The following is a 114,719-nucleotide window of genomic DNA, read 5'->3' as shown; positions in this document are numbered from 1 at the left end:
AAAAAAAAGGAAATAAAAAATTTCCTGACAAATCCCAGGAAAAAAAAAACTTAAGAAGAACCAAAAAAATTCTTTGAAAGTTCGTGAAATAAAAGAAAATAAGATAAAATAAAATAAATAAAATGCACTCAAAAAATTCCAGGGCAAAAAAAACAAAAAGCAAACCAAACCAAAACACAAAAAATATTCCCATTAAAATCCCCAAAATGTCTTTCAAATTTCCCCAAAAATCTTTAGAAGCCCAAATGAAAAGTTTTTTTAAAATAAAAAAAATCTTTCCTAAAGTTCCCAGAAAAAGCATAAAAATAAACCCCAAAACCTCCCCACAAAGAGGCATTTTCGGGTTGAAAGCAGAAAAACCGAGATAAACCAGGAGGAACCGGGAAAACTGCGGCAACTGAGTCGAAATTCGGAATTTTGGAAGAATTTTGGGATATTTTTGGGATATTTTTGGGTCAATTCTGGCTCTGCCCCCCCCCCCCCCACCCCGGCCTTATTTTTGCCGGCCTCGAATCCCTTTCTTGCCACCCCGTGCCGCTGCTCCCCACCTCCCCCGTGCGTTTCCATCCCAAATCCTGGGGTTTTTTTTCCCCAAAAATCCATTTTTTTTTCCCCAAATTCCGTCTTTTTTTGGCGTTTTTTGGCCGCTGCGTTTCCCCCTTACTCGAGCGCAGGCTCTGCAGGCCGCGCTAGGCCGCGTTGCCATGGCGACGGCGCAGCGGGAAGGGGCGGGGCGCGTCCCATCCTCCCCTCAGCCAATCACCGCGCGCCTCTCATCCACCAATCCGCGCCGCCGACACTTTGAGGCCTGGCAGCCAATCAGCGCCGCGACGCTTTGACTGACAGCTCCGACAACCAATAAGAACGCGGCAACGCGGCGCGACAACCAATAGTAGCGCAGCGAGGGGCGGGGCGAGCGGCGCGGGCAGGGCGAAGGAGGAGGGGGAAGGTTCTGGAGGCCAGCCGCCATCTTTGCCGCCGCGTCCGGGGCCGCCGCCGCGCCGCCGCCGCTTCGGGGCTCAGGGGGGGCCGGTAAGGGCGGCAGCGCTGTCGCGACATGACGTCAGGGCCCCTCGCGCTGTGACGTCACGGGGAGCGGCGGGAGAAGCGGCGGGAGGGCGCGGGAGGGGCGGGGGGGGAAAGGGCGGGAAACGGGGCCCTGAGGGGCGGCGGCCGCCAGGGGGCGCCAAAGCCGTGGAGGGGAGGGGGGGCGTGGGCGTGGCTTGGCGGGAGGGGGCGTGGTTTGGGCGGTGACGTCACCGCGCTGCCGATGACATCACCGCCGATTCTTTCCTTCATGACGTCACCGCAGGAAGAAAAACAACAAAAAAGCGGAATCCGGGGGTTTTTCCCCCCAAAAAAACCTCCCCACCCCAAGCCGGGATGGAGTCGGGGGGATCCAAAACGCTGCCGGACCCGGTGAGGAAAAACAAAAAAATTATTTAAATTTTTTTAAGTTTTTTTTTAAATTTGCGGTGCTAAAATTACCCACAATCCCCTCAGGCCGACGCGATGACGTCAGACGACTTCGACATCGTCATCGAGGCCATGCTCGAGGCTCCCTACAAGAAGGAGGAGGTGACAAAAATTTCATTTTTTTTCCCCAATTTTCCCCCTTTTTTCCCAAAATTTCCCCTTTTTTTGTTCATTTTTTCTCCAATTTTTCCCCTTTTGTCCCATTTTTCCCCTCAGGGTTTTCCCCAAATTTTCATTTTTGGATCAATTTTCTCTAAAATTTCCCCCAAAATCTCCCCAAATTTTCCTCAACTTTCCCAAAATTTCCTCTTTTTCCCCTTTTTAAATTTATTTTTCCCAATTTTTCCCCTTTTTGTCCTATTTTTCCCTCAGGTTTTCCCCAAATTTTCATTTTTGGATCAATTTTCTCTAAAATTTCCCCCAAAATTTCACCAAATTTCCTCAACTTTCCCAAAATTTCCTTTTTCTCCGCATTTTAGTTCATTTTTGCCCCTTTTTGTCCCAATTTTCCCCTCAGGTTTTCCCCAAATTTTCATTTTTGGATCAATTTTCTCTAAAACTTCCCGAATTTCCCCCAAAATTTCCCCAAATTTCCTCTCAATTTCCCAAAATTTCCTCTTTTTCCCCCATTTTTTAATAATTTTTCCCAATTTTTTCCCTTTTTTGTCCCATTTTTTTCTCAGGTTTCCCCCAAATTTTCGTTTATTGATCAATTTTTCCAGAATTTTCCTTCATTTTCCCAAAACTTCCCCAAAATTTTCCCTTTTCCTCCCATTTTTAATTCATTTTTCCCAATTTTCCCCTTTTTGTCCCAATTTTTCCCCTCAGGTTTCCTCCAAATTTTCATTTTTGAATCAATTTTCTCTAAAATTCCCCCAAAATTTCCCCCAAATTTTCCTCAACTTTCCCAAAATTTCCTCTTTTCTCCCCATTTTTTAATTTCATTTTTCCCAATTTTTCCCGTTTTTTTCCCATTTTTTCCCCTCAATTTACTCCCAAATTTTCATTTTATGGATCAATTTTTACCAAAATTTCCTCAAATTTTCCCAAATTTTCCTCAATTTTCCCAAAATTTCCCCTTTTTTTCTCCATTTTTAATTCATTTTTCCCAATTTTCCCTTTTTTGTCCCAATTTTCCCCTCAGGTTTCCTCAAAATTCTTCATTTTTGAAACTGATTTTTCCCAATTTTCTCCTTTTTTTCCCAATTTTCACTGAAATTCACAAATTTTACCCCAAAAATTCCAGATTTTTCCAAAATCTCCCCCAATTTTTTTCCCAAATTTCTCGTGAAATTTTTTAATTTTCTCAAATTTTTCTCAAATTTCTCCCAAATTTTCCATTTTTGTTCCCAATTTTCCCTTCAGGTTTCCCCCCAAATTTTCCCAAATTATTTTTAAATTCTGGATTTTTATTCCCAATTTTTTTATTTTTCTGAAATTTTCACTCAATTCCTCCCAAAATTCTGAATTTTTTTCCCAAATTTTTCCCAATTTTTACCAAATTTTTCCCAATTTTTTCCCAAATTTTTTGGAAATTCTGGAATTTTTTCCCCAATTTTTTCCATCTTCTCCAAATTTTCACTCAAATTCCTCCCAAAATTCTGAAATTTTTTTGTGCTAATTTTTTCCAATTTTTTACCAAATTTTTCCCAATTTTTCCCAATATTTTTGGAAATTCTGGAATTTTTTTCCCAATTATTTTTTCCAATTCTCCAAATTTTCACTCAAATTTCTCAAAATTCTGAAATTTTTATTGCCAAATTTTTCCCAATTTTTTACCAAATTTTTCCCAAATATTTTGGGAATTCTGGAATTTTTTTCTCCAATTTTTTTCCTTTTTCTCCAAATTTTCACTCAAATTTCTCAAAATTCTGAAATTTTTATTGCCAAATTTTCCCAATTTTTAACCACATTTTTCCCAATTTTTCCCAAATTTTTTGGAAATTCTGGAATCTTTTTCCCAATTTTTTTTCCTCCCAAAATTCCTGATTTTTTCCTTAAATTTTTCTCAAAAATTCCAATTTTTTTTCTCCAAATTTGGGCAATTTTGGGATTTTTTCTCATTTTTTTTTCTCTCCCCAGGCCCAGCCCGGCCCCTCCAAGGCCCAACCGGAGCCGCCCCCGGCCCAGGTGAGAATTTGGGGAAAAGTTTGGGAAAATTTGGGGAAATTTGGGGATTGGAATTATGGGGGGGAATTTTTGGGGATGTTTTGGTGAATTTTTGGGATTTTTTGGGAAATTTTTTGTCAATTTTTGGTCAATTTCTGTAATTTTGGGGATTTTTTGGTAATTTTTTTTGAATTTTGGACCAATTTTGGTAAATTTTTCGTCAATTTTTGGGAGATTTTTGGTCAATTTCTGGTAGATTTTGAAATTTTTCTGATAAAATTTTTTTTTGTAAATTTTTGGTCAATTTCTGGTGAATTTTGGGGGTTTTTTTGGTCAATTTCTGATAAATTTTTGGGAATTTTTTTTTTTAATTTAAAAAATTTCTTGTAAATTTCTGGTAAAAATTCTGGTCAGTTTTTGGTTGATTTGTGATGAATTTTGTGATAAATTTTTGTAAATTTCTGGGAATTTCTGGTCAATTTCTGGTAAGTTTCTTGTAGATTTTCAGGGATTTTTTTGTTAATTTTTGGAATTTTTTGGCTTATTATTGGTAAATTTCTGGCCAATTTTTGTAATTTTTTGGTAGATTTTTAGTAAATTTCTGGTAATTTTGGGGGATTTTTTGGTCAATTTTTGGAATTTTTTTGTAAATTTTTAGTCAATTTCTGGTCAATTTCTGAGGATTTTTGGTAAATTTTTGTAATTTTTGGTCAATTTCTGATCAATTTTTGGTCGATATTTGGTACTTTTGGGTAAATTTTTGTGATTTTTTTTTTGGTGAGTTTTTGGTGAATTTTTGGTCAATTTATAGTCAATTTCTGGGGTTTATTTTTTAAATTTTTGGGGATTTTTTGGTAAATTTTTGGTCAATTTCTGGTAAATTTTTGGTCATTTTGTTGTAAATTTCTGTTTAATTTTCGGTCAATTTCTGGTCGTTTTTGGGGGATTTGTTGGGTAACTTTTAGAATTTTCTGGTAATTTTTAGAAAATTTCTGATCAATTTTCGATCGATTTCTGGTAATTTTTGTCAGTTTCTGGTAAATTTTGTGTAAATTTCTGGTAAATTTTGGTTAATTTTGGGAAAGTTTTGGTTGATTTCTGGTAAATTTTTGGAATTTTTTTTGGTAAATTTTTGATTAATTTTTGATCAATTTCTGGTTAATTTTTGGTCAATTTTTAGGTGTTTTTAAAACTTTTTTGAGTTTTGGTAAATTTTTGGGGTTTTGGTAATTTTTTGGCTAATTTATGGTAAATTTCTAGTAAATTTCTAGTGGATTGTAGTAAATTTTGGGGATTTTTTTTGTAAATTTCTGGTCAATTTCTGGTCAAGTTTTGGGGATTTTTTTGGTGAATTTTGGGTAATTTTGGGTCAACTTTTGTGATTTTTTTTTTGTAATTTTGGGTCAATTTTTGGGGATTTTTGATTTATTTTGGGATTTTTTGGGAATTTTTTGTCAATTTTTGGTCAATTTCTGGTAATTTTGGGGATTTTTTTGGTTTTTTTTTTTGATTTTTTGGACCAATTTTGGTAAATTTTTCGTCAATTTTTGCCAGATTTTTTGGTTAATTTCTGATAAATTTTGAACTTTTTCTGGTAATTTTTTGGTAAATTTTTGGGTCAATTTCTGGTGATTTTTTGGTCAAATTTCTGATAAATTTTTGGGATTTTTTTTTATCAATTTTGGAAAATTTTGGTCAATTTCTGGTATATTTTGAAATTTTCTGGTAGATTTTTAGTTAATTTTTGGTCAGTTTCTGATAAATTTTTGGGAAATTTTTTATCAATTTCTGCTGAAATTTTAGTGAATTTCTGGTAAATTTGGGGGATTTTTTGGGTAAATTTTCGCAATTTTTTGGTAAAATTCTTGTTAATTTTTGTCAATTTCTGGTAAATTTCTTGTAGATTTCCAGGGATTTTGTTGTTAATTTTTGGAATGTCTTGGTTTATTCTTGCTAGAGTTTCTGGTCAATTTTTTGTAAAATTTTGGTAAAATTTTTGCTTGATTTCTGGTAATTTCTGGTACATTTTTGGAATTTTTTGGTAAATTTTTAAGTCAATTTCTGGTAAATTTTTGATTAATTTTTCAGTCAATTTCTGGTTAATTTTTGGTCAATTTTTGGTCAATTTTGCTCAATTTTTGGTAAATTTTTGGGGATTTTTTTTATAATTTTTTTTAATTTTTGGTAAATTTTCGGATTTTTTTGGGATTTTTTTGTCAATTTCTGGTTAATTTCTGATCAAGTTCTGGTAAATTTTGATTAATTTTTGATTAATTTTGTGTCAATTTCTGGTCAATTTTTGGTAATTTTGGGTCAAATTTTGTGATTTTTTTTTGGTCAATTTTGGGTCAATTTCTGTGATTTTTTTTTTGTAATTTTGGGTCAATTTTTGTTGATTTTTTTTTGTAATTTTGGGTCAATTTTTGTTGATTTTTTTTTGTAATTTTGGGTCAATTTTTGTGACTTTTTGGGTGAATTTTGGGTAAATTTTGTGATTTTTTTTGTAAGTTTGGATCAATTTTTCTGATTTTTTTTTGTAATTTTGGGTCAATTTTTGTTGATTTTGGGTCAATTTTTGTGATTTTTTTGATGAATTTTTGGTGAATTTTTGTGATTTTTTTTGTAATTTTGGGTCAATTTTTCTGTTTTTTTTTGTAATTTTGTGTCAATTTTTGTTGATTTTGGATCAATTTTAAATTTATTTTTTCCCCTCCCCCGCAGCCGCCCCGGAGGAGCCGAAGGAGCCGAAAAAGGAAACGGGGAGCAGGTAAAAAATAATCAAAATATAAATAAATATAAATAATTTACATCAATTTGTATCAATTTATAATAATTTATATTAATTTATGGTAGTTTAATATAATTTATATGAGTTTATGATGAATTGTAACAGAAAAAGGAAACGGGAGCAGGTAAAAATATAAAAATTAAATAATTTATAGTAAATTTATATTAATTTATAATAATTTATAGTGATTATAGTAGTTTATTGTAATTTATATCAATTAATTGTAATTTGTAATAAATTTTAACAGGAAAAGGAAATGGGAAAACTGGTAAAAAAATATAAAAACTAAATAATTTATAATAAGTTTATATTAATTTATAGTAGTTTATATTGGTTAATAGTAATTTATTGTAATTTATATGAATTAATTGTAATTTATAGTAAATTATAACAGGAAAAGGAAACGGGAACTGGTAAAAAAATAACAAATAATTTATAGTAAATTTATATTAATTTATAATAATTTATATTGATTAATAATAATTTATTGTGATTTATATTATTAATTGTAATTTATAATAAATTATAACAGGAAAAGAAAATGGGGAAGTGGTAAAAAATAAAAATATAAATAATTTGTAATGGTTTATATTTACTTATAATGTTTTATTATAATTTATATGAATTATAAGAATTTATAGCAAAAAGGAAATGGGGAACAGGTAAAAAAATAAATTTAAATTATAATTATAAATATAAATAATAATTTATAATAATTTATTGGATTGTTTAGTGATAATTTGTAGGTATTTATAATAATTTTAAATAGAAAAAGGAAACAGGAGAAATAAAAATATAAATAATGAATTTTAAAGTGTGAATTTTAAAATATAAATATCAGTGGTTTATTGTAATTTATAGTGGTTTATAAAATATAAAATATAAAATATAAAATATAAAATATGGAGTAGAAATTATAAAATAGAAATTATAAATATAAATATTAAATATAAATTTAAAATTATAATAATTGTAACAAAGGAAATGGGGAGCAGGTAAAAATATAAATATAAATTATAAATTGTAATCTGTGAAATGTAATTATAAATTATAAAATATAAAATTTAAAGCATAAAATAAAAAGTATAGAATATTTGTTTATTAATTATTAAATATAAATTTTAATTATAAATTACAAATTACAAGATTGTAAATTACAAAGTGCAATTAGAAACTACAGATTATAAAATACAATTATAAACAATTATAATTAGAAATTATAGAATTATAAGTTATAAAACACAGTTATTAATTATAATTTATAAATTATAAAATACAATTATAAATTATATGTTATAAAATGTGGATTGTAAATTATAAAATACAATTATAAATTTTTGATTTTGACCAAATTTGGGATTTTTTTGGGTGGAAATTTGAGAATTTTGGGATTTTTTGGGTGTGAATTTTACAAAATTTGGGATTTTTTGGGTGTGAATTTTGTGAATTTGACCAAATTTGGATTTTTTGGTGTGGAAATTTGAGAATTTTGGGATTTTTTGGGTGTGAATTTTACAAAATTTGGGATTTTTTGGAGTAGAAATTTTGTGAATTTTACTGAATTTTGTTTTTTTTCCCCATTTTTAGCGGGAGGAAGAAACGGAGCCGGAGCCCGCGAGCACAGACACAGGTGGGGAAAAATGGGGGAAAAAAAATGGGAATTTTGGGGGAAAATTTGGGGAAATTGGAAATTTTGGGAAAATTTGGAATTTTTTGGTGGATTTTGGTTCATTTTGGGTCAAAATTTTGGGATTTTTTTTGGGTTTTGGCTGCGGATTTTTGTATTTTGGGTCAGAATTTTTTTGTATTTCGTGTCAGAATTTTTGGATTTTGGCTCAGAATTTTTGTATTTTAATTCGGAATTTTTTATATTTTTATTTCCCAGCCGGCCGTGACCGCGACCGCGAGCGGCGCCACCACAGCTGCGATTTGGGGATTTTTTGGGGTTTTTTGGGTTAAAATTTTGGGATTTGTGTCAGAATTTCAGTTTTTTGTGTCAGAATTTTTGGGTTTTGGGTCAGAATTTCAGGATATTTTTATTATTTTGATTTCCAGCCGTAGCCGTGACCGCGAGCGCGATGGGCGCCGCCGCGATTTGGGGATTTTTTGGGTTTTTTTGGTCAGAATTTCAGGATTTTGTGTCAGAATTTTGTGATTTTTGCTCAGAATTTCAGGATATTTTTATATTTTTATTTCCCAGCCGTAGCCGTGACCGCGACCGCGATTTGGGGATTTTTGGGGTTAGAATTTCGCGATTTTTGCTATGAATTCTGGGATTTTTTTTGTATTTCGTGTCAGAATTTTTGGATTTTGGCTCAGAATTTTTATATTTTAACTCAGAATTTTTTATATTTTTTATTCCCAGCCGTAGCCGTGACCGTGACCGCGATCGGCGCGCCGCAGCCGCGATTTGGGATTTTTTTGGGGATTTTTGGTTAAAATTTTGGGATTTTGGCTCAGAATTTCGGGATTTTTTTTGTGTTATGGGTCAGAATTTTGTGATTTTGGCTCAGAATTTCAGGATTTTGGGTCAGATTTTCCTTTTATTTTTGTCCCCAGCCGGAGCCGTGACCGAGACCCGCGATTTGGGGATTTTTGGGGTTAAAATTTCGGGATTTTGGCTCAATTTTGGGTTTTTTTTTTCAGATTATTTGTACTTTTTTGAGGATTTCTATATTTTTACTTAGAATTTTTTATATTTTTATTTCCCAGCGGTAGCCGTGACCGCGACCGCGATCGGCGCCGCCGGCCGCCGCGATTTGGGGATTTTTTGGGGGATTTTTGGGTTAAAATTTTGGGATTTTGGCTCAGAATTTCGGGATTTTTTTGTGTTATGGGTCAGAATTTTGTGATTTTGGCTTCAGAATTTCAGGATTTTGGGTCAGATTTTCCATTTTTTTTTGTCCCCAGCCGTAGCCATGACCGCGAGCGCGATTTGGGGATTTTTTGTGTTAAAATTTCGCGGTTTTCGCTATGAATTCTGGGATTTTTTTTTGTATTTTGTGTCAGAATTTTTGGATTTTGGTTCAGAATTTTGTATTTTAATTCAGAATTTTGGATATTTTTCATTTCCAGCCGTAGCCGTGACCGCGACCGCGATCTGGGGATTTTTGGGGTTAAAATTTCGGGATTTTGGCTCAATTTTGGTTTTTTTTTCAGATTATATTGTACTTTTTGAGAATTTCTATATTTTTACTTAGAATTTTTTATATTTTTTATTCCAGCCGTAGCCGTGACCGTGACCGCGAGTGGCGCCGCTGCAGCCGCGATTTGGGGATTTTTGGGGGATTTTTGGGTTAAAATTTCAGGATTTTGACTCAGAATTTCAGGATTTTTTTGTGTTATGGGTCAGAATTTTGTGATTTTTGGCTCAGAATTTCAGGATTTGGGGTCAGATTTCCATTTTTTTGTGTCCCCAGCCGAGCCGTGACCGAGACCGTGATTTGGGGATTTTTGGGGTTAAAATTTCGGGATTTTGGCTCAATTTTGGGATTTTTTTCTTCAGATTATTTGTACTTTTTAGAGAATTTTTACATTTTTATTCAGAATTTTGGATATTTTTAATTTCCAGCCGTAGCCGTGACCGTGACCCCGCGATCGGCGCCGCCGCAGCCGCGATTGGGGATTTTTTTGGGTTTTTTATGTCAGAATTTTGGGATTTGGCTCTGAATTTGGGATTTTTTTTGTATTTTGTGTCAGAATTTGGGATTTTGGCTCAGTATTTTTGTATTTTAATTCAGAATTTTTATATTTTGATTTCCAGCCATAGCCGTGACCGCGACCGGTGCCACTGCGATTTGGGGATTTTTTGGGATTTTTTGGTTAAAATTTCAGGATTTTGTGTCAGAATTTTGGGTTTTGGGTCAGAATTTCAGGATATTTTTATTTTTTGTGTCCCCAGCGGAGCCGTGACCGGGACCACAAGCATTTCGGGATTTTTGTGGGGATTTTTGGGTTAAAATTTCGGGATTTTGGCTCAGAATTCAGGATTTTGTGTCAGAATTTTACATTTTTATTCAGAATTTGTGTATTTTTATCCCAGCTTAGCCGTGACCGTGACCGCGATCGGCGCCGCTGCGATTTGGGGATTTTTTTGGGATTTTTTGGGTTTAAAATTTCAGGATTTTGTGTCAGAATTTTTGGATTTTGGCTCTGAATTTTGGGATTTTTTTTGTATTTCGTGTCAGAATTTTTTGGATTTTAGCTCAGAATTTTGTATTTTAATTCAGAATTTTGGATCTTTTTCATTTCCAGCCGTAGCCGTGACCGTGAGCGCGATCGGCGCCGCTGCAGCCGCGATTTGGGGATTTTTTGGGGGATTTTTTGGGTCAGAATTTCAGGATTTTGGCTCAGAATTTTGTGATTTTTGCTCAGAGTTTCAGGATATTTTATTATTTTTATTCCAGCCGTAGCCGTGACCGTGACCGCGATTTGGGGATTTTTGGGTTAAAATTTCGGGATTTTGGCTCAGAATTTTGGGATTTTTGTGTCAGAATTTCAGGATTTTGGTCAGAATTTTTGTATTTTAATTCAGAATTTTTTATATTTTTCATCCCCAGCCGTAGCCGTGACCGGGACCGACGGTCGGCGCCGCCCGCAGCCGCAGCCGCGAGCGCCGGAGCCGCCACCGAGCCGGAGCCGCGAGAGGAGGAGGAGCCGCAGCCGGGAGAGGCGGAGCCGCGACGACAGGAGCAGGTGGGGGAAATAAACACAAAAAAAAAATTTGGGGATTTAAAAACAGAAATTTGGGGGTTAAAAACAAAGATTTGGGGGTTAAAAATAAAAATTTGGGGATTAAAAGTGAAAATTTACGGATTAAAAATGAAAATTTGGGGGTTAAAAAAAAAATTTGGGATTGAAACGTTGAAATTTGGGGGTTGAAAATGAAGTTTTGACATTAAAAACGAAATTTTTGGGATTGAAAACGAAAATTTGGGGTTAAAACAATTTGGGGTGTAAAATCAAAAATTTTGGGGATTAGAAATGAAAATTTGGCATTAAAAACAGAAATTTCGGGTTTAAAAATGAAATTTTGGGGTTAAAATGAAATTTGGGGATTAAAAATGGAAAATTTGGGGATTAAAAAACAAAAAATTTGGGTATTAAAGAATGAAAATTTGGGGATTGGAAGTGAAAATTTGGGGATTGAAAATGAGATTTTGGGGATTGAAAATGAAATTTTGGGGGTTAAAAATAAAAGTTGGGGGATTAAAAAGAAGAATTTGGGGATTGAAAAAAAAATTTGGGGATTAAAGAATGAAAATTTGGGGTTAAAAATGAAAATTTGGGGTCAAAAATGAAATTTTGGGGATTGAAAATGAAATTTTGGGGATTAAAAAATAAAAACTTGGGGATTAAAAATGAAAAGTGGGGATTAAAAATAAAAATTCAGGGATTGAAAATGAAATTTTGGGGATTGAAAATGAGATTTTGGGGTTAAAAATGAAATTTTTGGGATTAAGAATGAAGTTTTGGGGATTGAAAATGAAATTTTGGGGATTAAAAATGAAATTTTGGGGATTAAAAATGAAAATTTGGGGATTAAAAATAAAATTTTAGGGATTAAAAGTGAAATTTGGGGATTAAAAATGAAATTTTGGGGATTGAAAATGAAACTTTGGGGATTAAAACCAAAAATTTGGGGATGAAAAAGAAAAATTGGGAATTGAAAATAAAATTCTTTCATTTCAGCCCAAAAATTTGGATTTTTCCTCCCAATTTTTTCCAAAATTTCTGAATTTTGCCCCGAAATTTCTGCATCTTTATCAAAACCCCCAGAATTTACTTTAAAATTTTTACAAAATTTAAAAAAAAAATTCAAAAAAATTTGATTTTTTGATCTGAAACTCCAAAAAAATTTCCCAAAATTCTCAAATTTCACCCCAAAATCACCAAAATTTTACCCAAAATTTTCCCAAAATTTGTGATTTTCAAACTAAAATTTTTGGATTTTCCCAAAATTTTGAATTTTTCCCCGATTTTGTTCCCCAGGCGCCGCTTTGGGCACAGCAAGAGCCCCAACCTGCACAGGGAGAAGAGCCCGGGACGGTGAGGGGGGAAATTTGGGGTGAAAAACTCAAAAATTGGGAAAAAATCCAAATTATTGGGGGGAGAAATGGAAATTTGGGAAAAAAAAAAGAAATTTTTGGGTGAAAAAATGGGAAAAATGGGGTGAAAATTGAAATTTTTGGGGTAAAAATTGAATTTTTTTGGTTAAAAATTGCATTTTTTTGGTTAAAAATTGGATTTTTGGGTGAAAAAATGAGATTTTTGGGGGTAAGAATTGAGGATTTTGGAAAAAAAAAAATTTTTGGGTGGTAAATTAAAATTTTTGGGGTGAAAATGGAGATTTTTGGGGTAAAAGTGTGGATTTTTGGGGAAAAAATTGTAATTTTTGGGTTAAAAATAGGAAATTTTGGGTTGGAAATGAGGCAAAAAATGGCAGAATTGGAAAAAAATGAAATTTTGAGAAGAAAAAATTGAGATTTTGGGAAAAAATCGGGGAATTTTGCATTTAGAAATGGGAATTTTGGGAAAAAAATTGGATTTTTAGGTTAAAAATCAGGTTTTTAGGGGAAAAATGGAAATTCATGGGTGGGAAATGGGGGAAAAAATGGGGAAATTGGGAAAAAATCAAAATTATTGGGGGGAAAAATGGGGATTTTGGGGAAAAAAATGGAATTTTTGGGGTAAAAATTGGATTTTTTTTGGTTAAAAATACTGAGATTTTTGGGTTGAAAATGAAGATTTTGGGGAAAATTTGAAGTTTTTGGGTGAAGAAATGGGGATTTTGGGAATAAAAATGAATTTTTTGGGTTAGAAAATAGGGATTTTTAAATTTAAAAATGGAATTTTTGGGGTAAGTTTGGGGATTTTTGGGGAGAAAAATGAAATTTTGGGGGTGAAAAAATGGGGATTTTTGGGGTGAAAATGGGAAATTTGGGGGGAAAAATGGGGATTTTAGAGGAAAAAAATTGGATTTCTTTTGGAGCCGTTTTGGGTCAATTTTTGTGAATTTTGAGTCATTTTTTGTCAATTTTGGGTCTATTTTAGGTCAATTTTGGTTCAATTATTGGGTCAATTTTGGGTCAATTTTTGTGAATTTCAGGTCAATATTTGGGTCAGTTTTGGGTCAATTTTGCAGATTTTTGGTCGTGTCTGGGTGGGATTTTTCTGGGAATTCTTTCCCAGATGTTCCAGATGTTGTTTTTTCCCCCCAGTGTTTTTTTGGGTAATTCAGAATAATTTTTGTTCTATTTTGGGTGAATTTTTGTCAATTTTGGATCAATTTTTGTTCTATTTTGGGTCAATTTTTCCGAATTTTGGGTCATTTTTGAGTCAATTTTTTTGTCAATTTCTGTGGATTTTGGGTCAATTTTGGGTCATTTTTTGTAGATCTGGGGTCAATTTTGGGTCAATTTCTGGGTCAATTTCTGGGTCAACTTTTATCAATTTTGTGTCAACTTCTGTGTCACTTTTTATTAATTTTGGATCAATTTTGTGTCAATTTTTGTCAATTTTTGTGACAATTTTTGTCAATTTTGGGTCAATTTTGAGTCAACTTTTTGGTCCATTTTTGTGGATTTGAGGTCAATTTTCGGTTGTTTTTTGTGGAATCTGGGTCAATTTTTGGTCAATTTTGTGTCGATTTTTGTAGATTTTGGGTCAATTTTGGGTCAATTTTTTGGTCAATTGTTGTGGACTTTAGGTCAATTTTGGGTCGATTTTGTGTCAATTTTTGAGGATTTTAGGTCAATTTGTGTCGATTTTTGGGTCAATTTTTGGGTCAATTTTGAGTCAATTTTTTGGTCAATTTTTGTGGATTTTAGGTAGTTTTGGGTCCATTCTGGGTCAATTTTTGGGTCAATGTTGGGTCAGTTTTTCTAGATTTCAGACCTATTTTGGGTGAATATTTGGGGTATATTTGGGTCAGTTCTTGTGGATTTTTGGGTCAATTTTGGGTCAATTTTCAGGTCAATTTTTGTGAATTTCGGGTCAATTCTGGGTCAATTTTTGGGTCAATTTTGGTCAATTTTTGTAGATTTTGTGTCAATTTTGTGTCAATTTTATTGATCAAATTTGTGATTTTTGGTTCGATTTTGGTGAATTTTGGGGTCAATTTTTGTGAATTTCGGGTCAATTTTGCGTCAATTTTGAGTCAATTTTTTTGTCAGTTTCTGTGGATTTTGGGTCAATTTTTGTAGATCTGGGGTCAATTCTGGGTCAAATTTCAGGTGAATTTTTGTGGATTTCAGCTCAATTTTGCATCAATTTTTGGGTCAATTTTGTCAATTTGGGGTCAATTTCAGGTCCATTTTTGGTCATTTTTTGGGTCGATTTTCGTCGTTTTTGGGTCGATTTTGGTCACTTTTGGTCCTTTTTGGGTGGGATTTTTTTGGGAATTCTTTCCCAGCTGTTCCCAGATGTTCCAGATGTTTCTCACTTTATTTCTAGTATTTTTTGGTCATTTTGAGCCATTTTGGGTCCATTTGTGTCAATTTTGGGTCAATTTTGGGTCAATTTCTGGGTCAGTTTTGTAAATTTTGGGTCAATTTTGTGTCAATTTTTGTCAATTTTGGGTCAATTTTGTGTCAATTTTTGTCAATTTTGTGTCAATTTCTGGGTCAAGTTTGGGTCAATTTCTGGGTCAATTTTTGTAAATTTTGGGTCAATTTCGAGTCAACTTTTAGTTAATTTTTGTGGATTTCAGGTCAATTTTGGGTCAATTTGGGTCGATTTTGGGTCGATTTTTGTGGATTTTGGGTCGATTTTGTGTCAATTTTTTGATCAAATTTGTGATTTTGGTTCGATTTTGGGTGAATTTTGGGTCAATTTTGCATCAATTTTGGAGTCAATTCTTGGGTCAATTTTGAGTCAATTTTTTGGTTAATTTTTGTGAATTTTAGGTCAATTTCAGGTCGATTTTGGGTCGATTTTTGTAGATTTTAGGTCGATTTTGTGTCAATTTTTGGTCAGGTTTATGATTTTTGGTTCGATTTTGGGTGAATTTTGGGTCATTTTTGGGTCAATTTTTGTAGATCTTGGGTCAATTTTGGGTCAGTTTTGGGTCAATTTTTGTGAATTTCAGGTCAATTTTGCGTCAATTTTGAGTCAATTTTTTTGTCAATTTCTGTGGATTTTGGGTCAATTCTGGGTCAATTTTTGGGTCAATTTTGGGTCAATTTTTGTGAATTTCGGGTCATTCTGGGTTGATTTTTGTGGATTTTGGCTCCGTTTTTTGTCATTTTTGGGTCGATTTTGGTCATTTTTGCTCCTTTTTGGTTGGGATTTTTTTGTGGATTTTCCCCCAGCTGTTCCCCAGCTGTTCCCCAGATGTTCCCCAGGTGTTCCAGATGTTTCTTTTTTCCCAGTGTTTTTTTGGGGTAATTCAGAGCCGTTTTTGGGTCGATTTCAGGTCGATTTTGGGTCATTTTTGAGTCAGTTTTTGGTCATTTTTGCTCCTTTTTGGGTGGGGATTTTTTAGGAATTCTTTCCAGCTGTTCCCAGATGTTCCCAGCTGTTCCAGCTATTCCAGATGTTTCTATCTTTATATGTACTATTTTTTGTGTCATTTTGAGCCTTTTGGGTCCATTTTGGGTGAATTTTTGTGAATTTTGGGTCAATTTTTGTGTCAATTTTTGTCAATTTTGGGTCAATTTTGTGTAAATTTTTTGGTTAATTTTTGTGGATTTCAGGTCAATTTTAGGTCAATTTTGGGTCGATTTTGGGTCAATTTTTGCAGATTTTGGGTCAATTTTTGGGTTAATATTTTTGCAGATTTTGGGTCAATTTTGTGTCAATTTTTTGGTCCAAATTTGTGATTCTTGGTTCGATTTTGGGTGAATTTTAGGTCAATTTTGGGTCAATTTTGGGTCAATTTTGGGCCAATTTTTGTGAATTTCAGGTCAATTTTGGGTTGATTTTGTGTCAATTTTTTTATCAATTTCTGTGGATTTTGAGTCAATTTTTGTAGATCTTGGGTCAATTTTGGGTCAAATTTCAGGTCAATTTTTGTGAATTTCAGGTCATTTTTGGGTTGTTTTTGGGCCTATTTTGGTCATTTTTGCTCCTTTTTGTTTGGGATTTTTTGTGAATTTTCCCCCAGCTGTTCCCAGATGTTCCCCAGATGTTCCTGATGTTTCTCACTTTATTTCTAGTATTTTTGTGGTCATTTTGAGTCATTTTGGGTCTATTTGGCTCCGTTTTGGGTCAGTTTTTGTGGATTTTTGGTCAATTTTGATCAATTTTTGTAAATTTTGGGTCAATTTTGGGTCTATTTTGCGTCAATTTTTGGTCAATTTTGAGTCAATTTTTGAGTCAATTTTTGGGTCAATTTTGAGTTGACTTTTGGTTAATTTTTGTGGATTTTAGGTCAATTTCGGGTCAATTTTTGCGAATTTTGGGTCATTTTTGAGTCAATTTTTTTGTCAATTCTTGTGGATTTTGGGTCAATTTTGGGTCAATTTTGAGTCAATTTCTGGGTGAAGTTTGGGTCAATTTTTGGGTCTGTTTTTGTAAGTTTTGTGTCAATTTTTGTATAAATTTTGTCAATTTTGGGTCAATTTTGAGTCAATTTTTGGGTCAATTTTTGGGTCAGTTTTGAGTCATTTTTTGGTCAATTCTTGTGGATTTTGGGTTGATTTTGGGTTGATTTTTGTAGAATTTGGGTCAATTTTGGGTCAATTTTTGGGTCAATTTTTGTGAATTTCGGGTCCATTTTGGGTCATTTTTAGGTCGATTTTCGTCGTTTTTGGGCCGATTTTGGTCATTTTTGCTCCTTTTTGTTCGGGATTTTTTTGTGAATTTCCCCCCAGCTGTTCCCAGCTGTTTCTCCAGCTGTTTTCCCTCCCCAGGGAGCCGCTGGGGTCGCTGAGCCCCGAGGAGAGGGACGCCCCGCACCGTGTTCCTGCATGCAGCTCGCCGCCCGCATCCGCCCCCGCGACCTCGAGGATTTCTTCTCCGCCGTGGGAAAGGTCTGGAAAATTCTGGGATGAAAACCCCAAAAAATCTCTTTAAAAGTGTTAAAAAATCAGGGGAAATTCCTGAAAAATTCTTATGAGAGTCCTGGAAAAAAATTCTGAAAAAATGGTAAAAAATCGGGAAAAATTTTGGGGAAACGTCACAAAAAATTCTCAAAAAAATTTTAAAAATTCCTGCAAAAATCCCAGAGAAGTTCTTACAAAATTGTTGCAGAAATTCCTGAAAAAGTTTCTGAAAAAATTAGTGAAAAAGTTAGTGAAAAAAATCCCTGGAAAAGCTCCTGAAAAATTTCTAAAAAAATTCCTGAAAAATTCCTAGAAAAATCCTGGAGAAAACCCCAAAAAATAATGAAAAATTCTTCTAAAAATCCTGAAAAAATTCCTGAAAAATTCTGAAAAAATCCCAGGAAAATTCCTGAAAAAATCCAAGAAAAATTCCCCAAAAATCACAGAAAAATTCCCCAAAAATCACAGAAAAATTACTGAAAGAATTGCTGGAAAATTGCTGAAAATTCCCTGAGCAATCCCCACCCGCGACCTCGAGGATTTCTTCTCCGCCGTGGGGAAGGTCTGGAAAATTCTGGGATTAAAACCCCAAAAAAAATCCCAAAAAAAATCCTAAAAAGAGGGGGAGGTGCTGGGAAAAACCAGAAAAATTCCTGGAAAAAAAAAATCTTTAAAATGGGGGAAAATTGTTGAAAAATTTCTGAAAAAAAATTCAAAATTGTGGAAAATTCCTGAAAATTTTTTGAAAAATTGCCAGGAAAGTTCCTGAAAAATTCCCCAAAAAATGGGGGGGAAAAATTCGGAAAAAGTCCTGAAAAAAATTAACATGAAAATTTCCTGAAAAATTTTGAGAGAATTGTGGAAAATTTTTTGGGCAAAGCCAGAAAAAATTCCTCCAAAATTCTCAAAAAATTCTCCCCGAAAAAATAGTGGAAAATTCCTGAAAAAGTTTCTGAAAAAATCCTTTAAAAATTACTAAAAAATCCTCGAAAATTCCTGAAGAAAATTGTGAAGGATTCCTGAAAAAAAATCGCAAAAAAAAAATCCTGGAAAAGTGAAAAAAAAAATTGTGGGAAATTCTTTAAAAAAAAAAATCCAAAAAAAATCCTGGAAAAAAATCATGAAAGTTTTTACAAGTTCTTTAAAAGATTCAAGAAAAATTCCTGAAAGTTTTCTGAAAAAATACTGGAAAAACATTGGAAAATCCCTGAAAAAATGGAAAAAAATCACGGAGGAAAATGCTGAAAATTTTCATTTGGAATGGTGGAAAATTCCTGAAAAAATCCCAAGAAATTAAAAAAAAGAATGATGGGAAATTCTGAAAAAATGTCACTAAAAAAATCTTGAAAAGTCCCTGAAAAAGTTCTGAAAAGATCATGGGAAATTCTTGCAAAGTTTTTATAAAAAATCTTGAAAAAATTCCAGAATAATTATTTTTAAAAATTGCACAAAAAAAAAAATTGAAAAAAAAAAAAAAATCCCAAGAGTTCCCAGAGAAGTTCCAAAAAAATTGTGGGGGAATTCTGGGGAAAATTTTGGAAAATTTCTGAAATCTCCAAAAACATGGTGGGAAAATCCTGAAAAATTCTTAATGAAGTCCTGGAAAAAAATTCTGAAAAAATTGTAAAAAATGGTGAAGAATTTTAGGAAAACGTCACAAAAAATTCTCAAAAAAAATTTTGAAAATTCTTGGAAAAAGTCCCAGAAAAAGTCCTTTCAAAATTGTTGAAAAATTGCTGGGAAAATTCTCCTCCAAAAAAATTGTGGAAAATTTCAGGAAAAATCCCAAAAAAAATCATGGGAACTTTCTAGAAAAAAATCACGAAAAATCGCAGAAAAATCTGGAAATTCTGGAAAAATTACTAGAGAAAATCTTACAAAAATTACTGAAAAAATTTCTGAAAAAATCAGTGAAAAAATTAGTGAAAAAATCTCTGGAAAAGCTCCTGAAAAATTTCTAAAAAATTACTGAAAAATTCCTAGAAAAATCTTGGAGAAAACCCAAAAAAATAGTGGAAAATTCTTGGAAATCCTGGAAAAATTCCTGAAAAAATCCCAAAAAAATTCCTTTAAAAATCCCAGAAAAATTGGTGAAAAAGTCCCCAAAAAATGGTGCAAAATCCTGAAAAATTCCTGAAAAAAAATCAGAAAAAAATCAGAAAAGATCCGAGAAAAATTTTCTGGAAAAATCCCAGAAAAATTCCTGAAAAAATTCCCGGAAAAGTTCCATGAAAAAATTGTGGGAAATTTCTGGGAAAGTTTTTGGAAAATATCTCATGAAAATTCCTGAATATTTCCCAGAAAAATCATGGAAAATTCCAGAAAGATTTCTGAAAAAGATTCCTGAAAAATTCCTGAAAAAAAATCCTGAAAAAATCCTGAAAAAATCACAAAAAAAAAATTCCTAGAAAAAAAAAAAGTGGGAAATTCTTAAAAAAAATCCCAAAAAAACACCAAAAAAATTTTGGAAAATCCTGGAAAAAATTCCTGAAAAAATTCTGAAAAATCATTGGAAAAATCCCCAAAAAAATCATGGGAAGTTTTGGGGAAATTCCTGGAAAGTTTCTGAAAAAAATTCCTGAAAAATCCCAGAAAAACTCTTGGAAAATTCCAAAAAAATGTGGAAAAATTCAGGGAAAGACCTGAAAAAATTCCTGAAAAATTCGCTAAAAAGTCATGGAAAATTATGTGAAAAGTTTCTGGGAAAATTAAAAAAAAATTGTGGAAGATTTCAGGAAAAATCCCTAAAAATTCTGGAAATTTATTGGAAAATTCTTGAAAAAAACTCTGGAAAATTGCTGAAAAAATCCTGAAAAATCTCTCAGAAATTGTGGGAAATTCTGGGGAAATTCCTGAATAAAATCCCAGAAAAATTCCTGGAAAAAAGTCTTGAAAAATCCCTAAAAAATTCCTGGAGAAAAGCCAAAAAATAATGAAAAATTTTTCTAAAAATCCTGGAAAAATTCCTGATCAATGCCTGAAAAATCTCTGAAAAAATCCCAGAAAAATTCCCCAAAAATCCCTGAAAAATTCCCCAAAAATCCCAGAAAAATTCCCAAAAATCACAAAAAATGGTGGGGAATTCTTGGGAAAATGTGAGAAAAAATTCCTGAAAAATTTTTGGAAAATTCCTCAAAAAATCCTGGGAAATCCTTGGAAAAAAAATCCCCCAAAAATGCCAAAAAATCCCCCAAAAATTTTCTAAAAATTCCCCAAAAAATTCCTGAAAAAGTTAGAAAAGCCAAACAAAAATACAAAAAATCCCTGAAAGAGTCCTTGGAACGTCCTAAAAAATGATAAAAAAATACTTCAAAAAAATCCTAAAAAATGTGTAAAAAATTGCTTTAAAAAATTGAAAAAGAATCTTTAAAAAAATCCCCAAAAAAATCTTCAAAAAAATCCCGAAAGAATTCCAGAAAAATTCCAAAAATGGCTCAAAAAAATGTTGAAATTGCCTCAAATAGCTGAAAAAAAGTTCTTAAAAAGTCATAAAGAGTTTCCTAAATAAATCCCAAAAAAATTCTACAGAGTTTCAAAAAAAATTGCAAAAATGCCGAAAAAATCCTAAAAAAAGTCCGAAAAAAAATTCCCCAAAAACCATAACAAATCCTAAAAAAATGCCTAAAAAAATCATAAAATCTTAACAATTGAAAAAAAAAAATTTCCTGAAAAAAAAAGTTCTAGAAAAATTCCCCCAAAAACTATCAAAAAGTTTTTAGGAAAATCCAAAAAGAAATCCTAAATAATGCTAAAAAAAATTTTTAAAAATCCCAAAAATTTCTGAAAAAACCACCAAAAATTCCTTTAAAAAAATTCCTAAAAGATTTCTGAAAAACTGTAAGAAATGTTGAAAAAAAATCCTAAAATATTCTAAAAAACTCAGGAGAATGCTGAAGGAACTTCAAAAACATTTCCCCCCAAAAAAATCTTTAAAAATGCCAAAGAGAATTCCTTTAAAAATGCAGAAAAAATCCTAAAAAATGCCCAAAAAAATCCCGTAAAACTTCTGAAAAAATTCGAAAAAAATTTGAAAAAAATTGCTGAAAAAGCTGCTGTTATTTCAGCTTTGTCTAATTTATGTTTAACCCTTTTTTTGATGTAATTTTTGTGGTTTTTAGGTCCGTGACGTTCGGATCATCTCAGACCGGAACTCGCGGCGCTCCAAGGGCACCAAAAATCCCAAAAAAAATTCCGAAAAAAATCTTAAAATAAATTTTTAAAAATTTCTAGAAAATAAAATGAAATCATAAAAAAATCTTTAAAAATTCTCAAAAAAAATCATAAAAACCGCAGAAACAATCCTAAAAAAAACCTTCAATAAATCAAATTTTAAAAAAACTCTGAAAAAACCTAAAAACCACTAAGAAACTAAAAAAAAAAATCCTAAAAAAATTAATGAAATGCTTCAACAATCCTAAAGAAATCCTGAGAAACACAAAGAAAAATCCCCCCAAAAATTGCAAAAAAATCCTAAAAAAAACCAAAAAAAGTCCCACCAAAAAATCCCAAAAAAAATCCCAAAAAATCCCGAAAAAATTGTGAAAAATACTAAAAAAATTTTTAAAATAAATCCGAAAAAAAATCCCAAAAACCAAAAAAAAAAATCATTAAAAACTGAACGAAAAGATCGTAAAAAATCTCAGAAAAATTCCGAAAAAATCCCTTAAAAAAATTCTCAAATGTCCCTTTAAAAATTTTAAGTATTTTTTTAAATAATTTCAAAAAAACCTTTAAGGTGCTCCAAAAATCCGAAAAAAAAGCTCAAAAAAAATCCTTAAAAATTTGGAAATAAATCCTCTAAAAAACTTTATAAAAATCTCAATAGATGTTTTAAAAATTTCCCAAAAGTGTCTAAAAAAATTGAAATAGATGCCAAAAAAAACCCTCGAAAAATCCGATTATCTCTGAAAAAATACCAAAAAATAACTCAAATAATCCTAAAAAAAAAAATCCCCAAAAAATTCCAAAAAATTTCTAAAAAAACCAGAAGAAATTCTTTTAGTTCTTTGTCACCCCAGCAGTGTTTGACCCTTTTTTTAATTTTGTTTTTCCCCCCAGGTCCGTGATGTTCGGATCATCTCGGACCGGAACTCGCGGCGCTCCAAGGGCAACCAAAAATCCCCAAAAAATCCAAAAAAAATTCTAAAAAAAATCCCTAAAAAATGCTGAAAAAGTTCTAAATAAATTTCTGAAACTCCTGAAAAAATACAAAAAAATCCTAAAAAAAAATCCCCAAAAAAATCCCAATGAAATCCTAAAATATTAAAATAAAAATCCTGAAAAATTTCTTAAAAAGATCCCAGAAAAACCCTAAAAAATTCACCAAAAAATAAAAAAAAAATTTTTAAAAAAAATCCCAAAAAAATCACCAAAAAAATCCCCAAAAATGTCCAAAAAATTCTCAAAAAATCCCCAAAAAATTCTGAAAAAAGTCCTGAAAATCCCTAAAAATTCTTTTTCTTCCAGGAGTGTTTAACCCTTTATTTAATCCGTTTTTAACCCTTTATTTCCCCCCAGGTCTGTAATGTTCGGATCATCTCAGACCGGAACTCGCGGCGCTCCAAGGGCACCAAAAATCCCCCAAAACATCTGAAAAAAATCCCAAAAAATACGAAAAAAAAATCCTAAAAAAGTTCTAAATAATGTCCAAAAAATCCCCAAAAAAATCCTAAAAAGTGCCCAAAAAAAGCTTTAAAAAAAATGCTAAAATATGTCTTAAAAATCCACCGAAAGTCCTAAAAAATACCTAAAAAATTTCTCAAAAAATCTGAAAAACTTCCAAAAAATGCCCAAAAAATCCCCCCCAAAAAATCCTAAAAAATCCTAAAGAAATTCTGAAAAATTCCAATATAAATCCAAAAAAATCCCTAAAAAATCCCCCTAAAAATCCCCAAGTGAGAAAAAAATCCAAAAAAAAAATTCTGGAAAATTATCAGAGGAGTTCTCAAAAATCCTGAAAAATGTCTAAAAAAACTCCAAAAAATCCCAGAAGTTTCCCCAAAAAAATTTTAAAATATGTGACAATAAAAAATACCTAGGAAATCCTTTAAAAAATCCTAAAATAATTCCTTAAGAATTCTGTAGGAAATGTGAAAAAACCCTTGAAAGATCCTAAAAAATACCCAAAAAAATTCTGAAAAAATGGTGAAAAATTCCAAAAAAAATTCTAAAAAAATCCCCAAAAAAATCCAAAGAAAATCTTAAAAAATCTAAAAAAAAAAACCCCAAAAAAATCCTAAAAAATTACAAAAAAAATCTTAGAAAACTGAGAAAAATATCGTAAAAAAACCGGAAAAAATTTCTAAAAATTGTAAATGATGGGTTTAAAAAATCAGAAAAAAATTGCATTAAAAAGTCATAAAAAATGCCCAAAAAATTCCTCAAAAAATCTGGAAAAAATTCTAAAAAAAATGACCAAAAATATCCTTAGAACATCCTAAAAAAAATCTTCAAAAAATCATAAAAAATCCCCCAGAATTCCCTGAAAATTCCCCCAGAAATTCTGAAATATGCCTTAAAAAATGCTAGAAAAATCCTGAAGAAATTCTGAATAAATTCCTGAAACTCCTAAAAAAATACAAAAAAAATTCTAAAAAAATCCCCAAAAAAATCCCAAAGAAATCCTAAAATATTAAAAAAAAAAATCCTGAAAGTTTCTTAAATAAATCCCAGAAAAATCCTAAAAAATCCACCAAAAAATAAAAAAAAATTCTAAAAAAATCCCAAAAAAATCACCAAAAAAAATGCCCAAAAATGTCCAAAAAAATTCTCAAAAAATCCTCAAAAAAATCCCCAAAAATGTTCAAAAAATTCTCAAAAAATTCTCAAAAAATTCTAAAAAAATCTGAAAAAATCCCTAAAAATTCTTTTTGTTCTAGCAGTGTTTAACCCTTTATTTAATCCATTTTTAACCCTTTATTTCCCGTGTAGGTCCGTGATGTTCGGATCATCTCGGACCGGAACTCGCGGCGCTCCAAGGGCACCAAAAATCCCAAAAAAAATTCCGAAAAAAAATCTGAAAATAAATTTTAAAAAAATTCCAGAAAATAAAATGAAACCATAGAAAAATCTTTAGAAGTTTTCCTAAGAAATTCTAAAAAAAATTGTAAAAAATGCTGAAACAGTCCTAAAAAACCTTCAGTAAATAAAATTTAAAAAACCCTCAAAAAAACCTAAAAAACCACTAAGAAACTAGAAAAAAAAATCCTAAAAAAATCAATGAAGTGCTTCAAAAATCCTAAAGAAATCCTGAGAAACACAAAGAAAAATCCCCCCAAAAAATCCCAAAAAAATCCTGAAAAATACGAAAAAAGTCCCACCAAAAAATCCCAAAAAAATCCCAAAAAATCCCGAAAAAATTGTGAAAAATACTAAAAAAATTTTTAAAATAAATCTGAAAAAAAATCCCAAAAACCAAAAAAAAATCACCAAAAATTCAACGAAAAAATCCTAAAAAATCTCAGAAAAATTCTGAAAAAATCCCTTAAAAAATTCTAAAATGTCCCTTTAAAAATTTTAAGTATTTTTTTTAATAATTTCAAAAAAACCTTTTAAGGTGCCCCGAAAATCCCAAAAAAATGCTCAAAAAAAATCCTTAAAAATTCCCAAATAAATCCTCTAAAAAACTTTATAAAATCTCTGTAGATGTTTTAAAAATTTCCCAAAAAGTGTCTAAAAAAATTGAAATAGATGCCAAAAAAACCCTCGAAAAATCCGATTATCTCTAAAAAAATATCAAAAAATAACTCAAAAAAATCCTAAAAAAAATCCTAAAAAATTCAAAAAAATTTTCCAGAAAAACCAAAACGAATTCTTTTAATTCTTTGTCACCCCAGCAGTGTTTAACCCTTTTTTAAATTTTTATTTTGTCCCCCCAGGTCCGTGATGTTCGGATCATCTCGGACTGGAACTCGCGGCGCTCCAAGGGCACCAAAAATCCCCAAAAAATCCCAAAAAAATCCTGAAAAATCTTAAAAAAAGAGTCCCTTAAAAGTCCTGAAAGATTCCTAAATAAGACACAAAAAATCCTAAAAAATTTCAAAAAATTTCCAAAAGAATCTGAAAGAAAATGTTACAAAATGCTGAAAAAAATGACTAAAAAATCTGTAAAAAATTTTTTTAAATCCTCAAAAAAATGTCCAAAAATTTCAAACAATCCCAAAAAATCCACTAAAATTCCCAATAAATTCTTTAAAAAACTCCAAAAAAAATCCCTAAAAAATCTTGATGAATTCCTAAGTAAGTCCTGAAAGAATCCTAAAAAAAATTTCAAAAAAACCCCCAAAAAAATCCTAAAAAATCCCCCAAAAGTCTCAAAAAATCCTTAGAAATGCCAAAAAACCACCAAAAAATCCTAAAAAATAACGAGAAAATGCTTAAAAATGCCCAAAAAGATCCACCTAAAAATCCAAAAAAAATGCTAAAAAATGTCCAAAAAAATCCCTAAAAAGTACAAAAAACATCCCAAAAAGTGCCAAAAAAATCCTAAAAAAATTTGAAAAAGTTCTTAAAAAAAATTCCTAGAAAAATGCCTGAAAAATCCTAGGTAAAACCAAAAAAAGTAAAAGGAAATCTTAAAAAATTCTTGAAAAAAAAAACGAAAAATTCTCTTTAAAAATACCTGAAAAATCCTGAAAAGAACTCGAAAAAATTTTTTAAAAATCTTGAAAAAATTCAGAAAAAATCCTGAAAAATGCTCAGACAACTTCAAGACACTTCCCTTAAAAAAAAATCTTTTAAAATGTCAAAAAAATTCTTTTAAAAATGCGGAAAAATCCTAAAAAACGCGGCGGAAAATCCTAAAAAAAATCCCGTAAAAATTCTGAAAAAATCCCAAAAAAATTTCAAAAAAATTGCTAAAAAACTGCTCTTATTTCAGCTGTGCCTAATTTATGTTTAAACCCTTTTTTTAATGTGTTTTTTTTGGTTTTTAGGTCCGCGACGTTCGGATCATCTCAGACCGGAATTCCCGGCGCTCCAAGGGCATCGCGTACGTGGAGTTCTGCGAGATCCAGTCGGTGCCTTTGGCCATCGGCCTGACGGGGCAGCGCCTGCTGGGGGTGCCAATCATCGTCCAGGCCTCCCAGGTGGGCACTGGGGAAATTTGGGGATTGTTTGGGGATTTTTTAGAATTTTTTTTAGGTTTTTTTGGGGGATTTTTTTGGGGATTTTTTGGGATTTTTTGGGGATTTTTTGGGATTTTTTTTTAATTTTTTAGGATTTTTTGGGGATTTTTTGGGAATTTTTTAGGGATTTTTTTGAGGATTTTTTGGGATTTTTTGAGGATTTTTTGGGGTTTTTTTGAGGATTTTTTGGGATTTTTTTTGGGAATTTTTGGGAATTTTTTGGGTTTTTTTTGGGATTTTTTGGATTTTGTTGAGATTTTTTTGAGGATTTTTTGGGGATTTTTTTAGAGAATTTTCTCTGATTTTTTAGGGATTTTTCGTGATTTTTTGGGTATTTTTTGGGAATTTTTTGAGGATTTTTTGGGGATTTTTTTGGAATTTTGGGGATTTTTTTGGGGAATTTTTTCTGATTTTTTGGGGATTTTTTGGGATTTTTGGGAATTTTTTTGGGATTTTTTGGATTTTTTCGGGATTTTTTTGGGGATTTTTGAGAATTTTTTAGGGATTTTTTGGGATTTTTTTGGATTTTTTGAGGATTTTTTGAGGATTTTTTTGGGATTTTTGGGGATTTTTTGGGGATTTTTTGGGGATTTTTTAGGATTTTTTTGGAGAATTTTTTCTGATTTTTTGTGGATTTTTGAGGATTTTTTTTAGGATTTTTTGGCGACTTTTTGGGATTTTTTGGGGGATTTTTTGGGAATTTTTTGGGGATTTTTTGGGGATTTTTCGTGATTTTTTGGGATTTTTTTGGGATTTTTTTGGATTTTTTTGGGGATTTTTTGGGAATTTTTAGCGATTTTTTGGGATTTTTTTGGGAATTTCTTTGGGATTTTTTGGGGATTTTTTTGGATTTTTTTGGATTTTTTTTTTTGAGGATTTTTTGGGAATTTTTGGAAATCTTTTAAGGATATTTAGGATTTCTTGAGAAATTTTTGAGGATTTTTTAGGGATTTTTTTCTTTTTTGTGGATTTTTTTGAGGATTTTTTGGGATTTTTGGGCATTTTTTTGAGAATTTTTTGGGAATTTTTTGGGATTTTTTTGAGGATTTTTTGGGAATTTTTTGGGATTTTTTGTGGATTTTTTTTATTTTTTGGGGATTTTTTGGGATTTTTTGGATTTTTTTGGGGATTTTTTGGGGATTTCTTGGGGATTTTTTGGGAATTTTTTGGGATTTTTTGGGGATTTTTGGGGATTTTTTGGGGAATTTTTGGGGGGTTTTTTTGGGTTTTGGGTGAACTTTTTCTGGTTCTGGGTGGTTTTGTCCTTTACCTGAGCTCACCTGATTTCACCTGTCCCACCTGAGCTCACCTGGGCTGGATTTCAAGTGAATTTTTGTCATTTGTGAGTGAATTTTTTCCATTTTTGGGTGGATATTTTTGGTTTTTGTGTGGATTTTTTTCGTTTTTGGGTGGTTTTATCTCTTACCTGTGCTCACCCGTCTCACCTGGGCTGAATTTTTTGCCATTTTGGTTCCATTTAAACCAATTTTGGGTGGGTTTATTTGATTTTTGGGTGGAATTTTTTGGTTTTTGTGTGGATTTTTTGTATTTTGGGTGTTTTTATCTCTTACCTGTCTCACCTGTCCCACCTGTCCCACCTGAGCTCACCTGGGCTGGATTTCAGGTGGATTTTTGTCATTTTTGGGTGGATTTCTTTGGGTTTTTGGGTGGATTTTTTTGGTTTTTGGGTGGATTTTTTTCATTGTTGTGTGGATTTTTTCCGTTTTTGGGTGGTTTTATCTCTCACCTGAGCTCACCTGGGCTGGGTTTTTGCCAATTTTGGGCGGATTTTTGATATTTTTGAGTCCATTTAAGTCAATTTCGGGTGGATTTATTTCATTTTTGGGTGGATTTTTTTCATTTTTGGGTGGTTTTATCTCTTACCTGTGCTCACCTGAGCTCACTTGAGCTGGATTTCAGGTGGATTTTTGCCATTTTTGGGTGAAATTTTGCGAATTTTGGGTGGATTTTTTTGGTTTTTGGGTGGATTTTTTTCCATTTTTGGGTGGTTTTATCTCTTACCTGTGCTCACCTGTCCCACCTGAGCTCACCTGGGCTGGATTTCAAGTGAATTTTTGTCATTTTTCAGTGGATTTTTTTCCTTTTTTGGGTGGAATTTTTCCACTTTTGGGTAGTTTTGGTCTATTTCTGGGTGGATTTTTGTTGTTTTTGCCTCACCTGTGCTCACCTGAGCTCACCTGAGCTGGGTTTTTGCCAATTTTGGGAGGATTTTTGCTATTTTTGAGTCCATTTAAGTCAATTTTGGGTGGATTTTTTGCTTTTTGGGTGGATTTTTTGCATTTCTGGGTGGTTTTTTTCTTACCTGAGCTCACCTGTCCCACCTGTTCCACCTGTGCTCACCTGAGCTCACCTGGGCTGGATTTCAGGTGGATTTCTGCCATTTTTGGGTGAATTTTTTCCGTTTTGGGGTGGATTTTTTCTGGTTTTGGGTGGATTTTTTTTGATTTTTGGGTGGATTTTTTCTGGTTTTGGGTGGTTTTATCCCTCACCTGTGCTCGCCTGTCCCACTTGTGCTCACCTGACCTCACCTGGGCTGGATTTTTGCCCTTTTTGGGTGAAATTTTGTCAATTTTGGGTGGATTTATTGGATTATTGTGTGGATTTTTTCCAAATTTGGGTGATTTTATCTCTTACCTATGTTAACCTGAGCTCACCTGTCTCACCTGAGCTCACTTGAGCTGGATTTCAGGTGGATTTTTGCCATTTTTGGGTCCATTTAAGCCAGTTTTGGGTGGATTTTTTTCATTTTTGGCGGATTTTTTCTGGTTCTGGGTGGTTTTATCCCTCACCTGTGCTCACCTGAGCTCACCTGGGCTGGGTTTTTTCCAATTTTGGGTGGATTTTTGCCGTTTTTGAGTCCATTTAAATCAATTTTGGGTGGATTTTTTTGCTTTTTGGGTGGATTTTTTGCATTTCTGGGTGTTTTTTTTCTTACCTGAGCTCACCTGTCTCACCTGTCCCACCTGAGCTCACCTGAGCTCACCTGGGCTGGATTTCAGGTGGATTTTTGCCATTTCTGAGTGGATTTTTTTCATTTTTGGGTGGATATTTTTAGTTTTTGGGTGGATTTTTTTAATTTTTGGGTGGATTTTTTCCATTTTTGGGTGGTTTTATTTCTCACCTGTCCCACGTGTCCCCCCCAGGCCGAGAAGAACCGCCTGGCCGCCATGGCCGCGCCCCTGCAGAAGGGCTCAGGGGGCCCCCTCAGGCTCTACGTGGGGTCCCTGCACTGCAACATCACCGAGGAGATGCTGAGAGGCATCTTTGAGCCCTTTGGAAAGGTGAGATACACCTGAGACACACCTGGGCACACCTGGGGAGCATAAAAACACACCTGGGGGGGATGAGAACACACCTGGGCACACCTGAGCTCAGTGCAACATCACCCAGGAGATGCTCAGGGGGATCTTTGAGCCCTTTGGGAAGGTGAGACACACCTGAGACACACCTGGGGACACCTGGGGAGCATAAAAATACACCTGGGGGGGATGGGAACACACCTGAGCACACCTGGGGGGGATGGGAACACACCTGGGGTAGCTGGGACACACCTGGGCACACCTGGGACACACCTGAGGGGGGTAGGAACACACCTGAGATACATCTGGGAGCAATAAAAACACACCTGAGGGGGATGGGATCACACCTGGGCACACCTGGGCACACCTGAGCTCACTGCAACATCACCGAGGAGATGCTGAGAGGGATCTTTGAGCCCTTTGGGAAGGTGAGAACACACCTGAGATACACCTGGGATACACCTGGGGGCATAAAAACACACCTGGGGGGGATGGGAACACACCTGGGCACACCTGGGCACACCTGAGCTCACTGCAACATCACCCAGGAGATGCTGAGGGGGATCTTTGAACCCTTTGGAAAGGTAAAAATATACCTGAGGCACACCTGAGATACACCTGGGGACACCTGGGCACACCTGGGGGGGATGGGAACACACCTGGGCACACCTGAGCTCACTGCAACATCACCGAGGAGATGCTCAGGGGGATCTTTGAACCTTTTGGAAAGGTAAAAACTCACCTGAGACACACCTGAGACACACCTGGGCACACCTGGGGGGGATGGGAACACACCTGGGCACACCTGGGCACACCTGAGCTCATTGCAACATCACCCAGGAGATGCTCAGGGGCATCTTTGAACCCTTTGGAAAGGTGAGAACACACCTGGGCACACCTGGGCACACCTGGGATACACCTGGGGGCTGTAAAAACACACCTGGGGGGGATGGGAACACACCTGGGCACACACCTGGGCACACCTGGGATACACCTGGGGGGGATGGGAACACACCTGGGCACACCTGGGATACACCTGGGGCACACCTGGGCACACCTGGGCACACCTGGGACACACCTGGGCACACCTGGGGATATCTGGGAGCAATAAAAACACACCTGGGATACACCTGGGGGGGGATGGGAACACACCTGGGGTAGCTGGGACACATCTGGGCATACCTGGGACACATGTGGGGATACCTGGGATACACCTGAGGGGGATGGGAACACATCTGAGCACACCTGGACACACCTAGGGGGGATAGGAACGCACCTGGAGTTACCTGGGCACACCTGGGCAGAGCTTTTGGCTCACCTGTGCGTGTCCCTCACCTGCAGATCGACAACATCGTGCTGATGAGAGACCCGGACACGGGGCAGAGCAAAGGGTACGGCTTCATCACGGTGAGTGACACACCTGGGGCAGGTGGGACACACCTGGGCACACCTGGGGCACACCTGGGATACACCTGGGGAGGTAAAAACACACCTGGGGGGGTAAAACCATACCTGAGATACACCTGGGGCAGGTGGGACACACCTGGGCACACCTGGGATACACCTGGGGGCACCTGGGATACGCCTGGGGGGGGTAAAACACACCTGGGACAGGTGAGACACACCTGGGGCACACCTGGGACACACCTGGGGGCACCTGGGATACACCTGGGGGGGGTGAAACACACCTGGGACACACCTGGGGCACACCTGGGCACACCTGGGGGGGGAAAACACACCTGGGGCAGGTGAGACACACCTGGGACACACCTGGGGCACAGCTGGGACACACCTGAGGGGGTAAAACCATACCTGGGGGCAGCTGGGATATACCTGGGACACACCTGGGACAGGTGAGACACACCTGGGGAGGGTAAAACACACCTGGGACACACCTGGGGGGGGTAAAACACACCTGAGATACACCTGGGGGCACCTGGGACAGGTGAGACACACCTGGGGGGGGTAAAACACACCTGGGATATACCTGGGACACACCTGGGGGCACCTGGGACACCCCTGGGACAGGTGAGACACACCTGGGGGGGTAAAACACACCTGGGATATACCTGGGACACACCTGGGGGCACCTGAGACACACCTGGGGGGGGGTAAAACACACCTGGGGCAGGTGAGACACACCTGGGGGCACCTGGGAGGGATCACAACACACCTGGGTGCACCTGTTGGATCTTAGTGGTCTCACCTGTCCAGTCTCACCTGTCTGACCTCACCTGTATCTCACCTGTTTGGCTTTACCTGTGTAATGTCACTTGTAAGGTCTTATTTGTCTCACGTGTTACCTGTCCAGTCTCACCTGTGTCTCACCTGTATCTCATCTGTCCAATCTGACCTGTCCAATCTCACCTGTCTGATCTCACCTGTTCAATCTCAATCTCACCTGTATCTCACCTGTCCAATCTCACCTGTATCTTACCTGTACCTGTCTGACCTCACCTGTATCTGACCTGTCCCTTACCTGTCTCACCTGTGCAGTTCTCCGAAGCCGACTACGCTCGCCGCGCCCTGACCCAGCTCAGTCTCACCTGTTCAATCTCCCCTGTCCAATCTCAGTCTGACCTGTCCAGTCTCACCTGTATCTCACCTGTCCCACCTCACCTGTCCCATCTCACCTGTCTCATCTCACCTGTCTCATCTCACCTGTCTCTCACCTGTCCAATTTCACCTGTTTAATCTCACCTGTCCCTTACCTGTATTTCACCTGTGTTTCACGTGTATTTCACGTGTTTCACCTGTCCAATCTCACTTGTCTGATCTCACCTGTATCTGACCTGTACCTGTCTGATCTCACCTGTATCTCACCTGTCCAGTCTCACCTGTGTCTCACCTGTCCAATCTCAATCTCACCTGGCCAGTCTCACCTGTACTTCACCTGTATCTCACCTGTCCAATCTCACCTGCCCAATCCCAATCTCACCTGTCCAATCTCACCTGTGCAATCTCACCTATCCAATCTCACCTGTGCAATCTCACCTGTCCAATCTCACCTGTGCAATCTCACCTGTCCAATCTCACCTGTGCAATCTCACCTGTTCAATCTCACCTGTGCAATCTCACCTGTTCAATCTCAATCTCACCTGTCCAATCTCACCTGTGCAATCTCACCTGTTCAATCTCAATCTCACCTGTCCAATCTCACCTGTGCAATCTCACCTGTTCAATCTCAATCTCACCTGTCCAATCTCACCTGTCCAATCTCAATCTCACCTGTCCAATCTCACCTGTCCAATCTCACCTGTCGTGTCTCACCTGTCTGATCTTACCCGTGTGACCTCACTTGTCTGACCTTACCTGTCTGATCTCACCTGTATCTCACCTGTGTCTCACCTGTTTAACCTTACCTGTTCTCACCTGTGCAGTTCTCGGAGGCCGACTGCGCCCGCCACGCCCTGACCCAGCTCAATCTCACCTGTCCAATCTCACCTGTCCAATCTCACCTGTCCAATCTCACCTGTATCTCACCTGTCTGGCCTTACCTGCCAGTCTCACCTGTTCAGTCTCCCCTGTCCAATCTCAATCTGACTTGTCCAGTCTCACCTGTCCAAACTCACCTGTATCTCACCTGTTCAGACTCACCTGTCCAGTCTGTATCTCACTTGTCCCATCTCACCTGTGTGACCTTATCTGTCCAATCTCACCTGTTCAGTCTTAATCTCACCTGTATGTCACCTGTACCTGTCTGATCTCACCTGTATCTCACCTGTCTAATCCCACCTGTCCGGTCTCACCTGTGCCATGTCACCTGTCCAGTCTCACCTGTGTCTCACCTATCTCAGCAGTCCTACCTGTATCTCACCTGTCCAATCTCACCTGTGTCTCATCTGTACCTGTTTAATCTCACCTGTGTGACCTTACCTGTCCCTTACCTGTCTCACCTGTCCTGTCTCACCTGTGCAGTTTTCCGAAGCTGACTGCGTGCACCGCGCCCTGACCCAGCTCAGTGTCACCTGTATCTCACCTGTACCTGTTTAATCTCACCTGTGTGACCTTACCTGTCCCTTACCTGTCTCACCTGTTTCTCACCTGTTTCTCACCTGTGCAGTTTTCGGAGGCCGACTGCGCACACCGCGCCCTGACCCAGCTCAATCTCACCTGTCCCTCACCTGTATCTCACCTGTATCTCACCTGTTCAATCTCACCTCTATCTCACCTGTCCTGTCTCACCTGTGCAGTTTTTGGAGGCCGACTGCACGCGCCACGCCCTGACCCAGCTCAATCTCACCTGTCTGTTCTCACCTGTCCAATCTCACCTGTACCTGTCCAATCTCAATCTCACCTGTATCTCACCTGTACCTTTTTAATCTCACTTGTCTCTCACCTGTATCTCACCTGTCTCACCTGTCCTCTCTCACCTGTCCAGTTCTTGGAGGTCGACTGCGCGCGCCGCGCCCTGACCCAGCTCAATCTCACCTGTCCAATCTCACTTGTACCTGTCCAATCTCACCTGTGTGACCTTACCTGTCCCTTACCTGTCTCACCTGTATCTCACCTGTACCTTACCTGTTTCTCACCTGTGCAGTTTTTAGAAGCCGACTGTGCGCGCCACGCCCTGACCCAGCTCAATCTCACCTGTCCAATCTCACCTGTCCAATCTCACCTGTACCTGTTTAATCTCACCTGTGTGACCTCACCTGTCCCTCACCTGTGTCTCACCTGTTCCCTCTCACCTGTGCAGTTCTCCGAAGCCGACTGCGCGCGCCGCGCCCTGACCCAGCTCAGTCTCACCTGTCCAATCTCACCTCTATCTGTCCAATCTCAATCTCACCTGTCTCACCTGTCTCTCACCTGTCTCTCACCTGTATCTGACCTGTATCTCACCTGTCTCTCATCTGTCTCACCTGTGCAGTTCTCCGAAGCCGACTGCGCTCGCCGCGCCCTGACCCAGCTCAGTCTCACCTGTCCAATCTCACCTGTATCTCACCTGTCTGTTCTCACCTGTCTCTCACCTGTATCTCACCTGTCCCTCACCTGTTCTCTCTCACCTGTGCAGTTCTCCGAAGCCGACTGCGCGCGCCGCGCCCTGACACAGCTCAATCTCACCTGTGTCTCACCTGTACCTGTTTAATCTCACCTGTGTGACCTCACCTGTATCTCACCTGTCCTGTCTCACCTGTCCAATCTCACCTGTCCCTTTACCTGTGTCTCACCTGTGCAGTTTTCTGAGGCCGACTGCGCGCGCCGCGCCCTGACGCAGCTGAACGGCTTCGAGCTGGCGGGGCGCCCGATGCACCTGGGCCAGGTGAGCGAGCGGCCCGAGGGCGGGGCCGACGTCGCCTTCCCCGAGGGCCCCGCCCCCGGCGCACCTGGCACAGGTGTGGCCCCGCCCCCGCTCACCTGCGGAGACGAGCCCGAGCTGGGAACCGCGGCCGGGAGGCTGCAGCTGATGGCAAAGCTGGCGGAGGGTGAGTTACCTGGGCACACCTGGGACACACCTGGGGGGGTAAAATATACCTGAGATACACCTGGGCACACCTGGGCACACCTGAGATACACCTGGGCACACCTGGGACACACCTGGGCACACCTGAGACACACCTGGGCACACCTGGGCACACCTGGGCACACCTGAGATACACCTGAGATACACCTGGGGGGGATAAAATACACCTGGGACACACCTGAGATACACCTGGGGGGGTTAAAAACACACCTGGGCACACCTGGGATACACCTGGGGGAGTAAAGACACACCTGGGCACACCTGGGGGGTTAAAATATACCTGAGACACACCTGGGACACACCTGGGCACACCTGGGCACACCTGGGACACACCTGGGCACACCTGGGGGGGTTAAAATATACCTGGGCACACCTGGGCACACCTGGGTACACCTGGGGGAGGTTAAAATACACCTGGGATACACCTGGGCACACCTGGGACACACCTGGGCACACCTGAGATACACCTGAGCACACCTGGGGGGGTTAAAAACACACCTGGGACACACCTGGGACACACCTGGGCACACCTGAGACACACCTGGGCACACCTGGGACACACCTGGGCACACCTGAGACACACCTGGGCACACCTGGGCACACCTGGGACACACCTGGGCACACCTGAGACACACCTGGGCACACCTGGGCACACCTGGGACACACCTGGGCACACCTGGGGGGGGTAAAAACTCACCTGGGCACACCTGGGCACACCTGGGCACACCTGGGGACACCTGGGGACACCTGGGGACACCTGGGCACACCTGGGCACACCTGAAAGGGATTTGGGGTTTCCAGGTGTGGATTTTGGGGTTTTTTGGGGTGGTTTTTGGGTTTTTTGGGGTGAGTTTTGTGGATTTTGGGGGGATTTGGGGTTTTTGGTGTCCCTGACTCTGATTTTGGGGTGAATTTTGTTGATTTTGGGGTGAGTTTTAGTGGATTTTTGGGTTTTTTGGGGGTTTTTTGGGGGGTTTTTGGGTGGTTTTAGGGGTGGCTGACCCCGATTTTGGGGCGAATTTTGAATTTTTTGGGGTTTCCAGGTCTGGTTTTTGTATTTTTTGACATCCCTGACCCCGAATTTGGGATTTTTGGGGGGTTTTTTGGGGTGAATTTTGGGGTTTTTGGGGTCGCTGATGTCAATTTTGGGGTGAATTTTGTTGATTTTGGGGTTTTTTTGGGTGGTTTTTGGTGTTTTCAGGTGTGTTGACCCCGATTTTGGGGTGAATTTTGTCAATTTTGGGGTGAATTTTGGGGTTTTTTGGGTGGTTTTTGGGGTTTTTGAGGTCGCTGATGTCGATTTTGGGGTGAATTTTGTCGATTTTGGGGTGAATTTTGTCAATTTCGGGGTGAATTTTGATGTTTTTGGGGTGAATTTTGATGATTTTGGGGTGAATTTTGTCGATTTTGGGATGAATTTTGTCGATTTTGGGGTGAATTTTGGGGTTTTTTTGGGTGGTTTTTGGGGTTTTCAGGGGTGCTGATGTTGATTTTGGGGTGAATTTTGTCGATTTTGGGATGAATTTTGTGGATTTTGGCGTTTTCAGGGTCGGGCCTGCAGCTCCCCGCCCCCGCCCAGGCCGCGCTGCAGCAGCTGAACGGGGCCCTGACCCCCCTGGGGGGGCTCAACCCCGCCGCCCTCACAGGTGAGACCCCAAAATTGGGGACCCAAAAATTGGGGAGGGGTCCCAAAAAAAATCTGGGTGGGAGAATCCAAAATATGGGGGAGGGGGATCCTAAAATTGGGGGAAAAAACTGAAAATTTGGGTGGGAAAATTCAAAATATTGGGGAGGGGGAGCCTAAAATTGGGGAAAAAAACTGAAAATTTGGGTGGGAAAATTCAGAATATTGGGGAGGGGGAATTCCTGAAATTGGGGAGGGGTCCCAAAAAAAATCTGGGTGGGAAAATCCAAAATATTGGGGAGGGGGATCCTAAAATTGGGGAAAAAAACTGAAAATTTGGGTGGGAAAATTCAGAATATTGGGGAGGGGGATCCTAAAATTGGGGAGGGGTCCTAAAAATTTGGGGAGAGGTCCCAAATAATGGGGAGGGGTCTCAAAATGGGGAAAAAATCCTAAAAATCTGGGTGGGAAAATCCAAAATATTGGGGAGGGGGGAAATTTCTGAAATTGGGGAGGGGTCCTAAAAATTTGGGGGGTTCCAAAATTTGGGGGGGTCCTAAAATTTGGGGAGGGGTCACAAATATTGGGGGGGGGGGGTCACAAAATTGGGAAAAATCCTAAAAATTTGGGTGGGAGAATCCAAAATATTGGGGAGGGGGAATTCCTGAAATTGGGGAGGGGTCCCAAAATTTGGGGGGTCCTAAAATTTTGGGGGGTTCCAGAATTTGGAAAGTTCCAAAATTGGGGAGGGGGAACCCAAAATTTGGGGGAAGGAGCCCAAAAATTTGGGTGGAAGAATCCAAAAAATTAAGGGGGGGTCTCAAATTTGGGAGATTCCAAAATTTAGATTTGGGGGGGGGGGAGATTTTGGGGGAGATTTTTTGGGATTTTGGGGGATTTTTGGATTTTTTGGGAATTTTTGAATTTTGGGGATTTTTGGGGATTTGGGAAATTTTGGAATTTTTGGGAATTTTGGAGATTTTGGGAATTTTGGTGATTTGGGGGAATTTTGGGGGATTTTTTGGATTTTGGAATTTTGGGAATTTGGGGGATTTTTGGGGAATTGGGGATTTTTGGGGGATTTTTGGGATTTTCTGGAATTTTGGGAATTTGGGGATTTTTGGAAATATCGGGATTTTTTTTAGAGTTTTGGGGAATTTTGGGGAATTTTGGGGATTTTTGGGGAACTTTGGGGGATTTTTGGGATTTTGTAATTTTGGGACTTTTGGGGATTTTTGGGAATTTTGAGATTTTTAAAGATTTTGGAGATTTTGGGAAATTTGGGGAATTTTTGGGGAATTTTGAAAATTTTTTGGATTTTGGGGGATTTTTGGTATTTTGGGATTTTCTGGAATTTTGGGAATTTGGGGATTTTTGGAAATATTGGGATTTTTTTTAGAGTTTTGGGAAATTTTTGGGGATTTTGGGATTTTGGGGATTTTTTGATTTGGGGATTTTTGGGATTTTTTGGGAACTTTGAGGATTTTTTGGGGGTTTATGGGATTTTTGGGGATTTTGGGGAATTTTGGAATTTTGAGAATTTTGGGGATTTTTGAGGATTTTGGATTTTTTGGGGGATTTTCGGGAATTTTGGGGTATTTTGGGGATTTTTTGGGGAATTTTGAAGATTTTCTGATTTTTTGGAATTTTGGGGATTTGTGAAGTTTTGGGGATTTTGGGAATTTCGGGAATTTTTTGGAATTATGGGAATTTTGTGAAATTTTGGGATTTTTGGGGGTTCCCAAATTTGGGTTCCCCCCCTCCCTGACCGATTGATTTCCCCTCCCCCAGCCCTGAGCCCGGCGCTGAACTTGGCCTCGCAGTGCCTGACGCTGTCGGGGCTCTTCTCGCCCCAGACCATGTGAGTACAAACCAGTATGGACCAGTATGGACCAGTATGGACCAGTATAAACGGGTATGGACTGGTATGGACTGGTATAGACCAGTATGGACCAGTATGGACCAGTATGGACCGGTATGGACTGGTATAGACCGGTATGGACCGGTATAGACCAGTATAAACCAGTATAAACCAGTATGGACCAGTATGGACCAGTATAGACCAGTATGGACCAGTATGGACCAGTATAGATTAGTATGGACTGGTGTGGACCAGTATGGACCCAAAAAACCCCACAGAAATCCATAGAAACCAGTACAAACCAGTATGGACCAGTATAGACCAGTATAGAACAGAATGGACCGGTATGGACCAGTATGGAACAGTATAGACCGGTATGGGCCCATACAGACCAGTATGGACCGGTATAAACCAGTATAGACCAGTATAAACTGGTATAGACCAGTATGGACCAGTATGGACCAGTACGGACCAGTATGGACCAGTATAGACCAGTATGGACCAGTATGGACCAGTATGGGCCAGTATGGACTAATACAGACTAGTATATACCAGTACAGACCAGTACAGATCGGTACAGACCAGTACGGACCAGTATAAACCAGTATGTACCAGTACAGACCAGTATAAACCAGTTCAGACCAGTTCCCAGTCCCTCCCAGTTCCCCCTTTCCCCTCCCAGCCCCTCCCAGTACAAACCAGTACAAACCAGTGACCCCTCTCCTCTCTTTTCTCTTTTCCAGGTGAGATTTGGCTCCGCCCCCTCCCCTCAGGCCACGCCCCTTTCCCTCCTCGGCCCCTCCCCCCTCCGTGTTTTGGCGGGAAAGGTGGGCGTGGCCTCGGCGCTGGCCCCGCCCCCGGCCCCGCCCCCACCCGGGGTTGGAATTTTGGGAACTTCTGGGAATTTTTTTTTTTTGTTTCTTTTCTTTTTTTTTTTTTTTTTTTTTTTTGGTTCCGGAAACGGAAAAAAAAATAAAAATAAAAATTCACAAAAAATGAAACCATTTCCTGTGAGTGCCTCATTTGCATAAATTTACATAATTAAATACCTCGTAAAAATTAATTTTTACCTCAAATCTCCTCAGGTCTGCCCTCAAACCGCTCCAATTTTCTCGCCCCAAAACCGCGCGGTTTTTCCCCCAAAATTTTCTTGCCGATTATTAAATTTAATTATTTTAATTAAATTTACTTTAAATTTTACCGAAATCCGCTTTTTTTCCCCTCATTTTAAAGCTTTAATTCCGATTTAATCTGAGTCGTGCCCTCACCCAAAATGGCGGCGGCGCCTTCGCGCCCTTTTTGTTCCCGTTCTGCGCATGCGCAGCCGCCATTTTGTACCTTTTGCCCTCACCCAAGATGGCGCCAGCGTACTCACTCCACGATGCGCATGCGCGGCGGCCATTTTGCGCGTATATTTCACCTCGCCCTTAACAAAGATGGCGCCTGAACCGGCCTCACCGTCGCCATTTTGTGGGCGTGGCTTCCCCTCAGGCGCCCAAATCCAAGATGGCGGCCGGAGCTGCCGGAGTTCTTCAAAACCAGTACAAACCAGTAAGGAAAAAACCGCTCCCAGTATAAACCAGTAACCCCCAAACCCCCTCCCGGGTCATTCCAGTGACCCCCAAACCCCTCCCAGTACAAACCAGTAAGGAAAAACTCCTCCCAGTTCATCCCAGTAACCCCCAACCCCCTCCCAGTATAAACCAGTAACCCCCAACCCCCTCCCAGTACAAACCAGTAACCCCCAAGCCCCTCCCAGTATAAACCAGTAACCCCTAAACCCCCTCCCAGTACAAACCAGTAAGGAAAAAACCGCTCCCAGTATAAACCAGTAACCCCAAACCCCCTCCCAGTTCATCCCAGTGACCCCCCCAACCCCCTCCCAGTATAAACCAGTACAATCCAGTCCGTCCCAATTGCTTTATTATTTCTCCATATAAGGTAAAGGGGCGTGGCCAGGAGTGGGCGGAGCTTCACCTGTTGGGGGAGGGGTTAAATCAATCCCAAACCAGTACAAACCAGTACAAACCAGTACAAACCAGTAACCCCAAATCCTCCCCCAATTCATCCCAGTAAGGCCAAAACCCGTTCCCAGTATAAACCAGTAACCCCCAGTCCCTCCCAATTCCCTCCCAGTCCCTCCCAGTCCCTCCCAGTTCCTCCCAGTCCCTCCCAGTCCCTCCCAGTTCCCTCCCAGTCCCTCCCAGTTCCCTCACCTCTCCGTACTGGTTTGTACTGGGATCCTCTCGGGGCTCCCCCGAAGTTTCGCGGCGTCCAGGGAACGACTCAGGGCCAGGGCCCGGCGCTGGTTTATACTGGGAGTTACTGGTTTGTACTGGTTTGGGGTCTGGGGTTGCTGGGGAGGGACTGGGATGGACTGGGAGGGACTGGGAGGGAACTGGAATGGTGTTTGGGCCTACTGGTTTATACTGGTTTGGGGTCTGGAGTTACTGGGATGAACTGGGATGGACTGGGAGGGACTGGGATGGGGTTTTGGGGTCAATACTGGTCCATACTGGTCCATACTGGTTTATACTGGTCCATACTGGTCCATACTGGTCCGTACTGGTCTATACTGGTTTATACTGGTCCATACTGGTCCATACTGGTCCATACTGCTCCATACTGGTTTATACTGGTCCATACTGGTCCATACTGGTCCATACTGGTCCATACTGGTTTATACTGGTCCATACTGGTCCATACTGGTCCGTACTGGTTTATACTGGTCCATACTGGTTTATACTGGTCCATACTGGTTTATACTGGTCCGTACTGGTCCATACTGGTTTATACTGGTCCATACTGGTCCATACTGGTCTATACTGGTCCGTACATGTCCATACTGGTCCATACTGGTCCATACTGGTCCATACTGGTCCATACTGGTCCGTACTGGTCCATACTGGTCCATACTGGTTTATACTGGTCCATACTGGTCCATACTGGTCTGTACTGGTCCATACTGGTCCATACTGGTCCATACTGGTTTATACTGGTCCATACTGGTCCATACTGGTCTATACTGGTCCATACTGGTCCATACTGGTCCATACTGGTCTATACTGGTCCATACTGGTCCATACTGGTCTATACTGGTCCATACTGGTCCATACTGGTCTATACTGGTCCATACTGGTCTATACTGGTCCATACTGGTCCATACTGGTCCGTACTGGTCCATACTGGTCCATACTGGTCTATACTGGTCCATACTGGTCCATACTGGTCCATACTGGTCCGTACTGGTCCATACTGGTCCATACTGGTCCATACTGGTTTATACTGGTTTATACTGGTCCATACTGGTCCATACTGGTCCATACTGGTCCATACTGGTCCGTACTGGTCCGTACTGGTCCATACTGGTCTGTACTGGTTTATACTGGTCCATACCGGTCCATACCAGTTCATACTGGTCCATACTGGTCCATACTGGTTTATACTGGTCCGTACTCACCACCAGCTCCTCGTTCTGGCTCCGTCTCCGTTGCTGCCCCCGCCAGGGGGGGGAGGGGCGCCCGTCTGGGGAGGGGGAGGGGCGGGGTTGGGACCCCAAAATTATCAAATTTTTTCCCGCCAAAAATTCCCAAATTTCCTCCCTAAAAATTCCCAAATTTCCCTCAAAAATTCCAGTTTTTTTAAACCCAAAATTCCAATTTTTTTCCCTCAAATTTCCAAATATTTTTCCCAAAAATTCCAAATTTTTTCCACAAAATTTAAATTTTTTTTCCCAAAATTCCCAAATTTCTCATCTGAAAAAATTCCCATTTTTGTCCCCAAAATTTCAATTTTTTTCCCCCAAAATTCCCAAATTTCTCATCCCAAAATTCCCAAATTTTCTCCCGAAATTCCCAATTTTTTCCCCAGAATTCCCAAATTTCTCATCCCCAAAAATTCCAATTTTTTTTCCCAAAATTCCAAATTTTTTTCACCCAAAGTTCCCAAATTTCTCATCCCAAAAAATTCCAATTTTTTTCCCCAATTTCCAATTTTTTCCCCCAAAAATTCCAAATTTTCCCTCAGAAATCCCAAATTTCCCCCCAAAATTCCCAAATTTCTCCTACAAAAAAATTCCCAAATTTTTCCCCAAAATTCCCGAATTTTTCCCGCCAATTTCCCCGAGTTTTCCCACCAAAATTCCCAATTTTTCCCGCCAAAAAATATTCAAATTTTCCCCGGAAAATTTCACAGAATTTCCTCCTAAAAATTCTCAAATTCATCCAAAATTTTAATTTTTTTCCCCCAAAATTCCCATTTTTGCCCCTAACAATTTTAGTTTTTTTCCCAAAAAATTACCAAAAATTTCAGAAAATTCCTAAAATTCTAAAAATTGTCAAAATTTCCCCAAATTTTCCCAAAATTTGAATTTTTTTTACCTGCAAAGCTCCAATCTGGGAGGTCCCGGAGGGGTCCAGGCCCGGAGGAGCTCGGGGAGAGGCCCTGGCTGGGAAAAATAAAAAAAAAATCCCAAAATTTGGGAATTTTAACCCAAAAAATTTCACAAATTTAAAATCCTGAAATTTGAGGAAAAAAACCCAAAAATTTACAGTAAAAAAAAATTTAAATTTTAGGTTAAAAATGCAAAATTTAAGGGGAAAAATTGAAAAATTTTAGGAAAATAATTTTAAAAATTGAGGAAAAAAATTCCCTAAATTTGAGAATTTCAACCCAAAATTTTGAGGAAAAAATTCAAAATTTTAGTGAAAAAAAATTTTTAAAAAGCAGGAAAAAATACTGAAATTTATGGGGAAAACACCAAAACTTAAGAGGAAAAAAAAACTTTGAAATTTTAATTTAAAAAATGGAAAAATTAAGAAAAAAAGGAAAAAATTATAAGGAAAAAATCCACAAAATTTCAAAATTTTAGGAAAAAAATAATCAAAAAAATTGAGGAAAAAAAAGCCAAAAATCAGGAAAAAAACAAAATTTAGAGGGGGGAAAAAATCCAACTTTTAGGTAAAAAAACCAAAATTTAAGAGAAAAAAATCAAAATTGAAAGGATAAAAATAAAAACTTTAGGGATAGAACCCAAAATCCACTCAGGATTTTAAAAATTTCGAGAAAACCTCAAAATCCCCAAAAAATTCCTCTCAAAAAAAGCCCAAAAATCCCAAAATTCTCCCCAAAAATCGAAGGAAAAAATGAAATTTCCCGCCAAATTCCCTTTAAAAGCTCCGCCCCTTGAGAAAGCCCCGCCCCTTGAGAAAGCCCCGCCCTTTTTTTACTCACGCCTCTCGCCATTGGCTGATCCGCTGCGGGGGGCGTGGCAAAGGGCGGGCGCTGCGCGCCTGGCGCTCCGCTAGGGGGCGGTAACTGCGGTCAGTACTTCCGGTCTCACTTAAACCACGCCCACCTCCCTTCAAACCCCAATTAACGCGCCCAAATCGCGATAAACCCCGCCCAACGCCTTAAATCGCGATTAAACCGCGCCTAAACCCCCCTCCCCGCTTAAATCAGCCCTCCCTGACCCTCCCCCACCCTCAGGGAGTCCTCAGGGGTCGCACCGAGCCGGAGAATCTTGCGCGCCGCCATTTTGGCCACGCAAGGAAGTGACGTCAAAGAGGCGCGGCCTGTATTTCCGGTCGTCGCTTAGCTGCAGGGAACTCCCTACAGAGCGGCGCCATTAAAACGGAACAACCCTGCGCGGCGTCTCTAATGGATTATAAGCGCCGCCATGTTGTACGGAATAAAACCAGCGCACCAACGCTTTAACGCCGACGCGGTTTAAAATTAAAGCGAGGTTTTTAAAGTCGCCGCGTTCTGTGCAGCAAAACCGACAGCGCGCCGCGTCCTTCTCAGGGCTTTTTCTGGAGTTCTTGACATTTTTAGGGCGACTTTTGTGTCCCCCCCACGCGACACTCATGGAGCAGCGTCCCCCACAGGCGCCACCGCGTTGTACGGAATTGTTTTGCCCTCACAGCCGCTGTTTTGGGACGATTTTAAAGCGTTATTCCCGTTCCGTAGGGAGCGAACATTGCGCGCCGCCATTTTGAACGGTAAAACCCGAGTGGTAATTATTGCGCATGCGCCGGCGCCATGTTGTACGGTTAAACGATAGCGGTAACTATTGCGCATGCGCCAGCGCCATGTTGTACGGATGTACCAACAGGCGCCGCCATGTTGTATTGACTATCCATAGCAAATCACTTTGTGTGGCCTCACCAGGCCGCCGCCATCTTGCTACGGCAACCGCCAGCGGCCAAACCAGCCCAAAACCCCCCAAATTTCGCCGTTTTTTTCCCCAAAATAAAAGACTCAGGATTTATTTATTTGGATAAATTTTATTTTTGAGGTCTCCCCTCCCCGCCCTCAGCCCAGCGTGTCCTTCCAGGGCCGTTTTGGGCTCTCTGAGGGAGGGGCCGGCCTGGTCCCGGGAGGGCTGAGGGGATTTTGGGCGAAAGTTTGACGGAGCGGGCCTGGAAAATTAAAAAAATAAAATTTAAAAAAATCACAAAAAATTCGATTTTGGGGAGGGGGGTCTCCCCTAACAAAGTTTTAGGGGATTTTTTGGGGTTTTTGGTCACCTTTGGCCGCCAGGTTGAGGTGGTTCTTGAGGCGCCACCGGCGCTGCTCGGCCTCGTGCGTGGCCTGGGCCTCGCGCCACTCTGGGGGGGTTTGGGGGGCCCCAAAATCAGTCTGGGACCCCCCGAAACGGGTCAGGGACCCCAAAAATGAGTTTGGGGACCCCGAAAATGGGTTTGGGGGGTCTAAAAATGGGTTTAGGGGTCCCAAAAATGGGTTCAGGAGTCCAAAAAATGGGTTTAAAGGCCTGAAAATGCCCAGAAATTCACCCAAAATTCACCCAAAATCGACCTAAAAAGCTCCAAAATCCAACCCAAAAAGATGAAAACTGTCCCAAATTCCCAGAATTTTATAAATCCTCTCCCTAAATTTTTAGTTTTTTGTCAAATGACTCCTCAAAATTCCCCAAATCCCACAAAAAGCCCCAAATCCGTTCCTTAAAAACACCCAAAATCCCAAATTTTTCCCCCAAAACCCCTCCCAAAAATCCCCACAAATTTTTTTCCAAACTCCTAAACCCCAAAAATTCCAAATTTCCCCCCAAAACCCGAAAATCCCTCCTCAAAAAACTCTAAATTTCCCCCCAAAAATTCACCCACAAACCCCTCAAAAAAACCCAAAAAACCCCAAAATCCCAATTTTTTCCCCCAAAACCCCTCAAAAAATCCCTGAAAATTTTATTTCCAAACCCCCAAACCCCACAAATTCCAAATTTTCCCAAAAACCCCAAAATTCCTCCCCAAAAAAACCCAAAATCCCCAAAATTCCCCCAAAAATTCACCCACAAACCCCTCAAAATACCCCAAAAAAACCCCAAAAACCTCTATTTTTTACCCAAAAAATCCCCAAAAATTTAAATTCCAAACCCCAAAACCCCAAAAATTTTTAAATTTCCCAAAAAATGCCAAAATTTCCCAAAAAAAACCCCCAAAATCCCCAAATTTTCCCCCAAAACTCACCCACAAATCCCTAAGAAAACCACAAAAAAACCCCAAAATCCCAATTTTTTACCCCAAAACTCCCCAAAAAATCCCCAAAAATTTAAATTCCAATTCCCAAACCCCCAAAATTTTTAAATTTCCCAAAAAACCCCCAAAATTTCCCAAAAAAACCCCAAAATCCCCAAATTTCCCCTCAAAACTCACCCACAAATCCCTAAAAAAAACCCCCAAAAAAACCCAAAATCCCAAAATTTCCCCCAAAACCCCTCTCAAACCTCCCCAAAAATTTTATTTCCAAACCCCCAAACCCCTAAAACCCCAAAAAACCCGAAATTTCCAAAAAAAACCCCAAAAAAACCCGAAATTTTTTCACCTTTTTTCAGCTGTTTGAGGATCCCCCCCTTGGCGGGAGGGGCGGGGCCGGTGGGCGTGGCCTGGGCGGGGTCAAGGGGCGGGGCCACGCCCAATTTGGCGCGGAGGGCGGGGACTCGCAGCAGCCCCGTCTGCAATAGGCTGAAGCAGTTGGACGTCAGCCAATAGGTGAAGACGGCCTGGGGGAATCAGCCAATCAGGAGAGAGGAGGGGCGGGGCTTAGCGGGGAAGGCGGAAGTGAAGGAACTTCCGGGTTTTTAGGGGGATTGTGGGTAAAAATGAGGGATTATGGGTAAACAATTAAATTTTATGGGTAAAAATGAGGCATTAGGGACAGGAAATGAGGGATTATGGGTAAAAATGAGGGATTATGGGTAAAAGTAATGGATTATAAGTAGGAATGAAAGATTATGTGTAAAAAGTGAAGCATTATGGGTAAAAATGAGGGATTATGGGTAAAAATGAGGGATTATGGGTAAAAATGAAAAATTATGCATAAAAATGATGAATTATTGGTAAAAATGGGGAATCATGGGTAGAAATTAGGAATTATGATTGAAAAGAGGGGATTATGGGTAAAAATGAGGGATCATGGGTAGAAGTAAAGGATTGTGGGTAGCAATGAGAGATTATGAGCAAAAATGAGGAATTATGGGTAGGAATGAAGTATTATGGGTAGGAAATTAATAATTATGGATGAAAATCAGAGATTTTGGCTAAAAATTGAAAGATTATGGGAAGAAATCAAGAATCATGGGTAAAAATGGCAGATTATGGGTAATAAATGAAGGATTATGGGTAAAAATACAACGGTGAATAAAAAATATAAAAATTTAAAACATCAAAAATGTAAAATATACAAAAAAGGTAAAATACATGAATAAAAAAAATTCTAGGCTTTTTTCCCACAAATTTTAGCAACTTTCCTTCCCCACATTTAGCAGTTTTCAAGAAAATTTTTCTCCATAAATTTGGGGTTTATTTTTTTTTTATCCTAATTTTTTGGCTTTTAAAAGAAAAAAAATTTGGGTTTTTTTTCTCTAAATTTTGATGGTTTTTTCCCCAAAATTTTGTGGATTTTTAAGCTAAAATTTAAGATTTTTTTCCCCAAAATTCTGGGGTTTTTTACCCAATTTGGGTTTTTTTCCTCTGTAATTTTTTCCTAAATTTTATTTTTTCTCCTTAAATTTTCCCCTCTAAGATTCCAAGTTTTCCCTTAAATTATTTTCTTATATCATTTTCTTACTAAACATTCAAATTTTTTTCATTAAATTTTAGTTACTTTTAAAAAAATTTTGGTGTACTTCCCCTTTAAATTAAACCACGCCAGTTTTAAGCCCCGCCCATTTTAAGCCCCGCCCCCTTTAAGCCCCGCCCACCAGACTCACGGTTGGGAAGTGGATGATGAATGGCAGGAACACCAGGGGGAGGAGCCTCAGGATTTGTCGCATAGGCCCCGCCCCCGGCGCGGCCACGCCCGTCTCAGCCCCGAGCTGCGATTGGACAACACAAATAAACCACACCCCTCATTTGCATAAAATCACCCCACCCCCTTTTTTGGATTAACCCCCTTAAATCCCCCCAAATATGGATTTTTTAACAAAATAAATTGAATTTTTTCACCAAAATTCGCTTTTTTCACCCAAAATTTCCCATTTCTTTTCACCAAACCCCCATTTTCACCTCCAGCCGCCATTTTTGTCCAAAATCTTTATTTTTTTCCCCAAAAATCCAATTTTTCCTCCCAAAAAAATCCCAATTTTCACCACAAAAAATCCCAATTTTCACCACAAAAAAATCCCAATGTTTAAAAAAATAAACCATTTTTTTCCCCTCAAAACACCAAATTTTCTCCTAAAAAATCCCAATTTTTCCTCAATAAAATCCCAATTTTTCCTCATAAAAAGCCCAACTCCCCCCCCCAAAATATCCCAATTTCCACCCAAAAAACCCCCATTTTTTCCCTTAAAAAATCTGACTTTCTCCCCAAAAATCCTGATTTTTCTCTCTAAAACCTCCAAATTCTGCCTTAAAATACTCAATTTTTCCCCTCAAAAAAATCCCAATTTTTTCCCCCAAAATCCTCAAATTTTCTTCAAAAATTCCCAATTTTTCCTCCACAAATCCCAATTTTTCCCATCCAAAATCCCAATTTTTTTCTCTAAAACACCGAATTTCCCCTCAAAAAAATCCCAACTATTTACCCAAAATCCCCATAATTTTTCCCTCCAAATTCTCCAATTTTCCCTTAAAAATCCCAATTTTTCCCCAAAAAATCTCAATTTTTTTCCCCCAAAAAATCTCAATTTTTTCCCAAAAAAATCCCAATTTTTTACCAAAATCCCCAAAATTTTTTCCCCCAAAACCTCAAATTTTCCTCTAAAAATCACATTTTTTCCTCAAAAAAATCCCACTTGTTCCCCAAAAAAATCCCAATTTTTCCCCAAAAAATCCCGATTTTTTACCCAAAATCCCCAAAATTTTTTCCCCCAAATCCTCACATTTTCCTCTGAGAATCCCAATTTTTCCCAAATAATCCCAAATTTTCTCCAAAAAATTCCCAATCTTTTCTCCAAAACTACCCTAATTTTTCCTCAAAAAAAATCCCATTTTTCAACCAAAAATTCCCTTTTTCTCCCATCCAAAATCCCATCTTTTTCCCCTAAAAACCCCATTTTTCCAAAAAAAAATCCCTATTTTTTCCCCTTAAAAATCTCAATTCTTCCTCAAAAAAATCCTATTTTTTCCTCTTAAAAATTTCAATTTTCACCCCTAAAAATCCCATTTTTTCCCCAAAAAACCCCATTTTTCCACCAAAAAATCCCTACTTTTTCCCCCTAAAAATCCCAATCATTCCTCAAAAAAATCCTATTTTTTCCCCTCAAAAATCTTAATTTTAACCCCAAAAATCCCCATTTTTTTCCCCAAAAAACCCAATTTTTCCACCAAAAAATCCCTATTTTTTCCTCTTAAACATCCCAATTGTTCCTCAAAAAAACCCCTATTTTTTCCCCTTAAAAATTTCAATTTTCACCCCAAAAAATCCTCAATTTTTACCCTAAAAAATCCCATTTTTTCCCCTAAAAATCCCATTTTTCCCCCTAAAATCCCCATTTTTCCACCAAAAAATCTCATTTTTTCCCCTTAAAAATCTCAATTCTTCCTCAAAAAAATCCCATTGTTTCCTCTTAAAAATTTCAACTTTCACCCCAAAAATCCCCAATTTTTCCCACTGAAAATCCCATTTTTTCCCCTAAAAATCCCATTTTTCCACCAAAAAATCTCATTTTTTCCCCTTAAATATCCCAATTGTTCCTCAAAAAAATCCCATTTTTTCCCCTTAAAAATTTCAATTTTCACCCCAAAAAAATCCCATTTTTTCACCAAAAAAACCACATTTTTTTACCAAAAAATCCCATTTTTCCACCAAAAAATCCCAATCATTCCTCAAAAAAATCCTATTTTTTCCCCTCAAAAATCTTAATTTTAACCCCAAAAATCCCCAATTTTTCCCGCTAAAAATCCCATTTTTTCACCAAAAATTCCCATTTTTCCACCAAAAAATCTCGTTTTTTCCCCCAAAAGATCCCAATTTTTCCTCAAAAAAATCTTACTTTTTCCCCTTAAAAATCTTAATTTTCACCCCAAAAGTCCCCATTTTTTCCTGCTAAAATCCCATTTTTTCACCAAAAAATCCCCATTTTTCCCCCTAAAAATCCCATTTTTTCCCCTAAAAATCCCCATTTTTCCCCCTAAAAATCCCATTTTTTCCCCTAAAAACCCCATTTTTTCACCTAAGAATCTCGATTCTTCCTCAAAAAAATCCCATTTTTTCCCCTTAAAAATTTCAATTTTCACCCCAAAAAATCCCATTTTTTCACCTAAAATCCCCATTTTTTCACCAAAAAAATCCCATTTTCCCACCAAAAAATCTCATTTTTTCCCCTTAAAAATCTCGATTCTTCCTCAAAAAAATCCCATTTTTTCCCACTAAAAATCCCATTTTTTCACCTAAAATCCCCATTTTTTCACCTAAAATTCCCATTTTTCCACCAAAAAATCTCATTTTTTCCCCTTAAACATCCCAATTGTTCCTCAAAAAAATCCTATTTTTTCCCCTGAAAAATTTCAATTTTCACCCATAAAAATCCCATTTTTTCCCCTAAAATCCCCATTTTTCCACCAAAAAATCTCATTTTTTCCCCCAAAACATCCCGATTTTTTCTCAAAAAAATCCCATTTTTTCCCCTTAAAAATTTCAACTTTCACCCCAAAAAATCCCATTTTTTCCCCTTAAAAATTTCAATTTTCACTCCTAAAAATCCCATTTTTTCCCCTAAAATCCCCATTTTTTCACCAAAAAATCCAATTTTTTCCCCTAAAATCCCCATTTTTTCACCTAAAATTCCCATTTTTTCACCAAAAAATCCCATTTTTTTTTCCCCACCCCCCCCTTTTTGCCCCAAATCCCATTTTTGTCCCCAAACCTCGAGCACGAGCCAGGTGGAGGCGGGTGACGAGCAGGGGCAGCGCGTAGAGCGGGTCGGGAGCCGCCAGGTTGGGGAACCACGCCAACCCCCCCCGCAGCAAACCCGGCACCGGCGCCGCCGCCATGCCCTGCAGAGCCAGGAAAAACGACACAAAAAGGGGGGTCTGACACCCCCCAACAATTAGAAAAAAATTTAAAAAAAATTCAAAATATTTTGAGAATTTCTTTGGATTTTTTTCAGATTTTTTACGGATTTTTTTGGATTTTTTTCAGATTTTTTTTCAGATTTTTGCCATTTTTTTAACAATTTTTTTTCAGAATTTATTTAGAATTTTGAGCATTTTTTTTACAGAATTTTTAGAATTTTTTCACACAGTTTTTAAGGCATTTTACAGAATTTTTAGAACTTTTTACAGAATTTTTTTAGATTTTTTTCAGATTTTTTATGAAATTTTTTTCAGATTTTCCCAATTTTTTTAACAAATTTTTTCAGAATTCATTCAGAATTTTTAGAATTTTTTTACAGAATTTTCAGAATTTTTTCACAGAATTTTTAAGGCATTTTACAGAATTTTTAGAATTTTTCCAGAATTTTTTGGAAATTTTTTTTTTTTTTTTTTTGGATTTTTTTCAGATTTTTTACGGATTTTTTTTCAGATTTTCGTGATTTTTTTAACAATTTTTTTCAGAATTTACTGAGAATTTTTAGGATTTTTTTACAGAATTTTTAGAATTTTGTCACAGAATTTTTAAGACGTTTTACAGAATTTTTAGAATTTTTTGGGAATTTTTTTGGATTTTTTTCAGATTTTTTTACGGATTTCTTTTCAGATTTTCGCAATTTTTTGACAATTTTTTTTCAGAATTTATTCAGGATTTTTAGGACTTTTTTACAGAACTTTTAGAATTTTTTCACATAGTTTTTAAGGCATTTTACAGAAATTTTAGAATTTTTTGGGAATTTTTTTGGATTTTTTTCAGATTTTTTTTTCAGATTTTCGCCATTTTTTTAACAATTCTTTTTCAGAATTTATTCAGAATTTTTAGAATTTTTTAAAAAAATACTTAGAATTTTATGACACAATTTTTAAGACACTTTACAGAATTTTTAGAATTTTTTTGAAATTTTTTTGGAATTTTTTTGGATTTTTTTCAGATTTTTTACAGATTTTTTTTCAGATTTTCCCGATTTTTTTAACAATTTTTTTTCAGAATTTATTCAGCATTTTTAGAATTTTTTTACAGAATTTTTAGAATTTTTTTTGAATTTTTTGGGAATTTTTTTGGATTTCTTTCAGATTTTTTACGGATTTTTTTTCAGATTTTCGCCATTTTTTTAACAATTTTTTTTCAGGATTTTTAGGATTTTTTTGCAGAATTTTTAGAATTTTTTCACAAAATTTTTAAGATATTTTACAAAATTTTTAGTATTTTTTGGGATTTTTTTGGATTTTTTGGGGATTTTTTTCGGAATTTTTTTCAGATTTTCGTGATTTTTTTGACAATTTTTTTTTCAGAATTTATTCAGGATTTTTAGGATTCTTTTACAGAATTTTTAGAATTTTTTCACACCAGTTTTAACACATTTTAGAGAATTTTTAGAATTTTTTCCAGAATTTTTTCGGAATTTTTTTGGATTTTTTTTGGATTTTTTTGGATTTTTTTTTCAGTTTTTTTTTTCAGATTTTCGCGATTTTTTTAACAATTTTTTTCAGAATTCATTGAGAATTTTTAGGATTTCTTTACAGAATGTTTAGAATTTTTTCACACAATTTTTAAGACATTTTACAGAATTTTTTGGGAGTTTTTTTTATTTTTTTAAGATTTTTTACGTTTTTTTTCTGATATTTTTTCTATTTTTATTTTATCTTCTTCTTGATTTTAAACCTCTTTTTTTTCCAGAATGCTTAAACTTTTTCCTCAAAATTTTTAAATCTCAAATACTCTTAAAATTCAGAAATTGATTTAGAATTTATTGAGAATTTTAAGGGTTTTTAACAGAGTTTTTTTCCCACATTTTAATGAATTTTTGACGATTTTTCCCTGAATTTTTTCCTCATTTTATTCAGACTTTTTCACTCTTTTTTTTTCAGAATTTTACTGATTTTTCTTCACAATTTTTACATCTCAAACACTCTTAAAATTTCCAGATTATTTTTGCATTTTTTTGGAATTTTTATAAATTCTTTTACATTTTTTACCTTATTTTTCCAATTTTTCTCCCGATTTTTCCTCCAAAATTTTAATTTTTTTCCCCCAAATCCCACCCCAACCCCCCCAAATTTTTTAGAGACCCCACCCCAAATTTTTTTTTGTTGATTCCCAAATTTTTTTGGGTTGAATCCCAAATTTTTTGGGTCCCAAACCTGCACGAGGGGCACCAGGAAACCGCGGAGCGGATTGACGTCGTGGCGCCGCTGGTACGCCACCAACTCCGAGTAAGCCACGGCCACTGAGGGGTTAAAAAGGGGTGTGGTCACCCAAAATGGGCGTGGTCGCAAAGCCACGCCCACCCCGAGCCACACCCAAAAAAATCCCGGCGAAAAAAGAGCCAAAATTGGTTAAAAAATGAAAAAAAATTAAAAATTGGGTGAGGTCACTTTAAGAATAAGCCACGCCCACGAATACACAAACCACGCCCACAATACCACAAGCCACGCCCACAAATCTCCAAGCCACGCCCCCTAAAAGTCAATTTTTAACCCTTTCAACCCCATTTTTTCACCAAATTTTCACCTTTTTCCCCCAAAATTTCTCCTCTAAACCCAAATCCTCAAGCCACGCCCCAAATCTAGAAGCCACGCCCCAAAATCCTCAAGCCACGCCCCAAAATCCTCAAGCCACGCCCCCAAAATTCCATTTTTAACCCTTCCAACCCCATTTTTCACCAAATTTTCACCTTTTTTCCCCTAAAATGTCACCTCCAAACCCAAATCCTCAAGCCACGCCCCCAAATCCTCAAGCCACGCCCCCAAATCCAGAAGCCACGCCCCCAAGCCCTCAAACCACGCCCACAAAATTCCATTTTTAACCCTTTCAACTCTATTTTTTAAACAAATTTTTATCTTTTTTCACCAAATTTTCACCTTTTTCCCCCAAAATTTCTCCTCTAAACCCAAATCCTCAAGCCACGCCCCCAAATCCGGAAGCCACGCCCCCAAATCATCAAGCCACACCCACAAAAATTCCATTTTTAACCCTTTCAACCCCATTTTTTCACCAAATTTTCATCTTTTTTCACCAAATTTTCACCTTTTTTCCCCAAAATTTCACCTCTAAACCCAAATCCAGAAGCCACACCCCCAAATCCAGAAGCCACGCCCCCAAACCCTCAAACCACGCCCCCAAAATTCCATTTTTAACCCTTTCAACCCCATTTTTTTTCACCAAAATTTCACTTTTCCCCCAAATTTTCATATTTTCCCCCCAAAATTTCACCTCTAAACCCAAATCCTCAAGCCACGCCCCCAAATCCAGAAGCCACGCCCCCAAAATCCTCAAGCCACGCCCACAAAAATTCCATTTTTAACCCTTTCAACCCCATTTTTTCACCAAATTTTCGTCTTTTTTCCCCAAATTTTCACCTTTTTCCCCTAAAATGTCACCTCTAAACCCAAATCCTCAGGCCACGCCCCCAAATCCTCAAGCCACGCCCCCAAATCCTCAAACCACGCCCCCAAATTTTTATTTTTAACCCTTTCAACCCCATTTTCCACCAAATTTTCACCTTTTTTCCCCAAAAGTTCATATCTAAACCCAAATCCAGAAGCCACGCCCCCAAATCCAGAAGCCACGCCCCCAAATCCAGAAGCCACGCCCCCAAAATTCCATTTTAACCCTTTCAACCCCATTTTTAAACAATTTTTCACCATTTTTCATCGAATTTTCACATTTTTCCCCCAAAATGTCACCTCTAAACCCAAATCCAGAAGCCACGCCCCCAAATCCAGAAGCCACGCCCCCAAATCCTCAAGCCACGCCCCAAAATTCCATTTTTAACCCTTTCAACCCCATTTTATTCACCAAAATTTCACTTTTTCACCAAATTTTCACCTTTTTGCCCCTAAAATGTCACCTCTAAACCTAAATCCTCAAGCCACGCCCCCAAATCCAGAAGCCACGCCCCCAAATCCTCAAACCACGCCCCCAAAATTCCATTTTTAACACTTTCAAACCCATTTTTTTACACAAATTTTCACCATTTTTCATTGAATTTTCATATTTTTCCCCCAAAATTTCACCTCTAAACCCGAATCCTCAAGCCACGCCTTCAAATCCAGAAGCCACGCCCCCAAATCCAGAAGCCACGCCCCCAAACCCTCAAGCCACGCCCCAAATCCTCAAATATGCCCCCAAAAATTCCATTTTTAACCCTTTCAACCCCATTTTTTCACAGTTTTTCACCAAATTTTCACCGTTTTTTCCCCAAATTTTCACCTTTTTTTCCCAAATTTTCACTTTTCTGCCCCAAATTTCTGTCCCCCCTCACCCTGGTTGGGGTCTGTGCCCCTCCTGGCCTCGCTGACGCGCTGGGAGAGGCGCTGCAGGTGCGGGAGGTGCCGGGAGAGCCGGGCGGCCTCGCGCTGACCCCGCAGCACCAGGGGCAGCAGGAGGATCCTGGCGCCAACAGTGCCTGAAAAAAACCAAAATTCATCAAATTTAAACAAAAACTGCAAAAATCTGGAGTAAAAACAAAAAAAATCCCATGAAAATCGGTGGAAAAATGAAAAAAATCAGGCGAAAAATGAGAAAATTTGGGCGAAAATTGAGATTTTTGTAATCAACAAAATCCAAAATTTCACTCAAAAATCCAAAATTCACAAAAATTCTGATTTTTGACCCCAAAATTGCCAAATTTCCCTGAAAAAATCTGGATTTTTCACCCCAAAAATCCCGTTTTTCCCCTTAAAAATCTCATTTTTTGCCCTAGAAACTTCATTTTTTCACATAAAAAACCAAATTTTTTTCTAAAATCCCGAAACTTTTCCCAAAAATCCCAAATTTACCAAAATTCTCGTTTTTCACCCCCAAACTGCCAAATTTCCCCAAAAAATCTGAATTTTCCACCCTAAAAATCCCATTTTTTCCCTTAGAAATCCCATTTTTTGCCCTAAATAATTCATTTTTTCACCCAAAAATCCCAATTTTTTCCTAAAAAATCCCAAATTTACCAAAATTCCCGTTTTTTCACCTCAAAACTCCCAAACTTTCAAAAAATTCCCAATTTTCCCCTCCAAAAATCCCCCTTAAAATCCCATTTTTCACCCCAAAAACTTCATTTTTTCACCTAAAAACCCCAAATTTTTTTGTTAATTTTCCCAAAATCCCCATTTTTCACCCCAAATTTCCCACCTGTAGCGATGCTGGCCCACCAGGGCAGTCCCAGCTCCAGGTGCAGAAATTCCAGAAGGTTCTGGATCATTCCCACGGGGGTGGAGGCGCCCAGGCCGAGCTCCTCCAGCCTCGGCTCGGCCAAAATCCCAAAATCTGGAGAATTCACCCCAAAATCTGCGGGGGGAGGGGAAGGGGGAGGGGATGGGGGAGGGGGCTGGGAGAGAGAGAAAAAAATTTGGGTTAAAAAAAGTGAAATTTTGAGGTGAAAAGAGCAAAAATTGACCCAAAAAAAGCCAAAATTTGACCCAAAAAAGAAAAAATTTGACCTAAAAAAATCCCAATTTCTGACCCCCAAAACGCCAAAATTTGACCCAAAAAAACCTCAAAATTTGATCCCAAAAAAAAGGAAAATTTGAGCCCAAAAAAATCCAAAATTAGATCAAAAATAAAAAAATTTTGAGTCAAAAATGCCAAAATTTGACAGAAGAAATCCCAAAATTTGACCCAAAAAAATTCAAAATTTCACCAAAAAAATTGAACGTTTGACCCAAAAAAAGGCAAAATTTAACCCAAAAAACCCCCAAATTTGACCCAAAAAAGGCAAATTTTGAGCTAAAACATCCCAAAATTTGACCCCAAAAAAAATCCAAAATTTGGCCCAAAAAAGGCAAAATTTGACCTAAAAAAACCCAAAATTTGACCTCAAAAAACCCCAAAATTGGAGGTAAAACATCTCAAAATTTGGTACCAAAAAATCCCAAAATGTGACCCAAAAAATCCAAAATTTGACCCAAAAAATCCCAAAGTTTGACCCCAAAAAATTCCAAAATTTAAATTACAAAACACCAAAATGTGAGTAAAAAAAACCCCAAAATTTGACCCAAAAAAAACCCCAAAATTGGAGCCAAGAAGCACAAAATTCCCCCAAATTCAGTTAAAAATCATGGGAAAAATAATCTTAAAATAGAAAAAAATTAAATTTAAAAAATAAAATAATAAAAAATATTTTTAAATTCCCGCCTTTATCCTTCAAGCTCCTCACCTGCCCTCACATCTCACCCAAAATCAATTTAAAATCCTCGAAAAAACCCCGAAAATTCCCATATTTCATTCAAAACTCGTGGAAAAATCACTTTAAAATTTCAAAAAATATTTCAAAAATTTAAAATAATTTTAAATCCCCGCCTTTATTCCCTCATACTCCTCACCTGCCCTCACAGCTCACCCAATATTCCCCCCAAAATCCTCGAAAAAACTTCAAAATTCCCCAAATTCACCCAAAAATCGTGGAAAAATCACTTTAAAATTAAAAAAAAATAATTTAAAAAATTAAAATAATTTTAAATTCCCGCCTTTATTCCCTCATACTCCTCACCTGCCCTCACAGCTCACCCAAAATCAATTTAAAATCCTCGAAAAAAACCCCAAAATTCCCATAATTCACCCAAAAATCGTGGAAAAATCACTTTAAAATTAAAAAAAATAATTTAAAAAATTAAAATAATTTTAAATTCCCGCCTTTATTCCTTCAAGTTCCTCACCTGCCCTTCAGCGCTCGCCACTCCCCTCACGCCCAGCCCGGGGGAGACTCCGCAGCACCACACGGGACCCCGAAACCTCTGAAAAAAACAAAAAAAAACCAAAATAAAATTATGACATCAAGAAAATCGCTTTGACATCATAACACCGTCTCAAAATTTAAAATAAAATCAATTTTTGCTCACCTGAGCCCTCAGGGCTCGCAGCAGCGGCCGCAGCCGCGGGGTCGCCGCCGCCGCCATCATGGCGGCCTGAGGGGAAGGGGAAGAAGGGCGGGGCTAAAGCGCTGAGGGGGCGTGCCCGCCGAAGTCGCGCGTTCTGATTGGTCAGCGGAAAAAGCGCATGCGCACCTAGTGAAAAACTATAGAAGCCTCCATTTTGATTGAGGGCAACCCTTAATGGGGCGTGGCAAAACGGAAAGGCGGGAACTTAATTAACCAATAGGAGCGCTGGATGAGCTGGCACATGCGCAATAGGCTGAAAACAGCGCGAGGCGCCATTTTGAGTAAGGGCAAAAGTGAGGGTGTGACGTCATTGATGGGAAGCCACGCCCATTTCTCCCCTCAGGAATCGCCGCCATTTTGGATGCGCCGCCGCTCCCTGAGGTAACAGCGGGGGGGGCGCTGGAAAAGCTCCGAAATGCCCCTAAAAAACCCCAAAAATCTTCATAATTTTGGGGGGTCTAAAGGGCACCACACCCTCAAGCTCACTTAGGGACCCGCGATAAAATTATTCCGAATTTTGGGCGCCCCCAAGTCCATAAAACACTTCCAGACCTCAAAATTCCTCCAAATTTCTCCCAAAATTGGGGGTGAAAGGGGTGCCAGACCCTCAAATCCAACCGAAATTTTGGGGGGATGAGGAGGATTCAAAAGTTCTAAAAAACACCAAAATCTGCCCAAATTTTGAGGGGCTTAAGGGGCCAAACATCCCAAAATTGAGTGTACAAAAAAACCTTAAAAACTCCCCAAAAATTCCTGAATTTTCCTCAAAATCCATCCGGAGATCCCCCAAAATTTTCACCCCAATTTTTGGGTGCCCGGGTACCCCCAGACTTCAAAATCTTCCTGAATTTTCCTCAAAATCGCTTCAAAATTTTTATTTTCTTTTTTTTTTTTCCCCCCCTCAGGTGATGCCAGACCCTCCCAAAGCTCCCCCAGATTCGGGGTCTCTCCAGGTGAGCCCAAAATTTTCCCTAAAATTCCCTCAAATCCCCAAAAAATTCCTTCAAATCCCAAAAAAATTCCTTCAAATCCTGTCCAGATTCTCCAAAATTTCCTAAATCCCTCCTAAAATAACCAAAAATTCCCCCAAATTTCTCCAAAATCCACTCAAATCTCCCTTAAAATTCCCCAAATTTGTCCGAAATCCCCCAAATTTCTTCCTCAAATTCCCAAAATTTCTCCCTCAAATTCCCAAAAATCTCCCCAAATCTTCCCGAATTCCAAATTTTAAAAGTTCCCAAAGCCTTGAAGGCCTTAAATCCTCAAAATTTTTTTCCAAATCTCTGAGAATTCCCTCAAAACCTCCTAAAATCACCCCCCAAAAAGCCCAAATTTCTCTAAAATCCCCCAAATTATTTACAAATTCCTCCCAAAATCTCATAAAATTCTCAAAAATCTGCTAAAATGTCGCAGAAAATTCACAGGAAATCATAATAAAATCTCACAAATTCCCAAATCTCTCCAAAATTCTTCAAAAATTCCCAAAAATTACTCCAAAAATTCCAAAAAAATCACCAAAAATCTCCAAAATTCCCTCCAAAAATTACTAGAAAATTTTCCAAAAATTCCAAATAAAATCACGCAAAAATTCCCCCCCAAAAATCAACAAAGAATCCCCAAAAAGTCACTCAAAATAACCCAAAAAATCCCAAAAATCACCCCCCAAAAAATTTCCCAAAATTCACCAGAAAATTCCTAAAAATCCCTTTTAAAAATCCCTAAAAATCCCCAAATTTTTTTTCCAAGAACCACAAAAAAAAATCACCTAAAACCACCAAAAATTAAATTAAAATCCCCAAAAACATCACAGAAAAACAGAAAAAAAATCCTCAAAAATCTCCAAAATAAATCACCCAGAAAAATCCCCCAAAATCCCCAAAAAATTCTTGAAAATCACCAAAAAAATCGCAAAAAAATCCTCAAAAATCACCAAAAAACATCTCCCAAAAATCCCCAAAAATAAAAAAAAATACTCAAAAATCCAAAAAAATTCCTGAAAATTACCAAAAAAATTCCCCAAATATCTTCCAAAAATCACAAAAAAATCCTTCCAAAAATCACCATAAAAAAATCCCCCAAAAACTCAAAAAAAACCCCAAAACTCATCAAAAAAATCAGCAAAAATCTGAAAAAAAATTCTCAAAAATCCTTTAAAAAAACCTGAAAATACACAATAAAAAGCCCCCAAAATCACTAAAAAATTTCCTAAAAATCAGAATAAAAATCCCCAAAATGTCCAAAAAATCACAAAAAAAAATCTTTAAAAACCACTTAAAAATTTTAAAAAAATCCCTTAAAATCACTAAAAAAATTCTCAAAAATCTTCTTAAATCTCTAGAAAAAAACCTCCAAAAATTTTAAAAAATTCTCAAAAATCTCTCTAAAAATCCCTCAAAATCAGAAAAAAAATCCCTAAAAATCAGCAAAAAAATCCCCACAAAAATAAAAAAAAATTCCCAAAAATTACCTTAAAAATCCCAAAAATCCCTCAAAACATCCCAAAAAAAATCACCAAAAAATCCTCTAAAATTCATTTTAAAAAATTTAAATATTACTTCAAAAATCAGCAAAAAAACTCTAAAAATCTCAAAAAAAAATCCCAAAAAATCCCTTAAAAAATCACAAAAAAATCAGGAAAAAATTTTTAAAAATCCAAAAAATTCACAAAAATTTTCATTTTTCTCCCAATCCCCATTTTTCCCTAAAATTGCATTTTTCACCCCAAATTCATATTTTTTTTCTGTTTTTTCAGGCCCTGAGGGAGTCCCTGGAGCTCTCCCTGCTGCTCTCCCCGGCCGGCCCCGAACCCCCCGAGCTGAGCCCGGTTCTGAATCTCCCCCTTCCCCCAACCCAAAAACTTCGACACATCCAGGGGGCCCAGCTGCTCAGGGACAACCTGAAATGGGTGAGAAAAAGCAAATTTTGGTTAAAATTAATTTTTGGCATTTTTTGGAATTTTTTTAGAATTTTTTCCAATTTTTTTCCCATTTTTTTCTGATTTTTTTCCAATTTTTTTCTGATTTTTTTCAATTTTTTTCCATTTTTTTTCTGATTTTTTCTGATTTTTTTCTGACTTTTTTCAATTTTTTTTGGTTTATTTCAGAGGATTTTTATCACATTTTGGGCAATTTTGGGCAATTTTGGGGAGATTTTGGCAGATTTGAGGAAATTTCGGAATTTCAGAAATGTTTTATGCAAATTTATGCAAATTTTTGTGGATTTCACGTAAATTTCGCGTAACTTTCACAAATTTTGTCAGATTTTCACCAAATTTTTTTGGATTTTTTATTTTTTGTGGAATTCCAGGATCTTTCCCAAACTTTTTCCACTTCCCAAAATAATTTTGAAATTTTTTAGTTTTATCTGGTAATTATTTGAATTTTTGTCTAATTTGATTAAAATTTTTTGCGATTTTCACCAAATTTTTGCTAAATTTCCCCAAATTTTAGTTTTAAATTTTAAAACTTTTTATATTTTTTTTCCATATTTAGTCAATCCCAAACTTTTCCACTTCCCAAAATGTTTTCTAATTTTCTCCTTCCCAAAATTCTTCAACTTTTTGTAAATTTCGCTCAAATTTTTCGCGATTTTCGCCAAATTTTCGCAGATTTTCGTCAAAATTTCACCGATTTTCACCAAATTTTTTTTATAATTCTCCTAAATTTATAAATTTTTTATTTTTCAGGATCCCCTGGGTCCCCCCCGGGGTCTGGAGGTCCTGAGCACGACCCTGAACATTCTGTAAATAAATTATGCAGATTTATGCAAATTTATGCGGATTTCACATAAATTTTGTGTAAATTTCAAAAAATTTTGTCGGATTTTCACCAAATTTTTTTGGATTTTTTATTTTTGGGGAATTCCAGGATCTTTCCCAAACTCTTTCCACTTCCCAAAATAATTTTGAAATTTCTCAATTTTTCCCCCAAAATTTTCAACTTTTTGTAAATTTCGCTCAAATTTTTCGCGATTTTCGCGGATTTTCGTCAAAATTTCACCGATTTTCCCCAAATTTTTTTTATAATTCCCCTAAATTTTAAAATTTTATGTTTTTAGGATCCCCTGGGTCCCCCCCAGGGTCTGGAGGCCTTGAGCACGGCCCTGAACATTCAGTAAATAAATTATGCAAATTTATGCAAATTTTGCTGATTTCACGTAAATTTCGCGTAACTTTCACAAATTTTGCCAGATTTTCACCAAATTTTTTTGGATTTTTTATTTTTTGTGGAATTCCAGGAACTTTCCCAAATTCTTTCCACTTCCCAAAATAATTTTGAAATTTCTCAATTTTTTCCCCACAAAATTTCAAATTTTTGTAAATTTCGCTCAAATTTTTAGCGATTTTTGCCAAATTTTCGCGGATTTTCGCCAAACTTTCACCGATTTTCACCAAATTTTTTTTATAATTCCCCTAAATTTTAAAATTTTTTATTTTTTAGGATCCCCTGGGTCCCCCCCGGGGTCTGGAGGCCCTGAGGACGGCGCTGAATATTCTGGGGGAAAAATTATGCAAATTAATGCAAATTTATGCCGATTTAGAGTCAATTTCATGTAAATTTCACAAATTTTGTCAGATTTTCACCAAAGTTTTTTTGGAAATTTTTTTTATTCCCTTCCATGAACTTTCCCAAACTTTTCCACTTTTCAAAATATTTTTTAATTTTCTCTTTTTCTCCTCAAAAATTTTTGATTTTTTTGTCAAACTTCCCTCAAATTTTTCGCGATTTTCGCTAAATTTTCGCGGATTTTCGCCAAACTTTCACCGATTTTCCCCAAATTTTTTTTATAATTCTCTTAAATTTATAAAATTTTTATATTTTCAGGATCCCCTGGGTCCCCCCCAGGGTCTGGAGGCCCTGAGAACGGCCCTGAACATTCTGTAAATAAATTATGCAAATTTATGCAAATTTTTGCGGATTTCACATAAATTTTGCGTAAATTTCACAAATTTTGTCAGATTTTCACCAAATTTTTTTTGATTTTTTATTTTTTGGGGGAATTCCAGGAACTTTCCCAAACTCTTTCCACTTCCCAAAATTATTTTGAAATTTCTCAATTTTTTCCCCAAAAAATTCCTATTTTTTGTAAATTTCGCTCAAATTTTTCGCGATTTTCTCCAAATTTTCGCGGATTTTCATCAAAATTTCACCGATTTTCCCCAAATTTTTTTTATAATTCCCCTAAATTTATAAATTTTATGTTTTCCAGGATCCCCTGGGTCCCCCCCGGGGTCTGGAGGCCCTGAGGACGGCGCTGAACATTCTGGAAAAGTACGGCCGGAACCTGCTGAGCCCGCGGCCGCCGCGGCACTGGAGGGGGGTCAGGTTTGGGAACCCGGTGTTCAGGAGCACTGTGGGGGCCATCCAGGTCAGCATTTCACCAAAATCCACATTTTTCCACCCAAAAATAAATCCCAGAATTTTTCCTGATTTTTTTTTTAAAAAATTGGAGTTTTTTGGTCAAAAATTGAATTTTTTATGCTTAAAAATTGTGTTTTTTAATCATCAAATTGCACAAAAAAATGCAAAATTTTCATGGGAATCTCAGAATTTTATTGTTTTGCAAATTTGCATTTTTCAACCAAAAAAATTTTCATTTTTTCCCCAAAAATCCCCATGTTTTTATCAAAAATTCCAATTTTTTTAGAAAAAATCCTCAATTTTTCTCCAAAAAATTCTGGGTTTTTTTTCTTCAGAATATCTTTTTTTTCCCCAAAAATCCCAATTTTTCCCCCAAAAATCCCAATTTTTTAACCAAAAATTTTGATTTTTTTGAACCAGAAATCTCCATATTTTCCCCAAAAATCCTGGCTTTTTTTCCTTAAAAATTCTCTTTTTTTTCCCCTAAAAATCCCAATTTTTTTTACCAAAAATTCCAACTTTTTTGAACCAGAAATTTCCATTTTTTCCCCAAAAAATCCTTTTTTTCCTCCTCAAAATTCTCTTTTTTTCTCCTGAAAAATCCCCATTTTTTCTTCCAAAAATTCTCATTTTTTACCAAAAATCTGATTTTTTCCTCAAAAAAATCCTCTTTTATTTTTTCCCCAAAATCCTCATTTTTTTCCCCAAAAATCCAAATTTTTTCCCCCAAAAATCCAAATTTTTTACCCCAAATCCCCTTTTTTCCACCCAAAAAAATTCCCTTTTTTTAACCCAAAAATTTTATTTTTTTACCCAAAAATTTGTGATTTTCTACCAAAAAATTCCATTTTTTTAGCTCAAAAATTGGATTTTGACCCCATTTTTTCCCTCCCAGTCCATCCCAGTTTGATCCCATTCCCCTCCCAGTACAAACCAGTACAAACCAGTAACCCCAAACCCATTTTTAACCCTTTCTTCCCCATATTTCCCCCATTTTTAACCCTTTTTTTGCCATTTTTTCACCATTTTTCTTCCTCCCAGTCCCTCCCAGTCCCCTCCCAGTACAAACCAGTAACTCCCAGTTCCCCTTGACCCTCTCCCAGTACAAACCAGTACAAACCAGTAACCCCAAACCCATTTTTAACCCTTTATTCCGCATATTTTTCCCATTTTTAACCCTTTTTTCACCATTTTTTCCCATTTTTACCCCTCCCAGTCCCTCCCAGTCCCTCCCAGTCCCTCCCAGTTCATTCCCAGTACAAACCAGTACAAACCAGTAACCCCAGACCCATTTTTAACCCTTTATTCCCCATAATTTCCCCATTTTTAACCCTTTTTTCCCCATTTTTTCACCGTTTTTCCCCCAAATTTCCCCATTTTTGCCCTCCCAGTCCCTCCCAGTCCCCTCCCAGTTCCCTCCCAGTCCCTCCCAGTTCATTCCCAGTACAAACCAGTGCAAACCAGTAACCCCAAACCCATTTTTAACCCTTTATTCCCCACATTTCCCCCATTTTTAACCCTTTTTTCACCATTTTTTCACCATTTTTTCTCATTTTTGCTCCTCCCAGTTCCTCCCAGTCCCCTCCCAGTACAAACCAGTAACTCCCAGTTCCCCCTGACCCTCTCCCAGTACAAACCAGTACAAACCAGTAACCCCAGACCCATTTTTAACCCTTTATCTCCCACATTTCCCCCATTTTTAACCCTTTTTTCGCCATTTTTTCACCGTTTCTCCCCCAAATTTCCCCATTTTTGCCCTCCCAGTCCCCTCCCAGTACATCCCAGTTTGATCCCAGTCCCCTCCCAGTACAAACCAGTACAAACCAGTAACCCCAAACCCATTTTTAACCCTTTATTCCCCATAATTTCCCCATTTTTAACCCTTTTTTTGCCATTTTTTCCCCATTTTTCCTCCTCCTAGTCCCTCCCAGTCCCCTCCCAGTACAAACCAGTAACTCCCAGTTCTCCTTGACCCTGTCCCAGTACAAACCAGTACAAACCAGTAACCCCAAACCCATTTTTAACCCTTTCTTCCCCACATTTCCCCCATTTTTAACCCTTTTTTCGCCATTTTTTCACCGTTTTTCCCCCTTTTTCCTCCTCCCAGTCCCTCCCAGTCCCCTCCCAGTATAAACCAGTAACTCCCAGTTCCCCCTGACCCTCTCCCAGTACAAACCAGTAACCCCAAACCCATTTTTAACCCTTTATTCCCCACATTTCCCCCATTTTTAACCCTTTTTTCCCAATTTTTTCACCGTTTTCCCCCATTTTTTCACCTCCCAGTCCCTCCCAGTCCCTCCCAGTCCCCTCCCAGTACAAACCAGTAACTCCCAGTTCCCCCCCCAGGGCGGCAGGGCCGTGCTGAAGCTCCTGGGGTACACAGAGGAGTCGGGGGAGGGGCTGAGCTTCCCTCCCCCCCCCCAGGGACCCAACCCCCCCTTGGTGGCCTCGGTCACCGCCGACGTCCTGGTGCTCAGGGCCGAGCTGGACCTGCTGCAGGCCGTGAGTTTTGGACTGGTTTATACTGGTTTATACTGGGAGGGAACTGGGAGGGACTGGGAGCAAAAAAAATGGGGGAAAACGGTGAAAAAATGGTGAAAAAACGGTAAAAAATGGGGGAATTATGGGGAATAAAGGGTTAAAAATGGGTTTGGGGTTACTGGTTTGTACTGGTTTGTACTGGGATCAAACTGGGAGGGAACTGGGATCAAACTGGGATGAACTGGGAGTTACTGGGATGAGATTTGAGGGCACTGGGAGGGGATTAAAGGGTTAAAAATGGAGGAAAATGGCGTTTTGGGGTTACTGGTTTGTACTGGTTTGTACTGGTTTGTACTGGGAGAGGGTCAGGGGGAACTGGGAGTTACTGGTTTGTACTGGGAGGGGACTGGGATGGACTGGGATGGTCTGAACTGGTCCATACTGGTTCATACTGGTTTATAGTGGTCCATACTGGTTTATATTGGTTCATACTGGTCTATACTGGTTTATACTGGTCCATACTGGTTTGTACTGGTTTATACTGGTCCGTACTGGTTTATACTGGTTTATACTGGTCCATACTGGTCCATACTGGTGCTCTCCTCTCCACCCCCAGAACCAGCACCCGAACCCCCAGTTCTTCACCGACATCTTACTGGGAGAGGATAAGGTGAGACTGGTTTGTACTGGTTTGGACTGGTTTGGACTGGGAGGGGGTTTGGGGTTACTGGGAGGGGACTGAACTGGTCCATACTGGTTTATACTGGTGTGTACTGGTTCATACTGGTCCATACTGGTCCATACTGATCCATACTGGTCCATACTGGTCCATGCTGGTTCATACTGGTCCATACTGGTCCATACTGGTTTATACTGGTCCATACTGGTCCATACTGGTCCATACTGGTTTATACTGGTTCATACTGGTCCATACTGGTCCATACTGGTTTATACTGGTCCATACTGGTCCATACTGGTTTATACTGGTCCATACTGGTCCATACATGTCCATACTGGTCCATACTGGTTCATACCGGTCCATACTGGTCCATACTGGTCCATACTGGTTTATACTGGTCCATACTGGTTCATACTGGTCCATACTGGTCCATACTGATCCATACTGATCCATACTGGTTCATACTGGTCCATATTGGGCCATACTGGTCCATACTGGTTTATACTGGTCCATACTGGTCTCTCCCCAGTTGGTGTCGGACGCGCTGCCCCTGGAGCTCCTCCCGGCCGGTAGGGGGCGCCCTCACGGCGGGGGGGGGGAACAGGAAGTGAGGGGGGATTGTGGGAAATTTGAAGGGAATTCTGGGAAATTTTGGGGGAATTGTGGGAAATTTTGGGGAATTGTGGGAAATTTTGGGGGATTGTGGGAAATTTTTGGGAATTTTGGGGAATTATGGGAAATTTTTTGGCAATTTTTAATTTCAGAATTTTTTTAATTGTAAGGGAAATTCAGGGAGTTTTGGTGGAAAAATTGAAATTTTGGGTGAAAAAAAATCCAAATTTTGGTTGAAATTGAAATTTTGGGTGAAAAAAAAATCAGGATTTTGGTTAAAAATATCAGAATTTTGGGTAAAAAAATCAGGATTTTGGTTAAAAATGCTGAAAAAAATTGGGATTTTGGTTAAAAATATGGGAATTTTGTGTGAAAAATAGGGATTTTTATTTAAAAAATCAGAATTTTGAGTGAAAAAATCAGGATTTTGGTTAAAAGTGGTGAAAAAAAATCAGAATTTTGGTTGCCAACGTGGGAATTTTTGGGTGAAAAAATCAGGATTTTGGTTAAAAATGGTGAAAAAATCAGGATTTTGGTTAAAAATGTGGGAATTTTGTGTGAAAAAATTAGAATTTTTATTAAAAATATCAGAATTTTGAGTGGAAAAATCAGGATTTTGGTTAAAAATGGTAAAAAAATTGGGATTTTGGTTAAAAATGTGGGAATTTTTGGGTGAAAAAATTGGAATTTTTATTAAAAAATCAGAATTTTGAGTTAAAGAATTGGGATATTGGTTAAAAATGGTAAAAAAAATCAGGATTTTGGTTAAGAATATGGGAATTTTTGGGTGAAAAAATCAGGATTTTGGTTAAAAATGTGGGAATTTTGTGTGAAAAAATTCAAGTTTTTATTTAAAAAATCAGAATTTTGAGTGGAAAAAATCGGGATTTTGGTTAAAAATGTGGGAATTTTTGGGTGAAAAAAATCAGAATTTTTGTTAAAAATGTGGGAATTTTGTGGGAAAAAATGGAGTTTTTATTAAAAATGAGAATTTTGAGTAGAAAAATCAGGATTTTGGTTAAAAATGTGGGAATTTTGTGTGAAAAAGATAGGAATTTTTATTTAAAAAATCCGAATTTTGAGTGAAAAATTTGAGATTTTGGTTAAAAATACTGAAAAAAAATTGGGATTTTGGTTAAAAATGTGGGAATTTTTGGGTGAAAAAATCAGGATTTTGGTTAAAAATGTGGGAATTTTGTGTGAAAAAATAGGAATTATTGTTTAAAAAATCCGATTTTTGAGTGAAAAAATTGAGATTTTGGTTAAAAATGGTGAAAAAAAGTCAGGATTTTGATTAAAAATGCTGAAAAAATCAGAATTTTGGTTACCAACATGGGAATTTTTGGGTGAAAAAATCAAAATTTTGGGTAAAAAAATGGGAATTTTGTATGAAAAAATTGGGATTTTCATTTAAAAAAATCAGAATTTTGAGTGGAAAAATCAGGATTTTGGTTAAAAATGCTGAAAAAAATTGGGATTTTGGTTAAAAATGTGGGAATTTTTGGGTGAAAAAATTAGAATTTTTATTAAAAATATCAGAATTTTGAGTGAAAAAATTGAGATTTTGGTTAAAAATACTGAAAAAAAATTGGGATTTTGGTTAAAAACGTGGGAATTTTTGGGTGAAAAATAGGAATTTTTATTTAAAAAATCAGAATTTTGAGTGGAAAAATTTGAGATTTTGGTTAAAAATGCTGAAAAAAAAATCAGGATTTTAGTTAACAATATGGGAATTTTTGGGTGAAAAAATCAAAATTTTGGCTAAAAATGTGGGAATTTTGTGTGAAAAAATAGGAATTTTTATTTAAAAAATCAGAATTTTGAGTGGAAAAATCGGGATTTTGGTTAAAAATACTGAAAAAAAATCAGAATTTTAGTTAACAGCATGGGAATTTTTGGGTTAAAAAAATCAGGATTTTGGTTAAAAATGGTGAAAAAATCAGGATTTTGGTTAAAAATGTGGGAATTTTTGGGTGAAAAAATTGGAATTTTTATTAAAAAATCAGAATTTTGAGTTAGAGAATTGGGATTTTGGTTAAAAATGGTTAAAAAAAATCAGAATTTTGGTTACCAATATGGGAATTTTTGGGTGAAAAAATCAGCATTTTGGTTAAAAATGTGGTAATTTTGTGTGAAAAAGATAGGAATTTTTATTTAAAAAATCAGAATTTTGAGTGAAAAATTTGAGATTTTGGTTAAAAATACTGAAAAAAAATTGGGATTTTGGTTAAAAATGTGGGAATTTTTGGGTGAAAAAATCAGGATTTTGGTTAAAAATGTGGGAATTTTGTGTGAAAAATAGGAATTTTTATTTAAAAGATCAGAATTTTGAGTGAAAAATTTGAGATTTTGGTTAAAAATACTGAAAAAAAATCAGAATTTTGGTTACCAACATGGGAATTTTTGGGTGAAAAAATCAGGATTTTGGTAAAAAAATGGGAATTTTGTATGAAAAAATTGGAATTTTCATTTAAAAAATCAGAATTTTGAGTGAAAAAATTGGAATTTTAATTTAAAAAATCAGAATTTTGAGTGAAAAAATTGGAATTTTAATTTAAAAAATCAGAATTTTGAGTTAAAAGATCAGGATTTTGGTTTAAAATATTGAAAAAAATCAGAATTTTGGTTAAAAATATAGGAATTTCGGGTTAAAAAATCAGGATTTTGGTTGAAAATTTGAATTTTTTTTCAGGTGAGCCCGCCCCCCCCGGGGGTGGGGGAGGGGCGGGGCTGGGCCTGTCGCAGCTGCACCTTCCTGAACCCCTCCCCCAGCGTGCTGTGCCAGGTGTGCGAGCGCCCCCGCCTGGCCCGCAGGCCCACGGTGAGAATTTGGGGCAAAAAAAACCAAATTTGGGTAAAAAAAATAAAAATATAAAAAATAAAAAAAAAATCTTAAAAAAAACCCTAAAAAAAATTAACATTTGGGATGAAAAATGGGAATTTTTAGGGAAAAAAATCAGATTTTTTTTTAGTGAAAAAATTGAAATTTTTTGGGGAAAAATTGGAATTTTTAAGGGAAAAAATCAGATTTTTTATTGTTAAAAAAATTGGAATTTTGGGGGTAAAAAATGAGAATTTTTAAGGGAAAAAATCCGATTTTTTTGGTAGAAAATTTTAATTTTTTGGGAGAAAAATGGGAATTTTTAAGGGAAAAATCAGACTTTTTAAGAGAAAATTGAGGTTTTTTTGGGAAAATATGAGAATTTTAAAGGGAAAAAATGAGATATTTTAGGAGAGAATTGAAATTTTTCTGGGAAAAAATGGGCATTTTTAAGAGAAAACATCAGATTTTTTTTTAGGAGAAAATTTAAATTTTTGTAGAATAAATTGGAATTTTTAAGGGAAAATATTACAATTTTTAAGGAGAAAATTTAAATTTTTGTGGAAAAAATGAGAATTTTTACATGAAATAATGAGGTACTTTTAGGAAAAAATTGAATTTTTTTGTGGAAATGGGAATTTTAAAGGGAAAAAATCAGATATTTTTTGGAGAAAATTGAAATTTTTGGGGGGAAATGGGGTTTTGGAAAAAATTGGGGGTTTGAGAGGAAAACTGGAAATTTTGGAAAAAATTTGGAATTTTGAGAAGAAAATTTGGGGAAATTTGGAAATTTTCAGGGGAAAATTGGAATTTTTAAGGTTTTTTTGAATGAAAAAATGGGAATTTTTAGGGAAAAAAGGGAAATTTGGGGGAAAAAATGGGAATTTTTGGGGAAAATGGGGAATTTTGGGAAAGAAATTAGAAATTTTGGAAAAATTTCGGATTTTGAGAAGAAAATTTGGGGAAATTTGGGAATTTTAGGAGGAAAATTGGGATTTTTGGGGAGAAAAATATCAGATTTTTGGAATTAAAATATTGAAATTTTTTAGGAGGATAAATTGGAGATTTTGAGCAATAATTGGGAATTTTAGAGGGAAATAGGGAATTTTGGGAAGGAAACTGGGAATTTTGGTAAAAATTTGGAATTTGGAGAGGAAAATTTGGGGAAATTGGAAATTTTTCTGAGGAAAATTGGGATTTTTGGGGAGAAAAAAATCAGATTTTTGGGATGAAAAAGCAGGAATTTTTTCTGAGGAAAAATTGGAGATTCCAGGAAAAAAAATTGGGAATTTTGGGCAGAAAATTGATAATTTTTGGGAGGAAAAGTTGGGAATTTTGGAAAAAAATTTGAAATTTTAGTTTCTCGCTTCCATATTTGGGCGCAGCCCAGCCCCGCCCCCGGCCAGGTGTGGCCCTGCCCCCGCTGCACCTTCCTGAACCGAGGCCACGCCCCCTCCTGCGAGGTTTGCGGCCTGGACCACGCCCCCGCCGCTCCTGGGTCCGATGACGTCACTTCCGGGTCTGGAGACGTCACTTCCTGTCCTGGTGATATCACTTCCTGTCCTAGTAACATTACTTCCGGTCCTGGATCAACCGTTACCACCTCAGAAGTGACCACGCCCACTCCTGCTGCTGTTGTCGCCACTTCCTGTTCTGGCCACGCCCCTTCCGGAAGTGCAACAACCACTTCCTGTTTGGGCCAGACTTCCGGAGCTGCCACAACCACTTCCTGCTTGAACAAGGCCTCTTCCGGAAGTGCCGCAACCACTTCCTGTTTGGACAAAACCACTTCCGGAAGTGCCTCAACCACTTCCTGTTTGGACAAAACCATTTCCGGAAGTGCCGCAACCATTTCCTGTTTGGACAAAACCACTTCCGGAAGTGCCGCAACCACTTCCTGTTTGGACAAGGCCTCTTCCGGAAGTGCATCAACCGCTTCTGGTTCCGGCCCCGCCCCTTCCCAGGATGCTTTGCGGCAGCGGAAGCTGTTCGAGGACGGGCGCCGCCTGGTGGCCCTCGTGAGGGTGAGGGGGAAATTTTGGGGCAAATTTGGGAAAAAATTTTGGGGAATTTCAGAAATTGAGAAGTAGGAGGGAGAGATTTTGGGAAATTTTTGTTAATTTGGGGATTTTGGTGGAAATTTTTGGCAAATTTGTGGAAAATTTTGGAATTTTGGGCAAGTTTGAGGATTTTTTAAAAATTCGGGGGATTTTGGGAATTTTTTTGAGGAAATTTTGGTGGATTTTGAAATTTTTGTGGAAATTTTGGTGGATTTTATAAATTTCGTACAAATTATTTTGGATTTTTATTTGTTTTTGTGGGAATTTCGCTGGATTTTCAGAATTTTGTTTGAATTTTGATAAATTTATGGGATTTTTATAAAAACTACCAGAATTTTATGGGGTTTCTTGAAGGATTTGGAGATTTTTGTGCAAATTTTGTGAATTTTGTGCAGTTTTTGAAATATTTGGGGTTTTTTGCTAAAACTTTCTGTGAATTTTGGGATTTTTCAGATTTTTTTTGGTGCATTTTGAGTTTAGTCCCAAAATTTGACAATTTAAAAAAAAATTTTGTTCATTCCCATCAAAATTCCAGAATTTACCACCAAGAGCTCCAAAAATTTTTGTAAAATTTGTGATTTTTCACCCAAAATTCTGAAATTTAAATTCCCGAATTCTCACAGAATTTCAAATTTTAAAAATTTAAAATTTTTGCCCAAATTTTTTGTTTTTTGGTAAATTTTTTTCCCATCATTCCACTCCAGGCTGCTGAAGCTCAAGGCCTCCCCCCGGAATCGCTCGGCCCCGCCCCCTTCTCCGAAATTCCGGAATTTTCCGCCGTCCCGGAAGTTCCCGGCCACGCCCCCGACATGGCCGCCCAAATCCGGCGCTTCCGGAGACGCCTCGGGGGGGTCCTCGAGGCCCTGCTGGAGGCGGAGCCTTCCCCGGACGGGGGCGGGGCCTCCCTGGGGCCGTTCTCATTGGACGAAGCCGCCTGGGCGTGGCTGGAGGGGGAGGGGCGGCTCGACCGCGCCCGCTGCGCTCTGATTGGCCGGCGGAAGAAACAGGTGAGGAAGGGGCGGGGCTTGAAGGTTTGGGTCCAAGATGGCGGGAATTTGGGTTCAAAATGGCGGAATTTTGGCACAAAATGGTGGAAATTTGGGTCCAAAATGGCGGAAATTTGATTCCAAAATGGCAGAAATGTGGAGCCAGGGCTTTAAGGTTTGGGTTCAAAATGGTGGAAATTTAGGTTAAAAATGGTGGAAATTAGGGTTCAAAATGGTGGAACATGGGCACAAAATGGTGGAATGTTGGGGGCAGGGATTCAGATTTGGGGGCGTGGCTTCAGATTTTGGGGGTGTGGCTTGCTATTTGTGTTCAAAATGGCAGAAATTTGGGTTCAAGATGGCCGAAATTTGGATCCAAAATGGCGGAAATGTAGGCGGGGCTTCAAATTTGGGGGTGGAGCTTTAAAGTTCAGATTCAAAATGGTGGAAATGGGGGTGGGGCTTTAAGAGTTTGATTCAAAATGGCCGAAATCTGGTTCCAAAATGGCGGAAATTTGGTTCCAAAATGGCGGAAATCTGGCTCCAAAATGGCGGAAATCTGCGTTCAACATGGCAGAAATGGGGGCGGGGCTTCAAATTTGGGGGTGGAGCTTTAAGGTTTGGATTCAAAATGGTGGAAATCTGGTTCCAAAATGGCGGAAATTAGGCACAAAATGGCGGCAATGTGGGGGCGGGGCTTCAGATTTGGGGGCGGGGCTTACCGTTTGGGTTCAAAATGGCGGCAATTTGGGGATTTTTACTGGTTTTAACTGGTTTAAACTGGTACAAACTGGTCTGTACTGGTCCATACTGGTCCATACTGGTCCATACTGGTCCGTACTGGTCCATACTGGTCCATACTGGTCCATACTGGTCCATACTGGTCCGTACTGGTCCATACTGGTCCATACTGGTCCATACTGGTCCATACTGGTCCATACTGGTTCATACTGGTCCATACTGGTCCCAGCTGCGCCTCCTGACCTCCCTGGGTTTCCCGGAAGCCGAAGCTGCGGCGGCGCTGGGGCGGCACCGGGGCGGCCACTGGGGGGCGCTGAGGGAGCTGCAGCAGCGCAGGCTCCGCCCCTTCCGCTTACGTCACTTCCGGGGGGCGGAGCCTGGCCTGGACTTCGACCGGGACGACCTGCAGGTGAACTGGGGGATACTGGTTTGTACTGGGATGGACTGGGAGGGAACTGGGAGGGACTGGGATGGAACTGGGAGGGAACTGGGATGGACTGGGAGGGGATTTGGGGTTACTGGTTTATACTGGTTTATACTGGTTTGGGTTTTTTCCTTACTGGTTTCATACTGGGAGTTACTGGTTTGAACTGGGAGGGGACTGGGAGTGAACTGGGATGAACTGGGAGGGAACTGGGAGGGAACTGGGATGAACTGGGAGGGGTTTGGGGGTTACTGGTCCATACTGGTTTCTCATTTTTCTTACTGGTTTCACGTTTTTTGTTACTGGTTTATACTGGTTTGTACTGGTTTGGGGTCTGGGCTTACTGGTTTGAACTGGGATGAACTGGGATGAACTGGGATGAACTGGGATGAACTGGGATGAACTGGGATGGACTTCAGAGTCATTAGGAGTCGATTTGGGCTTACTGGTCCATACTGGTTTCTCATTTTTCCTTACTGGTTTCACATTTTTTCTTACTGGTTTGGTTTTTTCTCTTACTGGTTTATACTGGTTTGGGGTCTGGGCTTACTGGTTTGAACTGGGATGAACTGGGATGAACTGGGATGACCTGGGATAGTATTTAGGCTTACTGGGACTTACTGGTTTCTCATTTTTCCTTACTGGTTTCTTATTCTTCCTTACTGGTTTTGCCTTTTTTTTTACTGGTTTATACTGGTTTGGGGTCTGGGCTTACTGGTTTAAACTGGGATGAACTGGGATGAACTGGGATGAACTGGGATGGGCTTTAGGCTCACTGGGAGTGGATTTAGGCTTACTGGGAGTTACTGGTTTGCTGTTTTTTGTTACTGGTTTGACGTTTTTTGTTACTGGTTTGGTTGTTTCTCTTACTGGTTTATACTGGTTTATACTGGTTTGGGGTCTGGGCTTACTGGTTTGAACTGGGATGAACTGGGATTAGCTGGGATGGGCTTTAGGCTCACTGGGAGTGGATTTAGGCTTACTGGGAGTTACTGGTTTGCTGTTTTTTGTTACTGGTTTGATGTTTTTTGTTACTGGTTTCACGTTTTTTCTTACTGGTTTATACTGGTTTTGGGTCTGGGCTTACTGGTTTGAACTGGGATGAACTGGGATGAACTGGGAGTGGGTCTGGGTTAACTGGGATGGGATTTAGGCTTACTGGGAGTTACTGGTTTGCTGTTTTTCCTTACTGGTTTCACATTTTTTGTTACCGGTTTGGCGTTTTTTTGTTACTGGTCCATACTGGTCCATACTGGTTTATACTGGTTTATACTGGTTTGGGGTCTGGGCTTACTGGTTTGAACTGGGATGAACTGGGATGAGCTGGGATGGGATTTAGGCTTACTGGGAGTGGATTTAGGCTTACTGGGAGTTACTGGTTTGCTTTTTTTTGTTACTGGTTTGATGTTTTCTGTTACTGGTTTCACGGTTTTTTTTACTGGTTTGTACTGGTTTGGGGTCTGGGCTTACTGGTTTGAACTGGGATGAACTGGGATGAGCTGGGAGTGGGTCTGGGTTAACTGGGATGGGATTTAGGCTGACTGGGGCTTACTGGTTTGCTGTTTTTTGTTACTGGTTTGACATTTTTTGTTACTGGTTTCACGTTTTTTTGTTACTGGTCCATACTGGTCCATACTGGTTTATACTGGTTTATACTGGTTTGGGGTCTGGGCTTACTGGTTTGAACTGGGATGAACTGGGATGAACTGGGATGGGATTTAGGCTCACTGGGAGTTACTGGTTTGCTGTTTTTCCTTACTGGTTTGACGTTTTTTGTTACTGGTTTGGTTTTTTCTCTTACTGGTTTATACTGGTTTATACTGGTTTGGGGTCTGGGGTTACTGGTTTGAACTGGGATGAACTGGGATGAACTGGGATGGGCTTTAGGCTCACTGGGAGTGGATTTAGGCTTACTGGGAGTTACTGGTTTGCTGTTTTCTGTTACTGGTTTGATATTTTTCCTTACTGGTTTCGCGTTTTTTTCTTACTGGTTTATACTGGTCCATACTGGTTTATACTGGTTCATACTGGTGTCCCCCCCCAGGCCCTGGTCCGTCAGATCCTGGCCACCCTCCCCGTGGCCAGCTGGGGCCGGGCCCTGCTGGTGGCCACGCTGGGCCGGGAGCTGGGACTGGGAACCCTTACTGGTCCCAGTAAGGAATCGTTACTGGGAGAACTGGTGGAGGCCGTGGGGGCGTGTCCGGACAGGGCCGCCCTCAGGAGGAGGCTCAGGGCAGAGTGTGAGGTGTGCGGCTGGGGGCTGCCCCGGCAACTGGTGAGTACTGGTTTGTACTGGTTTGTACTGGGAGCAAACTGGGATTAAACTGGGATGGACTGGGAGGGACTGGGAGGGACTGGGAGGGACTGGGAGGGGATTTGGGGCACTGGGAGGGGATTAAAGGGTTAAAAATGAAGGGAAATGGGGGAAAATGGGGATTTGGGGTTACTGGTTTGTACTGGTTTATACTGGGAGGGAACTGGGATTAAACTGGGATGGACTGGGATGAACTGGGAGGGGATTTGGAGGGACTGGGAGGGGATTAAAGGGTTAAAAATGGAGGGAAATGGGGGAAATGGTGATTTGGGGTTACTGGTTTGTACTGGTTTATACTGGGAGGGAACTGGTTTGTACTGGTTTATATTGGTTTATACTGGTTTATACTGGTTTATACTGGGAGGGGACTGGGATCAAACTGGGATGAGCTGGGATGGATTGGGATCAAACTGGGAGGGCAATAAAGGGTTAAAAATGGAGGGAAAATGGGGATTTGGTGTTACTGGTTTGTACTGGTTTGTACTGGGAGGGAACTGGGATCAAACTGGGATGGACTGGGAGGGACTGGGAGGGACTGGGAGTTACTGGTTTATACTGGTTTGGTGTTTAATGATTCGTGTTAGCAGCGTTATTGGTTCATACTGGTTTATACTGGTTCATACTGGTCCATACTGGTTCCTACTGGTGTGTACTGTGTGAGGTTACTGGGATGAACTGGTTTATACTGGTTTATACTGGTTTATACTGGTTTATACTGGTTTAACCCTTCAATGGCTGCAATTCCCTCCGCGACCACCGGGGGGCAGCGGAACTCCAACTGGGAGCAAACCAGTTCCTTACTGGTTTATACTGGTTTATACTGGTTTATACTGGTGTGGGGTTACTGGAGGCTTACTGGGAGGGGATTTGGGGTTACTGGGATGAACTGGGATGAACTGGTTTATACTGGTTTGGGGTTTTAATGGTTGCAATTCTATTAGCGGTGTTATTGGTTTATACTGGTTTATACTGGTTTGTACTGGTTTGTACTGGTCTATACTGGTTTATACTGGTTCATACTGGTGTGTACTGGTCTGTACTGGTTTATACTGGTCCAAACTGGTCTGAAACAACAAAATTTTGTTCTAAAAAACATGTATTTTGTACTTTTTAGTGGTTTATATGGGTTTATACTGGTTCATACTGGTTTATACTGGTCTATACTGGTCCATACTGGTTTATACTGGTCCATACTGGTTTATACTGGTTTATACTGGTGCAGATGCAGTATTTACCGGGGTGTTCCTGCCCTTTATGCCCCGATTGTTTCCGGCTCCATTTCACGGTCGGGCTCCGCGAACGCGGCGTCGGCGCCATATTGGTTTATACTGGTCTATACTGGTTTATACTGGTCCATACTGGTCCATACTGGTTTATACTGGTTTATACTGGTGCAGATGCAGTATTTACCTGGCTGTTCCTGCCCTTTATGCCCCGATTGTTTCCGGCTCCATTTCACGGTCGGGCTCCGCGAACGCGGCGTCGGCGCCATATTGGTTCATACTGGTCTATACTGGTTTATACTGGTTTATACTGGTCCATACTGGTTTATACTGGTTTATACTGGTGCAGATGCAGTATCTCCCTGGCTGTTCCTGCCCTTTATGCCCCGATTGTTTCCGGCTCCATTTCACGGTCGGGCTCCGCGAACGCGGCGTCGGCGCCATATTGGTCCATACTGGTTTATACCGGTCTATACTGGTTTATACTGGTCCATACTGGTTTATACTGGTTTATACTGGTTTATACTGGTTTATACTGGTGCAGATGCAGTATTTACCTGGCTGTTCCTGCCCTCTTTGCCCTGAATGTTTCCGGCTCCATTTCACCGTCGGGCTCCGCGAACGCGGCGTCGGCGCCATATTGGTTCATACTGGTCTATACTGGTTTATACTGGTCCATACTGGTCCATACTGGTTTATACTGGTTTATACTGGTACAGATGCAGTATTTACCTGGCTGTTCCTGCCCTCTCTGCCCCGAATGTTTCCGGCTCCATTTCACCGTCGGGCTCCGCGAACGCGGCGTCGGCGCCCTGGGCTGCCCCAGCTGCGGCCGCCCCGACCTCAGGGACGAGGCCCAGCGCCTCTGGTACTGGTCCACGCTGGAGCCACAGGTAACTGGGGATACTGGTTTGTACTGGTTTGTACTGGGAGGCGAAAAAACGGGGAGAAAAGGTGAAAAAATGGCGAAAAAATGGGGAAAAATGGCGGAAATATGGCGGAAATATGGCGGAAAATGGGGGAAAATGGGGGATTGGGGTTACTGGTTTGTACTGGTTTGTACTGGTTTGTACTGGGAGGGGACTGGGATGGACTGGGAGGGAACTGGGAGGGAACTGGGAGGTGAAAAAATGGTGAAAATTGGGTGAAAAATGGTGAAAAAATGAGGGAAAAATGGGAAAAAATGGGGGAAATGGGGATTTGGGGTTACTGGTTTGTACTGGTTTGTACTGGTTTGTACTGGAAGGGGACTGGGATCATACTGGGATGAACTGGGAGGGAACTGGGAGGGACTGGGAGGGGAAAAAATGGTGAAAATTGGTGAAAAAATGGGGAAAAAATGGGGAAAATTCGAGAAAATGGGGATTTAACTTACTGGTTTATACTGGTTTATACTGGTTTGTACTGGTTTATACTGGGAGGGGACTGGGATCAAACTGGGATGAACTGGGAGTTCCTGGGATGAGATTTGGGGGCACTGGGAGGGGTTTAAAGGGTTAAAAATGGGAGGAAAAACGGGGATTTGGTGTTAGTGGTTTATACTGGTTTATACTGGTTTATACTGGTTTATACTGGTTTATACTGGGAGCTCTTTAGAATCCATTTTCCCTTACTGGTTTATACTGGTTTGGCTTTTTTCCCCCTACTGGGAGCCATTACTGCTCCATACTGGTTTATACTGGCCCATACTGGTCCATACTGGTCTATACTGGTCCATACTGGTTTATACTGGTTCATACTGGTTTATACTGGTTTATACTGGGACAGCTGCGGCGCTGCCTGGACCCCGACACCTTTGGCCTCGTGACCCGGAAGTTGACGGAGCTGGAGCTGCTCAGGGACCCCCAGTTCCTGTGGTGCCCCCATGTACTGGTTTATACTGGTTTATACTGGTTTATACTGGTTTATACTGGTTTATACTGGTTTATACTGGGAGGGGGCTGAGGGGGCGCTGGCTGTTACTGGTTTATACTGGTTTGTACTGGTTTATACTGGTTTGTTTATCTTACTGATCCTTACTGGTTTGAACTGGTCCATACTGGGATCCTCCCAGTCCCTCCCAGTTCAAACCAGTCCAAACCAGTCCAAACCAGTCCAAACCAGTCGAAACCAGTCCAAACCAGTACAAACCAGTAACTCCCAGTTTGTCCCAGTGCTCCTTCGGGTTCATCTTCGAGGCCGAGCGGGGCCCGGCCCAGTGTCCCCAGTGCCACCAGCGCTGCTGCCCCCGCTGCCAGCTCCCGGTACTGCTCCATACTGCTTTATACTGGTTTATACTGGTTTATACTGGTTTGGGCGTTTTCTTACTGGTTTCGGGGTTTTTCTTACTGGTTTGGACTGGGAATGGACTGGGAGGGATTTGAGGGTACTGGGAGGGGATTAAAGGGTTAAAAATGGGGATTTGGGGTAACTGGTTTATACTGGTTTGGGTTTTTTTTAACTGGTTTTTACTGGTTTGGGGGTTTTTCTTACTGGTTTGTACTGGTTTGTACTGGTTTGGGGTTTTTTCCTTACTGGTTTTTACTGGGAGGGACTGGGAATGAACTGGGATTTTTTTGGGATTTTTATTTTATTTTTTGGGAATTTTTTGGGATTTTTTTTATTTTTTGGGGAATTTTTGGGGGAATTTTTTTGGGATTTTTTTGGGGAAATTTTGATTTTTTGGGAATTTTTTTTGGGATGATTTTGGGATTTTTTTGGTATTTTCTTGGGATGTTTTTGGAAAATTTTTTTTAGAATTTTTTGCAAATTTTGGGGATTTTTTTTGAATTTTTTAAAATTTTTTTTTGAATTTTTTGGAATTTTTGGGGATTTTTTGGTCAATTTCCGGTAAATTTTGATAAATTTCTGATTAATTTTTTATCAATTTCTGGTTAATTTTTGGTCAATTTCTGATCAAATTTTTATCAATTTCTGATTAATTTTTTATCAATTTCTGGTGAATTTTTGTCAATTTCCGGTGAATTTTTGTCAATTTCCGGTGAATTTTTTCCCCCTTTTTTTGCAATTTTGGGCCCAAATTTTGAGATTTTGGGCTCGAATTTTTTTGAGGATTTTTATGAATTTTTGGGAATTTTTAAAAATTTTTTTGGATTTTTTTGGGAATTTCTTTGTATGGTTTTGTCAATTTCTGGTGAATTTTTGGTCGATTTCTGGTGAAATTTTGGTCAATTTCTGGTGAATTTTTTATCAATTTCTGATGAAATTTTCATCAATTTCTGATCAAATTTTGATCAATTTCTGATGAAATTTTTATCAATTTCTGATTAATTTTTTATCAATTTCTGATGAATTTTTGATCAATTTCTGATGAATTTTTTGGTCAATTTCTGGGCAATTTCTGGTGAATTTTTGATCAATTTCTGGTGAATTTTTTGGTCAATTTCTGGGCAATTTCTGGTGAATTTTTGATCAATTTCTGGTGAATTTTTTGTCAATTTCCGATGAATTTTTTCCCCGTTTTTTGCCATTTTGGGGCCAAATTTTGAGATTTTGGCCTGGAATTTTTTACAGAAAATCGCGAATTTTTGTGACTTTTTTGTGTCGATTTTGTCAATGTCTGAATGAACATTTTTAACCCTTTCCTGCCCAGTGGGAGCCGAGCCACGCCGCGCTGTCCTGCGCCGATTTCGGGGCGCGGCTCCGAGCGCGGGAACAGGGCGGGAACGGCGGCAACGGACTGGGGGAGCTCCTGGGGGACACTGGGATTGGTAATTAGTGAATTATTAATTAATTATTAACTGATAATTAATGATTAATGACACTGGGGAGCTGCTGGGGGACACTGGGATCGGTAATTAATGATTAATTAGTAATTAATAACTGATAATTATTGATTAATGACATTGGGGGAACTGCTGGGGGACACTGGCATCGGTAATTAATGATTAATTAGTAATTATTAATTAATTATTAGTGATTAATAGTGATGGGGGAGCTCCTGGGGGACACTGGCATCGGTAATTAATGAGTTATTAATTAATTAATAACTGGTAATTAATGATTAATGACGCTGGGGGAGCTCCTGGGGGACACTGGGATCAGTAATTTATTAATTAATAATTAATTAATAACTGATAATTAATGATTAGTGGTACTGGGGAGCTGCTGGGGGACACTGACATCGGTAATTAGTGATTAATTAATATTTATTAATTATTAATAGTGATTGATAGCGATGGGGGAGCTCCTGGGGGACACTGGGATCAGTAATTAGTGATTAATTAGTAATTAATAACTGATAATTAATGATTAATGACACTGGGGGAGCTGCTGGGGGACACTGGGATCGGTAATTAATAATTAATTATTAATTATTAATTATTAATTATTAATTAATAATTAATAATCATGTTTAATAATGATGGAGCTGCTGGGGGACACTGGGATTGGTAATTAGTGATTAATTAGTAATTAATAACTGATAAGGGAAAAAAAAAACGGGAAAAAAAAGGGAAAAAATGTGGGAAAAATGTGCGAAAAATGGAAAAAAAATGGAAAAAAAATGGAAAAAAATCAGAAAAAAGTGGGAAAAAAATTTTTTAAAAAATGGAAAAAAAAGGAAAAATAACAGAAAAAAATGGGTAAAAAATGGATTAAAAATTCATAATTAAAAATGGGGAAGAATCTGGGGAAAAAAAAGGAGAAAAAATTTGAAAAATGGGGAAAAATATGGAAGAAAAATGGAAAAAAAATTGTGAAAAAAATGGGGAAAAAATGTTAAAAAAAAATTTGGATAAAGAGGAAAAAATAAAAGAAAAAAGAAAAAAAAATTGGGGAAAAATTTAAAATAATGTGGAAAAAATAAAAGGGAAAAAATGGGGGAAAAAATGTGAAAAAAAATGGGAAAAAACCAGAAAAAAATGGGAAACAAAATGGAAAAAAAATGGAAAAAAAATGGGAAAAAAATGGAAAAAAAATGGAAAAAAATGGGAAAAAAATTTGAAAAAAACAGGAAAAAAGTCAGAAAAAAATGGGTAAAAAATGGATAAAAAATTCAAAATAAAAATATTGAAATTTTTTTTATTTTTGGGTGAAAATTTGAGTTAAAATTGGAATTTTTGTGTCCCCAGAGTGCCCCCAGTGCGGGCTCTGCTTCGCCCTGGCCCGGGGGGGGTGTTTGCATTTCCAGTGCTCCCAGTGCCAGCACCAGTTCTGCTCGGGCTGCAGGGCCCAGTTCCACCGGCCTGGGGTGAGAAACCAAACTGGGATATACTGGTTTGTACTGGGAGGGGAAAAAAATGGGGAAAAAATGAAAAAAAATGGGGAAAAAATGGGGAAAAAATGGCAAAAAATGGGTTAAAAATGGGGAATAAAGGGTTAAAAATGGGAACTAAAGGGTTAAAATGGGTTTGGGGTTACTGGTTTGTACTGGTTTGTACTGGGAGGGGACTGGGATGGACTGGGAGGGACTGGGAGGGGAAAAAATGAAAAAAAATGGGGAAAAAATGGGAAAAAATGGTGAAAAAATGGCAAAAAAAGGGTTAAAAATGGGGAAATAAAGGGTTAAAAATGGGTTTGGGGTTACTGGTTTGTACTGGTTTGTACTGGGAGAGAACTGGGATGAACTGGGAGGGACTGGGAGGGGAAAAAATGAAAAAAATTGGTGAAAAAACGGTGAAAAAAGGTTAAAAAATGGGAAAAAAATGGGGAAAAATGGCGGTTACTGGTTTGTACTGGTTTGTACTGGTTTGTACTGGTTTGTACTGGTTTGTACTGGGAAGGGATTTTCTGATTTCCCCCCCCAGAGCTGCCCCTCCCCCCAGTGCCCCCTGAGGGGGTCCCTGCACGGTCACCACCCCCGGGATTGTCTCTTCTACCTCAGGGACTGGGCCCCAGCCCGGCTCCAGCAGCTCCTCAGGGTCAGTGGGCAAACTGGTTTGTACTGGTTTATACTGGTTTATACTGGTTTATACTGGGAGGCGAAAAAATGGGGAAAAACGGTGAAAAAATGGTGAAAAAACGGGGAAAAAAGGGTTAAAAATGGCGGAAATATGGCAGAGAAAGGGTTAAAAATGGGTTTGGCGTTACTGGTTTGTACTGGTTTGTACTGGTTTGTACTGGTTTGTACTGGGAGGGGACTGGGATCAAACTGGGAGGGACTGGGAGGGGATTTTGGGGCTCTGAAAGGATCAAAAATGGAGAAAAATTCAGAATTTGGGGCTTACTGGTTTGTACTGGTTTATACTGGTTCATACTGGTCCATACTGGTTTATACTGGTTTGTACTGGTCCATACTGGTTTATACTGGTCCATACTGGTCCATACTGGTCCATACTGGTCCATACTGGTCCATACTGGTCCATACTGGTTTATACTTGTTTATACTGGTCTATACTTGTTTTTACTGGTTCATACTGGTCCATACTGGTTCATACTGGTTCATACTGGTCCATACTGGTCCATACTGGTTTATACTGGTCCATACTGGTCTATACTGGTCCATACTGGTCCATACTGGTCCATACTGGTTTATACTGGTCCATACTGGTCCATACTGGTTTATACTGGTCCATACTGGTTTCTCTCCCCAGACTGGGAACGTCGATTTCGAGACGGAGCCGCCACCTGACGCCCCGCCCAACCCAACTGGTTTGTACTGGTTTATACTGGTTTGTACTGGTTTGTACTGGTTTGTACTGGTTTGAACTGGGAAACCCTAAAATCTCCTTTTTTTCCCCTCAAAAAAATTGAATTTTTTTGCCCAAAATCCCCAAATTTTGCCCCAAAAACCCCCAAAATTTTTCCAAAATTTCCTCCATTTTTCCTTTCGAAATTCTCGTTTTGTTCCCCAAAATTTCCCGATTTTTTTCCCCCACAATTTTCCCCAAATTTTAATTTTTCACCCCAAAAATCCCAAATTTTTATCCACATTCCTGATTTTTTTCTCCCCAAAATTTTATTTTTTCCCCCCAAAATTCTCATTTTTCACTCCACAAATTCCCCAAATTTTCACCCAAAATCTCCATTTTTAATCCCAATTTTTTCCCCAAAATTCTCATTTTTCATCCCGAAAATCCAAATTTTTTTCCAAAAATTTCTCAATTTTTTTCTCAAAATCTTCAAATCCCATTTTCCTAAAAATCCCCGGTTTTCACCTCAAAAAAATTCCCAATTTTTACCTAAAATCTCCATTTTTTAATCCCAACTTTTTACCAAAATTCACATTTTTCCACACAGAAATTTGCAATTTTTTCACAAATTTCTCATTTTTTATTCCTTAAAAATTTCTCATTTTACCCTCAGAATTCTCATTTTTCACCCCAAAAATCCCCAAAATTTCCCCCAAAAATCCCCAATTTTCCCCCCAAAACCCCCAATACCCATTTCCCCAAAATTCTCATTTTTCACCCCAAAAATCCAAGTTTTTTCACAAATTTCTAATTTTTTATCCCCTAAAAATTTCTCGTTTTTTCCCCCAAAATTCACATTTTTCACCAAAAAAAAAACTCAATTTTTTTGCCTAAAATCCCCAAATTTTCTCCCAAAACCTCGATTTTTCACCCCAAAAAATTATGTTTATTTTTATTTTCGTTTTTATTTTTATTCTTATTTTTATTTTTATTTTTATTTTTATTTTTATTTTTATTGTAATTTTATATTTTTATTTTTATTTATTTTATTTTTCCCCTCAGGTCGGTGCCCGGTGCCGGAGCAGAAGGAACTGGGAGCGACGCTGAGGGACGAACCCTGCGGGAGGGACCCGGAACCCGGCATGGCCGGACTCTGCCGGTCAGGAATTTTGGGAATTATTTGGGAAATTTGGGGAAAATTTGGGATTTTTTAAAATTTTGGGATTTTTTCGGATTTTTTTTTATTTTTTTAGGATTTTTTTGGGATTTTTTTGATCGCTCAGGTGTCATTTTGAGGCCTAGGCCGCGATCATCTCTGTGAGGGAAGGCGGCCATTTTGTGATCTCTGCGGTCACTCAGTGCTCACTCAGGGACAATTTTTTGGAATTATTTGGGAAGTTTTGGGAAATTTTGGGATTTTTTCGATTTTTTGGAAATTTTTAGGATTTTTTTTAGGATTTTTTTTGGATTTTTTGGTCACTCTGGGGTCATTTTGAGGCCTAGGCCTGTATCTTTTCCGTGAGGGCAGGCGGCCATTTTGTGATCTCTGCGGTCACTCTGGGATTTTTTGGGAATTTTTTGGGAAGTTTTTGAGGACGTTTTGAAAATTTTGGGATTTTTTTGATTTTTTTGGAAATTTTTTAGGATTTTTTTTGGATTTTTTTGGAATTATTTGGTCACTCTGGGGCCATTTTGAGGCCTAGGCCTCGATCATCTCTGTGAGGGGAGGCGGCCATTTTGTGATCTTTGTAGTCACTCAGTGCTCACTCAGTGACAATTTTTGGGAATTATTTGGGAAATTTTGGGAAAATTTGGGATTTTTTAAAATTTTGGGATTTTTTGGGATTTTTTTGCATTTTTTTAGGATTTTTTTGGGATTTTTTTTGATCGCTCTGGTGTCATTTTGAGGCCTAGGCCTCGATCGTCTCTGTGAGGGGAGGCGGCCATTTTGTGATCTCTGTGGTCACTCAGTGTTCACTCAGTGACAAATTTTGGGAATTATTTGGGAAGTTTTGGGAAATTTTGGGATTTTTTCGATTTTTTGGAAATTTTTAGGATTTTTTTTAGGATTTTTTTGGGATTTTTTGGTCACTCTGGGGCCATTTTGAGGCCTAGGCCGCGATCGTCTCTGTGAGGGGAGGCGGCCATTTTGTGATCTCTGTGCTCACTCAGTGCTCACTCAGGGACAATTTTTGGGGAAGTTTTGGGAAATTTGGAGAATTTTAGGGTTTTTTGGATTTTTTAAAATTTTTTTTGGATTTTTTTAGGAATTTTTTGTTCACTCAGGAGTCAGTTTGAGGCCTAGGCCTCGATCGTCTCTGTGAGGGAAGGCGGCCATTTTGTGATCTCTGTGCTCACTCGGTGCTCACTCAGGGACAATTTTTGGGAATTATTTGGGAAATTTTGGGAAAATTTGGGATTTTTTAAAATTTTGGGATTTTTTGGGGATTTTTTTTCCATTTTTTTAGGATTTTTTTGGGATTTTTTTGATCGCTCAGGTGTCATTTTGAGGCCTAGGCCGCGATCGTCTCTGTGAGGGGAGGCGGCCATTTTGTGATCACTGCAGTCACTCAGTGCTCACTCAGTGACAATTTTTTGGAATTATTTGGGAAGTTTTGGGAAATTTTGGGATTTTTTCGATTTTTTGGAAATTTTTAGGATTTTTTTTAGGATTTTTTTTTGGATTTTTTGGTCACTCTGGGGTCATTTTGAGGCCTAGGCCTGTATCTTTTCCGTGAGGGCAGGCGGCCATTTTGTGATCTCTGCGGTCACTCTGGGATTTTTTGGGAATTTTTTGGGAAGTTTTTGAGGACGTTTTGAAAATTTTGGGATTTTTTTGATTTTTTTGGAAATTTTTTAGGATTTTTTTTGGATTTTTTTGGAATTATTTGGTCACTCTGGGGCCATTTTGAGGCCTAGGCCTCGATCATCTCTGTGAGGGGAGGCGGCCATTTTGTGATCTCTGTGCTCACTCTGTGCTCACTCAGTGACAAATTTTGGGAATTATTTGGGAAATTTGGGGAAAATTTGGGTTTTTTTAAAATTTTGGGATTTTTTGGGATTTTTTTGCATTTTTTTAGGATTTTTTTGGGGATTTTTTGGTCAATCAGGTGTCATTTTGAGGCCTAGGCCGTGATCGTCTCTGTGGGGGGAGGCGGCCATTTTGTGATCTCTGCGGTCACTCAGTGGTCACTCAGGGACAATTTTTGGGAATTATTTGGGAAATTTTGGGAAAAATTGGGATTTTTAAAAATTTTGGGATTTTTTTGGATTTTTTTAGGACTTTTTATTGGATTTTTTTGGTCACTCTGGTGTCATTTTGAGGCCTAGGCCGCAATCGTCTCTGTGAGGGGAGGCGGCCATTTTGTGATCACTGTGGTCACTCAGTGCTCACTCAGGGACAATTTTTGGGGAAGTTTCTGGAAATTTGGAGAATTTTAGGATTTTTTAGATTTTTTGGGGATTTTTTTTGGATTTTTTTGATCGCTCAGGTGTCATTTTGAGGCCTAGGCCGCGATCGTCTCTGTGAGGGGAGGCGGCCATTTTGTGATCACTGCAGTCACTCAGTGCTCACTCAGTGACAATTTTTTGGAATTATTTGGGAAGTTTTGGGAAATTTTGGGATTTTTTCGATTTTTTGGAAATTTTTAGGATTTTTTTTAGGATTTTTTTTGGATTTTTTGGTCACTCTGGGGTCATTTTGAGGCCTAGGCCTGTATCTTTTCCGTGAGGGCAGGCGGCCATTTTGTGATCTCTGCGGTCACTCTGGGATTTTTTGGGAATTTTTTGGGAAGTTTTTGAGGACGTTTTGAAAATTTTGGGATTTTTTTGATTTTTTTGGAAATTTTTTAGGATTTTTTTTGGATTTTTTTGGAATTATTTGGTCACTCTGGGGCCATTTTGAGGCCTAGGCCTCGATCATCTCTGTGAGGGGAGGCGGCCATTTTGTGATCTCTGTGGTCACTCAGTGCTCACTCAGTTACAATTTTTGGGAATTATGTGGGAAATTTTGGGATTTTTTGGGATTTTTTTAGGATTTTTTTGGGGATTTTTTGGTCACTCGGATGTCATTTTGAGGCCTAGGCCTCGATCGTCTCTGTGAGGGGAGGCGGCCGTTTTGTGATCTCTGCGGTCACTGTGTGTTCACTCTGGGATTTTTTTGGTAATTTTTAGGGGATGTTTTGGGAATTTTTGGGTTTTTTTGATCTTTTGGGGGATTTTTTAGGATTTTTTTGGGATTTTTTTGGTCACTCTGGGGTCAGTTTGAGGCCTAGGCCGGGATCGTCTCTGTGAGGGAAGGCGGCCATTTTGTGATCTCTGTGGTCACTCTCTGGTCACTGTGGTCACTCTGTGGTTACTCATGGTCACTCAGTGGTCACTCAGTGTCATTTAGGGGTCACTCAGTGGTCAGTGAGATCACTCTGGGATCAATTTGAGGCCTAGACCCAGCTGCTCTCTGTGAGGAGAGGCGGCCATTTTGTGATCACTGTGGTCACTCTATGGTCACACTATGGTCGCTGTGGTCACTCAGTGTCATTTAGTGGTCACTCAGTGGTCACTCAGTGTTCACTGAGATCATTCAGGTGTCGTTTTGAGGCCTAGGCTCGATTCCTCTCTGTGAGGGGAGGTGGCCATTTTGTGATCTCTGTGGTCACTCTCTGGTCACTGTGGTCACTCAGTGGTCACTGAGATCCCTCTGGGGTCAGTTTGAGGCCTAGGCCTGGCTCCTCTCTGTGAGGGGTGGCGGCCATTTTGTGATCACTGTGGTCACTCTATGGTCACACTATGGTCACTGTGGTCACTCAGTGTCATTTAGTGGTCACTCAGTGGTCACTCGGTAGTCACTGTGGTTACTCAGTGGTGACTGAGATCCCTCTGGTGTCATTTTGAGGCCTAGGCCTGGATCCTCTTTGTGAGGGGAGGCGGCCATTTTGTGATCACTGTGGTCACTCTATGGTCACTGTGGTCACTCTGTGGTCACTGTGGTCACTCAGTGGTCACTCAGTGTCATTTAGGGGTCACTCAGTGGTCAGTGAGCTCACTCTGGGATCAGTTTGAGGCCTAGACCCGGCTGCTCTCTGTGAGGGGAGGTGGCCATTTTGTGATCACTGTGGTCACTCTATGGTCACTGTGGTCACTCAGTGTCATTTAGTGGTCACTCAGTGGTCACTCAGTGTTCACTGAGATCATTCAGGTGTCGTTTTGAGGCCTAGGCTCGATTCCTCTCTGTGAGGGGAGGTGGCCATTTTGTGATCTCTGTGGTCACTCTCTGGTCACTGTGGTCACTCAGTGGTCACTCTCTGGTCACTGTGGTCACTCAGTGGTCACTCTATGGTCACTGTGGTCACTCAGTGGTCACTGAGATCCCTCTGGGGTCAGTTTGAGGCCTAGGCCTAGATCCTCTCTGTGAGGGGAGGCGGCCATTTTGTGATCACTGTGGTCACTCAATGTTCACTCAGTGGTCAGTGCTGGTCACTGTGGTCACTCTGTTCTCACTGTGGTCACTCAGTGGTCACTCATGGTCACTCAGTGGTCACTCAGTGTCATTTAGTGGTCACTCAATGGTCACTCAGGGGTCACTCAGTGGTCATTTAGTGGTCACTGAGATCACTCTGTGGTCAGTTTGAGGCCTAGGCCGCGATCGTCTCTGTGAGGGGAGGCGGCCATTTTGTGATCACTGTGGTCACTCAATGTTCACTCAGTGGTCTGTGCTTGTCACTGTCGTCACTCAGTGATCACTCTGGTCACTCAATGGTCACTGTGGTCACTCAGTGGTCACTCAGTGGTCACTCCCCCCCTCAGGGCTCACTACACCGAGTACCTGGTGTCCCTCATCAACCGCCACGGCCTGGACCCGGCCCCTCTCTATGACCGGGCCGAGCTGCGCGCCGCCGCAGAGCGCCACCTGGCGGCCGGGAGGAGCCGGCGCCTGCCGGGCGAGAGCGAGGCCGAGCACGAGCTGCGCATGCGCCGCCTGCTGGGGGAGGAGGCGCCGGTCAGGCCACGCCTCCCGGGGGCGGGGCTGAGGCAGATATGTAAATGAGGGGGCGGGGCATGACCATATATGGGGAAATGGGGGAAATTGGGATTTTTTGGGTGGTTTTGGGGGAATTTTGGGAAAGTTTTGGGGGATTTTGGGTCATTTTGGGGCAGGTTTTACGGATTTTGGGGGGAATTTGAAGGATTTGGGGGGAAGTTTGGGGGAATTTCAGTGATTTTGGGGGATTTTTTGGGAATTTGGGGGCATGTTGGGGCAAAGCTTAATTAATTAAATAATGGAATATTTTTAATGTCATTATTATGTCGTGATAAATAAAAATGAATGTGCAAACGATGGTGATTGCATTGTTATTATTAATGACAATTAAATTGTATTTTTATGAAGGTTTTATAAATATAAGTGTGGAAATAAATGTGAGTATAAAGTAAAAATAAAAATAAAAATGAAAATAAAAATAAAAATGAAAATAAAAATGTGTATGCATAAACACGTAAATATATAAGAACAAAAGTAGAAATGTAAATATATAAAAATAAAAATACAAAATCGTTAAGATATGTAAATACAGGAGTATAGAAACAGAAATATAAATAAGAATGTAAATATATAAATGTATTTATATACGGATACAAAAATATAAAAATCTATTTATGTGTATTTTTATTTTTATACATAAAGATATGAACATGTAAATGTATAAAAATGTGAATAGAAAAATACAAAAATACAAAAATAGAGAAATACATAAATATAAAAATATATAAATATATAAATATATAAATATATGAATATATAAATATATAAATATATAAATATATAAATATATAAATATATAAATATATAAATATATAGATATATAAATATATAAATATACGAGTTTGTAAATATAAAAAATGTTACTATATAAACAGAAAAATACAAAAAAAGAAAAAATATAAACATGCATAAATAAAAATATAAATATAGATACTGAAGAAAATGAAGTTTAATCAGACTTATAATACCACTACAATATAACCAAGACGAAATTAAAAAATAATACTAAATAAGAATGAATGAAATTAGCAGCCGTAAATCAAAACCTTCCGCGACAACATGGCGGCGCCCACGCGCCTCGGTGTATCCCATCACTCCCCGCGCGCGAACTCCAGCGAAGCCGCAGCGGTGCCTCGGTGTATCCCGGCATGCCCCGCGCGCCGCCGCCATATTCCCGGCAGACCCCGCGCCGCGCCCTCAGCCGCCGCCGCCGCTGCTGCTGCTCCGGTGAGTTCGGGGAAAGGGGAAAAACGGGAGGGATTTATCGCGATTTACCGGGATGATTTAGCGCGGTTTATCGCGATTTACCGGGATGATTTAGCGGGGTTTATCGCGATTTACCGGGATGATTTAGCGGGGTTTATCGCGATTTACCGGGATGATTTAGGGGGTTTATCGCGATTTACCGGGATGATTTAGCGCGGTTTATCGCGATTTACCGGGATGATTTAGCGGGGTTTATCGCGATGTATCGCGATTTACCGGGCTGGTTTATCGCGGTTTATCGCCATTTCTCGGCGTTTGCCGCTGTGTCCCCGCAGGTCCCGGATCCGCCCGCGCCCGGCTGAGGAAATGGTGAGGGAGCGGCTGTAACACCCCCCCAGAGAGGGAATGGAACCGGCCCCGAGCCCCCCCCAGAGAGGGAATGGAACCGGCCCCGAGCCCCCCCCGGGAGCGGGAATGGAACCGGCCCCGAGCCCCCCCCAGAGAGGGAATGGAACCGGCCCGGCCCAAACCCCATCCCAGTTTGGTCCCAGTTCAGCCCAGTTTATCCCAGTAACCTCCCAGTTCATCCCAGTTTGATTCCAGTTCATCCCAGTAACCTCCCAGTTCAGCCCAGTTTGATCCCAGTTCCCTCCCAGTTCAGCCCAGTCCCTCCCAGTTCAACCCAGTTTGATCCCAGTTCGCTCCCAGTCCATCCCAGTTTGATCCCAGTCCATCCCAGTATGGCCCAGTCCCTCCCAGTCCATCCCAGTCCCTCCCAGTCCATCCCAGTTTGATTCCAGTTTAATCCCAGTCCATCCCAGTATGGCTCAGTCCCTCCCAGTCTCTCCCAGTTCATCCCAGTCCATCCTAGTTCGATCCCAGTATGGCCCAGTTCATCCCAGTCCCTCCCAGTTCCCTCCCAGTACAAACCAGTCCATCCCAGTTCACTCCAAGTCCATCCCAGTTCATCCCAGTTTGATCCCAGTCCGTCCCAGTCCCTCCCAGTTTGATTCCAGTCCCTCCCAGTTCCCTCCCAGTTCCCTCCCAGTCCCTCCCAGTATAACCCAGTCCCTCCCAGTCCCTCCCAGTCCCTCCCAGTTTGATCCCAGTTCATCCCAGTAACTTTCCAGTTCATCCCAGTATGTCCCAGTCTCTCCCAGTCCCTCCCAGTCCCTCCCAGTATAAACCAGTCCCTCCCAGTCCATCCCAGTCCCTCCCAGTCCCTCCCAGTCCCTCCCAGTTCCCTCCCAGTCCCTCCCAGTCCCTCCCAGTCCCTCCCAGTTTGTTCCCAGTTCATCCCAGTTCCCTCCCAGTCCCTCCCAGTTCCCTCCCAGTCCCTCCCAGTATAACCCAGTCCCTCCCAGCACGGGCGGCTCAAGCTCCGCCCCCCGGACGCGGCGCGGCGCCGGCAGCGAGAGGAGAAACTGAGGCAGTACCGGGAGAGCATGGAGGCCTTACTGGGGGTACTGGTTTGTACTGGTTTATACTGGGAGGGGCTGGGAGGGACTGGGATGGACTGGGAGGGACTGGGAGGGACTGGGACCAAACTGGGAGGGACTGGGATGGGGTTGGGGTTACTGGTTTATACTGGGAGGGAACTGGGAGGGCACTGGGATTTACTGGTTTGTACTGGTTTGGACGGGTTCGTACTGGTTTGAACTAGTCCATACTGGTTTATACTGGTCCATACTGGTCCATACTGGTCCATACTGGTCCATACTGGTCCATACTGGTTTATACTGGTCCATACTGGTCCGTACTGGTTCATACCGGTTCATACCGGTTCATACTGGTCCATACTGGTTCATACTGGTCCATACTGGTTTAAACCAGTCCATACTGGTCCATACCGGTCCATACCGGTCCATACCGGTTCATACTGGTTCATACTGGTTCATACTGGTCCATACTGGTTTAAACCAGTCCATAATGGTCCATACTGGTCCATACTGGTTTATACTGGTCCATACTGGTCCATACTGGTTTCAGGGCCCGCCCCCAGCCCAGGTTCTCTCCCTCACCGGTTCCGTCCTGGCCTCCAACCCCGACGTCGGCACCTGCTGGAACCTGCGGAGACGCGCGCTGGGAGCGCTGGGAGGCGACTGGTTTGTACTGGTTTATACTGGTTTATACTGGTTTATACTGGTTTATACTGGTTTTTCATTTTTTTCCTATTTTTTCCATTTTTTTCCCACTTATACCAGTCCATACTGGTTTATACTGGTCCATACTGGTCCATACTGTTTTCCACCACCTTACCTGACCTATATTTATACTGGTTTATACTGGTTTTTACTGGTTTATACTGGTTTTTCCCATTTTTTCCCATTTTTTCCCACTTATACCGGTCCATACTGGTCCATACTGGTTTATACTGGTGTCTACTGGTTTATGCTGGTCTGTACCACTTTGCTTTACTTTACTTGATATTGGTTTATACTGGTTTTTACTGGTTTATGCTGGTTTTTCCCATTTTTTCCATTTTTTTCCCACTTATACTGGTCCATACTGGTCCATACTGGTTCATACTGGTTTATACTGGTCCATACTGGTTTCAGGGTGCCCTCAGAGCTGGCCTTCGTGGGGCAGTGCCTGGGGGTGAACCCCAAATCCTACGGGGCGTGGCACCACCGGAGCTGGGTGCTGGCGAGGGCGCCCCCTGCTGGCCGGGAGGACCTGGCGCTGTGCGAGCGCCTCCTGGCGGCCGACCCGCGCAACTGTGAGCCACTGGGATAAACTGGTTTATACTGGGAGGGACTGGGGGGGCACTGGGAGGGGCTGGGAGGGGAAAAAATGGGGAAAAAAAGTGAAAAAATGGGGAAAAAAGGGTTAAAAATGGGGAAAAAGTGAGGAAATATGGGGGAAAAAAGGGGTTTGGGGTTACTGGTTTGTACTGGTTTGTACTGGGAGGGCACTGGGATGGACTGGGACAAACTGGGAGGGGACTGGGAGGGGAAAAAATGGGGAAAAATGGTGAAAAAAGGGGTTAAAAAGGGAGGAAATTTGGGGAATAAAGGGTTAAAAATGGGGAAAATGGGGGTTTGGGGTTACTGGTTTATACTGGTTTGGACTGGTCTATACTGGGAGGGAACTGGGATCAAACTGGGATGAACTGGGAGTTACTGGGATGAGATTTGGGGGCACTGGGATGGAATTAAAGGGTTAAAAATGGAGAAAAATGAGGATTTGGGGTTACTGGTTTGTACTGGTTTATACTGGGAGCTGCTCCCTGGAGCTCAGTGGTGCCTCCCAGCCCTTACTGGTTTATACTGGTTTATACTGGGAGCCATGAGACCGCACTGAGAGCCTTAGGACCATACTGGGAATGGGTTTGGGAGCATGAGGCCATACTGGTTTATACTGGTTTGTACTGGGAGTTGCTCCTAGGAGCTCAGGGGTGGCTCCCAGTTCTTACTGGTCCATACTGGTTTATACTGGTCCATACTGGGAGCCGTGAGACCACATAGGGAGTCACAGAAGCATACTGGGAGTGGGTTTGGATGCATGAAACCATACTGGTTTATACTGGGATTTGCTCCCACGTCCTTGGGGTGGCTCCCAGTGGTTACTGGTCCATACTGGTTTATACTGGTCCATACTGGTGCCCTCCCAGTCCACGCCTGGGAGCACCGGCGCTCCCTCAGCGCCTCCCGGGACGCCGAGGCCGAGCTGAGCTTCGCCGGGGATCTCCTGAGCCGCGACTTCTCCAACTTCTCGGCCTGGCAGCACCGCCTGCGCGTGCTGGGGGCCGCAGGGGATTGTGGGAAGGGAGCGCTGAGCCAGGACAGGCTCCAGAAAGGTGAGGAAAGGTCCGGAATGTTCCGGAATTTTGGGCGGTTTCAGCAGAATTTGGTGATTTTGGTGACATCCCCATTGGTTTCTATGGGGCACAAATCCCCATTGGTTTCTATGGGGGTAGACCTGTTCTCTATAGATCCCCATTAATTCCAATGGGGGTAGACCTGTTGTCTGTGAATCCCGATTGGTTTCTATGGGGCACAAATCCCCATTGACTTTAATTGGGGTAGACCTGTTCTCTATAGATCCCCATTAATTCCAATGGGGGTAGACCTGTTGTCTGTGAATCCCCATTGGTTTCTATGGGACACAAATCCCCATTGGTTTCAATGGGGGTAGACCTGTTCTCTGTAGAACCCCATTGGTTTCTATGAGAGGAAAATCCCCATTCATTCCAATGGGGGTAGACCTGTTCTCTGTGAATCCCCATTGGTTTCAATGGGAGAAACATCCCCATTGGTTTCTATGGGGCACAAATCCCTATTGGTTTCTATGGGAGAAAATCCCCATTGGTTTCTATGAGGCAGAAATCCTCATTGATTTAAATGGGGGTAGACCTGTTCTCTGTAGATCCCCATTGGGTTCTATGGGGAAAATTCCCCATTGGTTTCTATGGTGGTAGACCTGCTGTCTGTAGATCCCCATCCATTCCTTTGGGGGTAGACCTGTTCTCTCTCTATCCCCATTGGTTTCTATGGGGGTAGACCTGTTGTCCATTAATCCCCATTCATTCCAATGGGGGTAGACCTGTTGTTTGTAGATCCCCATTGGTTTCTATGGGAGGAAAATCCCCATTGGTTTCTATGGGGGGTAGACCTGTTCTCTGTAGAGCCCCATTGACTTTAATGGGGGTAGACCTGTTGTCCAAAAATTTCCATTGATTTAAATCAGTTAGACTTCTTCTAAATCTTGTTTGTGGCTTAATTTGGTTAAACCTGTCCTAAATCTTGTTCTTGACTTGGTTAAACCTGTCCTAAATCCTGATCTTGGCTTAAATTGTTTAGACTTGTCCTAAATCCTGTTTTTAAATTGGGTAGACCTATCCTAAATCTTGCTCTTAAATTTGTTAGACCTGTCCTAAATCCTGTTCTTGACTCAAATCCTAAATCCTGTTCTTGGCTTAAATTGGTTAGACCTGTCCTAAATCCTGATCTTGACTCAAATCCTAAATCCTGTTCTTGATTTAAATTGTTTAATCCTGTCCTAAATCCTGTTCTTGACTCAAATCCTAAGTCCTGTTGTTGATTAAAATTGGATAAAACTGTCCTAAATCTTGCTCTTAAATTGTTTAATCCTGTCCTAAATCCTGATCTTGACTCAAATCCTAAATCTGTGCCCCCCCAGAGCTGGAACTCGTTCACCACGCCGTGTTCACCGACCCCACCGACCAGAGCCCCTGGGTTTACCTTCGCTGCCTCCTCTCCCGAGGTAATTCCCAAATTTTTGGGGTCCCAAATAAAATTTTGGGGTCCTAAATAAAATTTTTGGGGTGTCTAATAAATTTTTGGGGGGTCCCAACAGGTCCAGAGAAGCCCAGGGTGGTTTTTGTGCACGTGGATCGAGAGGATTCGACGTTGAGCGTCGTCTTCTCGCGGCCGGTCAAGGTGAGTTTGGGGAAAAAAATTCTTAAATAAATTCTAAGAATTGACCCCAAAAAATCCCAGAAATTGTTCAAAAAATCTAAAAATGAATCATAAAAATTGACCCAAAAAATCCCCCAAAATTTCCAAAAATTGACCCAAAAAAATCCCTGAAATTGTTAAAAAAATCTAAAAATTAATCATAAAAATTGACCCAAAAAATCCCCAAAAAATTCCAAAGATTGGCCTAAAAAAATCCCTGAAATTGTTCAAAAAAATCTAAAAATGGATCGTAAAAATTGACACAAAAAATCACAAAAAAATTCCAAAAATTGACCCAAAAAAATCCCAGAAATTGTTCAAAAAATCTAAAAATGAATCATGAAAATTGACACAAAAAATCCCAAAAAAATTTCCAAAAATTAACCCAAAAAATTCCCTGAAATTGTCCAAAAAATCTAAAAATGAATCCTGAAAATTGACTCCAAAATCCCCAAAAAATTCCAAAAATTGACCCAAAAAAATCCCTGAAATTGTCCAAAAAATCTAAAAATGAATCCTGAAAATTGACTCCAAAATCCCCCAAAAATTCCAAAAATTGACCCAAAAAAAATCCATTAAATTGTCCAAAAAAATCTAAAAATGGATCGTGAAAATTGACACAAAAAATCACAAAAAAATTCCAAAAATTGACCCAAAAAAATCCCAGGAATTGTTCAAAAAATCTAAAAATTAATCATAAGAATTGACCCAAAAAATCCCCAAAAAATTCCAGAAATTGACCCAAAAAAAATCCATTAAGTTATCCAAAAAAATCTAAAAATGAATCATAAAAATTGACTCAAAAAAATCACAAAAAATCACAAAAAAATCATAAAATAGTCACCCAAAACCTAAAAATAAATCCTTAAAATTGACCCAAAAAATAAAAAAAAATCCAAAAAATTCCCCAAAATAATTAAAAAAAAACTTTCCAAAAAATAAATCCCCCCAAAAAATCTCAGAAATTGTACAATGAACCTAGAAATAAATCCTAAGAGTTGACCCAAAAAATCCCTAAAATTGTCCAAAAAACCCAAAAATAAATCCTAAAAATTGACCCAAAAAATCCTCAAAAATATCCTTAAAAAATCCCCAAAAAACCCACAAAAATTGTCCAAAAAACCCAAAAACAAATCATGAAAATTGACCAAAAAAATCCCCAAAATTTGACCCCAAAAATTTTTAAAAATCCCCAAAATTGTCCAAAAAACCTAAAAATGAATCCTGAAAGTTGAGCCAAAAAATCCAAAATTTGACCCAAAAAAATCCCTCTAAAAATCAAAAAAATATCAAAAAAATCTCCAAAAAATCCCAAAAAAGTTCCAAAAAAAATCCCAAAAATTGTTCAAAAATAAGTCCTGAAAATTGACCCCAAAAATCCAAAATTTGACCCCAAAAATCCCAAAAATGACCCAAAAATCCTGAAAATAAATCCTAAAATTTGACCTAAAAAAAACCCAAAAAATTCCCCCGAAAATCCAAAAATTCCACAAAAAAAATCCCACAATTGACCCCCCCCAAAAAATCTTGAAAATAACCCCCAAAAAATCTCCCCAAAAATCTCAAAATTGCCCAAAAAACCTAAAAATAAATCCTAAAAATTGCCCCCCAAAAATCCCAAAAATCAAAAAAAAAAATCCCCCGAAAAATCCAAAAATTGACCCAAAAAACCCCCAAAAATCCCCAAAAAAATCCCCAAAAAATCCCAAAATAATCCCAAAAAATCCCCAAAAAATTCCCAAAAAATCACAAAATAATCCCTAAAAAATCCCCAAAAAATCCCCCAAAAAATCTCAAAATAATCCCAAAAAAATCTCAAAATAATCCCAAAAAAATCCCCAAAAAAATCCCCAAAAAATCTCAAAATAATCCCAAAAAATCCCCAAAAAATCACAAAATAATCCCAAAAAAATCCCAAAATTGACCCAAAAATTTTTTTTAAAATCCCCCCAAAAAAATCCCCATTGCTTTCAATGATAACCCATCATTTCAGGATTAAAAATTCTGATTTTAAATTGGAAAAAAAATAGAAATTTGTATTTTTTTTGTCCCCACAGGTGTCCCCAGAGTGGCCAGAACTCGAGGTCACCTTGGATGGCTCCGCCCTGGGCGTGTCCTGGAGCTCGGGGGAGGGGCGGCCCCGCCCCAGCCACACCTGGGTATCCTTCCAAAAAATAAATTAAATTTTATATTCATTTATTAGGATTTATTTGAGGGATTTTTGGGGATTTTTGGGGATTTTTTGGAGAATTTTTGGGATTTTTTTTGGATTTTTTTGGTATTTTTTAAGATTTTTTGGGAATTTTTTTGGAATTTTTAAGGAATTTTTTTTGAAAATTTTTTTGGGGAATTTTTGGGATTTTTTTTTTTTTTAATTTTAAGGAATTTTTTGGAGGATTTTTTTTTATTTTTTGGGGATTTTTTTGGGGATTTTTTAGGATTTTTGGTGGGTTTTTTTGTTGATTTTGATGGAATTTCCTAGTGATATTTAAGGGATTTTTTTTGAGATTTTTTAGGATTTATTTGAGGATTTTTTGGGGATTTTTTGAGGATTTTTTGAGGATTTTTTTTTTTAGTTTTTCAGTGATTTTTAAGGATTTTTTTCTTGGTTTTTAGGGATTTTTTTGGGATTTTTTGGGGATTTTTTATGAGTTTTTTGTTGATTTTAATGGATTTTTCTGGTGACATTTTAGGGAATTTTTTGAGATTTTTTAGGATTTATTTGAGGATTTTTTGGGATTTTTGGGGGGATTTGTAGGATTTTTTGAGGGATTTTTTAGGATTTTTTGGGGCATTTTAAGGGTTTTTTTCAGGGATTTTTTGGGGGATTTTTTGGGATATTTTGGGATTTTTTTTTAGGATTTTTTAGGATTTTTTGAGAGATTTTTCGGCAATTTTTTGGGAATTTTTTGAGAAATTTTTAGGGTATTTTGGGGGGATTTTTTGGGATTTTTTTGTTTGTTTGGGTCAATTTTTAGGATTTTTTTGGGGTTTTTTTTGGGCAGTTTTGGGGATTTTTTGAGGGATTTTTTGGGCTTTTTTTTAAAAAAAATTTGTTTTAATTTTTGGGGATTTTTTGCTGTATTTTGGGTGGGCGTGGCTCTCGTGGGCGTGGCCTTGACAGACACCCCCAGCTCTGCGACCTCCCGGCCCCGCCCACCCAGAGCCCCGCCCACTTCGAGGTCACCTGGTCCCGAGGCTCCGCCCCCGTCGCCGTCACGCTGCAGCCAGGTGAGGCCACGCCCACTCCGACCACACCCACTCAAGCCACGCCCCTTTCTGACCTGACCACGCCCCTTTTACCTGTCCCAGGTGAGGCTGAGGCCTGGTGGGAGGAGCCAATCAGAGAGCAGGAGCTGTTCTGGTAAGCCACGCCCATTTTAAAGCCACGCGCATTTAAGCCACGCCCCTTTGTTGTGTAGACACGCCCATTTTATGTGGCCACGCCCCTTTAATGCGAGGTTTGTTCTACTTTAAAGCCACGCCCCTTTATTTGACCACGCCCCTTTTTATTTGACCACGCCCTTTTATGGTGTGACCATGCCCATTTTTGGGTGGCCACGCCCCTTTGTGGTGTGACCACGCCCCCTTTATGCTGTGGCCACGCCCCTTCAAGATGGACACGCCCGTTTATTATTTGCACATTTTAAATGATGTGACCACGCCCCCTTATGAATTTATTATTATTATTATTATTATTATTATTATTATTATTATTATTATTATTATTATTATTATTATTATTATTATTATTATTACTTTTACTATTATTATTATCATTTTTATTAATATTGTCATTATTATTATTTACTGTTATTTTTACTACTAATATTATTATTATTTTTACTGTTATTTACTGTTATTATTGTTATTATTTACTGTTATTATTCTTTTTTTATTAGTATTATTATTATTATTTACTGTTATTATTATTATTATTTACTGTTATTATTATTCTTTTATTATTGTTATTACTATTATTCTTCTTCTTATTATTTTTATTATTGTTATTTTATTATTTTTGTTTTGTTGTTATTGTTATTTTATTATTATTTATTGTTATTATTATTATCATTGTTATTGTTTGGTGTTGCTATTATTATTAATATTATTATTACTATTATTATTATTATTATGATTGTTATTATTATTATTTACTGATACTATTATTATTATTATCATTACTATTATTATTTTTAGTTGTTATTATTAATATTAATTATTTACTGTTGTTATTAGTATAATTATTTTTATTATTATTATTAGACCACGCCCTTTTAGAAGCCACGCCCCTTCACAATGTGGCCACACCCCTTTATGGTGCCCGCCCCTCTTTGTGCTGTGGCCACGCCCCTTAGAGTTGGCCACGCCCCTTTATTAGTTTCCTACATCTTTTTATGGCGTGACCACGCCCCTTTGGTGTGACCACGCCCCCTTGTGATGTGAACACGCCTCTTTATGTGTGGCCACGCCCCTTTCTCAGCTGTTGGCCCCGCCCCCAGGCCCGAGGTGGGCGGGGCCTGTCCTCAGGTGAGGCTGTACCTGGAGCTGGCCACGCCCCTTTATGATGTGATCACGCCCCCTTATAAATAATATTATTATTATTATTTTTTTTTTTTTTTGTTGTTGTTGTTTTTTTAATTTTTATTTTTATTTTTATTTTTATTGTTATTAATTACTGTTATTGTTATTATTATTATTATTTACTGTTATTATTATTCTTTTATTATTATTATTATTATTTAATGTTATTAATATTTACTGTTATTAATATTATTCTTTTATTATTATTATTGTTATTATTTAATATTATTATTATTTATTGTTATTATTTTTTGTTATTATTCACTGTTATTATTATTCTTTTATTATTATTATTATTATTTAATGTTATTAATATTTACTGTTATTAATATTATTCTTTTATTATTATTATTGTTATTATTTAATATTATTATTATTTATTGTTATTATTTTTTGTTATTATTCACTGTTATTATTTTTATTATTATTTACTGTTATTATTATTATTTTTACTAATATTATTTTTTTTAGTCATTTTTATTCATATTATTATTTATTGTTGTTATTAGCATGATTATTTTTATTATTATTATAATTAGACCACGCCCTTTTAGAAGCCACGCCCCTTTACCATATGGTCACGCCCACTTTGTGAAGCCACACCCCTTTATTATGCGACCACGCCTTTTTATGATGTAACCACGCCCGTTTTAGTGACCACGCCCCTTTTTGACCCTCTAGCTCCGCCCCCAGGCCCGAGGTGGGCGTGGCCTGTCCCCTGGTGCTGCTGTACCTGGAGCTGGCCACGCCCCCTTTAAAGTGACCACACCCCCTTCCTGGTGTGGCCACGCCCCTTTCTCACCCCCCCCCCCCCGGCCCCGCCCCCAGGCCCGAGGTGGGCGGGGCCTGTCCCCAGGTGCTGCAGGCCCAGGTGGGGCTGTACCTGGAGCTGGCCACGCCCCTTTTGGTGTGGCCACGCCCCTTTCTGACCCCCTGGCCCCGCCCCCAGGCCCGAGGTGGGCGGGGCCTGTCCCCAGGTGCTGCGGGCCCAGGTGGGGCCGTGCCGGGAGCTGCTGGAGCTGGAGCCCCAGAGCCGAGGTGAGCCCCAAAAATGGCCCAAAAATGGGGGGAATCAACCCAAAAAATCATCCAAACACACCCCAAAAATGGGGGGAATCAACCCAAAAAATCATCTGAAATTCACCCCAAAAATGGGGAAAATAGACACAAAAAATGACACAAAAATGGGGGGAATCAACCCAAAAAATCATCCAAAATTCACCCCAAAAATGGGGAAAATAGACACAAAAAATGACGCAAAAATGGGGGGAATCAACCCAAAAAATCATCCAAAATTCACCCCAAAAATGGGGGGAATCGATCCAAAAAATCATCAAAAATACAGCCTAGAAATGGGGGGAATCAACCCAAAAAATCATCAAAACACGCCCCAAAAATGGGGGGAATCAACCCAAAAAATCATCAAAAACACACCCCAAAAATGGGGGGAATCAACCCAAAAAATCATCAAAAATGGCCAAAAATAAATCCAAAAAATGGGGAAAATAAACCCAAAATATACCCAAAAAATGGCACAAAAATGGGGGGAATCAACCCAAAAAATCATCAAAACACACCCCAAAAATGGGGGAAATGCACAAAAAAAATGGGCAAAAAATGACAGAAAATTGGGGGGAATCAGCCCAAAAAATCATCCAAAAATGGCCAAAAATTCACCCTAAAAATGGGGAAAATACATTTAAAAAATGGCCAAAAAATGACACAAAATACATCCAGAAAATGAATTAAAAATGGGGAAAATGAGCCCAAAAACTCGTCAAAAATGGCCAAAAATTCACCCTAAAAATGGGGAAAATCAACCCAAAAAATCATCAAAAAATGGCCAAAAATTCACTCTAAAAATGGGGGAAATGCATAAAAAAATGGGCAAAAAATGACACAAAAATGAGGGAAATCAACCCAAAAAATCATCCAAAAATGGCCAAAAATAAATACAAAAAATGGGGAAAATGTACAAAAAATGGGCAAAAAATGACACAAAAATGGGGGAATCAACCCAAAAAATCATCCAAAACACACCCCAAAAATGGGGGGGATGCACAGAAAAAAATGGGCAAAAAATGATCCAAAAATGGGGGGAATCAGCCCAAAAAATCATCCAAAAATGGCCAAAAATTCACCCTAAAAATGGGGAAAATGCACAAAAAAAAATGGGCAAAAAATGACACAAAAATTGGGGAAATCAACCCAAAAAATCATCCAAAAATGGCCAAAAATTCACCCTAAAAATGGGGAAAATCAACCCAAAAAATCATCTAAAAATGACCAAAAATAAATCAAAAAAATTATTTAAAAATGGGGAAATGAGCCCAAAAAATCATCAAAAAATGGCCAAAAATTCACCCAAAATACATCCAAAAAATGAATTAAAAATGGGGGAAATCAACCCAAAAAATCGTCCAAAAATGACCAAAAATTCACCCTAAAAATGGGGGAAATGCACAAAAAAAATGGGCAAAAAATGACACAAAAATGGGGGAAATGAACCAAAAAATCATAAAAAATGGCCAAAAGTTCACATTAAAAATGGAGGAAATACATTAAAAAAATGGCCAAAAAGTGACACAAAATACATCCAAAAAATGAATTAAAAATGGGGGAAATGAACCCAAAAACTCATCAAAAATGGCCAAAAATTCACCCTAAAAATGGGGAAAATACACAAAAAAAATGGGCAAAAAATGACACAAAAATGGGGGAAATCAGCCCAAAAAATCATCCAAAATACACCCCAAAAATGGGGAGAATGCACAAAAAAAATGGGCAAAAAATGACACAAAATACATCCAAAAAATGAATTAAAAATGGGGGAAATCAGCCCAAAAAATCATCAAAAAATGGCCAAAAATTCACCCTAAAAATGGGGGAAATCAACCCAAAAAATCATCAAAAATGGTCAAAAATTCACATTAAAAATGGGGGAAATACATAGAAAAAATGGGCAAAAAATGACAGAAAAATTGGGAGAAATCAACCCAAAAAATCATCAAAAATGGCCAAAAATTCACCCTGAAAATGGGGAAAATAGACAAAAAAAATGGGCAAAAAATGACACAAAAATGGGGAAAATTAACCAAAAAATCATCCAAAAATGGCCAAAAATTTACATTAAAAATGGGGAAAATAAACCCAAAAAATCATCAAAAATGACCAAAAATAAATCCAAAAAATGACACAAAAATGGGGGAAATGAGCCCAAAAAATCATCAAAAAATGGCTAAAAATTCACCCAAAATGCATCCAAAAAAGGAATTAAAAATGGGGAAAATGAGCCCAAAAAATGATCAAAAATGGGCAAAAATTCACCCTAAAAATGGGGAAATGCACAGAAAAAATGGGCAAAAAATGACACAAAAATGGGGAAAATGAACCCAAAAAAATTATCAAAAATTGGCCAAAAATAAATTTTAAAAATGATTTAAAAATGGGGGAAATGCACCCAAAAAATGATAAAAAAATGACACAAAATAAATCCAAAATTCACCTTAAATTTATTTTAAAAGTGATACAAAAATGGGGGAAATGAACCCAAAAAATGATCCAAAAATGGCCAAAAATAAATCCAAAATTCACCTTAAATTTATTTTTAAAATGAGCCAAAATTGGAGGAAATGAACCCAAAAAATCATCCAAAAATTGGCCAAAAATAAATCCAAAAAAATGATTTAAAAATGGGGGAAATCAACCCAAAAAATCATCAAAAAAATGACACAAAATCCCCTGAAAATTCCCCCACAAATTAAAAAAAAAATCCCAAAAAAATAAAAAAAATTTTCCCAAAAATCCCCCCAAAAAATAAAAATAAAATCCAGAAAATCCCAAAAAAATTGAAAAAGAAAAATCTCTAAAAATCAGAAAAAATGCCCCAAAAAATTCCCTAAAATTCCCCCCAAAAATAAAAAAAAATTTCCTAAAAAAATAAAAAAATCCCCAAAATATAAAAAAAATTCTCCCCAAAAATTCCCAAAATTTCCCCCCAAAATCCCAAAAAATTAAAAAAAAAATCGCCAAAAAATAAAAAAATTTCCTTAAAAAAATCCCCCAAAAATTAGAAAAAAACCAAAAAAATTTCCCAAAAATAAAAGAAATCAATTTAAAAATCTTTTAAAAATCCCCAAAATTTTCCCCCAAAAAATTCCAATAAAATTTTTAAAAAAATCCTGAAAAAATTAAAAAAAAATTTAAAAATTCCCAAAAACTAAAAAAAATTCAAATTATAAGAAAATCCAAAAAATTTCCTGAAAATCCAAAAAAATAAATTAAAAATAACTTGAAGAAATTTCCCAAAAATAATAAAAAAAAAAATTAAAAATCACCAAAAAATCCCCAAAAAAACCCCAAAAAATCCCAAAAAAATCCCAAAAAAATCCCAAAAATTCAAAAAAAATTTTTTAAAAATCCAAAAAAATTTTGAAAAAATCCCAAAAAAATCCAAAATTATCAAAAATTTTAAAACCCCCCAAAAAAACCCCAAAAATTAAAAAAAAAGTTTAAAAAATCCCCAAAAAAATTTAAAAAAAAATTTTAAAAAAATCTCAAAAAATCCCCAAAAAAATCCCCAAAATTCCTCCATACTGGTTTATACTGGTTTATACTGGTTTGTACTGGTTTATACTGGTTTGTACTGGTCTCAGGCTGCCTCCTCACCCTGTCCCTGCTTTTGGCTGCTCTGGATCCTCGAGGCCACGCCCAGGAAATCCGGGAGCACCTGAGGAACCTGCAGGTAACTGGTTTATACTGGTTTATACTGGTTTATACTGGTTTATACTGGGAGGGAACTGGTTTGGACTGGGAGGGAACTGGGAGGGAATTGGGATGAACTGGGATGAACTGGGAGGGGATTTGGAGGGACTGGGAGGGAATTAAAGGGTTAAAAATGGTGGAAAATGGGGTTACTGGTTTGTACTGGTTTGTACTGGTTTATACTGGTTTATACTGGTTTATACTGGTTTGGACTGGTTTCTATTGGGAGAGGGTCAGGGGTGAACTGGGTGTTACTGGTTTATACTGGGATGAACTGGGAGGGAGTTCAAGGGTTAAAAATGGTGGAAAAAGGCGGGAAAATGGCGTTACTGGTTTATACTGGTTTATACTGGTTTATACTGGTTTATACTGGGAAGGAACTGGGAGCAAACTGGGATGAGGTTAGAATCAACTGGGACAAACTGGGATGAACTGGAAGTGGATTCAAGGGTTAAAAAAGCTTTGAACTGGTTTGTACTGGTTCATACTGGTCTATACTGGTTCATACTGGTTCATACTGGTTTATACTGGTTCATACTGGTTTATACTGGTCTGTACTGGTGCAGGACGCCGACCCCCTGCGCTCTGGGTTCGTGGCCGACGTCCGCTCCCGCTTCGAGGTCGTACTGGGAATACTGGGAGCGGGGGAGGGGCTGAGCCTGCCCAGTAAGGTAACTGGTTTGTACTGGTTTATACTGGTTTGGACTGGTTTGGACTGGTTTGGACTGGGAGGGAACTGGGAGGGACTGGGATGGACTGGGAGGAAACTGGGATGGACTGGTTTATACTGGGAGGGAACTGGGAGGGGATTTGGAGGTTACTGGTTTATACTGGGATGGGAATTTGGGGTTACTGGTTTATACTGGTTTATACTGGGAGAGGGTTGGGGGTTACTGGTTTGTACTGGGATGGGAATTTGGGGTTACTGGTTTGTACTGGTTTATACTGGGAGGGGACTGGGATGGAATTTGGGGGTTACTGGTTTATACTGGGAGGGGTTGGGGTTACTGGTTTGTACTGGGATGGGAATTTGGCGTTACTGGTTTGTACTGGTTTATACTGGTTTGTATTGGTGTGTACTGGTTTGTACTGGTCCATACTGGTCCATACTGGTTCATACTGGTATGGGAACTCAGTATGGTGCCATTTTTGCTGGGTTTATACTGGTTTAAACTGGTTTACACTGGTTTGTACTGGTTTTATTGATTTATACTGGTATATACTGGTTTATACTGGTGTGTACTGGTTCATACTGGTTCTTACTGGTCCATACTGGTCTGTACTGGTGCAGGGCCTGACCGTGGTGCCCCTCCTGGAGCGCGTGGCCTCCATCACCCGCCTGGAGCTGCCGGGGAACGAACTGGGAGCGGTGCCGGGAGCACTGGGAGCCATGAGGAGGCTGAGGGTGAGACCAGTATGGACCAGTATGGACCAGTATGGACCAGTATAGACCAGTATGGACCAGTACAGACCAGTATGGACATGTACGGACCAGTATGGACCAGTATGGACCAGTATGGACCAGTATGGACCAGTATAGACCAGTACGGACCAGTATGGACCAGTATGGACCAGTATGGACCAGTACGGACCAGTATAGACCAGTATGGACCAGTATGGACCAGTATGGACCAGTATGGACCAGTATGGACCAGTATGGACCAGTATGGACCAGTATAGACCAGTACGGACCAGTATGGACCAGTATGGACCAGTATGGACCAGTATGGACCAGTATAAACCAGTATGGACCAGTACGGACCAGTATGGACCAGTATGGACCAGTATAAACCAGTATAGACCAGTACAGACCAGTATGGACCAGTATAGACCAGTACGGACCAGTATGGACCAGTATGGACCAGTATGGACCAGTATAGACCAGTACGGACTTGGACAGACCAGTACACACCAGTTACCCTTCCCAGTTAAACCAGTAACAACTCCCAGTAACACCAGTTAGAGCTCCCAGTCCCTCCCAGTCCCTCCCAGTTCAAACCAGTGACTCCCAGTCCATCCCAGCAACCCACCAGTCCAAACCAGTAACCGCCCAGTATAAACCAGTACATCCCAGTCCCATCCCAGTTTATCCCAGTCCATCCCAGTCCCTCCCAGTCCCTCCGAGTTCCCTCCCAGTCCCTCCCAGTTCCATCCCAGTCCCTCCCAGTCCATCCCAGTATGACCCAGTGACCCTCCCAGTTCAAACCAGTGACTCCCAGTAGAAACCAGTATGGCCCAGTTCCCTCCCAGTCCCATCCCAGTTAATCCCAGTCCCTCCCAGTCCCTCCCAGTTCCCTCCCAGTTCCCTCCCAGTCCCTCCCAGTCCCTCCCAGTCCATCCCAGTCCCTCCCAGTCCCTCCCAGTTCCCTCCCAGTTCCCTCCCAGTCCCTCCCAGTCCCTCCCAGTTCATCCCAGTTCCCTCCCAGTCCCTCCCAGTCCCTCCCAGTCCCTCCCAGTTCCCTCCCAGTTTATCCCAGTCCCTCCCAGTCCCTCCCAGTTCCCTCCCAGTCCATCCCAGTCCCTCCCAGTCCCTCCCAGTCCCTCCCAGTTTATCCCAGTCCCTCCCAGTAACCCCAGTCCCACAGGAACTGGATCTCTCTGACAATCACGTGACCGACCTGGGCTCGGCCCCGCCCCTCCCCCGCCTGGAGCTGCTGCGGCTGGACCGGAACCGTACGTACTGGTTTATACTGGTTTATACTGGTTTATACTGGTTTATACTGGGAGGGACTGGGATTAACTGGGATGGGACTGGGAGCGAGCTGGGAGGGAACTGGGATGGGACTGGGAGGGACTGGGATGGGACTGGGATGGACTGGGATGGACTGGGAGGGAACTGGGAGGGAACTGGGCCATACTGGTTTATATACTGGGAGGTTACTGGTTTGGACTGGTGGGTTGCTGGGATGAACTGGGAGTCACTGGTTTGAACTGGGAGGGTCACTGGGATGAACTGGGAGGGACTGGGATGGACTGGGAGGGCACTGTGCAGCCTTGGGGGTCTATACTGGTTTATACTGGTTTATACTGGTCCATACTGGGCCGCCATTTCCCCCTCTATGAGGGCGGGGGGCGTGGTCTGAGCAGGCCCTGCCCCCAGCCATTAGCCACGCCTCCGCTCTATCCTCATTGGCCGCCTGGCCCCGCCTCGCTCGCCTGCGATTGGCCGAGACCCCGCTGGGCTCCGCCCCCGACGGCCCCGCCCATGTGACCGAGCTCCTCCCACGCGTCGACGTCGCCTTCAGCTGATTGGCTGGCGGCGCTCAGGCCACGCCCCCTATTAATCTCGAGTTGAGCCTGCCGTTCCGGTTTTGGCCGTGCCACTTCCGGTTTGGGCCTATTACTTCCGGTTTTGGCCGTGTCCACTTCCGGTGTTGGATGGAGTGACGTCACCTCTCGTTTGATTGGCTGGCGGGGCCGCCCCGCGGTTTGGCCACGCCTCCTTTCCCCCATTTGATGTCGGTGCTTCCGGGGTTTGGCCCCGCCCATTTCCGGTGTTAAATAAAGTGACGTCACTCAGTTTGTCCCGGTGCGCTCCCAGTTCATCCCAGTCCCGTCCCAGTGCCCTCCCAGTCCATCCCAGTCCATCCCAGTTCCTCCCAGTCCCTCCCAGTGCCCTCCCAGTTTGTCCCAGTCCCATTCAATCCTTTCCCAGTTCCCTTTCCAGTCCATCCCAGTTCCTCCCAGTCCCTCCCAGTCCCATTCAATCCTCTCCCAGTCCCTCCCAGTCCCTCCCAGTTTGTTCCCAGTTTCACCATCACGGGCGGGGTCGGATGTGTCACTGCCAAATAGTGATCCAGGGCTGGGGGAGGGGCGGGAGTTGCCAAATAGTGACCCGAGGTTGCCAAATAGTGACCCGAGGTTGCCAAATAACGATCCGAGGTTGCCAAATAATGATCCCAGGTTGCCAAATGGTGACTCAGGGGTTGCAAAATAGTGAGCCAAGGGCGGCACAATGGTGATTCAGGGGTTGCCAAATAGTGAGCCGTGGGTTGGGCACATAGAGACCCCCCTGCCAAATAATGAGCCATGGGTTGGGCCCATAGGGACCCCCCTGCCAAATAGTGAGCTATTGAAAATCCCCATAGGGACCCCCCTGCCAAATAGTGAGCCATGGAAAATCCCATAGGGACCCCCCTGCCAAATAATGATCCAGTCCCTATAGACCCCCCTGCCAAATAGTGAGCCATTGAAAAGCCCTATAGGGATCCCCCTGCCAAATAGTGAGCCATAGTATTATCCTATAGATACCCCCCTGTCAAATAATGAGTCAGTACCCTATAGACCCTCCCCTGCTAAATAGTGAGCCATTCAAAACCCCATAGGGACCCCCTGCCAAATAGTGAGCCACGGAAAACCCCATAGACTCCTCCCTGCCAAATAATGAGCCATTGGTTTGGCCCATAGAGACCCCCTGCTTAATAATGATCCAGTCCCTATAGACCCCCCTGCCAAATAGTGAGCCATTGAAAACCCCCATACACTCCTCCCTGCCAAATAATGAGCCATTGAAAATCCCATAGGGACCCCCCTGCCAAATAATGAGACAGTCCCCTATAGATCCCCCTGCCAGATAGTGAGCCATTAAAAACCCCATAGAGCCCCCCTGCCAAATAGTGAGCCATTGAAAATCCCATAGAGCCCCCCTGCCAAATAATGAGCCATGGTATGATTCTATAAAGACGCCCCTGCCAAAAAATGATCCTGACCCCTATAGATCCCCCTGCCAAATAGTGAGCCATTGGTTTGTCCCATAGAGACCCCCCTGCCAAATAATGAGCCAGGCCCCTATAGACCCCCCTGCCAAATAGTGAGCCATTGAAAATCCCCATAGGGACCCCCCTGCCAAATAGTGAGCCACCGGTTCAGCCCAGTGCAGCACAGAGGGTTATACTGGTTTGTACTGGTTTGTACTGGGAGGGTGTTCGGGACACCCTGGAGCCCACTGAGAATGATTTAGGGGTTACTGGTTTATACTGGTTTATACTGGGAGGCTGTTTCGGACACCCTGGGACCCACCAGGATCGAGTTTTGGGAGTACTGGTTTATACTGGTTTATACTGGGACGGTGCTCAGGGCGCTCTGGGACCCACTGTGAATGATTTGTGGGTTACTGGTTTGTACTGGTTTATACTGGGAGGGTGTTTGGGAGGCTCTGGGACCCACTGGGAATGATTTAGGGGTTACTGGTTTGTACTGGTTTATACTGGGAGGGTGCTCAGGGCGCTCTGGGACCCACTGGGAACGATTTGGGGGTTACTGGTTTGTACTGGTTTATACTGGGAGGGTGTTTGGTACACCCCAGGACCCACCAGGATCGAGTTTTATGAGTACTGGTTTGTACTGGTTTATACTGGGAGGGTGTTTGGGACATCCTGGAGCCCACTGGGAATGATTTAGGGGTTTACTGGTTTATACTGGTTTATACTGGGAGGGTGTTTGAGACACCCTAGGACCCACTGGGAACGATTTAGGGGCTACTGGTTTGTACTGGTTTATACTGGGAGCGTGCTCAGGACACCCTGGAGACCACTGAGAATGATTTGGGGGTTACTGGTTTATACTGGTTTATACTGGGAGGGTGTTCGGGACATCCTGGGACCCACCAGGATCGACTTTTGGGAGTACTGGTTTATACTGGTTTATACTGGGAGGGTGCTCAGGGCACCCTGGAGTCCACTGGGAATGACTTGGGGGTTACTGGTTTGTACTGGTTTATACTGGGAGGCTGTTTGGGACACCCTCGAGCCCACTGGGAATGATTTTGGGGGTTACTGGTTTGTACTGGTTTGTACTGGTTTGTACTGGGAAGGGGCTGAATCGCCATCCCAGGTGTGTTGGGGGCGTGGCCTGAGCTGGCCCCGCCCCTTCCTCCTCTGGCCACGCCCCTTTCCCGACCTGCCGGCACTGGGAGCGACTGGGAGCGACTGGGGAGGTACTGGGGGGGTTACTGGTTCATACTGGGGGCACTGGGAGCGACTGGGGAGGTACTGGGGGCACTGGGAGGGGGAACTGGGCAAACTGGGAGCACTGGGAGCACTGGGAAGGGGTTACTGGGCAAACTGGGGGGGCAAACTGGGCAAACTGGGAGTACTGGGAGTACTGGGAGGGGAACTGGGAGCACTGGGAGGGGTTACTGGTTCATACTGGGAGCACTGGGAGCGGTTACTGGTTCATACTGGGAGCACTGGGAGCACTGGGAGGGGAACTGGGAGCACTGGGAACTGTTACTGGTTCATACTGGGAGCACTGGGAGCACTGGGAGCACTGGGAGGGGAACTGGGAGCACTGGGAACTGTTACTGGTTCATACTGGGAGCACTGGGAGCACTGGGAGCACTGGGAGGGAAACTGGGAGCACTGGGAGGGGGTTACTGGTTCATACTGGTTCGTACTGGGAGCACTGTGGGGGTTACTGGTTCATACTGGTTCATACTGGGAGCACTGGGAAGGGGTTACTGGGCAAACTGGGAGCACTGGGAGCACTGGGAGCTGTTACTGGTTCATACTGGGAGCACTGGGAGCGGTTACTGGTTCATACTGGGAGCACTGGGAGCACTGGGAAGGGGTTACTGGTTCATACTGGTTCATACTGGGAGCACTGGGGGGGTTACTGGTTCATACTGGGAGCGCTGGGAGCTGTTACTGGTTCATACTGGGAGCCCTGAGGAGGTCACTGGTTTATACTGGGAGCACTGGGAGCTGTTACTGGTTCATACTGGGAGCACTGGGGGGGTTACTGGTTTATACTGGGAGCACTGGGGGCGTTACTGGTTTATACTGGGAGCACTGGGGGGGTTACTGGTTCATACTGGTTCATACTGGGAGCACTGGGGGGGGTTACTGCTTTATACTGGGAGCACTGGGGGGGTTACTGGTTTATACTGGGAGCACTGGGAGGGGTCACTGGGGCTGCCGGAAGTGCCCAGGAGGGGAACTGGGAATACTGGGAGGGGTTACTGGGCAAACTGGGAGCACTGGGAGGGGTTACTGGGCAAACTGGGAGCACTGGGAGGGGTTACTGGGCAAACTGGGAGCACTGGGAGGGGTTACTGGGCAAACTGGGAACACTGGGAGGGGTTACTGGGCAAACTGGGAGCACTGGGAGGGGTTACTGGGCAAACTGGGAATACTGGGAGGGGTTACTGGTTCATACTGGGAGCTCTGGGAGGGGTCACTGGTTCATACTGGGAGCTCGGGGCGGTTACTGGGAGCACTGGGAGGGGAACTGGGCAAACTGGGAGAACTGGTCTGGGAGGGGAGGAGGCCCGGGGGAACTGGGAGGGACTGGGAGGGACTGGTTTGTACTGGGAGGGGACTGGGAGGGGACTGGGAGGGACTGGGAGGGACTGGGAGGGAACTGGGAGGGAACTGGGAGGGACTGGGAGGGACTGGTTTATACTGGGAGGGACTGGGAGGGGCTGGGATCAAACTGGGAGGGACTGGGAGGGAACTGGGAGGGACTGGGAGGGAACTGGGAGGGGTTACTGGTTTGTACTGGGAGCACTGGGAGCCGTTACTGGTCTATACTGGGGGTTACTGGTTCTTACTGGGAGCCCTGGGAAGGGTTACTGGTTCATACTGGTTTATACTGGGGGGATACTGGTCCATACTGGGAGCCCTGGGAGCCGTTACTGGTCTATACTGGGGCTTACTGGTTCATACTGGGAAGGACTGGTTCATACTGGGAGCACTGGGAAGGGTCACTGGTTCATACTGGTCTGTACTGGGGGTTACTGGTTTATACTGGGCACACTGGGAGCCATTACTGGTTCATACTGGTTTATACTGGTCCATACTGGGAGCACTGGGAGCCATTACTGGTTCATACTGGTTTATACTGGTTCATACTGGGAGCACTGGGAGCCATTACTGGTTCATACTGGTTTATACTGGTCCATACTGGGAGCACTGGGAGCCGTTACTGGTTCATACTGGTTTATACTGGGAGCACTGGGAGCCGTTACTGGTCCATACTGGTCTATACTGGTCCATACTGGGAGCACTGGGAGCCGTTACTGGTTTATACTGGTCCATACTGGTTTATACTGGTCCATACTGGGAGCACTGGGAGCCGTTACTGGTTCATACTGGTTCATACTGGGAGAACTGGGAGCCGTTACTGGTTCATACTGGTTTATACTGGTTCATACTGGGAACACTGGGAGCCATTACTGGTTCATACTGGTTTATACTGGTCCATACTGGTTTATACTGGTCCATACTGGTTTATACTGGTCCATACTGGGAGCACTGGGAGCCA

The 114,719-nt window shown here is 39.8% G+C and overlaps 5 protein-coding genes and 1 long non-coding RNA gene across 7 annotated transcripts; 4 read left to right on the top strand and 2 right to left on the bottom strand.

Moving 5' to 3' along the window:
• The first annotated feature begins 1,010 nt into the window (after nt 1–1,010).
• LOC117010132 lies at nt 1,011–3,609 on the top strand. Its single transcript, XR_004420572.1, has 4 exons — nt 1,011–1,032; nt 1,313–1,419; nt 1,504–1,578; nt 3,559–3,609. It is a non-coding gene; the product is annotated as an uncharacterized LOC117010132 (long non-coding RNA).
• A 7,385-nt stretch (nt 3,610–10,994) lies between these two features.
• RBM23 (RNA binding motif protein 23) lies at nt 10,995–39,659 on the top strand. Of its 2 annotated transcripts, XM_033084381.1 has the most exons (10): nt 10,995–11,068; nt 12,365–12,421; nt 17,227–17,346; nt 26,292–26,444; nt 29,648–29,785; nt 31,145–31,210; nt 34,980–35,226; nt 36,812–36,910; nt 38,680–38,749; nt 39,493–39,659. In XM_033084381.1, exons 3-10 carry the CDS (start codon nt 17,284–17,286, stop codon nt 39,494–39,496), a joined length of 840 nt encoding a protein of 279 aa, XP_032940272.1. In that variant the 5' UTR covers nt 10,995–11,068; nt 12,365–12,421; nt 17,227–17,283; the 3' UTR covers nt 39,497–39,659. The 2 variants fall into 2 exon arrangements, with proteins under 2 accessions (XP_032940272.1, XP_032940273.1); XM_033084382.1 differs by lacking the exon at nt 39,493–39,659 and having other exon boundaries at nt 38,680–38,753.
• A 996-nt stretch (nt 39,660–40,655) lies between these two features.
• On the bottom strand, nt 40,656–44,352 carry MRPL52 (mitochondrial ribosomal protein L52). Its single transcript, XM_033084393.1, has 6 exons — nt 44,257–44,352; nt 43,982–44,051; nt 43,129–43,196; nt 42,210–42,274; nt 40,966–41,054; nt 40,656–40,726 (listed from the first exon to the last, which is right to left on the bottom strand). The coding sequence occupies exons 1-6, from the start codon at nt 44,282–44,284 to the stop codon at nt 40,723–40,725; spliced, it is 324 nt and encodes a 107-aa protein (XP_032940284.1). The 5' UTR covers nt 44,285–44,352; the 3' UTR covers nt 40,656–40,722.
• Nucleotides 44,353–45,013: 661 nt separating this feature from the next.
• On the bottom strand, nt 45,014–56,621 carry OXA1L (OXA1L mitochondrial inner membrane protein; the record flags this gene model as incomplete). Its single annotated transcript, XM_033084383.1, is given in 9 exon segments — nt 45,014–45,168; nt 45,277–45,357; nt 46,589–46,766; nt 47,976–48,080; nt 51,075–51,098; nt 51,100–51,240; nt 53,443–53,528; nt 55,566–55,709; nt 56,429–56,621. Coding segments are annotated over 9 exon segments (1,059 nt in total), but the record flags the coding sequence as incomplete, so codon positions are not given.
• A 1,898-nt stretch (nt 56,622–58,519) lies between these two features.
• Nucleotides 58,520–90,561, top strand: RNF31 (ring finger protein 31). The gene is given in 23 exon segments (XM_033084397.1): nt 58,520–58,554; nt 59,079–59,126; nt 60,926–61,078; nt 63,382–63,540; nt 65,880–66,035; nt 66,631–66,684; nt 67,223–67,262; nt 69,998–70,031; nt 70,033–70,126; nt 71,512–72,150; nt 72,891–73,193; nt 74,143–74,322; nt 76,382–76,612; nt 78,419–78,616; nt 78,618–78,767; nt 79,642–79,740; nt 80,028–80,117; nt 81,467–81,584; nt 82,947–83,065; nt 83,622–83,735; nt 84,408–84,465; nt 85,509–85,605; nt 90,249–90,561. Coding segments are annotated over 22 exon segments (3,372 nt in total). The 5' UTR covers nt 58,520–58,554; nt 59,079–59,081; the 3' UTR covers nt 90,490–90,561.
• A 1,123-nt stretch (nt 90,562–91,684) lies between these two features.
• Nucleotides 91,685–109,977, top strand: RABGGTA (Rab geranylgeranyltransferase subunit alpha). The gene is made up of 17 exons (XM_033084410.2): nt 91,685–91,710; nt 92,025–92,058; nt 93,054–93,152; nt 93,679–93,794; nt 94,248–94,408; nt 95,303–95,488; nt 96,832–96,915; nt 97,009–97,091; nt 99,167–99,268; nt 100,244–100,340; nt 100,422–100,473; nt 102,643–102,731; nt 106,349–106,437; nt 107,024–107,128; nt 107,749–107,862; nt 109,043–109,130; nt 109,558–109,977. Exons 2-17 carry the CDS (start codon nt 92,056–92,058, stop codon nt 109,704–109,706), a joined length of 1,617 nt encoding a protein of 538 aa, XP_032940301.1. The 5' UTR covers nt 91,685–91,710; nt 92,025–92,055; the 3' UTR covers nt 109,707–109,977.
• Nucleotides 109,978–114,719: the final 4,742 nt, after the last annotated feature.

The sequence above is a fragment of the Catharus ustulatus genome, chromosome 38 (assembly GCF_009819885.2).
Source record: "Catharus ustulatus isolate bCatUst1 chromosome 38, bCatUst1.pri.v2, whole genome shotgun sequence".
In the NCBI taxonomy this organism is placed as follows: domain Eukaryota; kingdom Metazoa; phylum Chordata; class Aves; order Passeriformes; family Turdidae; genus Catharus; species Catharus ustulatus.
This window is presented reverse-complemented; position numbering and strand designations above follow the sequence as displayed.

Bases quoted from the DNA above. Each gene is read 5' to 3' on its own strand.
- RBM23 (XM_033084381.1), top strand. From the start codon at position 17,284: ATGCAGCTCGCCGCCCGCATCCGCCCCCGCGACCTCGAGGATTTCTTC. The intron at 17,347-26,291 runs GTCTGGAAAATT...TTTGGTTTTTAG, and splicing joins TCTTCTCCGCCGTGGGAAAG to GTCCGCGACGTTCGGATCAT. The intron at 31,211-34,979 runs GTGAGTGACACA...TCACCTGTGCAG, and splicing joins AAGGGTACGGCTTCATCACG to TTTTCTGAGGCCGACTGCGC.
- RABGGTA (XM_033084410.2), top strand. The intron at 94,409-95,302 runs GTGAGCCACTGG...GTGCCCTCCCAG, and splicing joins GGCGGCCGACCCGCGCAACT to TCCACGCCTGGGAGCACCGG. The intron at 102,732-106,348 runs GTGAGCCCCAAA...TACTGGTCTCAG, and splicing joins GCTGGAGCCCCAGAGCCGAG to GCTGCCTCCTCACCCTGTCC.
- MRPL52 (XM_033084393.1), bottom strand. From the start codon at position 44,284: ATGGCGGCGCGCAAGATTCTCCGGCTCG. The intron at 44,052-44,256 runs GTGCGACCCCTG...ACCGCCCCCTAG, and splicing joins GCGCAAGATTCTCCGGCTCG to CGGAGCGCCAGGCGCGCAGC. The intron at 43,197-43,981 runs GTGAGTAAAAAA...TATTTTTCCCAG, and splicing joins ATCAGCCAATGGCGAGAGGC to CCAGGGCCTCTCCCCGAGCT.